Below are 121,669 nucleotides of genomic sequence, written 5' to 3'. Positions count from 1 at the left end.
ACATTTTATAAGACTGCCATAAAGATGATTAGCTCTACAGAAAAGAGGACCTGCATATATGGAGAAAAAGAGAGAGAGAGAATCATTTGTAATATGTGATAAGGTTTCTGCACAGTATTTTCCTGAACCATCATGTCTCTCCCTCTTTTTACTGATTACCTCTTCCAAAGAAAGCTGCTGGTTAAAAGGAGATGATAACTATTACATGTGTGATTTACTCTGGAGTAAATGAGACAACCACATTTATATACACACAACTATCGTTGGAAGTTCCCAGTTGGTACCTCCCAAATTGGTGCATGAAAGGTTATGATGAAGGAGAAGGTGCCCAAACATGATTTCTAGAGAGGGGGGACCACTAGTGTGCTCTTGCTTCTTACAAAACCAAGACAAGTCAACATGGCCCACCCTTAAGTCTCCGTGACTTCTTGATTTGGCTCTGGCCCCTTGTACGTCTCTGGATTATAAGACAACTCTCCTCAATTATTAATTACCAGAACACCGATAGTGCAGGACAAGTTACAGATCAAAGCAACCGTCAAACAATAACAATAACATATTGTTTTCCTTGAGGTAGAAAAAAAGTGAAAATGTTGTAGCCTAGATCCACGTAAAGCTATATTTGTTCAAGTTCACCTGCAGGACGCACTCTTCTCTTTCAGGCAACGTCTCATCAGTTCTGTTTTGCTTATCTAATCAATGCTATTCAAAATAACTAGCTTCGAATTCCTCTCACTCTCTCATTCTATCAAAGAAGCAGTCAAGTGAGATTGTCGAGAAGCTCCTTTGACTAAAATGCGTCCCTCGGTCATCCTTCTGGCCCTTGCCATCACAACTTGGCTCTCTGAAAACTGGGGAACTGCAACCGTAGTTGAAGACTTCAACCATGTCGAGAGATGCAAGGAATCGCTGTATATGGGCACCCCACCACGAGGCTTCAGAGACAGCAGACTGAAGAAGATCTGCCAGCATTATGCTGACAAACCCAGATACGTGACCCTGTACGACTCCAAAAACCGTATCCCGGTTTACTCTGCATACACCTTCAAGAAAACAGAGGGCGATCGGCGTGTGGACTATCCCTGGATGTATGAACCGCAGGTATGAAACTATTCAATCCCAGAATATAAAAAGTACAAAAACTGTTACTAGTATGATACCCTTTGGAATGGTACTAATACAAATCCTCAAAGTAAATAAGATACAAAGGTGTACATTTTGAAACCCCAAGTGAAACCTTTTCTGAGAGTTTGAGGACTGGATTTCTTCTTTGTAATGATGTTTTGCCCTTGTTCCTAGCTTGCAGAGCTTGACGGGAATGGGAACATGCTGCCGTTCCCCACCGGATACTTACACATGAAGTTTGAGGACAGCCAGGCGGTTTTGGATGACTACTCTGATGTGGTTCTGTACGAGAGAGGCCATCTGAATCCAGACCAGCACCAGTCAGACCCACAGGACCGAGCAGCCACCTACACGCTTACCAACGTTGTGCCAGAAATCCGTGAGTTTAACATCGGACCATGGCGCGAACACGAAGAGCGCATCCGCGTGCGCCTCAACAACTTCTGCCGGGGTAGAGCCTATGTTGTAACTGGGGTTACCACTACTGGAAACATGATCCGGCGCAACAACCAGGACCGGGTTGGCATCCCCGAAGACGTGTGGTCTGCCTACTGCTGCACCGATTACGACCGGAACGCACCACACAACATACGCATCCGTTTCCCCACACAAGCAGCCCTCGCTAAGAACGCAAAGGAGGGGAACAGAGTCCAAGAGATCACTGTGCAGGAACTGGAGATCTACCTGACTAACAAAATGGCTGTAGACAAGAATTTCCAGCTGTTCTATGATAACTGCAACTCACCTTCACCTCTTCCTCCCTACCTTAATTATGCCAAATGATCTGTCTTACCTCCAGATTATAGCTTTGCTTGTGGTGTAAAATGTTTCTTATTTTCTTCTTTCCTGTAGCTTCTCTGTATATTTCTGTACAATTTTTAGAATACGAGTTTAAAACTAAGTACTGTTAGATCTGTAGAATGTTAAATTTAGTGTCTTTTGGTGTTATGCAATATCGTTTAAATATTTGAGGGCTGGTAAGATTTAAAGAAATTAAAAGAAAATTAAGAGAAAAAGAAATGTTAATGTTACATGTTTTTGGTTTCCACCAAAATGTTAAGCAGCACAACTATTTACATCACTGATAATAATAAGAAATGATAAGAATTGTTTATTAAGCACCAAATAATCATATTAAGAATGATTTCTGAAGGATTCTTTGACACTTGACCCTGAAATAATGGTTGCTGGAAATTCAGCTTTTCCATCACAGGAGTAAATTACACTTTATAAATAATAAAATAGTAATAGACCAATAAAACAGTTCATTTGAAATGTAATATTATTTTACATTATGACTGTTTTACATTATTTAAAAAAAAGCAGTTTACTGAGCATATGAGATGAAAATCTAATAATACATAAAAATCTTACTGGCTTCATTTTTTATAGCCCTATAAAGTATGACTTAATTGATATTTTAAGGATATTTAAGAAAACAATTGTCATTTTAAAACAGCGATTGTCTAAGTAATTTCTTTCCACCTTTTGTCTATAATTATTGTATTGTTTTCATCTTAATAGTCTCAGTTTACATACATGTTTAGTAATTGACTGATACCACATTAATTTTGGGTTGTGAAAACAAAGAAACCAACAAAAGCTGTCATGCTTTTTCAACCTATTTCTATGGAATTTTCATTTTATTGTTTCAATAAACTGATACACATCAATAAAAACCCGAGGACAATTCTATTGGAGTTTCATCATTACAACCATACATAGTTTGTTTCATGATAATTCAGTCATTAATACCAGGCATAATTTCCATGAAAATTCTGATTCAAGACCTTTGCAGTTTTTGTAAAGATGGAAGGAAAAATAAATGGCATGAAAAAAAAAAAGTGAACAGTAGATTAATATAAAAAAGTGTAAACCTGTGCAGAGAACTTTGAAACCCCAAAAAACGAGGACAATTCGAAACTTACTGGGTTGGTCAAACAAGAAGTATTCAACTTAAATAACTATCTATATTTTGCCTTTAAAGCAACATAAGTTCAAAGGAATGTAAAGGTCACACAGGACGAGTTTTCATTGACTGACCATTGCAAGTTAATACCATGAACAAGATTAGCAAACTTGTGGGACATTGTTTTCATTTCTTAAGGGCATAATCTAATCTCAGAGAGACACAAATGAGCAAGGACATGCAAATGCCATAAAGCGAATAAGGCTGTATAATCCTTAAATCTCTCTCTAATTCATAGTCTTCTTCTCCCCTGTATTCCTTTCTATAAATTGTCTTCGGTTGATATCATTACTTTATCATTAATTTTGTGTCTGTATAGTGTATAAGAACACAAGGGAATAATAAATATGCTTCTTTCTTGGCTGCTACATTCTGCGCAGGATGGAGGTACTATAGAGTTTTTTTTTTTTTTTCTGTTCTGGAAGACTTTACAGATGTGGCCCAATGTAAACAATCAAAGTCCTCTGATCCCAGATCAGCAAACCACATTGACAAATCAGATGCTTTCTAACGATCACATTGCCCCAAGTCAGGGACTAAAATGATCAAGGGTTCTGAATATACAACATTAAAGACGCTATAGCTGTTCAGAAAGGACTATTGCTAAAGAGGACCCCGGGGCCCGGCCTATAATACATGCTTGAGTAGGGTAACCTATTTCTACGGCTGTGACCAAGAGGTGCATGGCTGGCTGTAATTTAGTATTTGAACGCTAGATGGTAGTCCTATCAAAAAAAAAAAAAAAAAAAATATATATATATATATATATATATAAATAAAATAAAAAAATAAAATATCTTGAAAATTATTTTAGTAACTAGAAACATTTTTTATCAAATCTTGCATAATAATAGATTTCACTACATACATTAGTGGAAATTTTTATTTGTTTATTTTTCAACGTATGTTTTAATGTCTTTATTTAGTGTTTTATTTATTTATACAGTCACCAAATGCAAGTGCCTCTAGGAAAGTTTAACAAGTTTGCCCTGAAACGTGAGACCACTGTCGTCACAGGATTTTACACAGAAATGGTGAAAGTATATTGGGCAAGACAGTGACTGCCAAACACAGCTCAGACAGAACAGCGCGCGCTGAAATACTATCAAGGACGCACGAGGAACAGGGTCACGCAGGAGTCATACGGTGCATGCATTGAGCTCAAATCTGCGCAGTCTGCAGGAACACAAAAAACATCGCAATTAAGGATTTAAGAACAGTATGCACAGTAAAGATGCACCTTGCGAATGCAAACATTTTCAGGTAAGCCAAGCTTTTTATCAAAGGGGGAAAAATTAATGCAGAAAATGTTTGTAATTGTAAAAAAAAAAAAAAAAAAGAAAAGAAAAAAAAGGACTAAAAAATATATATTATAGTTGGTTTTGCATTTTCTATTTTCTTCATTTAAAAATAAATAAATAAATGCTCCACCCACGATTTCAATATCACATGTATGCATGTAAATAAAACTTTATTCATATTTGTGACCCTGGACCACAAATCCAGCCATAAGGGTACATTATTCGAAATTGAGATTTATACATGCCCTATACATGGCTAAATAAGCCTCCCATTGATGTATGATTTGTTAGGATAGGACAATATTTGGCTGAGATACAACTATTTGAAAATCTGGAATCTGAAGGTAAAAAAAAAAAAAAAAGACTAAATATAGTGAAAATAGCCTTTAAAGTTGTCCAAATGAAGTTCTTAGCAATGCATATTACTAATCAAAAATAAATTTTGATATATTTACAGTAGGAAATTTATCTTCATGGAACATGATACTTAATGTCCTAATAATTTTTCGCATAAAAGAAAAATCAATAATTTTGACCCATACAGTTCATTTTTTGGCTATTGCTACAAATATGCCACATCAATTTAAGATTGGTTTTGTGGTCCAGGGTCACATTTATTGTATGATGTAGTGCTGCTGCTCTGAAGAGTTGCATGACCTATGGCTTCAGTCATGCCATTCATGAACTTACCAGAACTTTCTGTTCTGTCTTTGCACAGCAGAGGGGCCATTACATGATCTTTCTTATTACCTTTGTTATATATATATTCTTAGGTTATGGAAAGACGCTCATGGGAGCAGTGACTGGTTCCTTTATGAACGCAAATCTTCCCACACAGTGATGTAGACATGTGAGGGAGTGGACACGTCTTAACTTCTATAAAGAATTTCTCTTTGGGTTTGAGACTTTAGTCTTTGCAACTTTAGGGATCTTATCTATTCACGAACAGCTTGTAATACTCCAAAGAGAAAGGAAAACTTGAAATCGCATCATATCACCCCTTTATCATGTAGGAATTTTCTGTAGTAACACCGAGTATACTAATTCAGATTCTAAGGAACTGAGTCACTTAGATGAATCAAAATCTGCCGTGGCTTTCCCAAGCTGCTATACTACTAAAAGAGGAGCTGCGTCATACTGTTTAGAGCGGTGACCTCAGTATGAACAGTGTCAGTGACATACAACGATGAATCAGATGACTTGTAGAAGCTTATCCTTGAGACAAAGAGGCGAAGGCGTGTGAAGGCTTGGGTCTAAGGTTAATACGAACACCAATGAGCTCCGGGAAATGTAGTATTTGGCCTCAGCTGTGAAAAAGCATAAAGTGGATTGAGATGTATCTTACTTTATCAGTACAAGTGTACAATTCCATACAATGTACATCTTGTGTACTGTGAGTAGCGTGGTCGAGTGGTCTAAGGCAGTGGATTTAGGCTCCAGCCTCTCTGGAGGCGTGGGTTCGAACACTGCTGCTATCACTTGAAAATTCTGGTCCGACAAGAAAGCTTTGTTGGCCTTATGCATCTTGCTTGTGTGAATGGAATGAAGAAATTAGTAAATTAATTTCTGTTTATGCACTCGAAGAATATGGTGTTGACTTCCCTATTCGCATATAATAATATTAATGAATATACTAGAATTACTACTAATTATTTTTTTAAAGACAGGTCAAATTTTTCACAAAAAGCATAAAGATGATGAATAAGGAGACACCTTCACACATGCATTTACTTACAGTGAGTATTTGTAATAACAGTGTTTATTTGTCTGTTGAGGGCTGGTGTCAATTTTGACCGTGTTTCTGTGGCTGGGTGGAAACCTGGTCTCACCCCTCCGACCCATCTGTGACCTGAGGGTTCTGGACCACTTTGTACGAGAAGCTCGAGATTCTGAGGTCATCATGGTGAGGTCTCCATGTGCTTCACACAGAATGTCAGGTTATTTTCAGAAACGGCACTTCATCTGTTCCTTTCCTCTCAGCGAGGTTGCAGAGGAGGCTGTGGCGTGATGAAATCCTATTTTGTTCCTCTGACTAGTGTTGACTTTGCTGTTTGGGAACATATGGATGTGAGTCATGATGTACTGTGTGTTTAACATAATATGAAAAACATGACGTATACATACAAATAAATACATGAAATACTTAAAACCAGTATTATGCAAATCAGCAATACAGCATAATATAAAAACATAAATTTCCATCATGCATATGTAACTCATTTATGTTTTATAATTACTAGTAAAGGCTTTGATGTGTTAACTCATCATTCAAATCTATTTTTAATGCCAGTGTATATCATAGAAAGTATTTCTAGTTTAAATCTATGTCTCCAGGTTACTGGACAGGCCGTGGAGGTCCAGACTGGTCTGTCTCTGCTGGATCAGGCCCTGAGTAATGCCATGAAAACAGTGAGCAACTCTCCTCTGACCAGTGCGCTGGATAACAACATCAGTAACATCCACAGCCTCGGCAAGATCCTGCACAGTCTTGATTTACAGGTGTAGTGACCATGAGGACACGTGTCTGTCACAGCAAGGTCTATTCTGACAGTATTGACTATTCTGAAATCCACACCCAGTCTCTTTTCTAATTTGGCATTCTAGGAAATTGTGCAAACGTGCAGCGCAGTCGGTTTACCCTTTGCTTCCCCCCTCTTTCTTTTTTGGCTGCAGTCAAAGTGGCGGCAGGATTCTGGGAAATGTGTTTTGTTTCTCCAAAGCTTCGGTTCATGCTGTACTGTGGAGCTGCATATATATATATATATATATATATATATATATATATATATATATATATATACACAAAAATAGATACCTAAATACAGCTTGTGTATATATACTCCATACTATACTGCAATTAAAGAAAGTAATTAATGGATTTTTCCAACTATAGTAAACCAAAAATCCAATGTATGAATCATTACTTTCTGTAACTGTGAGAATTAATTGAAGGCTGCATCAATAAATTTCAATCATCATCAGTGAACCATTCCCACTGTGCTAAAATATGAATCATGCTTAAAATATAGGGTACTATACACAATACACTTGAAACTAGTTTAGTAACCAAAGTAGTTTAGCAGTAGAAAATAGTCTTGGTTTATTATGTGTGTTGTGATCATTTTACGAGGCGATCCAATCAGATCGGAGAGCTGCAATCTATTCAGTTCTAGTTTTTGGGATGATACATTTTCCCTAATGAGTCCATTCTGTTTCCGCAGCAGGCCAGGTCCACAGTTCTTCCAGATGATTCAGCTCCTGCCAGCGCACAGACGCAGGAGGTCTCCTCTCTCCCAGAACTTCTGCAGGTGCAGAGCAGTTTCCTGCGAGGGAAAGTCAGACTCCTGCTTTCAGCTGCACCGGCATGCCAACGGCAAAACAGCTGAAGCGAGCTCAGGGAAATGTTTACAGCAGTCACACATACACAACAAACCCGGACAAGAACACTTATTTGTGACAAGTTACCCAGTCTAAAATCTTAAAGAGCTTGTGCATTCCAGGTGTCGCTCTTCAAATCGTCCTTTGCATTCGAAAGCCTGGAGTCATGTTTCTAGAGCATGCATCATGCAGAGAGAGAAGCAAAACAGCAGTGATTCCTCGACTTGTTCAACAAGGTGAACATGGCAGAAGATCCTGCAGAGGAACATTTCAGAGCTCACAAGTGGACTCGAAGGCTTCTGGGTTACAGTACATCTGAGACACTTTTATTTAATTATATTTGTATGTTCAGTTACCTACAAATCCATGAATTGTGCTGCTATTTTATTGTTATTTTTTAGTTGGCAGTGTATGCACTCTAAAGAACACGTCCTTTTCAGAGTTGTGTACATTTAACAGAAGGACCAAAGGTCTTTTTTTGAGGGTTCAGTAGGGTTTGCCAAGTGGACACAATGCTATGTGGCTGCATGCTTCCATCTAGAGGGCAAAACACAAAGTTTAAATGAAGATTGAAGTATACATCAAATTAGTGAATACATTTTTTTTTTTAGTAGAAAGCAGACAGTTTAGCACAACAACGTGCAAATAATGAGACAGGTCTGTCAGTTAGTTTAATAACCTTTTTTTAATATTGTCCAGTTCAGATACACAACATACAGTGTGTAGTAACCTGTATAGGAAATAGAAATATGAATTCCATTCTTTAGACCCGTTGCGGTCATACAGTCCTCCCCTCATCTCAAGCCTTTTTTACGTTGCTGAAATTCAACAAAATGAAACTCAACAGGTGCAAGTCTTTTTTTTGGCGACCAAGCATTAATAATCAACAGTTGTGTTTCTCAGTATTTTTTTCTTAATATTTTTTTGTCTTTAAATCCTCTATAATACATAGGCAACCCAGACAAAAAGTATCACCATGTACGTCTGGTGAGAGTGTGCTTTATATGTCTGTCAGTTGCCGGTAGAATCATCTCTCTCCCTTTATTTTGTAGAAAAATATGAACTGTTTAAATTCTCTACTTTGAAATATATGCAGCTCAAATTCACAACAAAGAGATAAGCCAGAACGCTGTGGAATCCCACCTTCACTCCCAACAAATCTCCAATGGTTTGGGTAACATTAAATTTCTAAGAACTTACAACCAGGTAAGAGAAAACAAACACCCCACATTGTCATTTAGTCCACTGAAGCGTAATGAAGAACACCCAGGAGAATGACTCAAACAGCAGGCCTCTCAAAAAAAAAAAAAAAAAAAAAAAACAGGGCTGACTCAAGCGATTTACATCCTATGGCCTCGTACGAGGAAATAAAACGAGCTTCTCCACATAAACTTTGTCATTTAACGCTCTCCAACGAAATATTCTGATTAGGCCCTGATCGGTTCCACCCTCCGTTTATCAAACGAAACAGAACCAGATGCAGCCAGCGACTCTATTGTCCACCACATTGTCGGGTCTTGCAGCAAATTTGAATTCCAAATGCAATTACTCTCATCAAGTTCGCTCATTCTTGACTCGATATATTCTCTAATGTGGAATTCGCTTCGTTTCCGCTTCTCTCAACATTCATTACGTTTTTATGTCTTTTGTCGAAAAAGAAGCTTTAGTATCTGTAAACCTTCAAATGAAAATCTACCGTGGGTGGAGGGATGTGATTGGCTGAATGAGCTTGCACCTGTTTTTACAGTGGGTACGATTGACCATGAACCCAACAATAAACAAAATATTTACAAAGACTGTCATCTCTTACACGTATAAAAAATGTACAGTTTGCATCTTGGGTTTTTTTGTCATGGCATGACAGAAGTCGGTCTTGTGTGTTTTCCATCCACCCAAGAAACTCCAAAAACAAGATGACGAGAGAACAAAAAAATGGATGGAGATGAAAGCGGTATGCACAGTTGCTTGCATTATGCATCGTAAATGTATATTTAAGTGGCATGATGAGTGATGCCTCGTCCACTGTAGGGCAGTACGGCTCTTCTGGCTGTGTTTAGTTTCTGACCGCCACCGCGGCCCAAACCTAATGCACAAAGCTTCCAGAGTCAGTATCCAGAGCTCATTTAGGGCCACATCTGTCCCGCTCCTCATACACTCACACTTACATGTGCGCAAATGAGCGCAAACCACCCTGTCCTCTTGGCCAGATCATTCTTGGAGCCCTGAAAGAGAGATTTCATTTAAAAAAAAAACGTTGAGAGGTGAGAGGCTGAATCAGAAGGTCTTACGGGGACCTGTGACAGGGCATATAACAGGATGTCTGCCTGATGACAAGTGAGCTCAAACTGAGATAATCACTCAAAGGTCAGTGTCAGTGAGGGGGAAGAATGTTCGGGACACGTCATGAGTTCTCTTGGGCCCTGGTAAGAGAGAGAGACGGAGAGACTCCAGCTGTGCGGGAATGGGCGCAGGTGTTGATCCCGTCGCTCTGGACGTTCAACTCAGCAGAGTCCGAGTCTTTACGGAGAGAGAGAGCGGCACAGTGAACGTTCCTTAACTCAATGTGGCATAATGCGCGGGTTACTACAGAGGACTATACGAGCGGAGAGAGAGAGATAAAAGGGATAAAAAAGGAGAGGGGGGATCGTGGATCTATCTGATCAGTCCTTCTCTGGGAGAGAGCTTTGTCGCACAGCTTCCATAATTATAAATGAAAAGAAGAAGGGAACTATTTATCCTCTTTATTATCGTCAAGAATCAGTTTCATTTCCGGATATGACCATGTATCTACAGAGGGAAAAGAATCTCCAAATGAAGTGCACAAAATACAGCTGATGTAAAAACAAGAGAGAGAGAGAGAGAGAGAGAGAGAAAGAAAGAGAGCAAGAGAGAGAAGACTGTTGCAGAAAAAGTCAATAAAAAGACAAAGAAGAGTCTTGAATCTCGAATGTCCATTTTCCTCTTAAAAAATAAATCATGCAAATTTCCCAAAGCGCAATCAAGATATAAATTTAAATAATCTATATCTTTTTATATAGATATTTGTAGTGTTGTTCATTTCTCTCCATAGGCAAATAACAGTGACAGTGCAAAACAAAAAGCAAAAAATAAACATAAAAAATGAGAGAGACCAAAGAAAAGAAAAAACAAATTTGGCACTTTTTTTTTTTTCAATTCTGCAAATTCCTTGAATAAATCCAGTTCAGGTGATTCTCTCCATGTCCGTCCACTAGACTGCGTCTGATTGGACGATGATCACAGTACTTGGCACAAGAATGCTGGTAAAAATTAGATAGTAGAATCTTTTTTTCATTCATAGCCTTATAACGTTATCAATAATACATATTTTACATGTATGTTTTCTTGATTTATAAAACAGTCCGAAGTAGGAAAACTGTTCTTTTTTTGGGGACTAGAAACGGCTACAGCAGAGCAAAAGACTCAGGGAGAAGAAAATAAAGATAAGGGAAAGGTGGCAATGAAATTTGAGGGCAAAAAAACTGGAGAAAAAAAATGGTAAGGGGATAGCTGCTGTATTGAGTAAATGGCCAACATTTCTCCACCCAAAATCTTCTCCAAGAACGAGAGGAGCAGGAAAAGTAAAACAAGAAAGAATGAGAGAGAAAGACAGTGTGCTGGGAGTGGACTTAAAAAGGACAGGAGTGGTGTATTGGACAGTATCCATGTAGAGCACCACTCTTAGTACCGGAGGTCTGTGTTCCTATGTGTTTGGGGGGCCTGGTCCCCTCAGAGGGGTTACTATACTCGTGTGGTGGAGTGCTGGTGGGGCAGGGCATTGTTGCTATGTCCAGCACTTGGTGCAGGTGCAGGGGGGTAAGTGTTGAAGGCATGGAGGGGCTGCATGCCAGTGATGGTGCTGGGGATCATGGAAAGCGCATTAGCCATAAGTGGCACGTCCTCAGGTGCCCGCCGTAGTGCCAGAGTGTAGTCCGGCGGGCACACGGGTGGTCTCAGAGGTTCCAAGTCACCATGTAGACCACGCGGTGGTAGAGGCGTACCGTGGTCAAGCTCCACCCTCTGCTGCTTCATCTGCAAGGACATTAGCTCCTCCTCCTGACTCAATGCCAGGTCGTTATGGGGCGGAGCCCCCACAATGCCAACGCCTGGTCCCGCCCCACGTTGAGGTGAGAGGCGTCGATGGCGGCGTTGCAGCAGCTCATGCCGTTTGTCGCGTTTATAGTACAACGCGGCAAATGCCAGCACATTGAGGAAGAGCAGTGACGCACCCACTGCTACTGTCACGCTCAGCTCCGTCGAATAGTCCCTTGTGTCGCTAGGGAATGGGAATCGTTCAGGAGGGTGTTCAGAACTTTCGAGGTCTGGGTCAGGTGGGTAGGTTGAGACCGTGGGGTGGCGAGTAGAGCGTGTGCCTGGGCTCTGGACTGTTCCCTTCCAGTCGGGCCGGTGCGGGCTGCCAGGTGGCAGTCGTGTGGTTATGGAGCTGATGATCTCCTCATGAAGGGTGTGGAGGTGAGGAACCAGCTCAAGCCAGAAGGCAACTTTGTTGGCACGGTAATTATCCCGGATGCGAGGCTTCAACCCGATGTGGAGGTACTGCTTGTCTTTAGAGCTGAATTTGGTCCAAATAACTTCCTCGAAGCGGTTGGGCTTAGTATGGATGAACTTGGTATCCTGCGGTACTGGAATGTTCGGATCACTGTAAAAAAATATTGAAACAAAGTGAGAAGAAACATACAGAACTGCATTTGTATTCTGGTCTCACTGGGGTGAACAAATTTGGACATATCAAACTCTCACCCTGTCTTGGCGAAGTTGGTCCAGTATGTCATCACCACAGCGCTGAGCATGACATCATTCTTTGAAAAGTTGCAGGGAAATAAATCTGTGGCACCCACCATGGGTACACCGAACACATACGGGATCTCGTCGCCATGTGCTGCATCTGCCCACTCGGGTCGTGCCTCCGTCTGGCAGTGGTGGTGGAAGGTATAAAAATAAACAGGGGACTGGAACTCAGCATGCAGCTTAGCTGTAGCCACTGCTGGCGCCACCCACTGGTGGTCGGTAAAAAGTGCAAGTAGAGTTTTACGCCGCATGTCCCCGTTGTCGCGGTCAGCCCAATCTGTGTACATGAACTTTATAGTCTCCCGCAGTATGTCTTTACCTAAGAAGTGACAGAGAGAGACCAAGAGAGAAAAAGATGGATGTTGGATGTTGAAAGGCAGAGTTGGTTGTCACACAAAGCAGGGCACCTTGACCTAATATTGGAGACAGTGAGACAGAAGCACCCAAGGTGAGGGGTAAAATTAGACTGATTACCTTGAACAACCGCTAAAAGAATGTGTAGATGTGTATGTCAGTGTTGTCTACAGAAATCTGTGGGACCATGCTGAATAGCACACCTGGGGGGGCGTATTACAGAAAGATCCTAGTTTTAAAATCTTATCTTATCTGTTTAGTAACCATTGTAATTTCAGTTAGGACCACATTTAGGACAAAAGCTATTAAAGAACAGCATTTCCTAAGTGTGTTATCTTGTCTTAACTACAGATAGGAAGGGGGTATAACAGAAACCTCCTAACTTAACAAAAAAACCTTTAGGACAACCCCACAGCTGTCCTAACTTCAAAATTATTTGAAAGCTAACAGAAAAAAAATGCTTACAGTTGTGCTGTCCAATAATGGTATTATATTTATTAATAATTGAAAATGAAGAACAGAGTTGTTTAATGGTATAAAGACTCTTGGAGGACCCTGAAGATCTGTTACATTTTGATGACAAAACACTTAAAGGTAATTACAGACTGCCACGCAACATACCACAGTTAGCACAGGAACTGCAACCAGCATTACAGAGACCAACAAAAGCATCATGGAGGATCACCGGTTATAGTGCAAGTGACTAATGCCTTATGTTTTTTTTTTTGCGATAGGCAATTTTCAAAGTGAAGTAGCTTCTATTATTTTGTTTACCTCATCAGCAGCTCACGCAGTGTTGGTTGCTTGGTAACAGACATGAGAGTGGATTGTCGAACATGATAATGCAATTTAAGATTTCCTAACTAGACAAGATATGATTTTTTAAGATAGGATAAGTATCCAAAATGAAGTTAAGATTCGCTTCTGTAATACAAATTTGTAAAAAAAAAATCTTAATTGAACACATCACATCTTAAGTTAAGACTTAAGATAAGAAACTTTCTGTAATACATTTGATGTACACCTGATAATATGTTCTCTCAATTCATACTTATGCACAGATTTTACAGATCTACTTTAGACCTCTAAAGCAAAACATTTATTTTAATAGGTACTCCATGCAGTGCCTGATTAGAAACCCTTCCCAAATAATTTGCATGTAAATGATTTTAGCATGGTAATAATTATGACTATGTTAATATATTTGGTATTGGCATAATTGATCTGCTATGATGAACCTGCTGTTGGTTATTGTTGTAGTTGTAAATTATTGCTGCTGCTGTTGCAAGTACAGGAACTTGCTACTGCCAATGCATACAGTGATATGGTGCTGTGAGTATTTAAAACATACTGCTGCTGAACAAATAGCATATAAAATAACCCATATCAGTTCTATACAGGTGGAGCTGGGGAAGGAGGAGGGTTTCAGAGGAACTCTTAAAAAGCGCACTGCAAAATGCTCGAATCAATGTCTTTTCACACCTCGACAGCAATCATTAAGTGGTCTAAATGTATTTATATATTCCGCGGAAGGCGTAGGACCAAGAAATGTTTGTCCAATCAAAACGCTCAGAACTTTCCTACCTGCCTTTCAACATATGTATGTACAAACATCAACAACCTGATCTTCCTTCCTGTTATTTTGTACTTTTTTACTAAATGTACTATAAATTTTGCTCACTGGTGAATGACATGATGTACTGCAGTAATTTTGTCTCTGATTGTCTGATCTGCATGTGTATATGCATTCAGGGAGTGTGGCTTTGAACAGCGGGGAGGCTGGGACGTTCACGTTCAATGCTATCAGGCTAAAGTTAGCATTTTCCAAGATCTCCTACTGAACCTTTAAGAATCCATCAGCCTGTGCCATCAAGAGTTTCATTAAAGAACTAGGCATTTACATAGAGGTGAATATTTAAATATGTCAAGTGTTGTATTTTAAATCACTGCATTTAACTCTCCATGTATTCAAGTCAGTGAATAATATTATTTACTTTGACGTTGTGCTGTATATTCAGTGGCAGCAACGCCTATGTGCAAGTGACTATGGGTTTATCATTGAAACTCACCATCTGGGTATCCATAGAGGTTGTCCACAAAATTTGATATGGTGTAGTCAAAGGAAGCGGCTGAAATACCATCCTCACCCTCACTATCATCTACAAATTTCAGCCCTTCACCCTGGTTCACCCCCAACAAGATGTCGTAGTTCAGGAACTCCCCCTGAGGACATTACACAAATGTCACCCATTGTACTCACTTTCGCTAATTAACTGTCATGATTAGACACTAAACTCTGGGACCCTGCAGTGACTAAAATCACACCTGCTGCATGAGGATCTCAGGGTCATCGGGTACCACATCTCCGTCCACCACCGGTCCAAATGCGATGTGGTAGCGGGCAGGTTGGATATCTTGATCCACCAGCTCCCTGAAGCTCTTCCTTCGCAAACAGTCCACCAGATCTGCAGTCTCGCTGTAGCTGCAGCCTACTTTTTTGGCCAGGATCTTGGTGTACATCAGGGGCCGATAGTTGACTGACCAGCTTGATATGGCGGAGCCACTCTGAGCAATGGCCCTCTGGAACAAACCTGAAACCAGGGCCAGTTACAAGACAATGAGTAAGAAAAGCCAAAGAGCAGGGTATAATGTGAGTCAGTGTGGACAGAGTGTTACCCATGACCATGAGCAAGATAAAGCCACTGAATATCTTTTATCATCTCAAAAGGAAGGCAAGTGGAACTCAGAAAAATTAAAAATAAAATAAAATGCTTTCCAGGCTGGTTTCTTAACTTTAGAACAGAATATTTCATTCAGAATGGAGAACAGGTTATTAACTTCAGAACAGAACCTTAGCTTCAGAACAGAAAAGAACATAAAATGTAAATTTTTAGAAAGAGATCAGAATAATTAAATCTTATTTCAGAACAGAAGCTTAACAGGTTAGCTCAGAGGGAGTGTCAGCCACATTAAAAAAGTTAACAGCTTAAGTCATTTGTGGATTAATGCTTATTGGAGACATGAACCGTTTCAAATGATTCAGTTCAATTTGGTGAACTGGTTCAAGAAGATCCGGTTACATCGAGTGATTCATTCACGAACCGGATATCACTACACTGCAGAGTTTTGAACTCTCTCACAACAGACACGGAAGAGAAGACAATGCTGAATAAAGTCTTAGTTTTTGCTATTTTTGGACCAAAATGTATTTTCGATGCTTCAAAAAATTCTAACTGACCCTCTGATGTCACATGGTCTACTTTGAAGATGTTTTTATTACCTTTCTGGACATGGACAGTATACCGTACACACAGTTTCAATGGAGGGACTGAGAGCTCTCGGACTAAATCTAAAATATCTTAAACTGTGTTCCGAAGATAAACGGAGGTCTTACGGGTTTGGAATGACATCAGAAAAAACAACAGAACAAAACTGAATCTTAATAGAACACATTCTTAACACATTCTTCACAACAGAATCCTAACTTCAGAAAAAAGATCAGGAAAGAACAGAATATTAATTTCTGAAAGAACACAACCGACTTTTAAACGATTAACACTAACAATAATTTAAATTGTACATTTTTGCATTTGGCAGACACCTTTATCCAGACTAACTAGCATTGCATTGAAGGCAAACATTTTATCAGTTCATGCATTCCCTGGAAATCAAACCCATGACCTTGGCATTGCTAGTGTCATTCTTTACTGTTTGAGCTACAGGAATGCTAGAATCCCAGAATGCCAGACAACGGCTGGCCTTGTGTACTGGCTACAAAAGAGAGGTGAGGTGCAATGTGTATTTAATCTTTATAAAAATTTTCAATTAAACAGTGTTTCATGTAAATTCGGACCAAGACTGTCAATGTCGCCTCAGACTTTTGGACCTTACTTTATATGAAACTGTTCTAGCCATCTAAAAGTAAAGTTCTGAAACTAGTTTTAATGGTCAGAGAAACATGTTGCTAAGCTAAAATGGTGGAAGTCTGCACAGTAGAAAGGTCATGCTGGCTTCAACAAGGCATAACCAATAATAGCATGAGCTAACAGTCAGGGGCTCATTTTAATATGTGTTGTAAATAGGGCAGGTAGAAACTCCGATTCATTACTGGAGTGCAAGTAACAAAGTGAGCCCAGCAGTGTTCGAAAAGGCTCTGGATAAGCATGAGGAAACCATCTTGGCTTTCAGAACCCTGCTGCACCGTTATGTAAAGTGTCCCATGGTTTTCATCTGCAGATTCTGTAATTAATTATTAAAATGTTTCCCCCACCCTCCAGTCACACACACACATTCGCACTATACTCTTATTACAAGACCCCCCAGCTCCAGTTCCCTATGAAATCAATTAAGAATCAGCTCAGCTGCAGTCCAACACTTCTGCATCACACACACATAGTTGTACATGCTGCTCATTATGAATTTGTCTCACATCCCTCCATTTTTATCACACAGCACTCATTATAAGCTGGCATCAAATGCAGACGCACGTGTGATCTTCAGATAGCGGTGTAAATCTGGCATTACCAAAAATCAGTCTCACTTTCACACAGCCACACAATATATCAATATTGAAAAAATTGTATTGTAAGAAATACATAGCACAAATAGCTATTTTAACGATCTGAAACGCAAGTGTCAAAGCGCGAAGCGCAAGTAACTTTGTGGGCGGGTCTCGGCGCTGTTGCTATTTTCCCGGCGGGATAAATGGCTCTTGCGCCCGGCGCAAATCTAAAATGGGTTGGTCTGAAGTAGCTTCATTATTCATAGGTGTGGTTTGGGCGTAACGTGAAATAAACCAATCGGAAGGTCATCCAACATTCCCTTTAAAAGCAGGTGCGCAAGTTCCATTATAGATTGCTATTATTATGGCGTATTTACCAGGCGCACGCCAGGAGCGGTTCACAGCTGAGGAGACTGATGTTCTTGTAAGAGCAGTGAAAGACAGAGAAGTTGTGTTGTATGGGGATGGGAGAAACCCACCCAAAATAGCATCGGTTAAACAGGCGTGGGAGGAAATAGCCACAATTGTTTCATCTATTTTTTTTTCCTGGTTCTTGACGGACAAACAAATTTGTCAGATGTCCTTATACATATATGTCTTGCCACTATCGGGCAAACAGGTCTGATCCTTAATTACTACAATTAGCCTGAATAATTTGTAAGCAAGATTTCACAATGATTTCCGTCATCTCATGTGTTAATATTTTTTTAGTGTAACAATTTATGATTTGCAAAAATAACTGTTTCATCTGTGTAGATTACATGAGCAAAGTGTATGCGCGTTGTGCACGCTATACATTATGGTCAAGCTTGCGCCCTTAAAATAGCATAATGAACAACGCGCAACACGCCACTGACTTTAGACTAGGTTTTTTCTGGTCAGTGGCGCAATTGTTTAATGGAACAGCAAAATAGCACCAGGGATTGTTTGCGCCGGAACACGCCTCCTTTTTTGCGCTGAACCGCCCAGGGAGCGCAAGTTCATTCACTAGTTTAGCGACGTGCTTCTGTGGAGGGAAAAGCGCGCTTTGCGCAGGTGCAAAATAGGAATGACACATGCGTCGGTGTACAAAGTCAATTGCGCTGGGTGCAAGATAGGGCCCATAGTCTTTAAAACAATTCCAAATATCTATAAATAAAAGTCTTCCAGGTTTGGGATGACATGATAAATGGGTCGTCTATGACAAATGAGAGTGTCCATGATAAAGAGAAAGACAATTATATTCTAAAACACATCATGTTCTAATACATTTTTATCTTTCTACTGATGATGGCTTTATAACATATTTATATCACTTTCAAGGAAAGTTTCAATTTCATGAGTATAAAATAATCACAAGGTGTCAAAAGTAATGCAGTTTTTCCTTTGTGAGTGTAAACATATAATTTTTTTTTTTAAATTTAGTATTTCAAAGAAATAATAATAAAAGATAATGTCAAACTACTTATTTTCAACAAAAGCTTGTTTTTAAATGAGGCTTGTATCTTCATTATGATATCAGGAACATTACCATTTCTGACTTCATATCCAACTTGAAATAAAATTCAATACAGATATAAAAAACACTCTTTTAAGATGTGTTTTCAAATCATTGTACTATACGAAAATCAGACCCAAACCTCTTTTAATCAGAATTATTTTCATTTCTGTATTAAAACAGTAATATTATTAAGAAGTATTTTAAAATATGACAAAAATTTCAAATAACTTTTTTTGTATTTGAATATATTTTAATATTTCTGAGATGCAAAACTCCTGCTCATAAAACATTTCTTGAACATGATTAATGTTGAAAACAGTTGTGCTACTTTATACTGTTGGTCCTTTTTGATACAGCGTTTCATTTTTTTCAAGATTTTCTGATGAATAGAAAGTTATACTGATGAATAGAAAGGACTTTATTTGAAATCTTTTGTCACTCTATAAAAATCACGTTTGATCAATTTAATGCGTCCTTGCTGAATAATATAAATTTTTTTTTTTTCAACACTGACCCCAACGTTTGAATGGTAATATGTGTATGAACCACACTTGCAGTTTTAAATGCATTTTTTAATAAATAGAGAAGACTTAATGAATAACTGTTCATATTTTGGTGACCTTCCTTTAAATGATGTGATTTTGTATTGATGATCAAGGCAACAGAGTTTCAGACCTTCAGAATGATGGGACAGGATGAGAAGGTTGACGCATGAGGCTCCAGCCCCAGAGCCAAATATGGTGATTCTCTCTGGGTCTCCTCCGAAGTGTCCGATGTTCTCATTGAGCCATCGCAGAGCCTGAATCTGGTCCAGTAGCCCATAATTCCCCTTCGCAGACTGATCTCCAGTGCTCAGAAAACCTACGGAGAGCGAGAGAGTTAGACTGGAGATAAGATAACAGACAATGAGAACCAAAGGTATAAAAGACCATGATCAATACATGTTGACCAAGATCAAGCACTCTGAGGCCAAGAAGAGCAAAAGTGCCTTTGTAAACTGAAAGAATGAGTTAAGACAGAGGACTAAAGCATTAATTGGTCATGTTCATTAAGAGCTTCCTGTTACCATTTGGAATGATTCCAAAAGATTTGAACTTGTCATGAATAATTAAGATGAGCAAAGTATGATATGACTAATACTATACTTGAATGTCATGGTTTAAGACCTGGTATAGACTTTGATTGGATTGGAATATGTGTTTAACATTTTTATCAATGCATAACAAAAAATAGGAGAAAGCACAACAGTATGTTAGTATTTCAGTATTAACATGATTTTGAGACACTCATCGATGACGTAGCCTACAGGAACAGCGATTGAACAAATGAATGAACAAATCGAAAAGTGATTCAAAAGATTCAAATCATACCATAGCTAGCAGAACCTATTATTTCAATGTCAAGATTTAAGACACGTTGTACTCGTGATATTGGAGAGAAATCGTTGATTGTTGAGAATTTGACCATGTTTAAAAAAAAACATTTAGGCATTATTCATTGTATACTGCACATTAGACATTAAGCGCAACATTAGTGTTTTTGAACCTTTTTAACTGATTCATTCAGTGACTGAATCCTTTGGTCTACATGACTCTGACTCACCAGTGATGACTCCTACAGGAACGGCGACTGAACAAATGAAGTAGCGAATCAAACAGCTTCAAATCATTCCATTGCTAGTTCATAAATCTATTTAGAATCGCTCAAAAACATATGTGTCTTCAATTACAGCAGCTTTAGCAGAACATATTTTCCTCTGTAACGCTCAGAACTGTGATCCTCGGGGGTGCTGGGGTGGGTTTGATGCATTAACTGTTATCGCTGCTGGTGAGAGGAGCTTTATTTTCATCTTGTCAGGCCCATCTTTATGACAAGACTAGCATATTAGCCACTCTAGACATTTGGACTGTTGTTCTCTGGGTAGGAAATGCTTAAGTGCCCACATCCACATACATACTTCGAAACATGAGGCCCATATACTATTACAGACATCCACAAAGAACCCATGCCACCGCTCATTAAAATGTGAGGCTCTGGAGTCACAGTGTAAATGAGAACTAAAGAGCTTATGTAAGACCGTCTATTTTACTATTCTAACTGAACTGGTGATGCTCTGAAAACATGAAAATATAGCAAGAAAAAGGGGAATTTCAAACATATTTCACATGTCTAAGAAACCGCTCTTCAGATTGTGAAAGATAGGCTTCCTCCGGAATATTAGAAGAAATGGGGAAAAGACATAAGAGATAAAAATAGACCCGTACTTAAAAGCTACGTGCCCTCAGACCCAGTATAAGAGTCAGTGAGTGTGACTGTGTGTGAGAGTTAGAGAAGGAGAGCATGTCAAGAGGGATGAGTAGAGAAAAAGACAAACTGGCGTGTTGTTTTCAGGAGTCAGGCCTGTGAGGAAGACGACGAGCGACAACATACAGCTCCTCATATTACAAACAACACACAACAGGAAAACAGATCTCGCACTCGGCACCTCTACATATAAAAGGCTCCACTGGTGTGTTGTAGAGCGATTCACAGTAATAGAGCTCTTTGAAAATTTTGGTTACAGATGTTTAAAAAAGCTCTTGACGTCGGAAACTCCCACAGGCCGATAATGACTTTGTTTTAGAGGATACTGCTGCATCTGCTACGTTCATTTACATGCTGTGCAAAACAGTAGCATGCATTCATGACCGACGACATCATTATCCTAAACCGTGAGATCATTTCCACGACAAAATAAAACATTAGCAACAGTGATTAGCATATATATATATATATATATATATATATATATATATATATATATATATATATATATATATATATATATATATATATATCTCAAAGAAAGATGCAGAAATATAGGCTATATATATATATATATATATACATACATACATACATACATACATACATACATATATATATAGAGATATCACCTAAACTACATTTCAAAGATTTTGGGTCTGTAAAATGTTGTATTTTTTTGCCCTCCTAAATTATTATTATTTTTTTTTTTTTTTATTTTATTTAGATTTATATATCTGAAGGCTGAATAAATAAACTTTTTATTGATGTACGGTTTGTTAGGATCGGACAATATTTCTTTGAGATAGAACTATTTGAAAATCTGGAATCTGAGGGTGCAAAAAAAAATCTAAATATTGAGAAAATCACCTGCAAAGTTCCCTAACCCTAACCTTAACCCATTCCAAATTAAGTTCTTAGCAATGCATATTACTAATAAAAAAAAGTTTTTTTTTTAAAAATATATTTACTGTAGTTAATGTACAAACTATCTTCATGGAACATGATCTATTTTTAATATTCTAATGATTTTTGGCATAAAAGAAAAATCTATAATTTTGAGAAATACAATGTATTGTTGGCTATTGCTACAAATATACCTGTGCTACTTCAGATTGGTTTTGTGGTCGAGGGTCACATATTATTGAATATATATTATTAAATATGGAACCATTCATTCATATTATTAGATATGGAATCATTATTTTTGTGTTAACCATTAAGATTAGTGTTTTTACTTGCAACTAATACTATTAAAATGGTTTTCGCTAATTGAAATAATTTCGTAATAATTATTAATAAATACTATAACAGTATATAAATAATACAAAAATAACACTGATTACGAATTTTTTTATTGTACATTTTTGATTACAAAAAATAAATAAATGAAAAACAGGCTTACTGTTTTTGAAATGAGTCTCTATGCACATCAAACAATTCGTTATAATTTAATTAATTGCTTTCTACTTTAATAAATTTTATCATTCACTCCTTTAATGGAACAGCTGAATCTTCACCAGCCATTACTTTAGCCTTCAGTTTCACATGATCCTTCAGAAATTTAAAACAGTTGTGCTCTATATATATATATATATATATATATATATATATATATATATATATTTTTTTTTTTTTTTCACATTAAAAAATGTGAGATTAAGGGATACAGGTGTTTTTTGTTCAAACTCGCCAAGAAAAAAAAAAGGAAAAAAAAAAAAAAAACATCTGGGGAAAACAATAATGTGGGCCACACTGAGTGACTGTGAACATTGCCATTGTCTAAATGACATTAATAGGACAGGTAACTGAATGTGTGCTAACTCACATCGTAAGTGTCAGCCGCACGAGTCAAGGACAACCCGTAGAAAACGAGACAAATTACATATTCATCAAACTGCTGGATCAGGCCACCACAGGCAAGTCCCTAAAGATGAGTGAAGTCACCGAGTGCATTACAAATACAACTGTAGTGCAAATTAGTGGGGGAAGTGTGGGCGTGAGGTCTTTTTATAATAGTTTCATATTAGGTGTGTGAATCCAGGTTCTGGATCCGTGTCTATGTTTGAGTATGCATACTGTGGGCAGCATCCACATTCCAGCAGGCACGGGATACCCGGCTGACCTACTTCACTGGGCACTGTATCCCACAATGTTACCTGCTCAACTTAACCTTTCATTTCTAGTCCAACAAATTATTTAAAGGATTTTTAACATCTCTGCTCAAACGTTGCCAGCGTCATATACCGCACATTATGGGTCATGTGACAGTTATTTAGCATACTACTTTTAACAGTTTGTTTCAAAAAAAATATTTTACATAGTACTTTTTAGATGACAGTTGGAAGTGTGAAAGAAATAAGCTTCAGTAACCATATAATGCTGTCTACTGAAACTAATAAAACATGTTTGTTAGGAAAAATTTTATGAATAAAGTTAAAATAAAATAAAATATTAGATTACAACTTAAACTAAATAAAAATTAGTTCTTATAATTATATAAGAAAAAATAATTATACATTTTATAATATATATATTAATATATTATTATATATTAATAATTCTGAAATAACATTGCCATTGTTACATACTGTATAATGCAATGTATACTACACACCATTAAAAAAAAATAAAAAAATAAAATGCATGTTGCAACAACAAACATTTAAAAGAGTAATATACTTTATCGCTGTCATATGATCTCACTACATTAATTATGTTTAATTCAACTTAGTTATTTTGGTTAAAAAAAAATGTATGCTATGCATTTATATCATTAGAGTCATGCCAGATGCATTGTGGGATAAGTGCAGCTGCACACTGCACATTATGGCAAATGCAGAAGGTCATTCGGAATGCAGAATTATTCCATACATACAAACTGGCACACCCTGCATAATATTCATTTCATATACTGCAGAAATAGTAATTGAAGTATGGAGGTATTCTATTGGTACGCTGTCTATGCTGAATACTGTCAGAGTGTGTCGAGGCTCCATTTCAATGTGTCGAAACAGATTGTTCAGAGGCAAGGATGTAAACATTTGTTCACCTTTATGAGCGGGAACCCCTAGTGTGGTCTGTTGGATAACTGGAAGCCTGTGTGTGCAGCACAGCCATCGGATAAAAGGCTGATCGATGTGAAAACAGTATTTAGGAATTGGTTGCTGAGGGTCTGTGGGTTTGACTGTCTTCATATTAACCTCCTTCTGTTGAGCTGTTTGCTGTTGCCTGGCAACCAGCCACTTCTTCCTTCAGAGGGATGTGTTTTGCGAGTGTGCAGACACAATGTTGAATGTTGCAGAAATGCAGTGATTATCCTAAACAGCGGGTTGCGTCCATATGTGTAATGGAATAACATATTACAATTTAGCAAAATGATCAGTCAAGCCTCTAACCCTGTGCAGCGCTCTGATTCTCTTGGTAAGTTTCACTGCGAGCTGAGTGCTGAGTTGAATCTCCTGCAGACTTTGGTGCTGAGAGCAGCAGTTTGGGGCCGGACTCATGAATATGCACCATTCCAGCAAATGACAGATCGGAGACAGAGACAGAGAGAAAGAGAGAGAGAGAGACAGAGTAGCATACCAGAGTGAAAGAGGGATGAGGAATATTCAGAGGAATAGATGGAACGAATGAATGATAGAACAATAGATAGACAGACACACACACAGACAGACAGACAGACATACAGATAGATAGATAGATAGAACTACGGAAAGAACAATAGAATGATAAAACAAATGAAATAATGAGCAAACAAATGAATGAATGGACAAACAATAGATAGATAGATATATGATAGAAAGGACGACAGAACAATAGAAGGATAAATAGAACTACAGAAAGAATAGAAGGATAGAACGAATGAACGAACAAACAAACAATTAAATGAATGAACCGACAAACAATACATAGATAGATATATGATTGAAAGAATGAAAGAACAATAGAACGAACAATAGAAGGATAGATAGAACTACAGAGAGAACAATAGAATGATAGAATGAATGAACGAACAAACAAACAAATGAACGAACAAACGGACAAACAAGAGATAGATAGATATATGATAGAATGATAGAACGATAGAATGAACAAACGAACAAACAATAGATAGATAATTCTAACACTAATAACAACAATTCTTCTTCTTATATTCCATTATTATTATAAAATATTTTTTATGAATTTAATAAATTACCAATTACCATAAAACAGGGTTCCTCAAATCTTGTCCAGGGGGGCCAATGCGCTGCAGAGTTTAGCTCCAACCCTGATCAAACTCACCTACCTGTGATTTTGTGATGATCCCGAAGACATTGATTAGCATGCTCAGGTGTGTTTGATTAGGGTTAGAGTAAAACTCTGCAGGAAAATGGATCTCGTGGGCCAGATTTGAGGATCCCCGCCATAAATCATTTTATGGACCACTGTGGAAAAACATATATTTTCCCAGAATGCTTTAAAGGGGGGGGGGGGGGGGGGGGTGTTCGAGTATGGCTCTGTGTGACGTTAGATGGAGCGGAATTTCCTTATATGGGTCCTAAGGGCACTTCTCCCAGAAGAGCGCGCGCTCCCGTATAGCACAGCACTGAGAGCACAACAGACTTCACTGATCAGAGCGAGAGCGTCGCGAAATGTCACAAAAGAAGTGTGTTTTTGGTTGCCAGGGCAAGACAACCCTGCACAGATCACCAAAAGAGAAACAGCATTAAATGACCAGTGGATGGAGTTTATTTTTTACAGAGCATCAACGGAGTTGTGCAAGTGTTTGTGTTTGTTCCCTGCATTTAGAAGATGCTTGTTTTACAAACAAGGCCCAGTTTAATGCCGGATTTGCACATCGTTTATTTCTTAAGGATAATGCAGTCCCAACGCAAAAGGGTCACGATCGTGTGTTGGAACCGCATTCGGTGAGTAAAACTGCTTCAAATATCTCTGTGTTGTTAACTTAGCTATCGGCGTGTAAGCACATCAAGTAAACCACATGCGATGTTGTCATCAAACTGCACGAGTAAAACTGCTTCAAATATCTCTGTGTTGTTAACTTAGCTAACGGCACGTAAGCACATCAAGTAAACAACATGCGATGTTGTCATCAAACTGCACTTTCCACATGTACAGCTTAAAAAAAAAAAAAAAAAAAAAAAGACAACAAAGTGGAACTTTTCCAAAACCGCTAAGCAAATATATACAGTTTCAGTACATACCACATAGAGACGTAGTTGCTGATGCTGCTCTTGTTAAATTTCAGCCTCTGGATCTGATTCTGGATCATAAATAAACGGCTGAATCTGACTGTTAGCCATGGTTTGTTTTGGTTGGTTTTTTCCTCAAGGTAAAGTCACAGCTTCCAAACGCTCTCAATGCAAAAGCCTACTGGCGCTCGTGATTCTTTAGCTCCGCCCACACGTCACGCCTCCAGCCGGTCGTGTTTTTCCGGGAAAAATCAGTACAGACTATCTTTCTCTTATGAATATAATAAAACTAAAGACTTTTTGGAGTTATGAAGGATGCAGTACTACTCTATAGGTACTCAAGATTAACAGGATATTAAGTGAAAACGAGCATTTCACCCCCCTTTAATTAACCTGTCCTTGGAGCCAAACAATAGGAAACAAGAATTGACCAATCAGCCTGAAAAGCACTGCTGTGTTCACGAAATTACTCTTCCTGTCATTCTAATTCCATTCAAACTCCTGCTTGTAAATTGAATTCTTTCTTAATTTTTTTCTCTTTTCAAGCAGTGGTCAGTGTCGTTCCTCCACAGCTAGCTGCATCCGGTCCACAGAATGGCTATAAACCTCAGTGCCCCATTTGTCCTTTCCATTCCTCACAGGAGAGTGTGCTTCTGTCTCTGAAATATTTGTATTGAAAACAAGCATATTGGTTGGTGAAGTATAGTAAAATTGTTAATCAGCTGTGCTTCGCAGGGCCCCTCTGTTAGGCTACATCAATATCCCACAAACATAAAAACAATATTCTGCGTTCTGCATGGCTGCACCTTACAACATGCTACAGACAACTAACTGCTTGTTTTACCAGAGGGTGTAATGCTACTGAAACAAGAATGAGGCAGAGAGGGGCCATTTGTACCGCAAACAGAATTTAGTGATTAGCTAAAACTAATGAGTTTTATCTTTAGATCAAATTAGCCATTAGATTCCAACCTAATCTCCTAACCATTGGATCCTATTCTGACCTGATTTAACTGTTTGACAATTTCATTTGAATTTGTTCCAAAATACAGGACTGTTAGAAAAAAAAAGTATAACTTAGTATGCTTAAAGTATGTTTATTTCTTAACAATCATAAGTTTTCATACAAATTCCCCCTAACGGTGGAGCTTAAATACAAGTTTCGGCTGTCCTAGATGAAAGATTGCCATCTTGAAACAATCGTGGGGATTTCTATGATAACAGCTCCTAATCGGGGGTCCTATGTCATACAGTAAGAGAGGTTCAAAGATGGCCGTTGTCATGGTCTTGCAACCAAAGATAGCCTACGATAATTTTATGACAGTGTCAGAAATTCCTAATGATCACTACAAAGGGTTTGCTGCTACGACCTACTTTTTCTGCCTAGCCAACACAAAATTACACGTTAATCAACGCAACATAACAATAAAACTTAAAACAGCGTAACTCAAACTCTTTGAGTTTCTCTTCAAAACTTCCTTTCACATCTTCCTCATTTTTTCAGCACCCATAAAAAGTATAACTGCCAAACTGAGATTTGGGATGCTCTTTTTGTTTACTACTAGTGCATGCCAATAACAATTTTATTCTTTAAAAGGAACTTTTGTCATAGTCTATGAGTCACTAGGTTTCATCATATATGCCGTACCCAATTTTCTTAGATTCATGTTGGAGACGGTGTGACTTATAATGATCTTATAAGATTACTGAAATCGCATGCTTACTTTTTTTCAAACAATTATACATTTTCGTACAAATTCCCCCTAAAGAAAGAGCTTCATGCTTACTTTTTTAATAACAATGACATGTTTTTGTATGATTTTTTTTTATTCTAAAGATCATACTTTTTATCAGTAAGGCTAACCATCAATGGGCATTAAGTAGATAGAGTTATACAAATTCATATGAACTGGCCACCAATTTACCAAAGTAAAATTTTTATGAACTGCCGCCGCGATATTGTGTGGGAACTTCCACCAAATAATAGCATTGACGGCCATTTTTTGTGTTTATAAACATTTACTCTGAAATAGAAATAAACAAGTGAAGTTAATCAAGCTTAATCTAGGCACCGATCACCTGCAGCAAGTATAAAAATATGTAAATGTGTCCTCTTCATTCTGAGATCTGAGGTGTCATTTACATTTGCAAAAATCATCTCCTCCACTTCTCAGACACCAATATCGCAAACATCCATTGTTTCCCTTTGAATTTATAATTACGCGATTAGTGTCCAGATCAAAAACTGAAAGGCGTATTTTGTAAACGCAAATAGCTCAAAGCAAACATCCTTGAGAAGTGCGTGGCAGCGCGTGAATCATAATTCAGGGATCCTGTGTTTGCTGGTGGCAAAAGTGTAAAAACTGCTGAAATAAAGACTTGTGCCGAATTAGGAACCTAATTAGGGTAATCTGTTTCTTCAAATAAGACAGATTTGATGAAGGGCTGGTAGATACAGAGAAAGAGAAAGCAAGTGAGGTGAGGGGGTAATGCGAACAGAGAAATGCAGGAAACTTTTAGGCCCCGGTAAGAAAACAGTGCTAACCCGCAAGGCCCATCGACAGCGCGTTCTTTCTTCCCCAGAGTTCATTAATTAGTTAATTAGTTAATTAGTCTGAGCAGATGGTTTTGGTACACAAATCAGCAGCTCCGAGGGCCAGCTGGGCAGAAGCAGAGATGGAAGATGAGGGCGCCTCACATTTAGAGAGAACTTGCACATTGGCAGAGTGCTAATGCTAATGCAGCTAGCCTGCCGCAGTACATGGGGCACATGTGTATTAGTACTCGCAGCTCAATCTGGCCTTCTGCCACCTCCTCCTCATTGTGTGTGAGGAATTTCAGATAACCACATGCGTATGAGCCTTCAGAAACACACAGGAACCTGAACTCTTTGGGTCAGAATCCAGAAACAAATGCTGCGTTTATGTGTTTGTGTGTGTGTGCTGCATTAGCATTGGTTTGAATGAATTCTCTGCTTCACTGCAGATTTAAAAAGGCGCTTCTGATGGTTATTTTTAGCATGTTCACATCTCTCTTCTGTCTCTCTCTCTCTCCCCATTTCTTTGGCTCTTTTTTCCCTTTATCTGTCTTTTGCTGTGTAAAGGTGCATATAGCTCATACATTTCTGGCTGGTGTCTGTGCATGTGAGAGCTGGATAAAGGGTCCGGTTTTGTGCTAAACCTCCTTTTTTGATGTGGAACATTGTTCTTGGTCTCTTTTTTTTGCTTCCTTTGTACTTTTTTTTTTGAAAATGCTTCATCCAATCCAATCATCCAATGGGGCTGGAATGGTAAAACACAAATGTGTAATCCTCTTCACCGCTATAGAAAAACCTCTTTAAAGCAGAATAGAGAAAGGGAGAGAGCCAGATAATACACTGAAAGGTTACTCTTATTCATCCATGTACCAAAATTCCTCACCCCTGTTAATAATCATTCTTTTTGCATCCTTTCAAGTCAGCGTACATGTATTTGTGTTTTTGTACAGTGTGGGCTATTTAACATACTTAATGTATTAATTCTGTTTTGTATGCATTGATATCTGCTGACCACTTGCCAAAATGTGCAGTATGGATACTCTGTGCCATAGTGGCAGCCTTTTTATTGACAATTTTTTTATTTATTGAAACTTCTACACTAAATTAGATATTTCACACAGACTGAAATGCTGGAGTTATAAGTAACACAGTGTATACTGCAATGATTTTAAAGTGCCCCTATTATGCTATTTCCAATATTGCCTTTTATGCAATGTAATTGCAATTTTGTCTCTCAAAATAAAGAATCGACTCTGTACAGCTGAAACGAATTGATAGTAATTCGAATCCCACTTTCGTGAAGGCTACACATCACTGGGTAATACATTTGCATAATGCGCGCCTATGTTCTACGTAGGGATGTGCCGAACTAGGCTTTTGAAGCAGTAAGGCTTTTATAACAAACTTTTTATTTCAAATCACTAGTGTGTCAAAAGCTCGAAACGTGTCGACACTAGGTTTCTATCTACCCATCTCTAGTTCTACATTGGCCAGCTGCGAACAACTTGACCCCACCCACAAGTCATTCTACTGATGTCTGCTTCTCTAATCTTGCGGAGGTCAATGTGGGATTCACAAAACGCTTGCTGTTGAAAAATGGATCAGTATCTTGTTTATCTGAACCAGCTGCTCCACTGAATCACAACCTTTAAGTATGACAAACAATAGATGTTTATATTTTCTATAGAGCGTTCAAAATCGAGAACTATTGAAATACTGTATTTTTTGGACTATAAGTCGCACCTGAGTATAAGTCGCATCAGTCCAAAAATACGTCATGATGAGAAAAAAACATATATAAGTCGCACTGGACTATAAGTCACATTTATTTAGAACCAAGAACCAAGAGAAAACATCACCGTCTTCAGCCGCGAGAGGGCGCTCTATGTTTTCAGGGGTAGACTACAGGAGCACTGAGCAGCATAGACGGTCATGTTTTCTCTTGGTTCATTTCTCTTGGTTCATGTCAAATTAATTTTAATAAATAAGTCGCACCTGACAATAAGTCGCAGCACCAGCCAAACTATGAAAAAAAGTGTGATTTACAGTCCGGAAAATACGGAAGTCATATCGTAGGCCATCTGACCAATCAGAGCAGAGCAGGCTCGCAGAAAGGAGGGGTTTAAAGAGACTGAATCTTTGAACTGCTTCGAGCGAATCGTTTGAGAATCGCTGGAAAATGAGGCCATATGTAGCATATTGTTTAAAATTACATACATAGCACACAGATATTCTAAACTCTGATTTTCTACTCTTTTTGTACTCAGGCTGATATGAGAACAGCTGATACGAGAAGCGTTTGATCAGCATATGAAATAAACACACTCCAGAACACATGCAGGCCAAAACTACTTCACTTACAACTTTGACTGTGATTCCCTCAGATCACTTCATCTCCACAGGGAACTGTTTAATTTACTTTCTTAGTCTGTTTAGATTTATATTCAATCTTTCATTCTTGAAGGTAAACTCACACTGGCCTTCTGCATTCATTACGCATTCATGGAAAAAGGGAGGCATCTCGACTACAAACACATCTCTGTACAAAAACAGCCCAAACATGGTTCTCTCACGCCATGCGTAAAACATTCCTTGAGGATCTTTGATATGACACCTAAACCAAACAGGAAACTTAAGTGTACTTTAATGTTGTTACTAACAGCAAGGAAATGCAGTCATAATTGGGTATTTTTTACAGTTCAGTGCCACTGAAAGTGGAATATAGGCTTTTAGTTCTCCCCGATTGGGTTATTGTAATTCTTATTTCCTAAAATCACTTTTCAATATCTTTAAATTGACAGAGAGCAGGACTCCACTTCTAGAGTTTCAGCTGTTTCTTCTTCCTGATTAAATTACTGTAATTCTTCTATTCCAGAAGAGGTCACTTAATGTGTTAAAGTTGAAGTAGAGCAGAACACCACATCTAGATGCTAATGACTCAAAAATACCAAAAAAGAGAATAAATCAATATTCTTTTAAAATCTCTCTGATGGCTTCATGTAATTCACAAAATAGATTTTACAATTCAATAAACCAAGCTCTATACAGTTGAACAGCCACGAGAACTTCCTCCCTTTTCAACCTTTTCAACATCTTTCTTTAGGTTCTCTGAAAAAAGTCAGCTTTATAGATGAAAAATCAATAATTCTGGAAGCAACTGAAAATAGTGTTCCTTCTAAAACTCAAGACACTTGAGTAAATCTAAAAACTTTTTAGATTTACTGTATTGTTCCTTGAAATAACTTAAAATTAAAGGGGCCATATGATGCTTTTTTTAAAAATCATTATTTAGTGTATTTAGTGTACTAGAATATGTTGACATGCTTTAATGTAAAAAAACAAAAACAAAAAAAAAAACATTATTTTTTAAAATACTGTATATTATTGTAGGTCCTCTATGCCCTACCTCTCTCAAATGCGTAGTTTTCTACAAAGTCCCGCCTTCTGACATGCGCAGTCTGCTCTGATTGGCCAACTGACCCCTTTCCATAAACGCGTACTTCATCTTTTGAAATTAATGTAAAGACAGTTAATAATGTCCTTAGATTTACCATCAGTTCAACCCCGAGTCATGTGACAGACAGTGATGAAGCTCTTATGTGTTTGCAGTACACAACCCACGGACGGTTAAGACATTTGAACATTTAATAGCAAATACTTAAACTAATAACAAAAATATACAGTATATAAATACAGTAGCTGATTCAGGAGCGCCAGATTGTCGTAGCAAAATCAGAATTACCTCCTCTCCTAGGTTTACGAAACAGAACGGAACAAAACGGAAATGTCTATAAAATGCTCTGTTCTGTTGTAAGTAATCTTAAAGATTCTTAAATGCATCTACATTCGGAAGGCCAAATAAAGTGCTTTCGCCTAAAAACACACATCTCCCTGTCATGGCTGCTTAAACACTAGCTGCTGTTACTGAAACCATGCCTTCTTTCTTTGCATGAACATTTGGGTGGCATTATGCAAATATTTCCACATTTGGGGGTGTGTTTGAATGAGCCGATTTAGAGGGGCGTGGCAAAGTCTTAAATTTGATGAAGAATATCTCTTTGGATTTGAGACTTCAATCTTTACAGATCTTCTTCATGCACAAAGAGCTTGTGACACTCCAAAGAGAAAAGAAAAATTTCAATTGCATCATATGACCCCTTTAATTAACGTGTAGTTAAATATTATGTTCAATATTTTTATTATTAAAGGTAAATGTTATAAAAGTAAAACGCAAAAAACAACAACAAAAAACTGTAAATTTAAAGGATTATTTCACTCACAAGTCCTCTGAAGCAACACAGTCACACTCAAAAATAATTTGCACATGCTTATATTCAAAAATGGCATGTCAAGACATGTTGTGACAGCTTTAGTGTGAGAATCATTGAGGTTCATCTTTACTGATGCAAAATCTGGTGCAACTTGACTTCAGGTGACATATTTAAAGTGCCCCTATTATGGATTTTTTTTAAATTACCTTTCATGCAGTGTGTAACACAGCTCTAAGTGAATGAAAACATCCTGCAAAGCTTTAATCTGAAAGTGCACCATGTATTAAGGTATTGTCTCTCAAAAGAACAAGTAAACTCTGAATCATTAAAACGAGTTGTTTTTAAAACGAATCCTAAGCCATTTCATTATGGGGTCAACATGAAACATTAGCATATTGCTCGTCCACTTGTTGGTCTTTTTCGTTGGTATGAATGAAAATGCTAATTCATTCTTTGCCACTAGGTGCCCATTTTTGGAGCGTTAAAATAGCATTTTCCCCCAAGTAACGCTGTACACAAAGCAGCACTGTGCTCACAAACGCTGCTTTATCATGCATCACAGGCATGATGAAATGAAAATGAGACCAACTGGACCAATCACTGCAGATTAGCATCATGCAAGGGTGGGGTTTGGAAAAATTAATCGTTGAGTGAATCGTTTGGGAGATGTTGTAAGTAAGGTAAAAATAAATGCATATTATAAGACAACGAAAGTGTTTTTTGACCTTGCATGCATGTCAACCTGTTGTTGGGGACTCACAAAATATGAATGATCATCATGAACAACCATCACAGAACAACAATAACAGCAAAAATTATAATGAAAGAAACCTTAGTGTTTTCATATGTGGAGACATTTAGTGCATTAAAAGACTTCCTATATCATTGTACTTACCCAGAACGCCCAGTCTGTAGTTCATAGTGACGACAATCACGTTTCCATAGGCAGCAAGAACACTTGCATCAAACATGTTTCCTGTTCCCTCCATGTATGAACCACCATGGATAAACAACATCACAGGCTTCTTCCGACGATCTCTAATATCTGTGTAAAACAAAAAATGCATAAAAATGAACAATTAATAATAATAATAATAATAATAATAATAATATATATATATATATATATATATATATATATATATATATATATATATTTTTTTTTTTTTTTTACATATATAATATATTACACTGCTGCAGCATCACTGTAAAATAAACAGTAATGATCTGCTTAGTGAAACACTGATATTATGCGCTTAAGAGCTCTTGTTCATAAACATATACTGTACACAAAACATATTGCTATTTTTCAAACATGCACATTAAATTGAAAATTATAATAAGAAATATATAATTCATATACACTGCAGTTCAAAAGTTTGAGCTTAGTGAGATTCTGATGTTTTTGGAAGTCTTTAATGCTCACTAAGGCTGCATATATATTGATCAAAAATGCAGTAAAACCAGTACAATTGTGAAATAATATTACAATTTCAAATAACTGTGTTCTTTTAAATTTAATTAATTCCTGTGATGCGAGGTGAATTTTCAGCAGTCTTCAGTATTTTCCAATTTTTTCCTTTAGAAATCATTCTATGCTCATTTGCTGCTCAAAAACATTTCTGTTTATAATCTAATATTAAGTACATTACCTATTAATAAAGCAAATTTTATTGCATATCTATGTTGAAAACAGTTTTGCTGCTTTTGTGAAAATCTACTTATGAACACAAAGTAAAAAAATAACAACATTTATTTGAGATAGAAATCTTTTGTAAAATGATAAACATTATATGTGACCCTGGACTACAAAACCAGTGGTACAGGGTCACATATTTGATCCTTTTTAATACATACATTCTGAATACAATTATTTCTTTACAAAATATTTTGAATTGTATATGATTTGAAAATAAATGTTCTGCACTCTTTTAAAACTTAAAGCAAGAATAAACCATTATCTTTAATTGATAAAAGAATAAGGTACAGTAATACATTTCAGGCTTATTTAGTGTACTGATATCCCCGTTTTGTGTGTGTGTGTGTGTGTGGATACACACTTTACACTGCCTACTCTTTTCCTAAAAAAGATTGTGAAACAGTATTAGTGGAATTATTAGCGTTTTACCATTTGACGATGTTTTCAGATAATGAGTCAAGGAAGAGGAGGTAAAAACAAATACTGGCTGATATTGCTTCCAGTTCACTTGTCACTCTTAAAATAGAAGGTCAGCGCACTGCATAATGGGAGACAGTACTGTGAGTGCTGTATGTGCAACTGCATATGGCACATAATGGCAAATTTAGTAGGTCATACCACGAAAATAGTTTGAATAGTACGTTAGTTCACGATTTCTGACCATATCCTCAATCGTCTCCTCACGCTCTGGGATCTTTTGGCGCGGTCTGCCTCGCATTGGCTCATTGTTTCTGCACTCTGCTGGCACAGTCTATCTATTTCTCTTCCAAAACTCTGTTGCTCTGATGTATCACTGTATCAGTTAGTACAGTCTGTGTGTGTGTTTCTCTCTCTCTGTATATTTGTAGTACAAAAGCTCAGATGGGTCAGACTGAATGATTCCAGCCTCCCATGTCTAGGATCCCCCTCTAGGTGCTGCATTGGTAGAGTCCCTACCTCTGCGCGGTACCTCCTCTGTCCTTCGACCCCATCTAAACTCCCCCGTCTCAAGTCTCAGGATTGGTATATTCTGTCTCTTTTAGATTCACATCTATATGTGCTGTTTGTTGGTACGGGTTGTTCCCCTCCGCTCTTCTCTTGCAGTGTGTTTGAGTGAGCCGCACATGCTCATGCATATATACATATGCTCTTGGAGATGCTTGTGTGTGTGTGTCTGTGGATGTGTGTGAGTGCGATCGAGTGTGCGAGGGCATTTGGAGATGTCCAGTTAGCCAGTGCTTCTGTGGTGTGCAAGGGCTGTAGATAATTCATATGAAAACCAGACCATGCAGAAACATAAATAACTACCACGACATCTGTTTACCCCGAGAGAGAAGGAGGGGGTCTGGGAGAAAGAAAGAAAGAGAGTGGGTGAGAGAGATGGGGGAAATCATAAAAGGAAGAGTGAGACAGATGAGAGAGAGTGAGAGAGAGCCGGAGTGGCAGAGAGATAGAGAGAGAAAGAGAGAGACAGGAAGAGATCGAGATGTGAAAAGGAAATGGCACACAAAAGAGAATAAAATAAAAGTTACACAGACCAAGGTCCTTTCACGGACACACAAAATCACACACACATAGGCAGCTGTGATGCTGAGTCGCTATGGAAACTGCCTCATCCCTCTCTCTCTGTCTAATAGAAGCTCACCAGCACTGACTCACTCATGCCTGTTGCCACGGAAACAAATTCTACGCACGTATTTGCACGCCCGCCTGCATCACCACCTGAATCTTGGGTTACAAACGCATTACAGCGACTGCACCCTCACACACTTTTTCATCTTAATCTTTGCATGCACACAAGCACCTCTTCTTGAAGACAAACACGACTTTTTATAAACACAAACACACACACACACAACCTATGAACATGCTTGCACATGTTCATAGGTTGTGCATACACATTCTCTTTGAATACTGAGACTAAATGGAAAAATATACAAGAGTGTCTCTTTCGCACAAGACTCATTTTAGACTGTTAGATATTTCCCCCGGCTTTGATACGTATTGTTTCACACCCTCGGTGCAGCTGAACGGAGTAAGAGTTACTTGGTAGACGTCGGCGTTGAAGCAGTGACACCTCTGATTCAGCCAATCAGACAGGGCTGTGTGGATCAGGTGTGCTGTTAACAGCCAATCAGATGATGGGAAATCTTTTTCAGGATGGGACTGCTTTTTGTGTCATCGTGAGGCAACACCATGGGCCCGGTGGAAGGAAAAATCACAATTTACACTTATTTCTCCAAGGCATCGTTGCAATTAAATGGAGAGCTAATGGAGATTTAAGGTGTAGAAATGTTATATGAACAATAATGTTCAAATGTTTTTTGGTCACTTTATTTTAAGGTCCAATTCTTGCTGTTAACAAACCATTAACTATGACTTGCTTCAATACGCTCCTAATTTGCAGCTTGTTATAGTAAGATAGTTGAAATCCTGGAAAAAAAAAAGTATGGTTTCCACAAAAATATTAACATTAATAATAATTAGAAATGTTTATCAAGGAGCAAATAAGCTTTTTCAAATGATTTGTAAAGGATCATGTGACGCTGAAGACTGCAGTAATGATGCTGAAAAAATCTAAATATATTAAAAATACTGAAAAATTTGTGATATTTTAATGATACTAATTAATAGTACTATAATAGTACTGTTTTTACTGTAAAGATGTCTCCAACTGAAGTCAGGTCTGCCAAGATGTATATGAACAATTGTCATCAAATTATTTCTGGAGCAGATAATAAACCTGCTAATATAATGCTATTTGCATTAATTGTATAGGTTTGTACTCTATGCCAACTATTGTCTCATTTTTACTTCTCCACAGAATATTTAGGAGAAACAACGATTAGATCATAACCAAGAACTCTAAGAGCTCTGGTGGGTCTGATATTGCCCATTTATCATTGGTAATATACACACAAGTCCATCTAATCAGAAGAGATCCCAGAGTTATTTGATTACATAGTTCACCTTTGAGAATATAATTAATTTATCATTTACTCATCCTCATGTCATTCCAAACCTGTATGACCATCTTTCTTCCATGGAACCCGTTTATCAGAATGTCCAAGCACTTATATGTAATTATATAAAAGTGAATGGTGACAAAGACTCGTTTAGTGAAAAAAAATGTTTAGTGAATTCTTTCAGTGAATTTAAATTTAGTCGACAATCGTATGACTTCAGAAGACTTGTAATGTTGCAGACGAGTCATTTTATAAAGCCTGACTAAAGCTGTGATAAAACTCTCACTTTCACCAAATGGAGCATTTTGTACATTCAGCTAAACATCTGCTTTTGTGCTCAACGAAAGAAAAGTACACTGGGTGAGTAAATGATGCTTGGGTTTCCATTTTTGAGTGAACTACCCCTTTAATTTCAATAATATTGAATAAATGTAGAATCAAATGCTGTAAAAGCAGATTTCTCCAAGCTGAGTTTTTTTTTCCCGCTGCAGTATTGAGATATTTTATGTGTGTGATGCATCGAAGAGAAGCACACAGAATCCACAAACATCTTATCTGGGACAACCCTGCTTACGAGTCCATGAGTATAATCTTTGTGTGTGTGAGAGTGAGCGAGGGAAGAATGGGGAGACACAGGAAGAGAGAGAGACCGTATGCAGTGTGTTAGCCTCAATATGTGATGGAAAGAGTTTGAAATAGAGCGAGAGAGAGAGAGCGAGCGAGGGAGTGAGAGAGCAAGCACAACGCCCAGATCCTTTCAACAGAGGCCTTAGTATCCTGTTCGCTTCAAAACATCCTCAAAATACAAGAACGCTATTCTGTCTCTCCTCCTCCAAGCCTGCATCTCTCTCTCTTTCTCTCCTATGCCGCACCTCCCCCTCCCTTGTTCCCTCTGATCTCCTGCTTTTCCTTCTACTCTCCCCCTCTCCTCAACTCTCTGCCTTCATCTTTGCCTCTCTGCTCTCTTTATGGGACTTTCCTACACCTCTCCATCTTTTGTTCTTTTCAATCTTGTCTTTACTTGACATAATTTACAGGAAAGGAAGGCAGAGAGATGGGGGACTGGGATCGGATTTGAACCCGGGTCCCTGTGAGCCACTGGCTCCCATGTGTCGAGAGTGAACGCGTACCTTTTTGCGCCACGACCATCCCTCCCTTCTTGTTCCTGTCTGCCGCCCACACATCCTCTTTCACTTGCAAAGCTCCATGAATCTCATTTCATCATATACTCGTCTTTATCACAAAGTTTTCTTAGCGATCTCTTCCCCTCCGTGCAATGAAATTGGTGATCTGAGCGTTCCCCCTCTCTTCCTCTCTTTCATCTCTCCTCTCTTTCGTTCTCCTCCTTTCCTCCGTCACTGCTGTGCATTTCCTCTCCTCTTCTCTCCCATGTTCAGAGACGCAAAATTGGATTAGCTGGCAGTGTCTCTATTTAAACCTCTGCAATTAGAGACGCCCGGAATCCGAGAACTCAGTGCATAAAGCGTGAGCCCTGCACATGCACAGACATGTATGCTACAAAGAGAGATAGTCTTTTTAAATGGAAAGAGCATGGAATTGGTAATGGACCCTGGTAATTGCTTAACTATCTATTATGTTAATATGTATAAATTTGATGAGACAATATATGGCAATTTACTGTGAAATACAGTACTATTCAAATATTCTGATATATTTTTTTTAAATATGTGCACACACACACACACACACACACACACACACACACACACACACACACACACACATATATATTTATATATATATATATATATATATAGCATATACATTTTTTTTAAAGGGATTACGATTTAAAAAATGTTTTTAAAAAGTAAAGCTAGCAACTGTATATGATACAAATAACTATTTAAATCTATTTAATAGAATATATATGTAATTTTTTTGTAATTTTAGAGGAACATTATTTTAAATAAAAATTATCGCCATTGATTACTTGTCCTTGTGTCGTTTCAAATTTGCATGGCTTTCATTCTTCTTTGGAATGCAAAAGAAGAAATCTGGAATAATCTCCTGGTTGCTCATTTTTATTCAGTTTATAATTTTTTTAAACATTTTTTAAAGAAATTTATTCATGAACAATATATTAATTTATTAAGTTTATTCATGAACAATTTATTCAGAATTTTTTTGTGAACTGAATCAAAGAGTTAAAAAGACTCATTTGCTTATTAAATGTTATTTATCCTTATTAATTTGTTTTTCTCTAATCAATTTCTTGTGAGAAAATATATATATGTCAGGATTTAATTAGTCTCAGCCTCAGATATTATGCCTATTGACTGTTGGATGAAAATCGGATGCATAAGGCAAATAAAATTAGAAATAATTTGGGAGTTTTGAAGGTGTCATCTGATTGGTTGAATTTTACAGGATTTCTGATAAACGTGTATGTAGTATTTTGCAACAATTAATTTATTAGTTGTAAGCTGGTCTGTTATTGTAGGGACATCAACTTTACATTTTCACCTTCCAAAATATGAGGCTGAATAAAACAAACTGTGATTGGCTGCTTTACATGTCTGTCAGACGTCCTCTTGGGCGGTTCCTGGACCGTTGATAGCTGGAATGGAGTCCAGTGCCTTCGGATCTGATTATGTGAGACTAGGGTTTAGGCAGATTTTCATTGAATAACATCTTAAAATACAAGTTAAGTATAGTATATTTCAAATCTATGAACATAGTTGTATTTACTGACGTATTTCTTAAGACTTACTAATATAAAATCTTCATTTGGAGTAGTACTTGTCCACAATGCACAATATTAGGTCTAAAATGTGTTCGGCACTACTTCTGCACAATTAAAGTGCATTAAGTACAAAATTAGTTGTTCCAGTTTAGCAGACTTTAAGCATACCAGTTTAATAAAGTACCACTGCAGAGTATTTTTATTAAAAGTGGTGTAAGCGATTTTTCAACTGATTCGGGCTGACTAGCAAAACCAACTTGTAGCCAATCAGGGGTAAGGGGCATGTCTACTCATGATGTGGAGGAGAGAGTGTTCAGTGTACAGGATGGACACTATCGAGCGAGCGATAGAAAGTTAGAGATGGCGAATAAAAAACAGTAGAGGAAAACATCTGTGGAACAAAAGAAGGCTTTAAGGCAAGAGGTAGGACCTGTGTAAATATCATATCAGCCTTCCAGTGCTGGAGTGAACTCAAGGAGCTGAAGGCCTGCGATCGGATGCTGAGGTTGTTTTGTTTCTTCTCGATAGGTGAGTAACACTATGTCTGCATCACAACAGCTAAGGTCTGTCTAGTACACTGGACGCGAGAAAACGACCGTTGAATATCATTTGAAATTTGTCAATATGTCATAAAAAGAATGCAGCAGCAGTTTTCTGTCAGGGATTTGTCGTTGTCGTGTCATGCTGCATCCAGTGTTTGTTTTGGTGATTTCAAATGTCAATATTGGCTACCAGAAATAGCTTACCCCACCTTTAAACATATAAATATGTGACATGACATAGAGCCAACACACACAAACTGTGAATGCACACCCGGAGCATTGGGCAGCCATTTATGCTGGGGCACTCGGGGAGCAGTTGGGGGTTCAGTGCCTTGCTCAAGGGCACCTCAGTCATGGTATTGCAGGTCCGAGACTCGAACCCACAACCCTAGGGTTAGGAATCAAACTCTCTAACCACTAGGCCACACCTTCCCCACTGTAAATGTATTTGTAGTCAAATATATTTTAGCACATTTATTTTTCACTACAGAATACACGCTTGTGGTTCACATCAAGGCCGATTTTTATGAACTCATCACCATCACGTGACCATAAGTATCATTATAATGAACAACAATATATTTAGTACAAAGCAGATTTAAGTACTTCTTATAGGTTGGCAAATTCAAATATATATAGCCTACTTTAAAACATAAAAATAAACTGCTAAATATACAGGCACCAAATGCTGTAAATTTCTGGCAACCACAGCTGGAAGATTTTTTTTTTTTTTTTACACAACACAGAAACACACATTTAGTGGAAACCATGAAAGACTGTTACAGTACGTGGAGTGAACATCATGCACACACACATTTACAAGTACACATACATACACAAACAAACACAGATGAGCTCAGACACGAAAGTATATGCTGTAAACACACACAAATACACAACAAGAGCTTGTCTGCAACTTTCCCCTTATTATTCAAATATGAGCAATAAGATAAGTGCTATTATTTAGATTTGTTTTTATTCATAAAGGCAATATGAAGATATAATATGAAGTAATTTTAAATACTATTAGAACATTCACATCATATTTTTCTCTGCTCCTAAAAGCAATAAATTCAGCCTGTTGTCTTTTACAGACTTACTGCATTAGCTACTCTACTGCTTTCTCAGCTGGATGCATGTCAGCCAATGAAATTGCACTAAATCACAGGGGGCTGATGGGATTTGTAGTTTATTGATTTCTGACTAATCCTTTGCCATTCATCAAAAAGGACACAAAACATATAATGAAATCCTAATAACCGTTGATGGGAGATAATTCCTAAAATAAAAGCCTGTTGTAATGAAATGATGTAAGAATCATTTGTTTTGAGAAGAGATTAAAAATAAGTGCAGCACAAATAACCACATCAGCAGTGCAAGAATTAGTGCATGTATGCTTGAGCATATGTACGTGTTTATGCCTGTGGCTAGTTGAGCTTGAAGCAAAATGCAAAAACATACAAGACAAAATAATCAAGAGAAATAATGGCACACATTACAACCGCCCCCAAAAAAGAGTCTGAAAAACAAGACAAAAAGGGAAAAACATGCAAGAAAAATACCTTCGTCCCTCGGTCTGTTCATCGAAGACTCATCGTGTTTTTTTGTGAGCGGACCTGGGGTTAAGACAAAAAGAGGGGGGAAAGAGAAAAGACAAAATTCAAAAAGATTTTACTGCGCTTAAACAAAAAGAGCCAAAAATTCCAAAACAGCAAAACAAAAAATTACAAACTAGCAAGAGATCATGTGTCCCAATTTAAAAGAAGAATCAAAAACAGCAGCCAAAGCAGAAGAGCAAAACAGACAACAAACTCATAGAAAGAGAAAGGGAGAGAGAGAAACTGATGGTGGTGTGACACTTGCTAACATCCCTACTAGCAGCTTCGATGTTATCTCTTTTCTTCCTCAGTTTTCCCTTCCACACTCACTCATTCGTTATATGCCAGGCTTTCAATGACAAATGTCCAGCCATCTCTCTCTGCCCAGAGAGAGAAAGTGATGAGACATGTGGAAACACTGTGGCAAAGCTGCGTTTAGTGCAACGGCCCTCAGGAGTCCTCCGACTTAATGTCCTGTGGGAAAATAACTCCCCCTCACAGGATAAGACTGCTGAAACTGTGATCTCTCTTTTCCTGTCTTACAAACAAACAAACCTCTTGTGTAATGCTCTTAAGAAAGCATCTGCCAAGGACATACATTTATGAACATTTTATCCATTCAAATGTACAAACAATATCAGTATCTTGAGCAAAGTGGAATTTGAAGCCAAATCAGGTTTACTGTGTTGTTGTTGTTTTTTACATAGCAGAGCAATGGACAAAAACAAAAAGTGGAATACATTCGAAATGTGAAAAATGACAACAAACTCGACTGTGACTACTTTCTATCCTTTTGTTCAGCAAAAAAAGTAACCATGGTAGCCATAGATTTCCCCAAATTAATGTTACAAGAAGTATTTATTATATATTATATACTTTATTGTATACTATAATAATAATACATGACACAACCTGGTTTTTGGATGTTACCATCAGTATTGTTGAGGTGAAACTATTAAAAATAATTTGCAGCAATTGAAACAAATTAATAAAATAAAAAAAATAATTAAAGCTATATAATCATATAAAAACCACAAAACATTAATACATAACAAAAGTATACCAAACATAACAAAATTAGTAAATATATAATAAATAAACAAATAATTTTTATTTTTTATTGTTTATTACTAAACAAAAACAAAAAAAATCAAAATGGTATCAAATGGTATTATATAATATAAAAACCATAATATACTGATATACATTTATAACATAACTTTATATTATTATTATTGTATTAGTATGGTATTCTTTGTAGTGTATTGAAATACCTAAGCTGGTATTCTAATCATACCCTCACAAATCAACAGCATTTTTTTTATAAACAACTTTATTAAAACAATAACCATTGTAGCTACGTATGACATTGTGTAAACTATAGTTAGCATGTAGCAATACTATTTCGAGTCAGATGTTGAATGTTACTGTATTGAAAGACAGGTCTGATGTAAAAGTCTGAATGCTTCTAGTTATTAAACTGCAGTTTCTTCTCATTTCTGGTCCGATTCACCCCACTGAAACAGATTCTAGCATTTATCAGCTTGTGCTTTAGGTTGTATTGCAACGGTAGCGTTCTGTCACTGGCTTCTTCAGGACTGGAGCTGAAAGGATCTGGTGCAGCGAGACACATTAGCATCTGTCGCTAACTCAGGTTAAATGCTAAATGTTTGTGTGGCGACAGCCATTAATGGGTATTATCAGTATGACCCCCTACCCCCTCTCTCAGTACTGACGGTGGGCCTGCAAGAGACGAGATAGAAATCGTCTCCATTTATTTACCGTTTATCTGCTACACAGGCTCTCCACACCAATAGACCACACACACATACACCAACACAAACCCCATTTGTCACTGCTTTGCATATAATTCTTACCCAGTCTGTCCAACACTTATAATGCATATAATGATATATAAACAGCACAACTGTATTCTCATAACTGACTTCAAATGCTGTTCACCTGATTTTTTTTTTTCTTTAAGCACATATACATTCACAATTACATTTAAAGGGAAAGTGTCATATTTGCAGAGTAGTAATCATTTTTCCTAACCCAAGTGAATAGTGCAGAAATAAGTAAAAGCACACCATTAGTAGGTTGATTTTTGTGCAAAGTCCAAATGCAACAACTTAGTATATAGTATGATGAAAGGAGTATTTCAAATTATCAGTTTGTTTGAGCTTAAATTCTGAAGCGTGAAGCTTTGACACTGCATCATTTAGGATGTAATCTGGAGTATCCCAAACAGACCAACACAGAAACACTGGCTTAAAAAATAGCACAACAGTTTCTAGTAGTAAAAATCCACAATGCTAACAACAAAAAGTAAGGGGAATTAAATTTTTAAAAGAACTTATAACCTTTAAAAACAGACATACTGTAAACTGCAAGGTTGTTAACTGTTGGTATACGCTTTTGTTGATGTTATCAGTACACATTATTTTAACTTACATGGTCATGTTTCATAGCAGAATTATTGGAAAAAACGACATTACCCATGATTCTGCAGAACAAAAATTAAATCATCAGTACTTCTTGAATCTCACACTAGTTTCACAATAAATGCAATCATATAGATCTATATTTACCCATTGTTTTTAATTTGATTATACAATGCTTCATGGAAGTGTATTTCTTTACCACAATAAGGTACTCAGTCTTGTAGCTTTGAAGTTTGTTATGTGTTTCACCTCACATAACAGCTTGTTGGTTTGCTTCATGACTTTTAATTTTTAAACAAGTACTTTTTTTGTATCTATGGGAAAAATACTTCTGGAACAAAGTTGAATGAAAAATTGGACGGCTACTGTTGCACTTTATTTTGTGAGTTTGGGGTGGGACTATCGGCTTCTATCAGAACAAAAAAAAAAAACAATTTGTAACAATTTTACAACTTTGTGCCTCTAGTAACACCTAACATATAAAAAATTACTTCACCTTTAAGTACTCAAAAGAATGGTTACTGTAAGTTAAATAAAACATAGACAAAACATAATTTGGACAATTTTTTAAATTAATTTTTGAGGCAAAACTATAAGTACTACACCCTACTTTATTCAGACAAATAGTCGAGCCTGTGCACCTTCTCACATGTTCCTCTGAGCTAAATCTCCTGAGTTGCACTTAAGCTGTGAGACTCGATCAATGCTGACGTGATTTTCAGTTCAATTCACCATCTCAGGTCAGTTCTTCCAGTAAAGGCTGGAGAGCAGGAGACAGGTTGATGGGAGTATGGAACGAGCGCTCGTGTGTGTGATTAAGTCTCAGCAACGTCAGCACTTTATCGACACTTAAAGCATTTGGAGATCAAGCTTTCACTATTTTACTGGTTCCTGCTTCCGACTATATGGTCTGCAGCCTCCATTAGGGCTTAGGCTTTTCCCAGAAACCTAATCCTGCTGGCCTTTGAAGACAATGCACCAGCTTTAAAACTAAGGCCCAGAATTCACCTCTAAGTGAAAGAAGACACGAGAGATGCCGTCGGCGTGGAGGTAGACCGGAAAGCATGATAATGAAGACTTAAAATGGAGGAAAGATCATTTACGTGGGATGAGTCTTGGGTGGTACGTGGGCTGGTGAGCACATGGTGTGGTGACAGTCGGAAAGGAAAAACCAGGCTCTGTGAATGTGGCGTTACTCCCAGTCTAAGAGATGGCAGCGTGCATCTTGAGCCGCCGAACAGTTTGTGCAATAAACACTTTCCTTCCATAGAAAGTGTGTGTGAGCGAGTGTGAATTTGGTATTTTTTGACAGGAGTGCGTGACAGGAAACCCGGCAGTATGCCATCCCAGTGTAACCAGCAGGTTTGTCCTCCCTGACAGGCTTGCCGTGTAGAGACGTCTTCAGTATATTCTCTCTGTCTTTCTTTCTGCTTTTTTCCTCTCTGTCTCCCTCTCACTGTCTGCAAGGGGAGCAGACCTAGAAAAACAGTACATGAAAGCAATCTGCCTTGAAGGGCTGATGTCATGTGCTCAATATATATATCTCCCCTCCATTAAAGACTCTAGATGAGCCATTAAACAATAGCTAGAGCAGTTTCTTTCTTTCTGTTTTGTATTAAGTCTTACAGTGAGTCCTAACCAGACGTGACATGTCCAGTTTCCAGCGGCTGAAGCAAAATACTGTGCAGTCTTGGTCAATCAAAGCACGTTTGATGTTTAATATACAGCTATGTGTAGCGAAATTTGATCAGTGAGATTTTGAGGTGGGCGGGGTTTATGAGAGCAACACTACGGAATTACAAACCGCATGACCAATGAAATGTCTTGATGAAATGCACTAGTGGATGGAACAAATACAGAAACTAACACAGTGTCCTAACCAGGCGTGACACATCAAGCCTTCAGGAAGTAATTTGTCTAGACACCTTCAAAATTAAATTGATGAGTGACATGTTAATCGCGTGACCCCCCCCCCAAAACCAGTTAAGCGCAAACTGTGGGACTATGGAGGGTGTCGGGGACACAAGACATCATCACGTCAAACAGAAAAAGAAATCTACTCACTAGTCCGAGTTTACAGCCTCTTTGTGTTTATACTTACCGCCTTACAGACTATTCAGACTTTCTAACTTGTAGATTTTACACATGAGTTGTCAAAAGAATAATGCTAGTGGCGATTAAACTTTATTTTAAGGTCCAAATCTCATTATTTACAAACTATTAACTTTGAATTTTGCTTCAATATACTCCTAATTTGCTGCTTATCAATTTTGGATGTTGTGGATAATCTGGATAATCTCAATGTGAAAGTACCATGGGTAGTTTAGGGTCTAACTTTAAACTAGCAGTATATTAACATGGATATTGCTAGCACACTATTGGATTATCAGTGCTTATAAAGCGATAGGCCAGGGATTGGAATCAGACAATTTTCCTCATGATCAGCCCGGATTGGTAACTGGACAATCAGTCTCACTTTTTTCCGATTTCGAGCAGATCCGTTTTATTACCAGGGGCACAGGCAACGTAATGTCAGCTGCGCAGTCTCTGTCTTTCCTCTCCAATGACCACTTCTCTCTCAAACACGTCTCATTCGCTCCAGTTAAATAGTACTTGTATTGTGCATTATTTTAGTCATTCCCATAGGTTTCGCACTTACACCAAGGCACGCGCACCACCACTGATCTATATTAGTGGAGCACACAAGCGACGCTCAGTCTCAAACAGCTTGTGAGCCACAAATACCAAAATAAGTGGCTAACTGTGCTAAACATTCAAATATATAAAAGATTATGTCAAAATGCCCACTGGCGAGTATCCAGTTAAATAAAGTCAGTTTTGGATTGTTAAATAGTTGAGAAAGAGAATGTATGTTTTGTTACAGTATATCGAGTCTGTGGATAAACTCTTAAAGGGGCCGCAGTCCAATATTCCTGCTGCTGTTTTTCATGTTAATCAAAGAACAAAAGACGTTTATAAATGAATACATTTTATAACTTTAACCCTTTAACTGCCGCTCGACCAAATGGTTGAGCACATTTTGAGTCACTATATTTTATTGAGAGGAGTACCTAACTTAATTCAAGCTGATTGAGCCATCTCTACCATCTGGTAGAGGTATGTTAAGCCAAAAAAAATCAACAGCATTTGTCACAACACTTCTTCTTTGATGGATGTCAGAGAGAAAGAAATCACTCCTGCCATGTAAACTGTTTTTGGTGAAATTTTGCAAGGTAAGCATATTTTTTTGACATATTACACTGTAAGAGCCCTAACTTTACAAAATTATTTTACTTGGTGCCATGAAAAAACTTTAGTATGTTTTCAATAATTTTTCAAAAACGTGCTCAACCAAATGGTTGATTTGTCACTTTATGGTAAACGTAGAAAAGCTAAGCTAATGTTTTAAAAATTATGGGACGTGTTGGAATAAAAATACATTGAGTGTGGTAACTAATGACATAAGGAGATAAGAAATGCAAACAAAAAATGCTTTTTTCTTGGTGGGGCAGTTAAAGGGTTATGGGCAAGTATTAATTTGTATTTAATTTTTTACTATGAAGACTACAGAAATTAAATTCGATAAAAATGTACGTTTGATTACTTTAATTTCTGCAGTATTTTTTACCTGGAAAAAAAACTTAACCTGAAAACTGAAAACTCTCTCTTTTCTATTGAATTTATTTGTGATGTTGTTTGCAATTTTTTTTTTACTTGACTTTTTACTTGTGTCTTTTTTTTTAATGGACATAAAACTTTGCAAGACGAAAAGTAGATTTTTGTTTGTATATGCTGTCAATTATAGCTCTTAAAAAAGAAAAATTGGAATCGGCAGATTACACTACCAAAAAAAAAATCGGAAATCGAAATCGGTGCATCTCTAATCATTAATCAAGTCTTCTTTGTATGCTGATTTGGTGCTAAAGAACATTTCTTATTATTATCACTGTTATCACAACAGTTGTGCTGCTTAATATTTGACTGGAAACTGTGGACTTTTTTCAGGATTCTTTGTTCAAAAGAACAGCATCTATTGAAATAGCAATCTTTTGTTAAGATTATAAATGTCTTTACTGTCACGCTTGTTCAATTTAATGCATCCTTGCTTAATACAATTATGTATATAAGAAAAATGGAAATGGAAATTCTATCTGCAAGCTTCCTCCATGTATTATGATATAGACACCCTTGGATGTAAACAAAACTGTGAGAGTATGGAAAACTATATTAGCTGTAATATAATAGCCCACTTTACAGCATCCAATCAAATCCTGATGGATGCAATCAACCCCCATCTTACATCACCATTCCCGCTAAACCTTCTGTTTCACTCAAAAATGTCAAATTACAGGAGCGAAGTGGGTTGTGGATACCATTTCATGTTGTTTATAAAGTCACCCAGTAAGGAGGTGAGCGCAGCCTCAAGTGACATGATGTAATGGCCAGTTTTTCAGTGAAATTTCAAGAGAGGGACGAATCACCGTTGTAATCGTCTCCAAGAGCTCCTTGTAAATGAGGTCATGGAGCACGTGTGTGCGTATGATCGCACGGAGCTGTGTTTCTTTGCCGTTCAGTGCCCGTGGGCGAGTGAGAAGAAGACTGTCCATATCTCCATGACATAAACCTTCAGTTACTGCTAGCAATCTCCCAGCTGCTCCCACTCAAACAAGTGTCATCCTTCTCTTCCTCTTTTTCTCGCTCTCCTGTCGTGCTCTATCTATCTCTTATTCGCTCTTTCTCTCTGGTGAGCTGTCTGCGTCTGCTGCATCACGCTGTGCTCTGAAATACGGCTTTTAATAAACCGTATGGATGGTAAATGCTCGTCAAACCGGTAATAAAAATGGAGGATTCTTGGTGTTTGGCGGAGGCAGAACTGTGGCAGGGACTAACACAGTCGGCTAGACGAGAACACAGCTGCCTTCCCACACAGTGCACAGCTGGAGAAAAAAGATGTGTGTGCATCTGTGTAGAGCTGTTGGCTCTAATAGACCTTTCACTGTAAAAGAGGGGCTGCCATGTTGTTAGCGGTACGTGCTATGGCAAATGACACTACTAGTATTGCTCATATACTTAGGGTTGTGGATTCAAAACACTTTGGTTTGTTTCACGGATGCTTTCTCTCATGTTAAGATCACACTGCAGAGGTGCTTTCTTATAACACCACAAAAACAGTTAACCTATCAAAATAAATCACATGACATATATAATAATGGTGTCAATGCACAGTTCCCGCCAGTCCTGTTTAAACTATGGCATGCAAAGTTTTCTTTCTTTCTTTTTTTTTAATAACAATCAAGAAAACAACGCAGTCTGAAGCTGCTGTCCCTGTCTACTCCATTGTGGTGATGTCAGTGCCCTAAAAGATGTTATAATGGACTATTTCACATCCAAAGATGAAGGATTGGATGATGGTGTTACTAAAGAGGAGGAGTCCGATGACAGTTATATGCACAGGTGCACTGCGCTCGCTTTTCTAACTACAAGGTACACTATTCGTGCTATCCAAACATACAATTGGTGATCAGAAGTTCAGAGACTATGCCCTTCATGATAAACAAAGGACAACTGTCCTCTTCAGGGTAACATTAGTCTGTTTGTGTAATGATGCAGTATAGCGCTCCTGACAGACAGCAATCGTTAAGTAGAAGTGAAAGTGAAACCCATCTCACTTTAAACCTGTTTTTCTCAACATTCCATTACGGAAAATCATAGCAATCAGCCAATTTCAGATCGCCATAACTTTTGTTACGTTCAAGATATGATTTCATATGGTATCAAAACTTCACCATCATGTGTTGGGTTTTCCTAGATCGCATCACATATATCCAGAATCTGCAAAATCTCAATATTTTACCATAAAAAAGAGGGATCATACAAAATGCATGTTATTGTTTATTTAGTACTAACCAGAATCAGATCAGAAATTTCACATAAAAGATGTTTACATATAGTCCACAAGAAAAAATAACAGCTGAATTTATAAAAAAATGACCCCATTCAAAAGTTTACATCCCCTTGATACTTTTTATACGTTTAGTGATAGTTCTACATGAGTCTTCTGTTTGTCCTGGACAGTTAAACTGTCTGCATGCTGTTCTTCAGAAAAATCCTTCAGGTCCCACAAATTCTTTGATTTTCCAGCATTTTTGTGTATTTGAACTCTTTCCAATAATGACTGGCTGATTTTATGATCCTTTTGAGATCTTTCCACAAGGGACTCATATGCAACTATTAAAGTAAGTTCAAACGCTCACGATACTCCAGAAGGAAAAACCATGCATTAAGAGATGTGTACAATCTTTTTTTATTTTTTTTATTTAGTACAACCCTGCAGAGGCTACAGAAGATAGTTACATGTTTCACAGAAGACAAACTTAGTTACATTTACTCAGATATTCAAATGTAAAATATTTTCTTAATGCATGGTTTTTCCTTCTTAGGCATCAGCATTTGAACCTTCTGTAATAGTTGCATATGAGTCCCTCAGTTGTCCTCAGTGTTTGAAATGATGGATCTCAAAATCATACAGCCATTATAGGATTTTTCCCCCCTTCCATTTGATTTTAGGGTGAAATGTGTCTGTGAGATATGACCAAAAAAATAAAAATAAAAAAATAAATACAAACACGCTGCATACTCTATTATCGAGAGCTCAAAAACAACCCACAAAAGTAAGAACTGTATTATGCAAACTGCATTCAGCACATACTTCGTTACACATTTGTGCAGTTACCTGATTTGCACAGCTTCAATGCGACTCAGGCGGTACAATAACAAACAGAGCGTGCAAACAAGTGCCACTATCAGTGGCTACAATTAATTCTCACTGAATTGCCTGCAGTTGTTTGGAGTGATTCGATAGGGAAAACAGCAAGACAAATTTTGGTATGCAGCTGAACTGTACTGTACTTAGGGGGGAAAAGAAAAATATGGGAGAGAAAGAGAGAAAGAAACAGTATAATGGGGGATTTGCCTGCAGGGGATTGTCATGATCCACAGCATTGGTTACAACCCTTGTCCCAGTAAGAAATTACTGTTTACACTATGTGTGTGTGCATGTCACCTTACATGATATGATTGCGGCAAAGGGGCTTCAGGCACATATGTATGCCGGCGATTGGGTTTATATGGGTGTTTGTGCCGTGATGCAGATGTGTATTCCGTAGAGGTTTGCCAGCTGTTGTGCACTGTGGGGAGGTGGACAGTGTCACAGATCTTAAACCACCACACACAACACGGCTGTGGCCAAACACATCAATATAACTGATACCTGATCTGCCCTGGGCTCGGGTTCAAAACATTCCACTGACTAGACAAATACAAACACATTTGATCCTGTCACACTGTATGAACACACACTCACTCAGAAGCTGTTCTGGATTCAGACGTGTTTAGCCGTGTGCTCTGCTGTTCTGAACAGCTGTATGGTTGTGAAACTGTGTTTGTTGGTGAACAGCATGAGCTGATAGTTCATCGTAGAGGTGAATCAAGCCTATCTACAGCTATCATAACATTCAAATTCAAACACTTTTTTCTTCTTTTTTTTGAGGCTGCTCCAGATTTGCTCTCAGTTATGCATTAACTTTGTTTTAGAAGTTTCTCTTAAATTCACTATCCCTGTTAGGCAAAATCAGTTCTCTCGGTGGCCATCATGATAACAGCCCCAGGCAGCTATTCTCTAGTAGCTGTACAAAGACCGAAATCTTCAAATCTATATGTCAAGATTATGTTTCAGCAACCAACAGTAGAACCTGACAACAATATAACAAAATATATAAGGTAAAAATGACAATTTTACACTGGTACAGCTAATATGCATGCTAATGCATTCTAGAGTAAACTGATTGGTCTATGCCACATTTATATATAAGAAAGGATTTTAATTCTTATAACCACCATGATAGAAGTTATGAGTTTCATTAATTTCTATACAAGAATCCATATTCACCATGTCACTAAGAAAAATAAAAATAGAGGCAAGACATCTGCATGAGACAAATGTACAGTAATGACATTAATATGAATGTGAGTGGAAGATGTTAATATAAGCTTCATGTTTTTTGGAAAACTTAGATGCATTCACATCTTTTCAATAGTCCTATTCCTATCATAACTGGAACATGGTCGAAAACTTTTCCCATTAAAAAACACTTACCCATCATAAATATTATCAACCATAATATTGTTTTGCGAGATTTCTAAAAATAAAAAAGCTCTCCTTTTGACAACTGGATTATTTTAGATTTTATTTGGCTACTGATATGGCATTTTATCGAAAAAGACTAAGTGCACCTTTAGAGAGATCTAATTTGCAGTCTTTCCATCTTTCCTGGACTGTTTTTTAAATTGAAACCTGATCTCTGACTGTAGATACAAGAGATTCCTTGTCATTATATCAGAAATTCTGCCTCTGTAAAATTGCCGTGTGATTCTGCCAATTTCCTGACATTTACTGGGATATAATTTGGAGATATTTTGTACATACTGAGCTTTCTTATTCCAGAACTCTGCACTAGAATGGTGATGAGGAGCACGGCCAGTGTGTGAATGCTTGTGTGTCACGGCTGGGTCATCAATCACCAGCATCATTGATTGAATATTGACCAGCGTGGGCCATAATTCAGCATCTCTATCACACGCAGCCTTACCAGCAGACCCAGAGCGGCAGAAACCTCTCCTTTCAAGCAAACAATAGAGCAAATCTTATATACTTGAGCCAATTAGAGGAGAATGAGAAGACAATAGGAGCATATGCATTCTTATGTACACACACACTCTCTGTTTCTCTCTATGTATACACAGCCTCTCTGTTTCTATTTTTCCATCTCTCGTTCCCCTGCAGAAGAATCCTGTTTCAATTTTCACCCGATCAAGGTCTGCTAGGATGGCAGAAATAGCAGTATTAGTTTGATGTTTGTTCTTCAATCAAAAGCTATTGACACCATAGTTCTTCTGCAGCATAGACCATCTAGTTATATATTTATTTAACTTTCTCCAACATCACTAGCCCCCAAATACAACATTCTCCCATCCTGCAGTTGCACTAAGCGAATCTACATTTATATAATGCTTCCAAGCTTGAATTGACTATTGAACTGTTACCATCTTTTTGTTTAGCTGCGCACCTTATTGATTGTATTAAAGGGATTTTTTATTTGGACCACAGCCTTGAATGAAGAGAAGTGAGCTTTACGCTTCAATCTGCTTGACAAAACACGTCTGGGTGAAATCAAATTTCCACTGACGTGACCGAGAAGCGGCCCCACCTCTGCATCTGAAGCACAGTCGCACGTCACATTTTTTCCAGAGTCAAATGCCACATGCCTGAAGGAAATACCAGTGCTTGTACGGCAGAGAATGAATCGTGTTAAATTTTTAGGTGAATTTAGGTCTATGCTTTGTTTCTCTGTAAATGAAATGCCACATTGCAAGCTCCTTAAACTTTGGCTTTGTCATGACACCCAGTCTTGTTTTCTGCCGGCTGTGCATTAGAATCAACACACATAATATGACTTCTGTGTAGTCTTTGGAGTTTAGAAAGAAACCAGTAAGCTATGGTGTCATGGGAATTAATGAACAATATGCAGAAATGATGCAAAGCACATTGATCAGTAAAAAACCCCCAAAAAGTTCATAATGTAAAGTTAATTTAAATTCATTCAACATATTTGAATGAAGTCTATACATAAAGTGATTTGAGCAGAAATGGGAAGAGGTGGATAAAAATAGACTGACAAACCAAACATTTGCCTCATCTGGTGCTAAACAAAGTAAGCAGAATGAGCAAATAAACAGCTCTATCAGCAGACGCAATTAACTGTGTGAGAATACGTCCTGAAATACTTAGAAATATCAATATAAGGCGGCATTGCAAGCATCGCTATAAAAATTAAATAATATTGCCTATTAAACTAGACGCAGCATAGAATTAGCATTTCCAATTAAGCATTAATCACATAAACTGACTAAACTAATTGTGGCTGATTTGTTTAATTTGTTCAATTTCAAATTCACAGACAGAGTGATCACTTTTATGTTCTAATACAAGAGAAGAATAGAGGTGAGAAGATGCTTTTCATTTATATTTTATCTGTCTATGCAATGTATATTTGTCAGCTCAGTATTTTATTTTATTTTTTACATAAATGGGCTTTATGAAGGAGGTCCTTTGCAAGAGGATCATCATATTTGTGGCTTTTTCTAAAAGTCTGAAAATGCCCGAGAAAGACAGAGTGAACAAGCAAGAAGGAGATATAGATGAGATAATTACAGTTCTAATCCTCTGGCTGTAAACTACACTCACATCCCCACCAACATGTCCAAAAGTCCCACACTAAATACCCACCAAATGTTCAACTGAAATGGAGTGAAAGTGCCAAGTCCAGATCCTTTAAATCCCTCCCAAACCTGTGAATGATTCTCAGCGCAGTGACTGTGTAGGAATCCCCGTCAGTGAGTGTGTGCTGGACGATTTTTTGATAAGACTCACTAGCAGCGCAGCGACGCTTGGCACACATAAACATGGGAAGCGATGAGTGTGGAGAGTGTGTACACCTCCACAACACTGTCAGATGCATTAATCACTTACTGTGGAGGAACTGTTTTTTTCTGGGTTGCTGTGAACAAGAGGGTTTTTGTGTGTTGTAGACCCATATTAACACTGCAAAGGCAGCATCAAAGTCCTGTCTAAAGAATTCACACACTTTCAGTGCAGTCATACGTTTGAATGCATACTGCAGATCCACTGCATTGCTGTCTGTAAAAATACTGCAAACTTATACCAGGGCTTGACGCTTAAGGAAAACATTTAGGAGCACATTAAAAACATTTAGGGGTGCAGTGCAAATTTTTTTACATTTTGTGTTTTAGCTTTATATTCAGAAAGCACACAAGGTTTATAAATTATTTTGCTTCATACTGTTTAATAGGATAATTACGTAATTATGTATTTATAGTCCTATGAAATTGTATGTACATTAGGTATGTGACGTTGAAGCATTTACATGGTTTTATTACAATATAGAAGTTAGTAAGTAAAAAAGAAAAAAGAAAAAGTGTTGTCCTCCTAACAGGTTGAATAACTTTATTAAAGATATTTTACTAAAGTCTTCGTAAAAAAAAAAAAAAAAAAAAAAATATATATATATATATATATATATATATATATATAAAGTAAACAAGTGTTTTAAGATTAGAATGCAAACAATTTAAGTTCAAATGAATGAAAGAGCAATAGGTAACACTTTACAATATGGTCCCCTAGTTAAATTAATTTAAAGGTGCATATAATGCATTGATAATATGTTTTCTATTGTCTCCAGAGTGTGTAGGTGAAGTTTTATCTCAAAATACCCCACAGATAACTTTTTATAGCTTGTTGAAATTGCTACTTTCAGGATATGTGCCAAAATCCCGTTTTTGTGTGTGTCCTCTTTAAATGAAAATGAGCTGGTGCTCCCTCCTCCCTTTTCACAACAATGTGGAGCTTCAAGAGCTCATGCTGGCGGACATACCCCCATTGTTACAGTTTAACTGGTGGTGACCATGTTACTGACCGACCTCACATTGCTTCCAAATGCAATTTTTAACTACCACATTCCTATTTACTGGCAGCACGTGAAGGCAGCATTACTGAAAACAGACAGCGACAATGGTAGCTTTACCAACATTAGACTTACAGAGAGCCAAGAAGCTCTTTTGGAAAGCAAAATATGATGTGTGATGCTTACTTTGTCTGGATTCTGGACATTTGCGCACAAAGCGTTGGTATCGATCGCACTTTCAAAAGCAATATTTGCACAACTCCAGCTCTGAACTGACCCTAGTTTGTGAGGCAGTAAAATATTAGCGCAAAGTATAGGACATTTTCTTGGAAAATTGTATTTAACCACCATGTCCTCAGCAGTCTATGGAGACTCCTATGTTCATTTGTGCATCCCAACACATGCCACTTTTAATGGTTCTTTGGTGCTGACATTGTACCTCCAACAACTACAGCAACAAAACAGTAATGGCGGACCGCTGCTTCTCACTCAGGGCTGTGTATATGCTGACAGGGCAGATAGGGCAGTGTCACTAATGGACAGGACTCTCCCAGAGTATGACGTCATAGCAGTGAGAAAGAACTGCTCATGTGGAGAGACTGTTTATGATATATGGGATTATAAAATAATGACTGTGTGGATTTTACCATTATAGGCTGGTTGTTTTCACACACTGTGGCCACACAACTGTGTTCAAACACCTTATAAAAGTGATTTTTGCATTCTATGGCAGCTTTTCCTTCTCCACTGGACGCGACAAAGCAAGTGTTAAAAATCATTTTAATATGATTTAATATCACTGAAAATAATGGGATAGTATTTTGTCTCACTGCTTCCATCCAACAATACACCTCATCTATTGTGGTAATTTGCAGGTCGTGTCAAAATGTTGTTGGATTAGAATAGATAAATAGCTCTTTTGACTCGTGTACGATAATTTTCTTCCAAATACGATCGTTCTGGTACGATACTTGGACACTTCCAATCTGGCAACACTGTCTAGTGCTGAATGTATGCTTTCATTCGCCATGTCTCCTTCACTCATTCCGCCTTCTCATCTGTGCTTTTTAATTTAAATCATCTCCTTTTTAAAGTTCAATAATCATATGAGGCCGTATCGCTGTTTTTCCATGAAACAATTCTAGAAATTCATACATTTGTTACAGGTTACCGTATAAGTTAGGATGTTACATTTTGTTCGCACTCATGCTCCTAAATACATTTTCCAGTGCGCACATATCTATTTTTAGTCGCAAATGCGAGTGAAATGCTGTTGAGCCATGTATACACAGAAAACACATACTCGTAGATTCCCTTGTGTGTACATGCAATTCATCTTCATAATTATGAAAAAAATATCTTCTCTTGTTCTGTGGCCCAGATTTGATTATTATTTCTTATTAGGGAAAAATCTATTTCTGCTTGCAGAAGCTGATTCTTTGAACTAGTGTAAATATCACATGGACTTTTTGATGTTTCCAAGTGTACTGTGTGAAAATTCTCTCAGATTAAGATTAATCACTAATTATTTATCTCATTTATTTTTATTTATAATTTTTACGTGTGGATCTACAGCTAAAAACTGCTAAGAAACTTATAAGAAAGAAAAGGCACAAATGATATATTAAATGTTGCAATTTCTTCTCCTAGACGGCAATAAGATTATACTGAAACTTCAAAAATTATGTTGTCTCATTAACAGTAGACCTTAACCTTCCCCAGCTCCACCTGTATAGATCTGCTATGGGGGTTATTTCATACATTTGAACTGTGCAGCAGCAGTATTTCCTACATGCTCACAGCAGCATGTCTGTGGATGTATTGATGATAGCTAGTCTCGGTACTAGTAGGAACTATGCTGCAGCAGTTATCAGATCTTTTCTGCCAAGACCAAACACATTAACACTGTCATGTATATTACATTGATAAAACTCTCCCAGAGTTGTCATGACAGTACTCTAAGTAACTTTGCAACTATATATCAACTATTAGTCATTAGAGCAGACTGACTGTTTAATATCTGCTAACACTTTATTTTGATGGTCTCTTAATACACAGTCTACTGGTTTTAATAAAATGTGCAATTACTTACCAACTTATTCTACTAAATCTAACACTAATCCTAATCTAACAGTTTAATAATACTCCAATGAGAGTTAGTTGGATGTCTAAAGTTGGCTATCGAAATGAAGTGTAACCTGACAACCTATTTTATTTTCAAAGCTAGAGCAAGATTCAAACCTGTGATCACTTGCAAAAAGTATTTCTCTAAGCTATATAATTTGAGCTGCTCGAAGACTGAAATTCTAGAATCACTCCTGCAATGGATGAATCATCCGACTGCAATCTACAGCACTTAGTGAATGTATATCTACAAATTAAGGAAGACTGATTTACTGACTCACTGTAATGGACAGGCACATTAACACACTCAAAGAGTACACCGAGTTGCTAAAATGCAAGAGTGCTATTAGCATTAGAAGACCTCCTGTGTATATGGTTTCATCATTGAAGAGCTTTCATCTCTCCAAAAAAACACGCATTGCCTGCCATACTCCCATGACTATGACAACCCATTTTGAGAGCTGGCACAGTGAGACATTACCCAGCAGTCTCTGCACAACCCATTTACAAACTGCAGCGAAGCCCATTTATCAGAGACTTTAGCACATGCTCAGATTGTTGCCCATGCAGTTTCAGTAACAATCACTGACTGGAGCATGTTAAATATCTCTTGCGCTCAAAGGAGTTCTTTGCTCTCTTTATCTCTGACAACTACCGTTTTGTATGCACTTAATGCAAGTAATCTAACTTAAACATTATATGCGATTACAAGCAACAGATTATTGTAGCTTTTTTTATAGGAGGACAAAAAGAGAAGGATCCAAAGGTTATCCAGAGAATGGGCAATGAAGAAATTGTTTTATTTGGAGGTTTAATGGTTGTAAATGAGTTTAAATCCTCTTTTTTACATCCCGTAATCTCTCTGTACCCTTCACCACTACAGTAAGCTCTGGAAAAGGATAGAATCACTTGGGAAGTATGCAGGTGATTAGTCTCCCAATCACCAGAGCTGGAGAGGATGAACATGTTATGTTTTCTAGTGCGGGTGAAAATATGTTTAAAGTGAGTAAGAATGAACATAGATGGAACATAAATGTACCACAAATGAACCTATGTGGGCTTCTAAAACTTACCGTCCTCTGTGGGAACATAGACATTGAGATAAAGGCAGTCCTCACTCTGGTTCTGTACATAAGCCGCGGCAGCATCCAAGTTGTCGGTGAACCATACGGGAAGCATGATCTCTGGCAGCACACCGTGAATGTTCTGTGGGCACACTGGTGCAAACTGGGTAGCATTACGGATCTCCTGCCAGGAGCCTGGTGCCTCCGGGGGCTGGAAGCGTCTCTCGCCTACTGGCGGGGTGGCGTAGGGGACGCCCAAGTACTGCTCGACCGGACCCAGAATCTCATTGTTCAGCTCCTTGCGTACGCCCCGAAGCTTCCCATAGCCAGTGGTGACCATAGGGTGCTTGGCTGCAGTGAGGTCTGCCCGCTGGCAGGAGGATAGCGCCAGGCGAAGTGCCAAGCCCAGTAGCCACACAAGGCAAGTTTCAGATATACGGCGCGGGCAGGAGCGGGCCGTCTCCCGCTGCGATCGTGCCACACCCACCGATGACATGCTTCGGCTGGGGTGAGCAGCGCCCTAACGATGGGGGATGTATATGAAACAGAGAAGGGCGAAGAGTTTCAAGCCGTCCCAGTGACGCCGGCTCTGTGGGCTCTGTGGAAGCGAGGGTGTGTGTATCCTCAGAGGAGCACAAAAGAGGCCTGCTGACACTGAGCGGCGAAGAACTTCATCCTGATGTTAATGCAACATTCGCTATTGCGATTTGCTCATTAGTTTCCTACAGGGAGAGAGAAACAGAGGCAGAAAGACAGATATCATTAACTGCTGACTGTAAAACATGCATGCCAACACTATCGAACACAATAAAAGGTAATTACAGTATTGCCTGAGGTTTAAAAATCATATCAACTATAAACATGTGAAATATGAATCTAATTAAATAGAATTTGTCCCACTGTATATATTCTTTCTCTTAATGTTTGTTTACTATCTTGGTTGAAATATCCCCTTTTCTTTTTGGACTATTCTCTAAGGCGCATAATTACAGATGCGCATCTGGACCATGGGCCGTTCTCTCCAGCGTGTTGTCACATCGTCAAGAGGTGCGCCACAATGACACACATTCATGCTCGGGCACTGGGGGTGTGAAATACTGAGTGCGCTGCTTAATTGACTCCCTCGGAGGAGATGACAGCACCAAGTGTGTTCATTTCAAGTTCCCCCCGACGTGACGTTGCTCTAGATTTTTGGTTCCTGCCTCCCCTCGGTTCCACTTGACTTAGCTCTGCTAGTTTCAATCTCGCTAGAGTAGATGGGGGCATTTTGGCGTAATAACTGTCTGCTCCTGACAGTCTATGACACAATCACCCCCCCCCCACCACCACTAAGCTAAAGACATACTTCTACATGCGGGAATTAACCACATGACATAATGATCTACGAGATATGCGAGCGAAGCATTCACAGCCATTTTGGCACAAAAAGATGTTATGAACGGGGACTGGGTGTACAGAGATAGACCAATTTAAAATCGTCCTATAATGAGACACTCAATTCTGGAGTCATACAGGGTAACAGGAATCAGTGATTTAAGAAAGATGATGTCATACGCAATTGGTCCTGGAAACTGCTTCCAGAATGACTAATCTACAGTGGACAGCATGTATCTATGCTTCAAGATATATGGACACTAGAGGCATCCAGTACCAAGAGTGCTAGTTTTGTATTATTTACTGTATACACTAGTATTGATTAAAATATTGATTCATCTAAAATTTATATTAACAATTAAAAAAATATGATATTAAGCAAGTAATATTCAATTAACAATAACAAAGCTGTTACACAGAGGGTATCTAAAACTAAAATCTGATACAAACTACATGCAACATTTGTCTGGTAAAGATCATAAAAGGTTTAAGCACAACCCAACTGGCACAATAGCAAATGTTGCTCAGGACTGCAGACTCCCTTACCGGCTTATTAAATGCCTGTTTTCATTTTAACATGAAAATCACAAGAAAATGCACAAATCTGTGAAATAAAAACAAGATAGTTGTGAGTTTTTCAAAGAGAATGTCAGATGGGGTTTAAGGACCAGAAAGAAAAAAAGTTTGACTGCCAACAGACACAAGTCAAAAAAAAAAACTTTGAAAATATGTATTCTGACTTCTCAACAGCAGAATGCCAATGTGTGTGGGAGTTGTGAGTGTAGTTTGGACACCGTGAGGGCTGTAGAACTGCTTTAAAGTGACAACCGTCGGTCCCGGGATCTACATCGACAAAATGGAGAACGAAGTAAACGTCTCCTCACGGGCCCTGAGCAAACTGTTACGTCCTGCTAATCAAAGCCTGGAGACTTTATAGAGAACTAAATGTATGCGAAAGTAAATGTGTGCACAGCCGCAAAGAACACACAGCCAATCTGAACAGCTGAAGAAAAACATGCATGTTTGCACAGGCAAAACAGAAACCATCTTACAGAAACATCTGGGTGGCATCCTCGCAGGAGCTGGAAGATTCTACAAAGAAATCAAGAGTCAAGAGCGGACACAGAACCATCTAGCGTATGCTTTTCTTCAAGCACTCGGCATCTCCATGGCAACCAAACACAGCTAATCATCCAAAAAGCACCAAACCTGGACACAAAACACCTGGAGTGGAAAATCACCAACTGCAGGAGAACCTGACTAAGAAAAAGGGTGAAGAAAGAGGGACACGAGTGAAACACTGGATTTGACAAAACGCCAGACCTTCTCATGACCTCATGTGTCCAAATCCAGATCTCAAAAACAAATGTTCCTGCACTAAAGACGAAACGATTTCAATGAAATAGAATAACAGCATCTAATACCATCAGATTTAGGATCAGAGACACTTGAGACATGCTGAGATCAGCTCTACTTCAAGACAGTTGTATGATAAATGCAGATATATGACATCAACAACCCCAACGTCACTGAATAACACTTCAACAAGAAGCAAATGCATTTATGTCAGCATTATGTACTGTTAGTAGTCATTTAGCAGGCTCCAAGAAATCGACAATTATTAAGATGGCACCAAGTTGCTGTACAAGTTGCATCTGAGTGTAGCATCCAACTGTTTCATAAGGGGATTCACTCCTATTGGTAGTTATCACTCTTTGTTGCAACATAAAGATCTGCTGTCCCTAATATCAATTCAAAACTTTCTGAAAATGAGAGACTTCCAATCCAATTCCCTTTGAGCAAACTTGGGTTAACAAGTTTCTGTCATCATTTACGCACCCAAATGTCAATCCAAACCTATACAACCTGTGTTTCTTCTGTGAAACACAGAAAAAAAATGATATTTTTAAATTTCACTGCAGCAAAAAACAAAAACCTTGCAGTATTAAGAAGATCCTGTTTCTGCTTGTGCGTAGATGGGTGTGTTGGAATACCAAAATATCCTAACCTATCAATATTTATGAAACACAATTAAGGCCAAAGATTCACCCTCACCTGGTGGGGCAGCAATTGAACTTCATAAATATGCAGTTTTTAGCTGACCCCCCACCTTCAAATACACAGCCACACAAACGCGCGTATAACCTGCTGAGGTGCCGTTACATCACTGCCAGCGTGTGGTAATAAATCAAGAGCGTATGAAGACAGCAAGAAAAAGACAGCATGCTCTCTCAGCTCCCCAGGTAAAAGGTTTCCGAGCTCATCAAGATCAGGCCCTTGTTATGATATACGCTCAGTAAGCTAGTGAAAATGTCTCCCAGTCATGTGATCCAGATCTCTGACAGGACAAAATGCGCCCTTCAGATATGAAATGGTATGTCAAATTGTGCTAATGGCCAACTGACAAGATATGTCAGAAAGTGACAGCAGCGTGACATTTTGATATACTTAAACAATGAAAATAAAAAATAAAAATAAAAATACAATTATTTAATTATTACTGTTATTATTATCACACAGTTCTTATTAGGTTTATCGTTTTATTATATCAGTCTCATATTAATCAAGACACTACGTGATGCTTTACATACTGTATGTTTAAACTGTATATATATATATATATATATATATATATATATATATATATATATATATATATATATATATATACAAACATACAATATTTGATGATTTAGGCCTATGTTTTTTGAACATTAAGTTACAATTTTGATTAACTTATTTTATTATTACGGTTAATATTACTTTAACTGCTTTTATTAAATCAATCATCTATAGATTGAGATATGTGGACTCTTGCACACAGTTTTAATGGAAGTAAAAAAAAAAAAAAGAGAGAGAGAGATCCTGCCAAAGAGTGATGCTAAAGATTTTTTTGTTTACTTTAAATTATATTCAGAGGCAAAGTCTGCAAACGAGAAGCCTGCAATTGAGCCGTTTTTACAGTAGCATCTAAATGTTCTGATGTTTCATTGATTGGCGTCTATCCTAGGAAAACACCAAAGACTAAAATACTTGATCAATTGGTGAGGACTCGCACATATTTCATTTCCAGTAGGGACACCAGGGAACTTCCTAGTGCTGTGGGGGCCGCATGCGATCGGTGATCCAGAACACACAGTTACACAAACACTGTTTCTCTGAGGGAAAGCTTTATTGATAAAACTGAATTTGGTCAGTTCATAAATCACTCACAGACAATTTCTTGCGAATGTATGTTTGCGTGTGTGAAATGGCTTAGCTGTGTGTAAGAAGCCCACGCAAAGCCCTTGTTGATTAGCTGCGTGTGGGCTAGGTTAGGCCCTCAGGGGCAGCAGTAAATCTGCGAGTAAAACAACATACACCCCTCTTCTGTGAGTTTGGAGGAAATGCAGTCCTACTGGACCTGCCACTAAAGCACTCACTGCTAAAAGGGCATGCAAAGGGACCCTAATCAAGAGGACTATGTGTTGAAATAACACCCCGCTCATTCTCCGTCTGCTAGAGTAAGTGACTCTGACGCACACTTCCCTTTCGGCTCAGGTCCTTATGCTTGATGCGTTCGGCAGCAGGTTTGGGCTCAGATCCATTTTAGTTCAGCAGATTCAGGAGATAATGCAACTCTTGAGGTGAGTTTGATAAAAAAAAAAAAAAAAAAAAAAAAAAAAACCTGCAAGGGCACGTGTACAGATGATCTGAATTGCAAGCAGAATTTTAGCATTTGCTCAGTCGATATGAAAGTGACCCCGAACTGGTTCAAAGGGCAAAGTCACTAACTCAAGGCAATGAGATCTAGAGATTCATCCATCTCTCTCCAAAATAATTCTTCTCTAATGACATCATAATTCTCTTTAGTACTGTTTGCCAAGTATCAGCATGAAACTTTCACTTCAGCTTATTAAACTTCAGCATGAAACTCCTTGCTAAGGTAACAATCAAAGTAATCCATACATACAAATAAAACAAAACAAATAAGTTCAGAAATGAAGTGATGGATAATAAATGGAATGACACAGAGAAAAAGTATTAGACTACCGAAATTGATTTTAATACAAAAGCCTTTGTTGGTGATGACAGCTTCAAGACGCGTCCTTTTTGGAGAAACTAGTCACATGCATTGCTCAGGTGTGATTTCAGCCGATTCTTCCACAGAGTCTTGAAAGTTCTGTGGTGTTCTTCTCTGAATTCTGATCTTTAGTTCTTATGTTCTATTGGATTCAAGTCAGGTGATTGGATCAGCCATTCTAGCAGCTTTATTTTCCTTTTCTGAAACCAACTGAGAGTTTCCTTGTCTGTGTCTGGGATCATTGTCATGCTGAAATGTCCACCCTCATTTCATCTTCATCATTCTGGTACTGTAGTATTGGGACTGAATATTAAGTAATATTAATTTCCACTGACAAGGGGCAGGATTGCTTTCTAATTACAGATAGATTTCAGCTGGTGTCTTGGCTTTCCATGCATTCTTGTACCTTCTTTACTTCATGTGTTCAAAACTATTTCCCTGTTTCCCAAAACTCATACCATTTTATAACACATCACTTAATTTCTGAACTTATTTGCTTTGTTTTCTTTGTGTATATGGATTAGTTGGGTTGTAACCGACATCTGGTGAACATTTCAAGTCAACAGCACCTTTAGAAATTACATTTACTGAGAAAAATGGTGACGTGTTCAATACTTATTTTACCTGCTGTATATCAGGGTTATTATAGTTAACTAAAACTGAAACTGAAACAAAAAGACTAAAATTGAAATGAAAACAAAAAAATAAATAAACATTTCTCATTTTAATTTAGTTTAACTTGATGTAATGAAATAAAATAAATGAAATAATGAAAACTACAGACACACAAAAAATGTTAAATGAAAAAAAAAACATTGATTTAAAATACTAATAAAAATTATAATAGTATCTAAATAATTTGTAATGAGTTATATTTATAAAAAAGATCAAATATTTTATGTAAATGTATACTTTTTAATTTTACATTTTTTACAATTTAGTTTATTAATAGCATAGTGCCGAGTCAAGGAGATAGAAGGAGAGAGTTGTGAAATAATTCTATATATTATACATGTTTATTTATTTACTTATTTTAGAAAATTTACTATCAGGTTGCACTTAAATGGCCTTTAATTTATGATGAATAAACATGTTTGAAATCTGCTTTTACAGTAATTAATGTAATTCTGAAGGCCTGTCTTTTAATGAAGTAAATAATACATAATACATAAATGAATTAATTTACAAATCTAAATGAATTACTGTAATAATCTATAAAAAATAGACATAACTTCAGCATTCAACATAAAAAAAATTAACAAATGAATCTGATCACTTTACCTCGGCCAGGCAACACTTATGATTTCTTCATAAAATATGGAAACCTTTTTATATGATGTGTCCTTTATAATATAATCAACCATCCCATTTAAATAACCTTTTATCTTTTCAATCCTTTATCTAAACATTATCCATTTACCAGCTGTAAAATCCAAACTAGGTCCGACCTCTGTCATCCACAAACAACCTTGGATAACAACCGCTGTCTCAGTCTTCACAATTTAGCACCGCTTCGCTATATGATCCTGTAACGGCTTCAACCTTCTCCATCAGTCTAAAGTCGTTACTATCACCTCCAGGTGTGACCTCCTGCCCTGAGCCATCAGCCACTGCTGTACATCATCTACAATCTCCTGCCGAGGATCTGGCACCGCCTAAACCAAACAATACCCTGGAGGGAACAGCACGATTCTGACAACTGCAGGGGGACAGTCAAGTGCCAATTAGTGGCACTGAGTGAATATGGAAAGTGCTCTTTTAGATACATGATTCCTTAATAGTGCAAAGCTCCATTAGTGATTATGACACAAATCAATCAGGCAGCACATCCCATCAAACACATTCATCATAAACTAAACAAGTGACTGGGAGTTACTAACTATTGTTCAGTTTAGGGTTGCTTATTAGAACAGAAAGCAGGGTATCGTTGTGAAGTTGCAGTTTAAATGTAGCTAAATAGAAATAAAAAGGTAATAGTTCTGTTTGTCTCCATTTCTTTGAATAAATAGTGTAGTTGACTTATAAAGTGTCATCAATATCAATTATTTTCTTAAATGGGCCTGAAACGTGTGACTGCAAACTAAATAAACGTACTCAGTATAAATCTCAGAATTCTAGCTGCATGCATAACAATTACAGAAAGGAAAAACAAAATGACTAAAACGTCAACTTCATATTCCTTTCAACTCTGATTCTCAACAGATTTTCAGTTTTTTAAGTGCTGTAATTATAATAGAATTTCAATACAAAAAGAAAATAATTCATGAAAACAATATTATTGTGATATTTGCAGGAATGAAGATGAGAAATGTTATCTGTTAAATACATTTTTAACTTGGTTAATTCTATGTTTTTCTCTTTTTGGGCCAATAAATTACTTTAAAAATGAGTGTGACTGTAAAAAAGCACACAAACAGAACTTTTCACAGACTGGGGCTTCTAAGAAAAATCTCTATTTCAAAAAGACATACTATGTTGGATTGTCAACCATTGGTGGGCTATTTATTATATTATGTACTGTAGTATTAATATGACTAACACTTAATTACACAGTTATCCCCTAGTGGAAAATAAATGTACTAAATGTACTAAAATGTATTTGAAACCAATTTATTTCATTCTAAGTATACTACAAATACAGTTACATACTTAAGTACTTCATAAAAATACAGTGCAATTGTAATTTTAATGTGTTGAATTATAATAAATTGAACTACCAATGTACTTCATTGCACAAGTAGTGCTGAAGTCTAACTTAAGAAATGCTGAAGTATATTTGATTGATTTAAAGTGGAACTGCTCTCGTGAACGCATGTTGAAGACCGAGACGGAAGAGAAAATATTAAAAAAAAAAATTCTTGTCACAAAAAGTATTCTCAAAGCTTCATAATATAGTGGTTGAGCCACTGATGTCACATGGACTATTTTAACAATGTCCTTACTACCTTTCTGGACCTTGAATGTGTCAGTTGCATTGCTGTCAATGCAGGATCAGAAAGCGCTCAGATTTCATCAAAGACATTTGTGTTTCAAAGATGAATGAAGGTCTTATTGGTTTGGAATGACATGAAAGTGAACAGGGTTTAATTTCTTGGTGAACTATCCCTTTAAGAAAAGTGCATTGTGCACAATCTAAGTTTAATACTAAATTTTCTATCAGTTAGTCTCAAGTGATATGTCAGTAAATACGTTAATAGATTTTAACTCCTTTTAGTATGAAATAATTGTTTAAAAATATATATTTCTTTTTTACTAGGGTCATCACTTCCGTTTGAGCCTATTTTGTGCCCCTAATATATTACCCACCTCGGACACTGAGGTAAACATCACAGTCATTCAAAGTGAATAATGAGAAGCCTTGAGCTAGAGTACTAAAGGACTGAGATGAAGTCCCTAATAAAGACATGAAGCTCTCATGGCCTGTACATTAGTAGCCAATAACGCAGCCTGGCTCTTGTCTGGCGGAGCAGGGGTCTAAAAGCCCTTAAGCACAGCAATGACAACACATGCGATCTCAAACACATATGGATTGTTCGGGAGCATTTTTTAATAACGAGCCATTCCTCTCGCATGAACGTGATATCTGGCATTAATTCATCTGTGCTGGGAAACTCGGCGTGAACGGAACTGAGCTGGGCCAGGTCCATCTGTGCACACGGTGCCCACAGCCTTGTCTAACTTTGTGTCAGCAACGAGTGCCCACAGCACCTTCTGTCCTGCTGTCACAGCAGAGAGGAGGGTTGTTTGATGGAGTAACGGCCCTCTGGATAGACGAGGGGGTGCGTTCAGCCGGACGAATGGTCAGGGCCAAGTGTGAAAAGGCACATCGGAGCGGTGGCATTTGAACAATTGGGCCACCATGAGACCCTTATGTCCCGCCACTGGCGCTGTAGACATGACTTCTGGCCAGGCTGTCAGACTCAGCCGGTCCACCAGGGTATGTCGGCGGTTAACTAAGCATAGGACACACTAGAATACACATGGGATTATTTGTGCAATGTTAGCTGCCATGTCAACATGGGAAAAATAAGTCAGTGTTCGGAAAATGTATCCTAACATATGTCCAAACATAATCCAGCACAATTCTCAAGTAAACCGAGGGCACATACAAATGACACTGCTAACAGAAATGTTGGCGAGTCGCTAACTAAAGGTTACTTCACATTGCACCGACAGACGCCGACAAGTCACCAAATGACAGTACGTAAATTTTCAAATTATGACCAGACAAACTGCAACTGAACATGTTTAATCGCAAAAATAATCACAAACCAATCCAATGTTGGTTCAGTCTGAATTAGCCTTAAAAGTACTTAGTAGTAGCTCAGCTGTCAACAAAATGACAAAATTATCCCCAAAAAAATGTGTTAGTTTGGCAGGTCTGAATATTATTTCTGGACTGGCCAAAAAGAAAGCTTCTTGGTTTGAAAATGACTTCTGTGGCCCACAATATGTTGCTAATGTGGCCGTACCGTAAACATTGCTTGAAAGAGACATTGCGACTGACTGTATTCTAGCATTGTGACATATTTCTATGAGAAATTCAATATTGAATGAGAAAAAATGGAGATTATTTTAGAGCACCTTCTCACCATCTGTATCTCACAGCAGAGTGACGGAGTTGGTAAGTGGTTAAAGATGTTCATCTAAATAATGTGCGCTAACAAACTAAAAAAGGTTGATTTTGTTGAGGGGTGTCACTAGACCCTTTTCACTGAGCCTCAGTAAAAATTCCCACGGTACCCCAGTATAACATTACTATGATAATAAATTCTCATGTGTCAATGGGATTGATATAATTCATATAACACAATGGAAACAAGCCACAACACAACAAAATTAACACAACATGACTGAAAAGAAACAACAAAACACAATCTCTCACTCCCTTTTTGGCCAATATAGAGGATCCCTCATGAAAAAGAAGTTTATTCAAGTGTGATATTATATTAGTATACTTCTTTTAAACTAAAAATAGGCAAGTATACTTTCAGTCTACTTTTTATGTACTTCTCAGAAATATACTTAAAATTACATTAAAGTATACTTGACTTATAATTAGAAAAAGAGTAAATATATTTAAGCTATACTTCTGCTCCCTAGAATGCATGTTTTATTGTTATACATTAGGGGGCAATATTGAACATCGTCTGTACAGAATTTCCAAAACACAAGCAAAGAAGAAACCGAAAAGATGTAATCCAACACGATCATCAGACATAAAAAACAAATCATCAAAACTGTATAATGTTTTGGAATAAAATGTCGATCAATGAAGAGGGAATAATAATTGTTAAGCTTTGGATTGTTGATCGACTCTATCTACGTTTTGATTATCATACTGAATTAATTTCAGTATTTTTGTAGTTTTTTTTTTTCAAAATGCTATTTATTTATTTATTTTTATAAAACTGACATTTAAGTGTTTATTTAAAAAGAATGCACGAAGCTTGAATAAAATGTTTTTGTTTACAAGCAGATATATATTTTTTTGTATGTTCATATATTCATAGTTCTGTACTCAAAGTTTACTTGTTATACTTAAAGTATACTTTTATACACCAGAAAGAGGGCCAATTTGGTCCACATGAGAATTGAAATATTACACTTACAAGTATACTACTATTACAATGATATTTGTATACGTACTACATAAATTATATAAAAATAAACTTGAACTTTACTTATACGAAATAAAATAAACTTGAAGTATACTTCCTTTTGGTAAGGGATGTGTTAAAGCTAAACACTTTATACCAGAGGTAATGATTTAATGAAATCCAAATTTTGGACGTTTTACTATAGTACCAATTATTAATTTATTTACTTTTAACATCAGCCAAGTCATTTGTACGGCAATACAAATTTCAAGCGTCATTTAAAAAGGCCTGCACCTTTTGTATGTCTCCCCCATATCTAACACACCTGATTCCACTCATCAGCTCGTTATAGAGAATGCAAGAACTAAATTGGTTGTGTCTGATTAGCGAGACATACAAAAAATTTAGGGCAGGGGGACCTGGTTTGGGAACCACTGTATTCGACCATTAATTGTTAGACCAAATTTTAGCTTTAAAGCATCGATTATGTGGCCAGGAGAAACAGTGTTGTGAAATTAATTCAACAGTAATAATAAGTTTGAAGTTCAAGAGACCATCCAAAAAATAAATAAAATAAAAATAAAGAAATTGGTATGGTATGGTACAACACATTGTTCAAATCAACATTTTGTTAGTCCATTACCACCAATGCAATACTTGCACACAATTTTCAGCTGAAATTAAATACGATCTGAAACTTTTGTCCATTATTAAAAAAAATCAGATCGGGTTTGATTTTCTGAAAATTTTGCATACGTAGCAAGTATTTTGAGAGGGTTTTTTTTACATTTTAGAGCCACCGTACAAGCGGACACCAAAATCCAGACAAGCGGACACCAAAATCCAGAATGCCAAATTCATCGTCAAGTTCATAAATTTTATCTCTCAGTACAAAGCACCATTAAGATTCTTACACACTGAGTTCACAGAAATTCTTTTTAATATGAGGCTTTAGTATCACTAGCAAAGCATCACTTTAGTATCACTAGCAATGCATCAAACCTAGCTTCTGACATCCTTAAACTTTGAATCAGCGGTGGTAATCCCGCTGCTCCTTAATAAGGAGGGGGAATCTCATTCCTCTCTATATCTCAGGATTGGATGGACTAAATATTTCCTTACTTTTTCTCTTTTTAAGAAGTGAGAGGACAACAGAATCATTAATTAATTAATTAAAACACACCGGACTTAGTGTGTATGGTTTCTGTGTGTGATACATTTTTAGGATGACAAAAATGAAAAAACGCATACAAAAATGACAGACTCAGTGTGAACAGCTAGGTTATAAGCATTAACGAAAACGAATGAAAAAACTAAAACTAGGAGGGAAAAAAACATTGTTATTAACTGAAATAAAAATAAAAACGAAGCATTAATAAAAAAATTATAACTAACCAAAACTGTAATGTGTGTTTGGCAAAACTAACTAAAATAAAATTATAGATTAAATTTCCTTAGTTTTCATCTTTGTCAAGGTCTTTCATAGAGAAAATAACGTTCAGCTGCATTTCCTTTCCCTGCATCTCTCTCTCACACACACACACACACACACACAGCCCCTCCCCTCCGTGCACGCCACATCTCCATGAGAACGCATGTTCGACATTTAAAGCAAGTTCACGAAAGTTTGGTCTCTTGTGAAGACCTTTACACAATCACTCATAAAAAAGTGGTATAAAAATATTTTTAATTCTGAATATAATTTTTCAGTGAGTTAATGTCGACCCGAGAAGCGATTGCTACTTTAGAAAGTTAACTGGTCAGAAAGTTTGAGGTATAATGCACTTGGGTTGTCGATGTCAAAACACTAACTTATATAAGCTGTGATTCAAATATTAAATAATGTTATGTAATTTGTTTACTCTTACACTGTTTGCTGCTTCATTCCAGATGAGTAGGCTATTACATAGGGTAAATGTAGTATATGGTGTGAAAAATGTACAGCTGTGATATTTGTATAGGGTGGGAATTATGTATAGAAAATTATTGTTTGACTGAAGTAAAGCCATCTCTCTCTTTCTCACCCATGCACACACACTCATGCACACACCCATGAAAAAAAGAAAAAGAAAAAAACTTTATTTAACTTTTTTTTCTGATATTTGTCATGTTCTTTTTTCAGACTGAACTCCCTTACAATCTGACAGAAAAGTCTTGTTGTGGCTCAAAAATGGGTTGAATACATGTGGTTCATGTATGTCTTGTTTAGTCTGTTGGCTCTTTAGGTTTTTTATTTACACATTTTGCACTTACTGCTGAGTGTTGAGACTGTTTACATATTTGTGCCCATGTGTACATTGTATGATGTTTTTGTTATTACTATAATGACCTTTTTGAATCTTGTGCCTGACAAATACCCCCCCCCCCCTCCAAAAAAAAAGACTAAAACTAATAAAAACTAAACTAGAACTAAGCATTAAAAAAAAAAAAAAAAAAAAAAACTAAACAAGCAAACCCACTTTAAAAACTAAACTGAATTTGAAAACAAAAATTCTAAACGAAATAAAAGTAAAAACTATAAAAACATGGAATCATCTTGAATGTTAGTTGTATTTTAGATGTTGTTGGCACTAACTGACAACAGCAATGTTTTGTGTTGCAGCTCATTTCTATTTCTGTTGTGTTGTCATATATATGCAAATGTCCCCAATGTGAGTAATAACACTCAGCAGTGTTACATTGGCCAAAAGTTGCTGTTTACACTAGCTTCTGTTAATCCCCTCAAATTTAACATCACAACTTTAACACTTCACTCTAAAAGTCTGTAAAACTAAGAGTTCAACACTAGAGATTTTGCTGAGCAGCACAAAACACTTCCAGTCAAAAGTTTGGAATAATTCAGTTTTAAATGTTTCTGAAATGAAATCATTCATATTGTAGTCTATTTCAAAATTTAAATGAATCCCATGATGTTAAAATCTGAATAATTCCACATTTTTGACCGATAGCGTATGTGCTACCTTTTTAATGCCTCCTATTTTTAACTTCAAATTGTGTTGCACATGCTGCTTTAATGCCAAGTGAGCTGAAGCAATAAACAAACATGCCCTCATAAATGTCCTCTCCCATATTGGACAATACACAGAAAGATGAAAAAGCACCCTAAAACAGATTGATTAAAAATAATTGATTTGAGTCAATTGATTATAGCAGAATACTTAGCTAAATGTTGCAGTTCATCATGCTTTCAACTTAATTATAATTTTTATTTATTTTCAAAACCCCTCACATTGTGTGTGCCAAAATATGACTGATTAAATTAGAAATTATATTATGTTTAAAAAGAAAGTTAGCTGCTGTTTATTAGCAGCTTGTAGTGTAGTGTATCCTTTTTCAAAAAGGCAGTTTAGTTCCTTTAAATGATGAGCATCATGCAGCTTGGCAAGCTAGTTAATAGTAGCTTCCCGAACTCTGGTTTACAGTAATATCTAGTATGGGGTAATTCTACTTTTTTAATGATATTCTTTATTAATCTATAAGTTAATCCACTCCAAACTGTAATACCCTGACTGAGGGAAGTCTGGAATGATTTGTGGCTAAATCTATTCTTAGCTGATCTCTTCTTGACAGCACCATTGGAGCTGGAGGTTAAGCTGTCCGTGAGAACAATCATTTTAGAATGGGAGTTCATGTTTCTGTGTTAATTTCAGGATGACCCCATAATTACTCGGAGACATTGCACTGTCATCATCTGTGAGTTCAGAGCCTTATCCCACAATTCCCTCTTTTCAGCCTGCTAAAAATATGTGCGAGTATTTTTGTGTGTGCGAGACAGAGCTAATCATAGGGGTCTAGCTGAGTCCAGCTTAACTGTGATAACACTAAACAGTTTCCCTACACCCGTAATAACAAGAGAGCAAGTTTCTGGTCAGAAAGAAGATAAATGAAGATGGATCAGGCTGTGTTTGAAACTGCATACTACCATACTGCTCATGCTATTTATGCAGTTAGCAAATTTCTGAAATCATGAATGACCTACTACATTCCCCAGAAAGTGAAGCATGCTACTACTAAGTGGAGCACTGTATCCCACAATGCTCTCCAGCTGACCTTTGATTTCCTGTCCTAATGCAATTAGAAATAATAAAAACAGTGATTAGTATTTATTTAGATTTTTATATGTAAATACAGAGCATTGCGTTAGCAAGTGCAAGGTTGGGGGTTCGAATCAAAGGGAATACATGATAGTAGAAAATTGTTAGCCTGAATGCAATGTAAGTCGCTTTGGATAAAAGTGTCTGCTAAATGCATAAATTGTTAAAATTATATATATAGCACAAAGGGAATCTAATTAAAAGTAGCATTTAAAAAAATATATGAAGTATACAGTATACTAGTGCTGTGCAACTATTCAGCCTTATATTTGTGTGCGTGTGCACGTGCGTGCATGCATGCTAGCATTTTATCTATTATGTATATATATATGTATATGTATGAACCCACAAAATAGTGCAATAACCATCTCAGATATGAACAATTTCATATGTATAATCCGTTTTTTGGGGCTATTATACTATTTTATTAAAGGGGGTGGGGGGGGGGGGATGCTATTTCATGCATACTGAGTTTTTTACACTGTTAAAGATTTGGATTCCCATGCTAAACATGGACAAAGTTTCAAAAATTAAGTTTGTTCCAAAAATACTCCTTCCGGTTTTTCACAAGTTTCGGAAAGGTTTTTTCGAGTATGGGTCTGTGTGACGTTAGATGGAGCGGAATTTCCTTATATGGGTCCTAAGGCACTTCTGCCAGAAGAGCGCGCTCCTGTATAGCAGAGCACTGAGAGCAGAGACATTCACTGATCAGAGCGAGAGCGAAATGTCACAAAAGATGTGTGTTTTTGGTTGCCAGGGCAAGACAACCCTGCACAGATTACCCCAAAAAAACAGCATTAAGGGACCAGTGGATGGAGTTTATTTTTACAGAGCATCAACGGAGTTGTGCAAGTGTTTTTGTTTGTTCCCTGCATTTCGAAGATGCTTGTTTTACAAACAAGGCCCAGTTTGACGCCGGATTTGCACATCGTTTATTTCTTAAGGATAATGCAGTCCCAACTAAAAAGGGTCACGATCGTGTGTTGGAACCATATGCAGTGAGTAAAACTGCTTCAAATATCTCTGTGTTGTTAACTTAGCTATCGGCGCGTAAGCAAATCAAGTAAACAACATGCGATGTAGTCATCAAACTGTACTTTCCACATGTACAGCTTAAAAAAATAAATAAAAAAAAACGACATAAAGTGGAACTTAGTCATTTTCCAAAACCGCTAAGCAAATATATACAGTTTCAATACATACTACATAGAGACGTTGTTGCTGATGCTGCTCTTGTTAAATTTCAGCCTCTGGATCTGATTCTGGATCATAAATAAACGGCTGAATCTGACTGTTAGCCATGGTTTGCTGTGGATGATGTTTTTTTTCCTCACGGTAATGTCAGCTTCCAAACGCTCTCAACGCAAAAGCCTACTGGCGCTCGTGATTCTTTAGCTCCGCCCACACGTCACGCCTCCAGGCGCTCGTGTTTTTCTGGGAAAAAACGGTACAGACTATCTTTCTCTTATAAATACAATATAACTAAAGATTTTGTGGAGTTATGAAGGATGCAGTACTACTCTATAGGTACTCAAGATCAACAGGATATTGAGTGAAAACGAGCATTTCACCCCCCCCCCCCCCCCTTTAATGAAACTGTTTAGCGTGTTTGTATGTAAGCAGTGCCGGTATATATAATAATATAAATAATCTAAATATAATATTCAATATTGTGCAATGAACACTGTGCTGGTATTTTATTCTATGCAAAGTCTGTGTGCACACTTTGGTTTTATTTCCCAAAATGCATCCCCCAGGTCACAGCATGATAAAAAACAATCAACTAAACAAACTCATGAATAATCAAATAAAAGTCATTAAAGAAGGCTTTAATGAAGCAGGAGGAGAAGCTATTGATGAATGACTGAAGGAGACTCAGGACACGACCCAGCGGGAAGACAGATAGGTGTGAAAAACAAAATGATTTAAAAAAAACACACACACAAACACATCTCAACCTGTTTGGTCAGACAATTAAAACCTCACTATGGAAACAAGCATCCTTTTAGAGGAAAACACACAGATAAATATAAAGCTGATTACGTTTACGTTTCCACTAATACGTTTGTTAATTTCCTAATTTAATTTCACCTTTAAATTTTAGCTAATGTGCTAAAAGAGTTCAGTGAGGACAGTTAAGTTAATAAACTGTATGTTTTCCATTAGTCAGTCTGGTCTGTAACGCCTACCCTACAGCTGACTGCAGTGACTCATGGCTTATTCACAGCACTGCCTTTTAGTTTATTAAGTCCTTTTACACCAATTTGTTTCAATCCCACCTTTTTACACCACATGAGGACAAACTGTCCTGTTTTGTTGTGTGGGTTGCGTGTGAGCGTCTCTCTCTCTCTGTGTGAGTGTGTGTGTGTGTGTGTGTGTGTGAGAGAGAGAGAGAGAGAATAGATGTCGCACTCACTCCCAAAAGTAGCATCTGCTTTCGTGGTACTGTACATGAATGTTTTCAGGTAATATTGTAACAATTACATAATAAAATAAAACTTAAAAAGATAACTGATAAAAATATAAAAATAAATCAAATGTACATTCATGTCCCAGTCACATATTATTGGTTAAATAAATATTACTTACACTATCAGATCAAAGAAAACAATTATGTATATATTTTAACATTAACAATGTAATCAATATTCTATTTATTAAAGCCAAGTATTAATTTAATCAAGTTAGTGTTTTTAGGCATTTTACATTTACTGTATTTCAAAGTGATATTTCGAGGCAGTAAAAAATGTAAACGATATGCTTTAGTTCTGAACTTATGTTCGGCTATTCTTTTTAATTGAATTTTTTAGTCGGATCATCAGTATCCATCAGTAGGGTAGGGTGATATAGCTAAAAAAATGATCAACAATATAATGTTTCATATGATACGGTATCGATAATTATTGAAAAATTGTTATAACCTTTTTTAAAACAAAGCACAATAGGAAAAACAAATTTAAATTTAACCGCTATGATTTTAATTTACCCAATTTATTGAGACAAGATTTTATTTTTATTTATTTATTTATTTATTTATTTATTTATTTATTTATTTATTTATTTATTTATTTATTTATTTATTTATTTTATTTTTTATTTATTCATTTATTTTATTTTATTTTAACAGTCAACCACAAAATAACATTTAAACAACTATTCTTTATATGTTATATGCAGATTAAACAAGTCTTGAGGAAATTTTTGGCTCGTCTCCCGAGACCACAGAAGGGTGCAATGAGCAAAACAATGCAGCATATTAAATTGTCAATGCAATGAAATAATCGACCAAATAAAAATGTGCATAACGTTTACGTTATATATTAACATAAATAAATCAAATATAATTTTAGAATTGCATAAATAATTGTGAACAAAACAGCATCATGTATTTATGTATTGCATAATTAAACAAAGAGCCGAATCGCAGATAACACACTGTATGAGATGCAGTGAAAAGGAATAAAACTCCACAAATTTGCGGCATGTTTTCTAAAAGTTTAAACTGTTTAAACTTTGCATGGCTTTCTATACATCTCTTATGTGAGACGCAAGTGCAGCAGTCAAAAGAGGTGGGTACTAATGAGTTACATTTACTTCATTACATTTACTTGAGTAATTTTTGGGGGTAACTAATACTTTTTGGAGTATATTTAATGTTGGGTACTTTTACTCTTACTTGAGAAAATTTTGGGGGGAAAATCTGTACTTTTACTTCGTTACTGTGGGTGACGCTCCTCTCGTTACTTTATCTTAATGCTTCAGTTTGATCCAAACGCGCCATCTACTTTTCTCTGCACAATGAGCGATGCCCATTCGCAAATTAATCATTCTTTTGAGTCAATTCTGTTCAAAGGCCTGATCAAACCAATTGGAAAACGAGTGAATTGGTTCATGAATCAGTTTGAATGATTCGTTCAGTTCCCTGTCGCACATGCTGAGCATCTGAAGCGGTTCACTCAGAGTTGTAACGTTTAAGATCATCAGCAGCGTTGAAAACGGGGCTATGGAACTTCACTGAATTGAAAGCAAATCTGCAAAGGCTATTGTTTGCTTGCGTTGGAGAGACAATTTATTAGATGAATACCATGTGTGCTGTCTACTGTTTAACAGGTAACTTGGGCTACATTCGATTACAGTACACAATACCTGTGACATTAGTTTGTTGTACGTGTGGCTTATAACAGAGGGGAGTCAAGTTGAATGCAGCTTCCAAAAGACAAAAAATAGCCGATTAATGTTTAATTAATTTTAATACAATCACACCGGTGCGAGTGCGTTCAGCAAGTCATATCATCAGCTGCTAAATTCAGATCTGTGATCGCTTGCTGGCACTGAGCCAGAGATAAATGCGTTTTTACAGCGCTGCGCATTATAACCAATCACACACGGTTCTGTTGAGCTTTTGAATGCAATGGCCAATCAGAGGCATTCAGATGATTCATCGCTAAAATGCCGGTGCTTCCTTCACTCTCGCTGACTGGAGACCTCTTTCTGGTGAATTCTCTCATCAGAAACAACAAAGTGCAGATGTGTGTACGATTCTGTAAATAAGATATTGATCTCACAGTGTTAACAGTTTCAGTGATTTTAATGGGAGTTTCTGAGAGTGATTGAACTGTAGACTGTCAGTGAAAATAATCTTTGATAATGTAAATGTTATTTGCTCTCTTTCTGAACAATGAAAGATTAGTAGCAATTTTTATATCACATTAACTTTCAATGTTAAATTCACATTTAATATAAAGTCAGTCATTAAAAATATGTTATGGCATGACACCTATATCTGTTACTTAAGTAAACAGACAGGGTTTTATAATAAATTACATAATTAGGCTACTTTGACCATCGTATATTATCATTATTAACATTCTATGAAATGCGAGAATCGAGATATTTCATTATATAGTTCATGCGTCTGGGAATGTTTCTAATAAAAATGAAAAAAAAAATAGTGCTTAATAATAATTTGCCAATATGCTGTTGTGGCTGCATGTCACATGATGACCCTCATATGCCTAGACACAATTAATTATGATATTTCCACAATATTTACACTTGCAGAAATATACTTCTGCGTGCATCATATACTTCTGTCAATGTGCATTTGGTTCGTTATGTTCAGATGTTCGGTAACTTAGCGGTCATGTGAGGAATTTTCTCTCTTCTCTGTGTCAGAGGTTATTTATAAATAATACATACTTTAAAAAATATTATTATTATTAATTAATTATATTAATTAATTATTATTAAATTAATTATTACTAGTGCTGGAAACAGTTTTGCTGCTTAATATTTTTTTGGAACCTATGACATTTTGTTTAGGATTATTTGATGTATAGAAAGGTAAAAAGAACATCATTGATAGTAAATCAACATATTGGAATGATTTCTGAAGGATTATGTGGCATTGAAGACTGGAGTAAAGGCTGATGGAATATATATATTTATACACACACACATACATTACATACATTTTATCTATATATCTAAATAAAAATAGGCTCAGTATATATGACCCAAAGTAACTAGTAACTAACTACTTGAGTAGATTTTTTATCCGATACTCTTTTACTCTTACTCAAGTAACTATTCAGATTAGTACTTTTACTTTTACTTGATTAAATATTTCTAGAAGTACTTTTACTTTTACTTGAGTACAGTTTTTGGGTGTTCTACCTACCTCTGGCAGTCATAATTGTCTGTCTAAAAAAATTTGCTGAATATCCGTACTGTGTAAATGGCAGTATTGAGCTACTATATTTCTCTAATATTTTGAATGAATAATGCAGCAGTGGTGCCTCTCATGGGCTAGACTCACAAAACATTAAAATGCAACAACATAGGCCTGGGCACTAAAATGGTATCGATATTTATCGACAGTACACCTTCTTCGATAGCAATATACTTTTTTTTTTTTTTTTTGATATAGTGACGAACACCGCACATGACATACAGGAAAAAAAAGTAGGCTAAATAGTGCGCACAATTTACTATTTAGTTCCCTTGATTTATAAATTTTCTGCACGATTTACTAATTTGTTCCCTCGATTTGCTCAATCGAGTACACAAAACACATCACAAATTTGTGGAGGTTTATTCCTTTTCACTGCGTCTCATATGTTTTTAAATGCAATCTGTGTGATGGGTGATTCGGGTCTTTGTATTAAAAATGCATAACTATGTGATGCTGTTTTGTTCATAATTATTTATGCCACTATATCATTTGTGCACGATATCAAATATTATTTCTATCGTTATCAATAAAGGAGTACCATTGATAAATATTGATCCCGTTTTATCACCCAGGCCTACTTTCTATATCCTATATGTTATATTTTATCAGGTGGTGGTGTGACCATCCTTGCTGTGAAGAGTATGACATTTAATTAGTTTTCTTTCCATTATGAATGATATCAAGGCTATGAACAGTGCTTTTTTATTGACAGGATATCTTAAGTTTATTTTGTACTTAAATCACATTTTGTGATGATTGACAACAGCACAACCCACTGAACAGACTGTATATCTATTCTTCCATATCCCTGTTTTCATTTTCATATGATTAAATGGTGTCTACTTTGAATAAGGTCCATAAGGAATTAGCTTTATACTACATTATACATTCAGGCTTCAAGCAAAAGTTTTTTTTTTTTTTTTTTGTGGATGCTGGTTGCATCAGAGTTGACTGTCTATGCACCAAGAAACACAGATTTTCCTCTTATTCTGCCTTTTGTATCAAATTCTCTCTCTGGCATCATTAAATCCAGCCTCTGTACAGTCTAGGCCTGCCAAACTACATGCAGACAGTCATGCCAAATTCCCCAGCAGACCCCACACACATCCACGGCTTAAAAAGCAGCTCCAGCTCTCGCCAGCGCCCCTCGCCGGTCCTGCAACCTCAGCGAGTTAACCCACACATGAAAGCAAGAGAGACAGCAGAGGAGAGCCAGGCTGCAGTCTCCCGAGGCCACTCTCTTCTGTTTAGAGGCACCCACAGATTTCTGAGGGAGGGATTAAACCTTCAGCACTAGCCAAGCTAACTGGCCCTAACCGAGGAGCTCAGAGGAAGGCAGAAGACAGAGCTTTGGCTAAAAACACCAATTCCACTGTGGCACATGCATGCATCTGAGTGCGCTTCCATATGAATGAGTACAGTGCTTATATGCAGGTTTAAAAAAGGAAGAGTATGTGCAGTTAAAGAGGTGATGTTTACAATATGTAACATGGTGTTTTTGTATGATGTCCCTTAAACTAAGCTAGTAGAACATGACGATGTTCCTTACAGAAGGGGTTTTCTAACTAGAATCCAACACTCTTAAACATAAAGGTGCTTAAAAGGTTCTTCACAGTGATGCCATAGAAGAACCATGTTTGGTTCCACAAAGAAACATTCAATAAAAAGTAATTTAATGGATAGATAACGTTAAAATTATTTAGTAAAGTGATTTCCACTTTAATTAAAAAATATTTAACAAACATGATTGATTTATGTAATCATTTTAAAGAAAAAAGGATGTTTTGTTATAGCTTTTGGAGCAAGGGCGCTCCCATCTTGCAGTACCACCATTTATGATGTCACGGGGTTGGTTGGCTCTGATGGCCATTGCAGTAATATAAGCATTTATTTACATTTTGAACACACGAATGCTATTTTAACACACAAATTATTTGTTCACTGTAATATGGATGAATATTCAACATCAAACTGTCTATATGTAACATTATTTTCATAATGCGAGGCGCAACGTGATGTACGCTTAATGCAATATCATTCATGTCACATTTTATTATGTCTGACCATTACGAAATATGTATTACATTGACTGATTCAACAGTTGTGTGTGTAATATTTTATGTTCACATACGAATACAATAAGCTTTCCTGCTGTTAACAGGACGTAGTGTTTTATCACCTATCTGAACAATCGGACCAGTGCTGCTTCCTCAATAAATTTGAAAAGTTTTACATTTGTATCTAGTGGTCGACCGATATATTTTTTTGGACAGCCGATGCCGATATCCTGGAAAACAGGGGGGGCGATGGCCGATATAAAGTTGATGTAATTTTATTTATTTTAATTAATATTTAAGACATTTTTAATAATTTGACAATGGGTTAAAAATAAATGTGTAAAAGAAACAGATATACTTCAGATGACAAAGTAATTTTCATAAATAAATAAATATTTAATAAATGTTTAATTAAAAATTAAGTAAACACCGTAACCAACCGGGTACTCAGTATTCTGGGAAGTCTGTGTGCATTGGGAATCATATTTTTTTAAATAAAGCCAAGGTAACACTCATTTTACATACAGCACACAGTGGAAATGACAAGAATGTTGCATTAGAAAAAAATGCATAAAGCACAGCATAATTTCAAGTTTAAAGTTTGTTGATCACGCGTCTTCAGTGAAGCTGAATTCTCCTAATGTCCGCATTCAATTCACATAGAACGACCATCACACAGAGAACATGCGATAAACAAATTAACAACACTTAACACTTAACAAGATCTCACAACTGGATTCGAAGTTTGCAAAATCAAATGTTTATTAGTAATTCAAACATTTGATTAAATTATATAAGCACGTATTTTCTGAATGTTGACGGTAAACTAGAAATTATTATGTATGCCTTTCTATTACTAGTTGGCCAAAAAGGAAAACATATCGGTCGATGCCGATATTTAAAAAGATGCCAAATATCGGCTGATATATTGGCCTTGCCGATATATCGGTCGACCACTAGTTGTATCTATTACAATTTTAATTATACATAACATACAAACATAATATACAAAGAGTTTGAAATGGCATTTGAAATTTTCTGCCTTTACATTTTTTAAATGGGGTTCCCTTGTGAAAGAATCAGCATTTTGGTGGTCCTTGACCTTTAAAAACACCAGCCAAATAATGGTGTTTCAAAATCATGATATATGAATGTCGTAATCAAATAATACCATGCTATTATAGCAATGGCACAGTTTTCTCTTTATTATCTTACAGTAAATGAATACACATACTCTCTCTCTCACACACACACACACAAATACAAACACACACATAATTTAGATTACCTTTTGGTAAGGGAAACTGTACTTTATAATCACTAATTGACTCTTTGCACATCTGAGATTGTCGCAGTCAACTGGGAATTGCTAAATTTGTCCAAAATTATGTCTACGCATCAATTCCACTGGCTCTATCTTCTGCACCTACTTCACATTTCATTCAATTCTCTCTGCCTCTCGCATTCGCCCTCAGAAGGGAAATGAACCTGATCTCTGGCATCTGGTCTTGTTAGATGGATGTAAGGTGCACAAGGAGAAGGTGTATGAGCGAGAACCAATATGAATGGGTGAAACAGAGCCACGCTCGTTGCTAAGATGTTGGCTGTTTCTGTGAGTGTACATGAACCCTGAGGAAAGAAGGGGGGCTGTGATTTAACTCAGGGTCCAGGACAGCCTGGATGGGCCCCATCCATCTTCCAAAGTAATTACGCATTGACGCTCCGCATTGGAGGGGGGACGTCGGCCTCTCCATGGCTTTATAAATCACCACTCGCTACAAGTAGCAGGCCAGAAGGAGAGAGATGAGCGCTTTAACAGTAACATTGCGTTTTTAAGCTTAAAGAGGGATAAAAATCTGACATGCAATATAGAACATATCTTTTTTGTTGCTAAGGCTTTTACTGTATGGCTGTACAATAGGGATATATTTTAAAAGCAAAGAGAAATTCAACTCACTGTACATGAGCATCACTCAGTGAACTGTAGTGGTGTACTTTTCCGCCTTTAACATCACACTCCTGTCCTCGGGGGATGTTTGAACATTTTCTCAGCCATGTTGTCTTTCAACACAGTTACCGCTAAACACAGCACAAGTCAAGTTCTCGGGCGTCCTGTCTGTCTCCGTCCCTCTCCAGACAGAGTGATTGGTGGCACTGGTCCCAGCTGGGCAGGCATATTGATTGGGGGTCGAGAGGCTGGCCCGGCCCTATTTGTTTCCCTCAGAGACAGGGCTGTCAGTCAGACATGCTGTACGCCTGGTTTAATGGCAGTTGCCATGAGAGTGATTGAAGTACATGGGTGATCCCTCTGCTAACATGGTGATATGCTATCAGCCTTTTGGGACTTCAGCTATTCTGTCGTTCCGTTTCAAAATAATGGGTTGTGAGAGAGAGAGTGACGAAAGGATATGGGGAAAAAAGTGGACTGTAGTTGTCTAATCAAGAAATAGAGACATACTACCTAGCAAAGATATAAAGTATTGAAAAGCTTATTCTTCATTGTCAAATCAAAGAGCCAAAAACTACATATTTTTACACAGAGAAATATTTCAGATTTTAAGCTACACCATTCATGAACTTTAAATGTGAGCAGAAAAAAATTAATGCCACACTCTAAGTGATGACTTCCTTGTTGTGCAGCAATCAAACACAACTTTGGCAGCAAGAGAAACTAGGCAGCTTCATTTAATTTCTGGAACAGGCCCATCAACATGCCTGCTCTAAATCTGTCGCTGTCCACAAGGAAGAGGTGCTGAAACATCTACGGGCCGTGCTAGCCAGCTTTGAGAGCAGTTATGGAATCTTTTTTTTCCTTGTTGTTTCTGTCACTAAATATTCCACTTTACTTGTATAGAGTGGACTGTAATTTCCACAACATTTAGATACACCGGCATGACACATAAAACTACGCTGCATGTGTAGCAATTCTTCTCTCTAGTCACTTAACCTTTCTCGCATTATGCAATGGTCAATTTAATGATTTCTGCACATGACTGAATGATGTTCAGGTACTGGACAATTACACTTGGAATTTTAGCTGCCTGTTAAAAAATAAACCCAAAGTCTACAAGGCACATTAACACTTTACTGGATACAAATTTATGGAGCCATTAGTTCTACATCCCGGCTTAAAGGTCAAACAAGAAGTAATGCAGTTAAATTTGAAATTGCTCAGCATCCACACCAGAGCATGTTTGAGAGCTTTCTTGTAGATTAAATTTCTCTAATCAGTTTAAACTGATCGTTTTAGCGTATAATATAATCTGAGGGAATGCATAAATGATATTGCACTGCGTTTTTAACACATACAAAATAGAAAACAGCATTTTAAAAAATCTCTGCTAGACTTGAATGTCAGTGCACGAGTTGTTGATGGGAACTCAGTCAGTAACGGATCGATTTACGCATTCTGAGAATGACTTAACCAGCAAGACAATCAATAGTTAGTATTTATTATTAATTCAGGTTCATAATGTCGCTATTTTTCATTCTCACATTAGCACAGGAGATATTAACGCCTGCTATGTGAAGACACGCATGATTAGAAGTCGTTGCTGAAGCTGGTTTGGAAATGAAATGCTATTATATTTTCTCACATCATCCAATGCTTCTGTCATTACTGCCTGCTTCCTCAAAAAATAAAAAAATAAAATGTTGCCAGAGCAGCTTGCATTCACTCCATCTGTAGGAAAAATGGAAAAGTGCAGGAGTTTACCAACATATTGCCGGAGACACAAAACAACAGCATTACAAAACTATGAAACGAATACTGGCCTTAATTTTTCACAAGCTTTTAATCCTCATTCCAAGGCGACAGCTGCACGTAGTACTCCTATTGATACAGTAATACAGAGAGGAGGACTCTAAAAAAAAAAAAAGAGGCATCCATTACCTCCCAAAATCTTTACAGAATCTACACTCTTAAAAGAACCAATTCTAAAACAAAGCAATTTTTTTCTTAATGTGAAGAACCAATTGTGCAATGGAAATCTTCCGTTGTTTCCCCATAACAATGATGCCAATAAAGAAACCTGAACCTAGAAATAGATGATCTTGGTTCTATATCAGCATGAGCCCATAACAGAGTTTGCCTTTCTTGTAGTTCACAACCATCAAAAATCTCTGGATTCTCTCAAAGCCTGTTGGACTAAGTCTAGGAACTTTCATCAACCAAAGACACTGGGTGAGGGAGAACCAATTGCATTGCAGAGAGACTGAGACAATCCACATTCAGAATGAAGAGAGGAAGTGAGAGGAAGAATCTTGGGGAGGTTTCTTGATGTGATTACACCGGGCAGCACTCAACTATGTTTAACACTCAAGGGCGGGAGGGTCCACACTAAAACCCAAGATCAATACGCAATTTTACAATCATCACCTCATCCATAATTGGCTTGAAATGAACCTGCAGAATGTCAATATCAGTTCGAGAGTGTCACCATTCACTCTTGTCTTCTTGTAACGGCGGATGAGTCATTAAACATACACCCTTGACAAACTCCTACTATTCAACATAATTTTTTGGTGCATTTTCCACTCTAAAAACACACTGCAACAAAGCCAGATGCTCACCTTCAGGGCAACTTACTGTGCCTGAAATAGGACACATTTTACATTCTGTAATTAATTCGTAACGCTGGATTTATGCCATTATGGTAAGATAATGAAGGCAGCACACTTAAAGTGCACAGAAGCTTTACTAAATCAGAGAGCTTAACAGATCAAATTCTGACTAAATCAAGGAACACCGGATGGAAACGGACCATCCATTCGTCTGTTTCCTGTAACTGCCATTTTGTTTGGAGTTTTTCCAGGACTAATGAACCTCCAGAAATTCTCTGAAGCCGCAACGTAGCCCCTGTTGTGATTTGGGTTTCCAAACAAATGAATAATTAAATACAGTTTTCAGAACAGCAGGGAGAAACTGCATCTGTTTTCCCACCATCAACAGTTACTCCTTGAACCACAGGGTGATCCACCGACTTCACTTGTGTTTTCTCCATTTACTCTTGTCCTTTTAGTTCATTTCCCTCTCTGTTCCTTTCGGATTCAGGCTGCGAGCGAGAGAGCGTGATGTTCTAGGCAACTTTAAAGCTCAGCACCATCCTAAAAAAATATCTTCCTGACGAATAACAGTTTCTTTCAGTCTTGGGCAAAACTCAAGATGAGTGGACATGCCTGCCTTTTTTATTTCTATCCAAGAAAGATAGACCACAGATGTGGCATTTAGCATGTCTATCAGTGGATTCCAGACTTCTGACGGACAGGAATTATTTGAGAGAGCTGTTAAGTCAATTCAGAGCTTCTCTAAAAAGATGTCTCTGCATCTGTCATATAGAACAGGAAGGAAACTTGACTCAGCAATCTCCTGAAAGGAGCTAGTTGAGGTACACACCTCCAGGTAAAGTTACGAGGGAAGATTACAGCTTTATTAGTGCATTTACAGCTCAGAACAACGGCAGGACTCTGTCGGGCAACGGGCACCACATATCATGTATTGAAGCTGAAATATAGATCTAGACGGGAGGGGGCTGTCAGGTTCAGCCGATGATTCATTGCTTGTGGCAGTGCTGTCTACAGTGAGCGGATCATGCTGCACATGCTGGGACAGAGATAATGGCACACAGATGTCTGAGCACATCAGGCCACACAATGCAGCAGCCGCAGCTCTACTACAACAAAGTGCAGTTCAGAAAGCGTGTACCACGTTCAGACATTATTGCAGAAAATCAACCGCTACCAACTCACAGGTCACGGCCGCTTTGAAAGATGTAAAAGAAGAGTTGTGTGACACTTCAAGGAGAGTGAAGGTTTATAATGCCCGCTTGTGCGAGGCATAAACATTCAGAAATGCTTATCTGTTCAATTGTACGCTCAAATGCTGCGTCCTAGGACGAAGAGATAATAATGTTGAATAAAAACGGCATTTTGCAGTTTCACTGACATTGCGTTTACAAGACTAGACAGGGGTCAGGCTTTTGTGGGAGATGAAAGCTTTCCAATAAATTCCGCATGGACACTGGACAGTGTCTGACGAATAATGTTGTGCATATGTGAACTGAAAAAAAAAGATGCTCTGACCTTGGGTATTCCTTGGGGTGAAAGAAAGGAAACATTGTTACTGTCATCATGAATTGTTAATATAATTATCCCTCTTTTGCATAAGTGAATGAGTAAAGCACTCTGAACCAAGACCTAAGTTCTGTTCTCAAAATTACAGCTGTCCATCACTGCCAGACACTAGCACCAAACAATAAAGATGTTTCTGATTTATTCATAAACTCCATTTTAAAGGGGCCAAGTCTAAAACCCATCTCTTTGCGTTTTGCCCAGTGCTCAGAGAATTTTAAAGATTAATAAGGCTGCAGTCCATGTGAGTGCTTCCCAAGACGGCATACACACACAAACCACAGGCTGCACAGAAGGGCACATGGAGGGGGTTACATCAAGCTAACACTGCACTTTTCTTCATTATTTACCCGTTCTGAGGCCTGGGCCAAACTAAGACATAAGCAATTCTTTGTCCCCCTTACATCACAAACACTCCAGCCCTGGGTACACAGCACTCTAACGTTGTTCTGCTCACAGTAACGACTTCAGGGCATTCCGGCTGTGCTTCATCCATCTATCAACATATTGTAAGACTCATTAAAAAATCAGGTTTGATGTAGGCATTCAGATGAACACAGCAGAAAGAAGAATGGAAGAGGTGATAATGCACTCGAACTGCAGCAATAGAACAAAGGCTTGACCCTGTAAAAACAACGAGCAAAACTTCAGATTGTCGAACGACTGATCATTATCCATCATTGTGACTTGAATAGTATTTTATGACATTAATGTAACAGGAGTTTCATTAGTCTCTAACAAGTGCTTTGTTGTTGCTTCATGGCCTTGTCTTTGTATTCTGAAAACGCAATTGTCACCAAATTAAATGTACAATTGTTAACAAATATTTTATTGAATTACATATAGAATCAGTCATTTTCAATCTAAATCATCACTTAGATCTTTCTCTTGGTCTGAAGCGCTTTAAAACATTATTTTCTTTCCGGTCCTTACATCATTTATGTTTGTAAATCATCAAAAACAATATACCACAATTAGCTTATTTTTATCAACATATATATATATATATATATATATATATATATATATATATATATATATATATATATATATATATATAATTTGTTGTTGTTGTTTTGTCCTCATTAGAATGGGTCACATATGTGCATGGTGTTACATGGATGTGCACAGTAACACAAATGAAGTCTGAAAGCCGAATGCTTCACATAGACACATGCTCTGAAATCAACTACTAGTTTTTTTCTCAATCCACGTGAGGGACTGCAGCAGAACTCTAGCAAAGAATGGAAAGGTTTGAGCAGCATGGAGACCTCACCTCTGCTACATCATACAAGGACAGCAGACAGATTTAATAGCACTAAACAATCTACATCGGGTCATATCAGACATTAGAACGATCAACCAGCACTAGGGTTGGAAACGGGCACATCCTCAGCCTCCAGGAGAACAGAGGACTCCTTGTCTGTGCTGAATTCTGCCATTGACAGAGCACTGCCCAACCACCACAGCATATAAATGTGCCCCTCTGTGAGACCCATGGCTTCCTATACACCTCCATACCTATGCATGCATGGGCGTCGTGGGTGTGCAGTTGGGTTAGGTGGGTTGTCTTTGCTCCTTCCTATCTCACACTTACGTAAATGTCATTAAACATTTAACAGGCGATGGGAAGTCCGTGGGTTGCGGATGTTTGCCATCATTCAGGGCGCATTACCATTATCTATCAAGTGCAAAAATAAATCAATCCTCACGTTGCCAGAGGGACGAGCGATGGATGCAATTAGAGGCGCAAATGGCCGGTAAAGGCCACGCGACAACCTCGCGCCGAGATCATTTGATCTAGATATGAAGAACACGTCGTTTTTCTTTGAAGCAGACGAGACATGGCATAATAAAATAGTAGGATATGGGGATATTGGCCAAGTGTGTCAATCACAAAACCTTTATTTTCTCATCAACAGGCCATGGTAGTCGGAATTGCCTGACAAAAGCGCACCTTTATTAAACACTAATTAGATGTTCTAATTAGACATCTCTTTCGTGAACGGTGCGCCAAACCGATACAGACGCGTTACTCGCGCACATCGTGCAAATGTACATATATGTATTATAATAACAGACAACAGAAACCCGCTTACCGCGATGAAAGGGATGTTGTAGTCGATGCGTCTCCGTTTCTTTCCCGGTGATTATTCGTACTTTAGTGCTGAACCCGGTGTTTATGCCATCGGTATTTTTTTCTGAGGTAATTCGTCATGAATGTGTCGCAGGCTCTCGCACATCAATTTGCCTTCTTCGCGTCAGTCGGCGTTCCCAAAACAATAAAAGAAAAACGGAAAGAAAAGAAAGAAGACATAAAAAGGCAAGAGGATAGGGGAAATTAAGAAATGGAATAAAGAATGGGGAATAAACACCTCTTGACACCTCCTCCTCCTTTTTCTTTCGTTTTATCTGACAACACCTGTGTCTTCTGACGGCGAGGTTACAACATATTTTTATCACTATAAAGGAGGTAGGGAAATGATAAAATAAAACAATAACAGAAACAAATGCGTATAACGCATTAGCAGCTAACTCAGCGCTCTGTCGTCATGGCGACCCATTTCAGAGTCCGTTCGTGCATCAAAGAACACCAAATAATAAAAACCATCCGGTGGCACGACTTCTCATCTGCTCTCAGTCTGTCTCACTCATAAACCAGTCCTCTTCTTTTGCGTACAGGTGGGAAATCTATTGACTTTCGTCTTCCTTTCTCTCACCGCTAACTGACAATAGCGATAATTATTATTAGCCTATTATTCCCACTCGGGAACAATAAGGATGTATGTCTCTCAGATATCCATCTCGCACTTCACGCACAGCTGTCAAGATTCAGGAGTCCAGAATCCCGATATCCGCCTCTCTCTCTCTGTCTCTCTCTCTCTCTCTCTCTCTCTCTCACTCCCTTACACGCGCACGCGCTATGGCAAGCCGTTTGCACATATATTTTTTTTTTCTAGAGCTCCAATAATTTCAAGTCATTTAGTCTCCTAATTTTTTCAGTTTCACTAGTAACAATTTTCCTGATACTATTAACTGTTTATTTGCTAGTCGCTATCCAAACAGTAAAAGGTAGTCTCCCGGCCGGCATTTTAACAATGATTTAATGCTGAAACAACATCAGGTACCAGGGTTGAATCAATGTTGAATTACCTTTCGATTTTGCAGATTGGATCAATGTTAAAATCACGATGTTGTTTCCCCGTCGTACCTTGCACCATATATAAATACACAATTGTATGTTCAATTAGATCCTAGTTTGCATTTAGATCAACACTGTACATGATAAAGGCTAAAAATCTAATGACTGGCAGCAATGGCTTTACAATCAACTGCAATAAACTACCACATGCTCAAAATTATCACAAAAGTTTTATTTTGGAAACATACTGTATAAAAAAGATGAAAAAATCCCAAACTTATTTTGCAGAGTATGCATGGATGTATTGTTAAAAACATGTAGTAGAACAATCCAAATATAATAATATTTTTGCATATAACTGCATATTTTTTGTGACACTTGCAAGATAAACCATTGTACCTTTATGACTGAAACCAGCTGATCTTTTATTTTGGTGGAAAACTACAGTCTCTGTAAAAAATATGTTTTAGTAATGTGTCTCATTACGAGAGATTTGTACATTTGTGCAGTGAAAATGTGTTGCACAGTTTGAAAAGGGAACCTTTAACCAGGGACGCTGGGGGGTGAGCGATTTCTATCGGGAACCAACCCTGACTGTGTCTTCTTTACCATGGGGAACGCAGAATGAGATTTCTACCGAAGGGGACTCTAAAATGTTAGAACCAACAGCCTTGTGCGTGTAGTGTTGTTGTGTGTCGGGTGATCCTTGAAAGTGTCCCAGCTCTTGGTCCTTTCTTACACCGTCCCCTCCACTCTCTCCCACTTGTGCACTTTCTGTACTGTCCTGTATAAAAGAACACAAAAACACCAAAAATAAATCCTCATAAAATATCAACTTTGATATTGTGAAATATATTTAACTGAAAACTGAATGCAAAATAAATCACACAATATTTTCACTTTACAGTTCAGTAACAGTGGGGCTGGAAACAAAGTAGACAACACTATTCATTAAACACTTATTTAATGTTTTCAGATGAAAGTTTACAATATTAACAAAGTATTCACAAGTAGTGTTTTCAGAGCCCCCAGTTACACTGTTTTAATCAGAACACTAGCAATACAGTGTAGTAAAACAAGTAAAATAAAATTCAGTACATTTTTATTAAACTAAGTAGAATCAAAATCTATTACAAAAGGTCAATGCATCTCTACTAGAAGTGACAGTTGCAATGTAGCAGGTGAATAAATTCTTACCAATGTTTCAAGAATAAGCTGGATTCTTGATGACTTGAAGGGGAAAGAAGAAATGGTTTACTAAAAAGTTCTTAAAAAGGAGGATTTCATTTTATACCATTTCTTTAAACCAGTGGTTCTCAAACTTTTTATACCAAGTACCACTTCAGAAAATATTTGTTATACTTTACTATTTTCAAAAGATAATAAAGATAGCGTTTTTCTTACCTCATTTTGCCAGTATGTTTGCAGGACCTCGCAGAACACATCTGACCCATCTTGTGTACACAGTTTTTGTTCTCCATTGACATGTCACGATTCAAAATCACTCAAAAAATGTATTTTAACATTCAAAAAAAATATTACTAGTAAGATAAAAACCATAAACTGCTATTGTAATTGACCTTTCAGTAAGACTTTCCCCCCCTTGCTGCCTCAGACAAATAAACAGAGATGCTAAATGTCTTACAGTTAGAGCTGTCAGTGTAAAAACCTTCTCCTAAGACGTTTTTGATCAATTTTGGACACAGAAGGACCACCTCTCATTGAGGAGCATTCAAGTGGGTCTAAAATATGACATGGAGGGATATATAAAATATTTTTAAATGAATATTGTGGGTAACAAGTTTAATTTGGAAGCAAGCTTTTACAGATCACAATGTAAGCCGGAGAAACCTCATGTTATGGTCCTCACGATTGCAGATGACAACCTTCAAGACCAACACTGTTCATGTACGACAAGGTACGATTAAATTAATTTACATTTAACCAGTTTAATATGGAGAGGCACTGATATGTAGAATTTCATTAACCTAACACTGTACATGACGTGAGAACAGTTAGCTATATATATTTGAGTGACGTGACATTCAGCCAAGTATGGTGACCCATACTCAGAATTTGTGCTCTGCATTTAACCCATCCGAAGTGCACACACACAGAGCAGTGAACACACACCCACACACTGTGAACACACACCCAGAGCAGTGGGCAGCCATTTATGCTGCTGCGCCCGGGGAGCAGTTGGGGGTTCCATGCCTTGCTCATGGCCACCTAAGTCGTGGTATTGAAAGTGGAGCGAGAACTGTACATGCACTCCCCCCACCTACAATTCCTGCCGGCCCGAGACTCGAACTCGAACTCACAACCTTTTGATTGCAAGTCCGACTCTCTAACCATTAGGCCATGACTTCCCCGTACTTTATTTGTAAATTAGCATGGACTCACTAACTTTAACTTTCGCTATAAGATCCCTAGCTGAAGCACAAGATGACATTAACGTTCTGCTGAGTTGATGAAATTTGTAACTCAATGAGTATGACAGTAGTGTTACTAAGTACTCCAGGCACATTGTTTTACCTGTTTTTGGTAGCAAAAACACCATCAAATCAATGAGAGCTTAGGATCATGCTTATGACCTCCAATTTTTCTATATGGCGCTGAAACCTAAAGATGGCCAAGTTCTGGTCACCATGCAACTGATAATTTTTTCTTTTTTTAATTAAGCATACTCACATTGGTGATTATTAAAAAAGCATGATGTGTTATTTGCGTGTTGTCGTTTTATCTGCAGGCTTTGCTCTTTTTTGACATGTTCATGTTGCATGTTCAGATATTCACACAAATATCTAAGAAATTAACATTTTGAAAAAAAAAATCTGGCAGTCTAGCAAATCACTAGTAATTAGAAAATAAGTACTAGAAGCAAAATGGTTTTAAGGAATAAATGTTAAAACTGCTTGCCACACTCACACATATTTAACAACTACCGCAGATTGATTGCAATTCTTAGCACTACCTCCGGTGGCTGTAGCGTCCCTCATGTTCACGTTTTTCACATACTGACGCTTTGTCTGTACTGAATTTACATTCCGTGCTGCTGCTTTGAGTACTTTCATCCGGCTCTAATTAATTAATCAACGTGATTAGGACATGATTTCACATGAACCATCTGAATGCGCCTCTACGGTGAAACATTTCTCCCGCCTTGAGGATCTGCATCGACGTGACGTCAGAAAAAGCGTCAAAGTGTCCTCTCTTCATCTTGCATCATGAGCTCACTATGACGTGACACTGTTGCTACTGGTAAACTAGTTGCCAGAAATGGCAGGTGTGTGTGAGGGAGAAATGTAGTCAGTAGGTATCACAAAGTACGGTATACCAAAGTAATGTAATACCAATAGAATTTCCATAAACAGTGGGCTATATGGGAAATAATGATAACCATATTCATGCACCAAGACACTTAAAATATCATGACAGAAAACATATATGTCCATGTTTTTAGTGCAGTGCATTTAATAATAATAATAATAATAACAATATAGCTATTTCTTATAAATTATACTTGCATAAACACACAGATATCATATTATAAATTTATAGCCCTTAGTGTGGAAGCTAATGATAAGTACCCAGATCAACTAATTATAATCCTGTCCTTTACCCCACCCCTATATATATATATATATATATATATATATATATATATATATATATATATATATATATATATATATAACATAATTGTTCCAATACACACAACTGATAAAATAGTCCATTTAAAAATAATTTTATGAAATAAAATGTGTGCAAGTGTTGGGCATTAAGGTTGCACTGACGTGCTTGTGTGCTCTATTAGTCCACTTAGAGGTGATCTGAATTTTGGAAATTCATTTGGGCAACAAAATTAAAACATAAATTGTTAAACATCGCCCTCTTATTAATATCTTATCATATTTTACTGTGTTGTTATACAAATAAAATGGTCAGAAATCTCAGTATATACTAAAATGATTGTGATTTTAACTGTAAAAGACTGTAAAAATGCTACAGTAAAAACCTGTTAATTGGTTAACAGTAAGTTTCTATAATATATTCGGTGAATTAATGTAATTTTACAATAAAATACTGTTAAAAATACTGTTTTTGGAAGTGAAAAAGAAAAAGTAATTGTATGTGAAAACCAGAAATTGACACTCCCAGAAATCCCTGCATGGCACTTCATATTTGATGCTTTTTTTGTTGCTGAAATAACGTGTCTTCTGTTTTTTTTTTTTTTCTTATCAGTCGTGTACATTTGGGTTTAATCTTACATGTTGTTAAATTAATGTTTATTGAATGAATGAATGAATGAATGATGCATTTATATAGCACTGTATTGTGTATTGTTGTACACCCAAAGCACTTTACAATCATGTGGGGGGTCTCTCGTCAACCACCACCAGTGTTCGGCATCCACTTGGATGATGCGATGGCAGCCACAGGACAACGGCACCAGTGCGCTCACCACACACCAGCTACAGATGGAGAGGAGAGAGAGATAGATCCAATCAAGTGGTTGGGGATGGCCATGATCGACAAAGGTCTGGGGGGCAATTTGGCCAGGACACCCCTACCCTTTGCGAGAAGTGGCATGGGATTTTTCTATGAACACAGAGAGTCAGGACCTTGGTTTAACGATTCATCCGAAAGTTATGCTTTTGACAGTATAGTGTCCCCATCACTACACTGGGGCATTAGGACCCACAAAGACCACAGGGTGAGCTCCCCCTGCTGGCCTCATTGACAACCAACAGCAACCTAGTTTTCCCAGGAGGTCTCCCATCAAGGTACTGACCAGACTCAACCCTGCTTAGCTTCAGTGGGCAACCAGTCTTGGGATGCAGGGTGATATGGCTGCAGCGCATTATTTCATTATCATGTGTGTCACCATGATGGGGTTTAGTGTTGTTTAGTGTGTGAATGAGACTGTACATCTTCTATATGTAAATATTGCCCTCCTCAGCTTGTAGAAAAGCTGTTTGTGCTGAGCTTTGGTTCATCATGTGACTTTCTCATCACCACCAGTTTTTGGTGGTTATCGGTGCATTACAATGGTTCAAAACAGATATAAGTACTTTAATATGTTGGTTTATTAATATTACATCAGGTAATTAAATATATATATTATCGTGAATTTAAAACCTAAAAAGTTGCTAACATATTTTTATGGCAAAGTTCTGGCAACCACAGTTGTGGAATTTTACTGTAAATGTAACAGATTTATTTTTTTATAATTTCAAACATGTACTGTATGAATATTTCTTTTGAAGAACATAAGATAATAATAAAAATCAATAAATTGTTATTTCAAACAAATAATGTTGTTTGATATTACATAACTGTCTGGAATACTCCATTTTAACCGGACAATTGTGACATTGAGTAGTGAAATACACTGACTGTATAAGGAATGTATGAACTATTTTCACATCCTTCATGTCTCATGTCTCTCTTTATCTTTGGATAAAAGCGTCTGCTAAATGACTAAATGTAATGCAATGTTAAACAGTAGCTCATTGGCGCCATCTTGTGACTCAAAGCGGTTGCTATGACTACTATGTTAATTTATTAAAAGACACCTTAAAAAACCTTTGATGGATGTTAGTGAGGTGCCAGTTAAAGCAATAACATCTGAAAAACAACAAACCTGCAAGATACACAAAGAAACGAGCTAGAGGAGACACCACTTGAAATATAGTATATTACCAATCTCTTCCAAGCAAACATTTAATTGCTTTATATATACTGTAAATTAATAGTGTAACAAGTGTTTGTGTTGTTACTACGCTAATCGTTTGCGCCACTAGTGGACTACTTTTCTCAGTAATGTCCATGTATTTATTTTGCCAGCCGGTCATTAATGCATAATAAACCCCTTCAGGATAATGCAAAACTCCTCTCTTCTTGTTTTGCCAGTTTATCATTTGTCTTTAAGTAATTTTATGGCCACAGTGGAGAGCATAGTTTAATTGATTTAGGATTACTACTCATCATTATCACAAAACAGATAGGCCTACCACTGTAATACCAAATGGTTTTCCCATTTAGAATCAATTCTACACCCACACAAGCATCAGTTAGCTGCTTAAACCACCATAGACAGATCCACTGCTTGTTTACATAAGATACAAACAAAGACATAGATCCTCTCGTTTTTCAAGCTCTATCTCTCAATCAGTGACTGCTTGCCATAGATGCACACATCGTCTAAAGTTCTCGAGAATTCCAACCATGAACCCAGAGCTCTTTATGAGTTTGAAGGTGACATCTGACAGGGTGACAGAAAAGAGAAAAGCATTGTCATCTCTTACGTTCAAAGAGTTTATGACATCATACCCAAGGGAAAAAGAAGTTCAAACAGACATAAGAAGGGCAGAATGATGGCAAAAAATACTAGCATAACAACAGCCCAGCATTTAAAAAGAATGTAGTCATTTATAATGGATGAGAAAGTTGTTTATCTGCTCTCTCTTGCTCATTACATTTAATGTATGTGCTAGATTGATTTTTTTAACCAATTGAAGGTCCTGCTCTACATCACACCATAGGGGTCTCAGTGGGGGTTTGAGTGTGCTCTCAAAAGCTAAGGGTTATTACAGGAGAATGAGTCAAACAACAAACAAGTCCTGTATAAATCTAAATGAACAGTATACTGAAAAATAAAATGACTATCATTGCTGTTCACTATCATATTTTTCCATCCTTCAATTTCCCTTGAAGTGCACATTGATGGGGATGTGACGCTCTACTAAGAAAAAATCTTAATTAAAAGCATAAAAAAAATACTGTAACTAGACGATTTATGCACTTTATTCGATGTCTTCTAAAGCCATGCTTTCTTTGTATGTAAAAGAGCAGGATTAACATTCTGCTAAGTATCTTCTTTTGTGATTTTCCACATTTGTTAATCAAAAAGAGCTGAAACATCATGAATGTGAGTAAACAATGAAATAATTCAGTTTTAGCTGAATTATTGCTTTAAACTTCCCAGCATTTGTCCAGAGGGTGGTGCTCATGTACAGCTCGAGTGCCCCACTTTTCAGAGCTTTCCCTCCCACGCACGTTCTTTTCCCTCTTTTTTCCACCGTCTTCAACCTAGTCATCCCCCTCTCTTTGTGTCTAATTCCCCTTTTCTCTCAGTATCACTTGAATGACAGTTGTAAGCCTCTTAGGATCTTTTCCTGCGAATGGTGGGGCTTTCTTCTCAAAGGGGAGAAAAAGAAGATTCAATCAGTGGGGACATTCGCCTCATTTCCCATTCTGTCTTTTCATTCCTCCTCTGACTCATTCTCTCCTCGATCACTTTCCAATTTAATTGCCATAGTAAATGTGAGAGAGGACTTTTCAGAGTTTGTGAAGGCCCAGGTCAGTGGATTCTCTGCAAAATATGGATGGAATTGGAACGTCTGCAGGTGTTACCTAAGAAAATCATGCATTGGCACAAAAAAAACATGGTGTGGCATTAAACACTATGAATGCCAAACCTTCCTGTTTTAAGACAAACCACAAAACAAAATAATTTACAGTAAGTTGAAGTATAATTATAAGTAACGCACATAACCATTAATGAATATAAATGAAACTCTAAATCTTGTTTCACATTAATGTTTATGAATCCTAATGCATACACACACACACACACAAACATCACACACACACACGATCAAACACTTTCCATAACCAAGACAGTAACCAGATAAGAGAAATCTTGTTAAAGGATTTAAATCTAAGCTGAGAAACCCTGTAGGGTTTACATTTTCTCTACTTTTTCTTCATTCACTTAACTATATGGTCCTTTTAACAGTATTGAAGCTCTGATTCTGAAAGAGAAGGTATTCATGTCCATTTAGAAAACCCTGAAGATGCCTTGATCACACAAACTGGACACGAAAAGTCTTTCAATGCCATTAACAATGAAATGACAAAAATACAATTCAACATACTGTAAACACTCTTTAACAGAAGACGATTTGCTGTAACGTTTATATCAGCTATGAATTTCAACATTTATGGAAGCCCGTTTCCGGTTTGATACGAACTCGCAATTTTTTTGTCAGAAATTTTTTTTCTTCTCAATTTAAACAACACTATTTTCACTTTATTTCTGCCAATTGTGAGCTTATATCCCACAACTCTGACTTTATTTCTTACAATTATGGCTTTACTGTATAACTCGTACTTGCATGTTTATATTATGCAATTCTGAGAAAAAAAAAAAAAAGAGTCAGAATTGCCAAATGTAACCTCAAAACTGCAAGAAAAAAAGTCAAAATTGTGAGATAAAAAGTCGCAATTACCTTATATAGCTTATATTCTCTTATATGTATTTATGAAAAGTTCTGATTAATACAATAATAATTCAATAACTGAATAAATATTCAGATTACTTGAAACTGCAATCTTGGTTTAGTCTGGTTATGCCAATTGATTTAATGGGTTTACCTGACATATACTGTACACAATCAAAACATGAGCACAGATTGATAATAATAATAATAATAATAGAATATTCTAATAGACATTCTTAAAGGGATAGTTCACTTTAAAATTCAATTTTGGTATGTTTTAGCTTACCTCAAGAGCATCCAAGATGTAGGTGTCTATTTTGATATTTTTAGATCAAACCGTTCAAACTTGTCTGTGACTCACATAATGCAAGTCTATGGTCACCACCTCAAAGAGCATGCACAGAGAAGTCCAAATAAAACAAGGACACTTTGATGGCCTAAGATACGAAATGAGTGGTTTGCGTGAGAAAACTAACAGTATTTATATTGTTTTTACCTCTTGTACACATCCACTTCCAAGTGATCTGAGGGCGCGCGTGCTGGTGTGTGACGTGTGCGCGCATTCTGGCTTACAGTGCGTTCACACCGCCGGCGCTGAGAGCATCAAAAATCGCTCTTGCCGCTCTGCTCATGACGCTGCAGAAAGATTTGTGAGCGCTCAGATGCTCTGACGTAGATCGAATGCTTGTTTTGTATTTAAATTGTCCCCAAAGCAAACAAGCTTGTTGATCTCGTGCAGACTAACCACAAGGAGGATAACGTTAGAAGTTAACCTCATTAAATATTGTTGTGGACGAAGTATTAAGATCCTTTACCTAATAATGTATAAAACACTGTAAAAATACTCTGATGCAAGTAAAAGTCTTGCATTGAAAATGCTACTTAAGTAAATATAATCAAGTATAAGCATAACAGGGACATTTGTTTAAAAGTAAACTGGGACTACAGTATTATTATATATATAGATCATTAAATTGTTATTCCTATAACGTTACTGCACATCAGCAACTCACCAGGAAAAGGAACAATCTCAGACACCTTGGTCCATGTATCACTTTTAATTAATTTTTTTTTATGTCCCTGTATGCAAACAGGGACACATTATAGATTATTGCAAATGCGCAACAGCAATAATCAACCTATCCTCCATTGTGCTCGGGAACTAATGTGGTCGGAGCTGCGTTCTCTGGAATCCTCTCAAGGGGTGGACTTCTACGTTCTGATTGGTTGCTGCCCAGCTGCGTCATAGCTCATTACCATAAAGTTGCCTTGATTTCAACTATAGCGGCAGTCAGTAACTGCTAAGAGACTGAGGTAGTAAATGATGACGCGTTTCCACTGCAATTCCTGGTGATTTATTGTAACATTGAATAATAGTAAAGTAAACAAAACAATGAAATAAAATTAAATAAAATAAAATTAAATGAAAACGGTCAACAGAAAGTGAGCGTCCCAGCTACTCACCCCCTTCCTACCTCCTAACCACACGCAAACTAACAGATAATATGCACCGGTGTCAAGTGACATCACAAATTGAAAGTGAATTTAAAAATAAAAGACATCAATCCAAACCTGGCACCTACATCAACTCTCCTCGATGCTCTCAATGGCCAAGTAGCGCTGCGCCGCGCCGCGCCGCTCCTCACCGCTGCTCAGCACCAGCTTACATTGAAAATGAATGACTTCTGGCCACTTTGACGCGGCGGTGTGAATGCACAGTTAGTCTGCGCAAGGGCCGGAAGTGATCTCTCACGTGTACGTCACTCGTTTACACAGATTTCCGAAATGTTGCCTTTCACTGTGAAGATCTAAACATATTTAGACATACAGGAAATTGCAATGGAAGACGATTTCGATATATCAACAGACAGCTGCTTCTTTGAAAAGTTTTTTTCACAACCATATTTATTTAAACCAGAATACACCGATCAAGTACTCAGAGCGATGGAGGAAGCATTCGCTGCAGCAGCACGTCTTAAAGCCTCAGAGAGACAGAGATCTCTTCTCTTGGTGGTGTTTTAGTAGCAAGTGTTGTGAGATGCCAACAGAAGTGGAGAGCATATGTTGTCACGAATGGAACATAGCAATGCCACAACTACAAGACGACAACAAGGACATCACACACCTGCCTGACTGAAGATCCTGAGTTTTCTCCGCTGTTGAGCCGCAGCGGTTTGCATGTTGTGTTTAGTTTGCCATGTATAAACTGGAGGCGACGTCCAATGCCAGAGGGACCCAATGGCACGCTGTCAATAGAGTGAGTAATGTGTTGTATTTTTATTATTATTGTAATAATTATAGGGTGCATTATAAACCAATTTATTAATTACAATTACTGCATTATATTTCAGACAGTGCAGATTGGTGGCGTATCGTGTGGTAAACAGTAAACAATGAGTGACGTACACGCACAAGAGATCACTTCCGGCGCTTGAGCAGACTAAGCCAGAACGCGCGCACACGTCACACACAGATCAGTTGGACGTGATTGTGTACAACTATATAAATACTGTTCGTTTTCTCATTTCGTGTCTTAGGCCTGGTTCACACGGGACGATTTTAAAATTGTCGGCAGATTTTCCAAACCTGAGAGACCCCACACACGGCGATAAAAAATCACGGGTCTAACAGTTTTGGTCGCTCCGTGTGTGGTGTGCAGCCACACGGCAATATCAACACATCACACACGAACCGATTTGACTCCCGAGCATTCCCAGGTCAGACGGGAAATCTCGCAAAATCCCTCGAGATCAAACGTGACTTTAGAGTAAACAATCATGGCGGACAAAGAGGATGCAGTGGCCATTGTTTGTGCTTTGTTTTTAACGGGGAAAAAACATAAGAAAAATAAGAAAAGGCGATGGTCAAAGAGGTGGAGACGACGCGAGCATGGACTATACTTGCTATATCATGATATGGAGATAAGTTGTTGTTTTATCTCATAGAAATGTTGTTACGTACTACACAGATTAATAACCGTTGAAATAAACGTTCATATATTAGTTTCCATGTACTCTGGTGGACTGCAGTTGTGGATGTAGTTATGCCCATCGACTTTATTTGTATTTGTTATATTATATACGCCGGCTGTTTTGATTTTGTTTCCCGGTACTATCACTGCCTCGTCACCTCGCTTTCTGATTGGCTACACGCCACAGTCCACAGGCTGCGTGATTGTTTGTCCTCGGGGGACACCACACACGAGAAGAAATCGGGCAAAATAAATCCAACATGTTGGATATCCCCGATTTGAGATCGGAGCGGTCCCGACATTCTTCCGAGCAGAGGAGATTAGTCTTAACACACCACACACGGCAGGAATATTTGATCAGATTATTTTACGATAATCGGAGCATCCTAAGATTGTCGGAAGGGCTGAATCGGGGCTAAAATCGGCCCAATCATCCTGCCGTGTGAACCAGCCTTTAGGCCATCATTGTGTACTTATGTTTAATTTGGACTTCTCTGTGCATGCTCTTTGAGGTGGTGACCATAGACCTCCATTATATGAGTCACAGACAAGTTTGAACGGTTTGACCTAATAACATCAAAATGGAAGCTACTGCGGAAACAAAGACACCTACATATTGGATGCCCTTGAGGTAAGCTGAAACATATCAAAATGTAATTTCAAAGTGAACTATCCCTTTAAAGAATACAGCCAATGTTTACATGTTCATAGTTCTGAATAATGCAGAAATAGCTGTCTTATTCAGATTACCAGGAAATAAAATAGTCCAGTTTAGTCCGTTAAAGTCAATGGGTTCATATGAAACATATTGTACACAGTCAGAACATGACCACAGTTTGATAATAAATGGGATATTCTTTATTATACAAATGCAGTCAGTGAGAATCCCTCTTAAGTTGATATGGAGGAGAGCTAATGGATTAACTATATGTCTTCATATGAGACACATTAAACGGGTCAAACTTTGAAATGATTAACAGCCATTTTAAACAATCCACATGTGGGGGACACTAAAAATATAACAAGGAAATTATGATTCAGTCTATCCTTCAAACAAAAATGTTTCTAGTTACTGACAAGTACACTATAAGAACTCTATCTTAATTTATGGGGCTCTACTGGGATTCCTAGTCTGGGAACCATACACTGTAACTGATTTTTGTAATTTGAACAGTATTTTACTGTAATATGTACAGTATAATACTGTTAAATGTGCCAACAGTATAATACTGTAAATAGCAAAGGATTATGGGAAAATATAAGTTTAGTACTGTAATTATTCTCTACTGTAAATCGATTTACAGTAGCGACAATGGCCGCGAAAAAACTGACCAATGACAACGGAGACTTCTTTTCAACGGTTTTTTTTTTTTCGGTTGGTTGGGACCACTGAGGAAACACTGAACAAAAAGGTTAGTATTGTTTCTGTAATTATTTTATTTAAAACCGAGATATTTTCAAATGCAGTCACTTATTAACAGCAACCTAACAAGAACCAGTGTTGCAAATTGAGTCAGTTGTGAGGACAATATTCCTGTAGTCAAGACTTTTTTTCTGCCTGTTTGTCAAGGCCTGAGGTAATGTTACAATTGTTACTGCCGTTATCATTATGACAACTTCAACGGGGTGAATAAAGTTTACATTGACTGATATTTAGTGACACAGAAACAAAATAAGCTTTTTTTTAATGCGCCTCTGCCTCTTTAATGTAAATTAGCTAAGCAGGAGGACTCTTTGGAAACTTTACGTTAACAGCAAACTATCTTGAAGTACAAAAAGAAAACGTGAGGCAACACGAAAGACGGAGGTTGTATAACAGTATTTTGAAGTGAATATTTCGTTTTCATTTAGTTTTTTTGCTGTTAGAACCGCGGAACGTCGGAGGTTTGGAGTTGCTTGGAGTTCTTTTCTGGCGGTTACCGTCATCTGAAGAAACTGGTAAGCTAACAATAATTCAATGAGGAAAAGCTGGTGATTATTATACCAACGTTGACTCTTATATTAAAACGTTAACATAATCTGAAAACTGTCATTTCTATCTTTAACATACTGTTTAAAAAAGCAGCAGTCAAGATGGTTGCGCAGTTTTGTGTGCGAACACTGCAAGTTATCTGTGCGCGAACGCATTACAGATTTTACCACCGTATCATAATGCATAGGAACCTGTCTAATTTTAGGTTCAATGGTGGTTTGCCGACTTGTCCTTGTAGTTTTCAGATTCTGTCTGCACTAAAGTCACACATGCTTCGTAAGCACACACAACCAAATAAGGTTAACAGCAGACCTGCTCAAACGGATGCTGTGATTTGTCAGGTTGTGGCATGCGAGCATACTGTACATCCCCAAATTTTCCTAGCTTCTGCGTCCATTTAAATTGGCATATAAGAGATGGGGAAAACGTTACCTGCCCCTTTTTTTCATGTAAAATCATCTTTCACATCTCACATAAGCAGAAAACACAGAGAATCTTTGGAGAACCCTGTAATAATAGATGCTGATGCATCAAACTGTAGACATGACAGTGACATCCATGATGACATTGTTGTGCATTCTGAGGTTGATGATAATTGCAATGATAAAGACGAGCATCCGACGAGCTGGATGGCGCCTTGAATGGCAGACACTGCCGTTGGTGTATGAATGAGTGAGTGGATGGGTGAATGTGAGGCAGCTTGTAAAGCGCTTTGGATGGCCATGTGGTCTGTTGAAAGCGCTATATAAATGCAGTCCATTTACCATTTTAAAGACACATTTTTGACAGAAGACATATTTCAAGAGGAATTTTAATTATGTGGCACCTGAACAGGTGTATCTAGGTAAAAATTCCAAAGGAAAGGACTGCTTTTTGCAGGATGTTCCAGTAAATGAGACCCTCAAAGCACTTTTGAGCCCTTGAGTCAGTCAAAGCACAGTACATTGATGCAAAGACACACAGATCAGATGACCCACATTTACTGGAGGATGTAAGAGATGGCAGGATTATAGTTTCTTAAGACATTTCTAAAAGACTATTACTGTTTTTGTATTCATATGTCATGCATTTGAGGTACACTTTAATTTTCATCATTATTTATTATCAAACTTCTATTTTGCAAGATAGGCAGACATAGATATCACAAAGTGACATATGCTTATAAAGCACATTGAGAAGTATTTTAAAACAAGATGCAAGTATGTTCTCTATATATGTAATTAATTTCTCCCAACCTTTTGTTAATTGCTCTACTTTTAGGTCACTGCAACTCCAGCAGATGCAGAGAGAAGCCTCTCTCTGCCCAGTACCCCAAGACTGATTGCACTTGGTAAGTCTATTAAAAAGCTTTTTTGATACTACGGATGAGATTAAAGTTGGTCAACATCTACCAGCAGACAGATACCCGAGAGCTGACTGAATGTCTGCTCTTGTGTCAACACAACATGCATGCATCGCGGTGCTCTTGTGAACACGTGTTGAAGATTAATATTTTGTAAATAAAGTGGTAAATTATGTTTAATTATTTTAGGCAGCAGCCAATCCAAATATGATGTAGTTTTTTTAAGTTATGTACATTTTGGAACTTTTTATTTAGGAAAAAAAAAGGTGCTTTCCACATGGAATGCAAAGAATTTAAAGCTCAATATCTCAAAACTGCTCACAACGCAGATAGAACCTTATAATTCCAAGGGGACGATATGTTGACTTTCTGCTCAAGAAACATTTAAATTAAAATTAAAAACAATAATTTTAATTTGACGCGTGTGAGACACTGCAAAAGACTTGAGTGTAGTAGTCATATGTCTTTCTCTAGCACATTTTAAACAAGTAAAATATCCATTTTCAACTTTACATACACATCATGACATGACATTGTGTATGTGAGTGAGTGTCTGGCGCAAGTGATTTTCATGTTAAAGGGATAGTTCACTCAAAAATCTAAATTATGTAATTAATAACTTACCCTCATGTCATTCCAAACCCGTGAGACCTCCGTTTATCTTCAGAACACAGTTTAAGATATTTTAGATTTAGTCCGAGAGCTCTCAGTCCCTCCATTGAAGCTGTGTGTACGGTCTACTGTCCATGTCCAGAAAGGTAAGAAAAACATCATCAAAGTAGTCCATGTGACATCAGAGGGTCAGTTAGAATATTCTGAAGCATCGAATATACATTTTGGTCCAAAAATAGCAAAAACTACGACTTTATTCAGCATTGTCTTCTCTTCCGTGTCTGTTGTGAGAGAGTTCAAATCAAAGCAGTTTGTGATATCCGGTTCGCGAACTAATCATTCGATGTAACCAGATCTTTCTGAACCAGCTCACCAGATCGAACTGAATCTTTTAAATGGTTCCAATATGAATAATCCACAAATAACTTAAGCTGTTCACTTTTTTAATGTGGCTGACACTCCCTCTGAGTTCAAACAAACCAATATCCCGGAGTAATGCATGCACTCAAACAGTACACTGACTGAACTGCTGTGAAGAGAGAACTGAAGATGTTTTAAAATTAATTTAGAACAGTTAGAAAATGATTTTACATAAAATAGAATAAAAAAACTGTGAAAATATAGTGCAATCAGTTCGGACATTGCACAGTGCTCATTCAATAAATGCACAGCTAAACAGATTAGTTTTAAGTCTAGATTTAAATGTGACTAGTGTTTTAGCACATCTGATCTCTTCTGGAAGCTGATTCCAACTGCGGGCAGCATAGTAACTAAAGGCAGACGCCCCTTGTTTTGTGTGAACCCGTGGTATTTCTAACTCACTCGATCCTAGTGATCTGAGTGCTCTGTTAGGCTTCTATTCAGTGAGCATATCTTATATATATTTCGGTCCTAGGTCATTTAGTTACTTATATACGAGTAAAAGTACTTAAAAATCAATCCTAAATGTAACTGGAAGCCAGTGTAAGGACCTGAGGACTGGTGTGATATGCTCAGATTTTCTGGTTCTACTCAGAATCCTTGCAGGTTTTGGATGAGCTGCAGCTGTCTACTGGTCTTTTTTTTTTTTTCACTAAACTGCAGTGTTTTGAACTCTCTCACAACAGACACCGAAGAGAAGACAATGCTGAATAAAGTCGTAGTTTTTGCTATTTTTGGACCAAAAAGTATTTTTGATGCTTCAAAAAATTCTAACTGACCCTCTGATGTCACACGGACTACTTTGATGATGTTTTTCTTACCTTTCTGCTTCAATGGAGGGACTGAGAGCTCTCTGCCTTAATCTAAAATATCTTAAACTGTGTTCCAAAGATAAACTGAGGTCTCACAGGTTTGGAACAAAATGAGGGTGAGTTATTAATTACATAATTAAAATTTTTGGGTGAACCATCCCTTTAAGTCAATGCAAAGACACCATTTACGTGCATCTGGAGGTCCTGCGGCACAAGGCGTTTAGCACGGTACGGACGCGCGAATGAGGCGAACTGAGCGTCTGGCGCGATATGTGCGAGTGATTCAAGGGTGAGAGCGTGAAGAGAGAAAGATAATTCTGATTAGTCCTGAGGATATATCATGTTTAGGCTAAAAATAGGTTCAGCGCTTATCGCGGTTTGGAAAGAACCTGCATCTTGCAGTACATTTTAAACATGGAAATATAGCGATTTGGCAAGAACCTTGATGGAGCAGCAAATAGGGTCAGTACAGAGCAAAATTACAAAACATTGCAAAATTACAAAAACATTTTATGGCATTTATCACGTTTTGGAAAAGAGCTTTTCATATATAAATTTTGACTTGACTGACTTATAGGGTTGTCATCCGTCCCTTGAAATACGGAATCGTCCCGCATTTGAGAATAAAATAGCGCGTCCCATTTTGAATCAATACTGGACGTGGTTTGTCCCGTATTTTCTGAGTTGTCTTCAATGCAGCATCTCATGCAGATCATCCCACCGGCATTCTGTGAAGACTCGTCCTATTCTGCCCCTGATTGGGTAAAACTCACTGCCATCATTGGATTGATTGGTTTGTTTCAGGTTCACAGCCAATCAGAGTCAGTGGAGGGCGGGTCTCTTGGCAGAGAGTCGATTTGAAAGAATGGTGGAAGCTGCACCAGATTACTTTTTAAACACATTTTAAAGTTTTACCGATTTGTTTATTACGGTTAAGGTGTACAGTCAGACACATAAGCATTATTTTAATAAGAGATAAGAGAGATATATTTAATAATTAAAATACAGTGCCTATGTGAAGCAAATAAACAACTTAACTAATTTAAACGATTGCATTCTTTAATAGGCTACAGTACAATTAAGAATAGACTATATAAAATAGATTAACTTACCAATAATTAAAAGAAAATAACAATAATTGTGTGTTTTACATGAATTTAGAAATGTTTGTAGATCAGTTATTTATTATGTGGTTTCACTGTTTGGATGGTGTTACTGTCTGCAAACAGTGACAAATATTTTATCCAAAATCTGTGTTCACGCCACCTTATACAATTACTAAAGTTCATTAGCAATTTTTATGAAAACATGTTTTAAGTTGTGATTTACCCTTATTTTTCTGTATTGAAGGTGGCAACCCTACTGACGATTTAAGATTCAAAATCTCTTCAATACAAAAACATTCCCTGTGTGAGTTCCTTTGTTTAACACGAATGTCCACTCGATTGCTAATGTGACATTGATTTATACAACAGTTCAACAAACGAAAGGTATTAATATTAAGTGATGTTCATTTTAAACACAGTAATAGTCAGTATTTTTCAATACAAAAAATAGCTCCAACGAAAGCTACTGCAGAACAGCACCACACAGCAGTGTTTGTGAATGAATCTGCGGCTTTGAATAAATTAAGAGAGCCAATAATTCAATGATTCATTGATAATTACAGCCATTTGCTTCCTTACTGAATGAATGAATGCCTCACAAATAAAGATAGTGACTTGTTGCGACGTACTGGGGGTTTTAATTTAATATTTAAAGCATCACTTTGTTTTTACCATCATTGCATATTTCTCTATTGAATTTTTTATATTTTTTATTTAAAGCATTATTTATTTTATAAAAGTATTTGTAAATGTAAAAAAAGCAAATATTAGGAGCAAATATTGTCCCTTAGTGAAAAAGGTGTAACTGCAGAGAGGGGTTACGCAGATGGATGTTAAAAGCCTCATGGGGTACTACTCTAAAAAGTTTGAGAACCAGAGCCTAGAGACATCACATCCCAGCATCAACATTCCCAATAAATTATCTAAATTCCCAAACCACTGTTAATTTAAACAGAAAAGCAAAAATAGACTACTATGTTTGATTTGGCATGGCAGAAAGCACGCAAAGAGCTGTCTCTTTATAATCACTAAAAAGTGTCCCTCATTTTAATTGCAACCTCACAAAGGTTCATGATAATCTGTCTAATCTGTTCATAATCTGTCTACAATGTATAATTAATTATTTATTTATATAGTACATATTGCTTTTATTAACATAAAACTGCATACAGCACCATGTTATGACTGTTGGGAAATCAGTGGTTTGATTAATGTGTTTTTTCTTGTGCTTGCAGGTTCATTCTGAGAATAAACCCTGATGGCACCAAATGCCTAAATCACAAAATCAAAATCACAGATCAGCCGGGCATCTGGAAAAAGGGTGCAGAGAAAAATCGCCAGCCTGAATCCTCTTGTGACATCTTTCATCAGAGAGCTTGTTGAATTCGATTGGCCAAATTATTGAAAGAAAACACGACTAAAACATGTTTTTACTGTTTGATTTGTTCTGCTTTTCAGAATGTTTTTCAGAAATTTTTAGCCATGTTACAAATACACAGGATGAATTCAAACACATTTGTAGAATGTACTTTTTAAAGTAAATGTTAAATAATGAAATAGTTAAACAATGAAACAGCACATTTTAATGACAAATGTTCATGAGAACTTATGCATTTTTGGGGGAGTAAAAAACGTATAGTTTACAGCTAGTGGTTTTTCATTCGTTAAACATCAGTTACTCCTGTTGTTAATTTCATTAATTGGTTCGTCTTTTTATACTCTGTGTTTGGTTTTGTTGCTTTGTTTTCTGAGTATTTTGAGTTCTATATTAAATAAAACTTTGACTGCTGCGATTAGATCAGTTTCATCCAACTTTATTGCAACCTTACCAGTGACATGTAGATTAAAATTTTATTAATTTTGTAACAATAAAGCAAATGAAGCTAGACCCAAATCTACAAAAAAAGTGAGTAATATGAAATCAATTCTAGTACTGTAAATAAAAATACAGTACTTGTACTGTAAATAATAATACAATATACAGTATTATTACTGCATATTAAAATACAGTACTTGTACTGTAATTGAAAAATACAGTACTCATACTGTAAATAGTAATACAGTATGCATTATTATTACTGTACATGGAATTACAGTAATGATACTGTAAACTATTTTACAGTAAGTTACTGGCATCCAGCTGCCAGTAAGTTACTGTAAAATTTACAGCAACCTTTTTACAGTGTAGTCAAATTTGTGAAAACAGTTAATTTGTTGTGAAATGAGGGAGTACATGTGACCCTAATCTGAGTTTGGGCGGACAGCAGGGGCTTCCTAATGTGCTGGCAGGAGACATAATGTCCTTTGGGTGTTTTTATTTAAAAAAAATTTTAACAGGAGCCCCAGGGCCTGGTCAGGAGAGAATGAATGTGGAACGAGCTGCAGTTTCACAACATTTTCATTCGGCAATTAATTATCACATTTGATTCGATTAGAGAAAACTCCTTTCAGCAAATCTCCTTTACATTCAGGTGCAACTTTGTTATGACAGTTGGTAACACACACTTCCGGATTTACACACATTCCAGCAAGCAGTGCCGTTTTCCCTTGGTTCCTGATTGGTGTCCCCGAGGCTTGTCATTCTCTCCCACCTCAGTGGCAGCAGCATAAAGTGAGGGAATGTAACTCGCATGAGAAATCACAGGCTTTCTAATTACAGCACATCAGTGCCATCTCCTTAGATAACACACCATATGCCTGTCAAACCTGCCAAATCAACCAATTCGGAACCCATCAGAGAATCTGTCGGCCCCAAGAGTCCTGATGATTACAGAGTCACTGATGAATCATTAAAAAAGAATCAGCGAAATCGAATGCAAGACGTGTCGAGTCGTCCATCTCAATGATTTATGCATGTGCCACCCAGCTGTGATGCTGTAACAAGAGTCACCAGAGGGCAGCAATAGCATGCCACATTTCCTAGGTCCTGCACATCTACCCCTCGTTTACGTTCTTTCTCATTCTGTCTCCCTCTCTGTCCTAATCCATTGGAAGCTCTGTTTGCTGGAGATAGTCACGCTTTGAGTAAAACTATCAGGAATGAGGTTGCGAGAAGGGAGAGTAAGAAGTGGAAAGCGAGAGAGCGTGTGAGAGAGATTGGGGATGGAGTTGCTCTCCTTAAGGACATGGCTGAGACTGTGTGTCTGCACTCTGGTCCTGCTGGCTCTGGAAGCTTTGATCTGCTCTGGACTCTCTTCTCCATCCCATCCCATCCTCTCTTTCTCTCTCTTTCTAATATGTGTGGATGTGGGATGCTATTTCACACAATCAGCACAAACCAGGCCCCGCTCACTCCACCTCAGGGCCAGATGCACACCATTCGGCACCTCCTTTATTCCATTCTACCATCTCCCCTAACACTCCCTCTCTTGCTTCTCTCATTGACCATGTTTACATGCACATCATTTTGTGATTAACCATATTCTGAGTAAGCCTCTATTCACAGCTATTGGAATACTCAAAATATTCCAAAGAAACCTTTTTTTTTTTTTTTTTTTTTTTTACTGCTGTTCTCTTATGCAAACACTGGAAAAGTGTTCCATGCCATTTACAATATTAGTTAATTTATCATCATTATTATTATTTTTACACATTAATCAACTCCTCATCCTTGACATCAGCACTCAAGAAAATAATGAAATGCAAAATATAGACTATTCGTGTAGGCTCAAAGGGACCTTTTTTTTTTTTTTACCATATTTATCTCAAAAAGGTTCATAGGTCAATACAATTTGCAATAGAAGTGAAGAATGAACAGTTATCCCCAAAGCTGTTTTGTACACATCTTTCTGAGAGTGCAACTTGACTTCCATAACATTGACTTGTATTGACTTGCATATGAACATGCACAGATAATAATGAACATTATGTACATTTCTAGAAACCAGAACATTGGTTTAACATAATTACATGACACATGCATAAGTAAAATCTGACTATATTCTTGTGTGACTGCATTTTACAATTTGATCTAAATATTGTAATGCGTGTTTTTTGTGAATATAATCAAAGTCAATAAAGTCGTTAGCTAACATTCTTTAGAATATTGTTTGTGATCCACAGAAGGAAGTCATGCTTTGCAACGACGGTGACAACTTTCATTTTTGGTTGGACTATCTCTTTAAATGATCTGTACATAGTTAAAGATGCTAGGAAATTAGGTGTGGGCCAAGTGTTTATTTGGTGATGATCCATGAGTGGATTAATATAGCTAGCACTGAGAGAGATTTAACTTAAAGATGAGAGAACTGACAGGATAGGGGAAAGATGTTGACAAGTTGGAGGAACGGCTAGGATAAACACAATGCACTCACACACACATACACACAGAAGCACATGGCACCAATCTGCTGAGGATAAGCAGATTAAATACACAGGGTTTCCTGGAATGTGCTGGGAGTGGTCCCCAATGACATCCTAGATCCACCAGCCTGTCCTGGTTATGTAACCAGCCAATGTTTCAGTTACCATGCTGTCAAAACATTGTCACCATAGTCCCAAAACACCACTAGAGAGTCAGTCTAGTCTCTAATTCTGCCTCAACGTAAGTCTGGTTTCATCATTTTAGTTATGAAATGTAATTACACGTAACACTACTTACAAATGACCATGTTACAATAATGATTTCATTATAACTTTAGATTTCCCTGCTTTAAAAGTTAAATGAATTTGGCTCAACTGGAATTAACTTTAAACCTTTACTCGCTGTCACTGTAGCATCTTTGGTGCTCCTAGACTTCAGTATGGGAAATTGCTTCCAGCTCTCTCTCTTTACAATCACACCATGCTTGATGTTTAAAATGGCCTCCACATATTTGGTGCAGAGTGATAAAAATTCCCAAAGAGGATCCAGAACGGCCATCAATCCTCAGAGACAGGATGGAATAAACAGTCAAAACAGATAGTCCCTCAGATGTTCACTTGATATATGTGAGTTTCTCTCAAGATGTACAGATGTAATGCAAGAAAAATATTTATTGATCCTTGGCAAAAAGGAAAGCACTACTACTATTGCTCATACTTGGGGTAAGGGGTTTGTAGTATCAAACTTTGGTGCATAAATGCCTAGTTCTGTCATGAATTTATATTCATAGTGTTGAACTACTTGGCACAAACTGATTGGTTCATGTTGCATTTGCTGCCAATGAACTTACTGCCTTGCATCTAAATGGCGGTTTGCATTTACTTAAGCATTTTGCAGCTCGCTTTCAGAGTTCCTCTGAAATCCTCCACCTTCCCCAGCTCCACCTGTATAGAACTGATATGGGTTATTTTATATGCTATTTGTGCAGCACCAGTATGTCTTAAATACTCACAGCACCATATTGCTGTATGCATTGGCAGTAGCAAGTACCTAAACTTGCTTTGCAGCAGCAGCAATAATCTACAAAAACAGCAATAACCAACAGCAGCAGCAATTCAAATACATACAAAGACCAAATACATTTACAATGCTGTAATCTTTTGGGTTTCTCATGATATAACTCCTATTAATGATAACATCTCGGTTACGTATGTAACCTTGGTTCCCTGAATAGGGAACGAGATGCTGCGGTGACGTCACCACGTATGGGAACACCTCTGGTGTGACGAATGTCTGAAGCCCTATACCATCCCGCCAATCCTATTGGCCAAATGGCGCATAGCACCACCCTGCGCATGCGCGCGCATGATATACCTGGGTGCAGCGCGCCATTTCGCTCAGATTTCATGACTGAAGATGAAGAGTTATCAAGGTACGGAACAGCCAGAACCGCAGCATCTCGTTCCCTATTCAGGGAACCAAGGTTACATACGTAACCGAGATGTTCCCTATCATAGGTCACTTCGATGCTGCGGTGACGTCACCACGTATGGGAACGATATACCAAAACGCCTGACGTACCTGATAACTGAGATCCGAGGAAGCAACTGCTCAAGCGGAGAGAACCCGGGAGCCAGGGGCCATCCTCACATCCAGACTGTAGGACTTGATAAAAGTGCTCGGTGAGGACCATCCTGCCGCAGCACAGATATCATCCATAGAAGAGCCACTGAGAAAAGCTTGAGAAGAAGCTACAGCTCGAGTGGAATGAGCCTTAACCCCTAAGGGCGAAGCGAGTCCGCGCGCCCCATAGGCCAAAGAAATTGCCTCCACCAGCCAATGGGACATGCGCTGTTTTGTAACTGCATGGCCCTTACTTTTATGTCCAAAGCAGACAAACAGCTGGTCAGAACCACGCCAAGGGGCTGTGCGATCCACATAAGTCTTTAAAGCTCTCACAGGGCAAAGACTTAGATCTCCTGACCCGGCCTCGGCAGGTGAAAAAGCTTCCAGAACCACTTGCTGAAAGCGAAAAGGGTTAGATGCGACCTTAGGAACATAGTTAGGCCTGGGCCGCAGCAGCACCTTCACAGAGCCTGGTGCAAATTCCATGCATGAGGGTGAAACAGAAAGAGCCTGTAAATCCCCAACTCTCTTGAGGGAGGATAAAGCCATGAGAAGAAGTGTCTTCAGTGTCAGGATTTTATCCGATACGGTCTCCAAGGGCTCAAACGGATGCCCTGATAAACCTAACAACACAATGGATAAATCCCATGAAGGAACTCGCACAGGGCGGAAAGGCCTCAGCCGTCGCGCACCCTGTATGAAACGAGAAACTAATGGATGACGCCCCACAGAGGCACCGCCTATGCATTCGTGGTAAGCTGAAATGGCTGCCACGTAAACCTTTAAAGTGGCTGGTGTAACGCCATCCGAGAAACGCTCCTGGAGGAACTCCAGCACTGAAGCCACTGGGCAGTAAACTGGATCCACATTATGATTACCACACCAGGCTGTAAACAGTCTCCACTTGAAAGCATATAAGCGTCTCGTAGAAGCTGCTCTAGAACTCAATATAGTCTCAGTAATTTCAGCAGAAAGACCGGGACATACTAACGCACTCCGCTCAGTGGCCACGCCCACAGTTTCCACAGATCTGGCCTCGGGTGCCAAATCAGCCCCTGTGCTTGTGATAATAAATCCTGTCTGATGGGAATCTCCCACGGAGAGCCCGCTAGCAGACTGATCAGATCCGCAAACCACGGCTGCGTGTGCCATCGCGGAGCCACCAGCAGCAGCTGTTCCACTCTGTCCCGGCGTAATCTGCATAATACCGCTGGGATCAAACGAATCGGAGGAAAAGCATACAGACTGGTCTTGGGCCAGCTGTGAGCTAACGCATCCACGCCCAGGGGCGATGGGGAGCGTAGGGAGAACCATAGCGGGCAATGCGTAGTCATGCTCGATGCGAATAAATCCACTTTCGCTTTGCCGAATATCCGCCATAAAAGATCCACCGTCTGGGGGTGTAATCGCCATTCTCCCTGTTCCAGAGCCTGTCTGGATAGCAGATCCGCTCCGAAATTCAATCGTCCGGGGACATGAATGGCCCGGATCGAGAGAAACTTGTCCCGAGACCACAGAAGAACACGCCTCGCCAGCCTGCACAGGGGGCGAGAGCGCAATCCTCCTTGATGGTTCAGATAAGACACAACCGCTGTGTTGTCTGATCTGAGCAGCACATGACGGCCGATCAGCAGATCCGTGAAATACTGGAGAGCCCGAAAAACTGCCAGTAATTCCAGTCTGTTTATGTGCCAGCCGCGCTGAGCCGCTGTCCACACTCCGTGGGCTGGTCGCCCTCGACACACAGCTCCCCAACCAGTCAAAGACGCGTCCGTCGTGACAGTCTCTCGGAAAGCATAAATTCCCAATCGAACTCCTGACAGGAGAAATTCGGTTGACATCCAAATTTTTAGCGACATCACACACCGCCGTGTCACCGAAATCGTGCGATGCGGGAGACAACGGGGTGAAATATTCCGCCTTTTCGTCCACCACTGAAAGGGGCGCATTTGAAGCAATCCCAGACGAATCACGGGGGATGCTGCTGCCATTAGACCCAAGAGCCTGAGGCACAATCTCACCGTCACCGTGCGACCCGCTTTGAAGTGCCGCACGCATGACGCAATCGACTGAGCGCGCGGGAGAGAAAGCTTCGCTGTCATCGCGCGAGAGTCCAGATCTATTCCAAGAAAAGTTATCCGTTGAGAGGGAGTTAAAACACTCTTCTTGAAATTTGTTCGTAAGCCCAGGCTGTTTAAATGATTCAGCACAAGATCTCGGTGAGAGTATGCTTGAGTCCGCGATTGCGCTAGCACCAGCCAATCGTCCAAATAATTCAACACACGAACGCCCTGGAGCCGCAACGGGGCCAGAGCTGCGTCCATGCATTTTGAGAACGTACGGGGCGCTAAAGCCAAGCCAAAGGGAAGAACGCGGTACTGATACGCTTTGCCCTCTAAAGCGAATCTGAGGAACTTCCTGTGTCTCTTGACGATCTGAATATGGAAATACGCATCCTTCAGATCGATCGTAATAAACCAATCGCTTGGTCGGATCTGAGACAGAATAGATTTCACCGTCAACATCTTGAATTTGCTCGGTCTGAGTGCAAGATTCAGACGGCGTAAATCCAGAATGGGTCGTAACCCGCCGTCTTTTTTCGGTACCACGAAATAACGGCTGTAAAAACCTGTCTCCATCTGAGAGGGGTGTACTTCTTCTATAGCCCCTTTGCTCAGCAGAGCTGACATTTCTTGTCGCAGCACCGCCATTTCCGTAGACTTCACCGTAGTGGGAAGAATTCCGCGGAAAGGAGGCGGGCCTTTCCGAAACTGAATGGTGTATCCGTGACAAACCGTGCGTAACACCCATTGAGGAATGCCGGGCAAGCGTTCCCACGCGGCCCGAAACAATATTAACGGTTTCAAAACTTCCGCTCCCAGCAACGCCGTCATACGCGTTAAAACGACCGGACACGAAAAACCCGTGGTGTTCGTGCACCGGGGAAGCGTATGCGCCGGAGTCGTTGCGTTCCGTTGAGTATAATCCTGAAACGTGTCCACGGCAGGAATTAGGCCAACAGATGGAACATCGGGCTCTGCCGCTAGCGAAAAAGCGGCGGCTGTGCGAGCCGTCATAAACGGACCGTTTGTGTAGGGTCCTTGAGTCGTCCCTCGAACTCCGAAAGCAGGATTGCGCAGAGTGTCTGAGGGAGCGTCTGTCATTACAGCTCGATCCAATGTTGCTCGAGGCGCTGTTAGCGGCGAGACAATCAATGTTTGAGCATGGGGACTGCAATGAGAGTGTGGGATGCGCGAAAGCGGTCCGACAGCGCTCTCTAGCGGAGGGCACAGTCCCTGGCAAGCAGCAAAAAGATCAGGAGCTGCTATTCGGCACCCGAGAACGAGAGGCTTTAGCCGTCGAGGTCAGGTTCAATCGCTTACGTTGACGCTGGTGCGCCGGAGGAAAAACCCTAGGGCCCCAGTCCTTACGAGGAGGCGCCATGGGTGTAGGTTCCTCTCGAGAGGCTGCTCGCTGGCGGTGAGAGGAGGTTGAGCGAGAACGCGCGGGCGCTTGCCGGCGTTCGACCTCTCTGGGTCTGCGGGGAATCAGCTGGCGGAAAGCGGCTGATTGCTGTTTCGCTGCCCTGAACTTCTCCACTACTGACGTGACAGCCTCACCGAACAATCCATCCCTGGAGACAGGGGCATCCATAAGGAAAGATTTATCCTTCTCCTTAATATCGGTGAGATTAAGCCAGAGGTGGCGCTCAACCGAAATCAAACCGGCCATAGTACGGCCCACTGCACGAGCGGTATGTTTGGTAGCGCGTAGCGCCAAATCCGTAGCTCTACGCAGTTCCTTAACTGCCTCCGGTGTGATGCCCTCACCTTCATCCAATTCCTTCAATAACTCCGCCTGGTAGGCCTGAAGGACCGCCATAGAGTGGAGCGACGCAGCCGCCTGACCAGCCGCCATGTAGGATTTACCCACCAAACTAGACGTGACTCGACACGCCTTCGAAGGAAGAAGGGGGCGAGACTTCCAAGCCGCGGCCGAACTAGGCGCAAGGTGTTCGGCGAGAGTCTCTTCCACCGGGGGCATCATAGTATAGCCATGGTCCGCCATATCAGAAACGGTGGCGAAATCCGCGGCCGCGGCGTTAGTAATCCGCGCCGAAAATGGCTGTTTCCAGGACCTCGAAACCTCCTGGTGGAGGTCCGGGAAAAAAGGCAAAGGCCTCCGGGGCTGTGTAGGTGTCCGACTGGTTAGAAAACGGTCGTCCAGCTTGGAAGAAGGTTGGGCCTCGGCCTTGTCAACCTCCCATTCTAGCCCCAATTTACCCACCGCACGAGAAACCACATCCAACAGCTCACTGTAGGAGGGGGAAACACGCCTCTCCTGTCCGCTAGGAGGAAGAGGGCTAGTGTCGGTCGCGAAGTCCTCAGACCCCGAGGCCGCGGTGGATAAAACATCGTCGTCATAGCGTCCACAACCGAAGGAGATGGCGGTGCATGCCTCCGGTGTGGGAAGTAAATCCTCATTAGAGAAGACGACGGGCTCAGTATAAGTTTTATTCTGCAGCAGGGTAGGGGAGAGCGAGCGATGTGGAGAATATTCCAGCGCTGCGCTGTCCACAAAATCCATGTCGCACGTGTCACCCCAGGCCCTCGCCTCGTGCGGTGCCTCGGCAGTCGCAGAGGTGACCTGACGGGGGTTAGACTCGAGGGCGACATTAGAGAAAACTTCCACCCTGGAGCGCAGTACTCTGAGCCGCAGGCCATCACAATGGGGACAGGAAGAAAGGCCGCTAAGCGCCGCCTGTGCGTGATGTAAACCAAGACATACTACGCACCTGTCATGAGTGTCCCCCGCCGTGATGTACCTGGTACATGGCTCCTTACATTTTCGAAAGCTCATCGCGTCCGCGAAGAGGAGTTAACACTGCTCGAAGAGATCGCTGGAGAACGCGAGACGATAGGGCACAGATGATTCGCTATTCCTGAAGGAATGAAATCTGAGCGAAATGGCGCGCTGCACCCAGGTATATCATGCGCGCGCATGCGCAGGGTGGTGCTATGCGCCATTTGGCCAATAGGATTGGCGGGATGGTATAGGGCTTCAGACATTCGTCACACCAGAGGTGTTCCCATACGTGGTGACGTCACCGCAGCATCGAAGTGACCTATGATAGGGAACTAAAATAATGCAGTTTGTTGAAGAGAGACTTTCAGTTTTCAAAGGTTCAGCATTCACAATGCTGTTTTGTTCATGCAGTGAAAGTCAGTGGGGTCCAAAACAAGACTGGACCCTTTTGATTTTTATCATATGGAGAAACCTACCTCCCAAAACAGCGTAGGCTCACATTTGCTTCAGTCAATGTAAAAACTAGTTTGATGCACTCCAGAGAACCATAGCTATTGATTTCTAAATGGTAAATTGATAATATAAAAAATATTGATAATTATTATTAAAGTCAATAGAGACAGAGCACATTAGGCCATGCCCACAACGCTCTCCATTGACTTTCTATTGTGGGAATGTCTATATTCTGACCTATAACTAATAACAGAGCAATGCCTAAATGCTGCTATGTGACAAGGTTTACAGTAAACAAGCTAAAAACCCAGAACTGAGTTTTTATAAGCTGTCGACCCAAAAAACAAGCATTTAGGACAAAAATAGTTGTAGATGTCGGGGTATTTCACAGTGGGGTATTTCTCACCATTCAGCTGAATCATTTCTTAAAAGGAATGTTAGGAAAAGGGGCACTGACATAGACCAATAAAATGTTTCTTAATATCTTCTCCTCTCAGATTCACATAGAGTGGTGTAATAATCCTTTGACACGGTTAAAAATAATGAATGGTCTTGTCGCAGATTATGTTTCCCTACAATAGGCGCAGTTCTCAGAGTAATATGACACTTTGCACTCTACTTTTGTGTCCTAAACGCTTGATTTTTGGCTCAACAGCTTATAACAACGTAGTTCTGTTTTTTTTAGCTTGTTTACTGTAAACCTTGTCACATAGCAGCTTTTATGCATTGCTCTGTTTTTTGTTATAAGACAGAACTGACAAGGAGGCAGCTTCCCGCAATAGTGGGTGTGGTTTTCAGATTATGACGCGTGTTGCTCTGTCTCTATAACAACTTGCACTTTAGCTTGTTCATATCTTT

The 121,669-nt window shown here is 38.1% G+C and overlaps 3 protein-coding genes and 1 long non-coding RNA gene across 6 annotated transcripts; 3 read left to right on the top strand and 1 right to left on the bottom strand.

Moving 5' to 3' along the window:
* The first annotated feature begins 745 nt into the window (after window positions 1-745).
* LOC127966891 (endonuclease domain-containing 1 protein) lies at window positions 746-2,817 on the top strand. Its single transcript, XM_052568232.1, has 2 exons — window positions 746-1,101; window positions 1,300-2,817. The coding sequence occupies exons 1-2, from the start codon at window positions 796-798 to the stop codon at window positions 1,906-1,908; spliced, it is 915 nt and encodes a 304-aa protein (XP_052424192.1). The 5' UTR covers window positions 746-795; the 3' UTR covers window positions 1,909-2,817.
* Window positions 2,818-4,060: 1,243 nt separating this feature from the next.
* epob (erythropoietin b) lies at window positions 4,061-8,617 on the top strand. Of its 3 annotated transcripts, none has more exons than XM_052568174.1 (5): window positions 4,061-4,357; window positions 6,171-6,298; window positions 6,376-6,462; window positions 6,730-6,804; window positions 7,617-8,617. In XM_052568174.1, exons 1-5 carry the CDS (start codon window positions 4,342-4,344, stop codon window positions 7,779-7,781), a joined length of 471 nt encoding a protein of 156 aa, XP_052424134.1. In that variant the 5' UTR covers window positions 4,061-4,341; the 3' UTR covers window positions 7,782-8,617. The 3 variants fall into 3 exon arrangements, with proteins under 3 accessions (XP_052424134.1, XP_052424133.1, XP_052424132.1); XM_052568173.1 differs by having other exon boundaries at window positions 4,071-4,357; window positions 6,730-6,894; window positions 7,620-8,617; XM_052568172.1 differs by having other exon boundaries at window positions 4,092-4,357; window positions 6,730-6,894.
* Window positions 8,618-10,500: 1,883 nt separating this feature from the next.
* LOC127966854 (neuroligin-2-like) lies at window positions 10,501-91,812 on the bottom strand. The gene is made up of 9 exons (XM_052568171.1): window positions 91,058-91,812; window positions 59,917-60,629; window positions 42,697-42,750; window positions 34,140-34,289; window positions 19,611-19,796; window positions 15,280-15,545; window positions 15,024-15,177; window positions 12,553-12,919; window positions 10,501-12,451 (listed from the first exon to the last, which is right to left on the bottom strand). The coding sequence occupies exons 2-9, from the start codon at window positions 60,401-60,403 to the stop codon at window positions 11,533-11,535; spliced, it is 2,583 nt and encodes an 860-aa protein (XP_052424131.1). The 5' UTR covers window positions 60,404-60,629; window positions 91,058-91,812; the 3' UTR covers window positions 10,501-11,532.
* Window positions 91,813-104,901: 13,089 nt separating this feature from the next.
* Window positions 104,902-111,791, top strand: LOC127966725 (uncharacterized). The gene is made up of 3 exons (XR_008155682.1): window positions 104,902-105,297; window positions 106,592-106,661; window positions 110,859-111,791. It is a non-coding gene; the product is annotated as an uncharacterized LOC127966725 (long non-coding RNA).
* Window positions 111,792-121,669: the final 9,878 nt, after the last annotated feature.

The sequence above is a fragment of the Carassius gibelio genome, chromosome B10 (assembly GCF_023724105.1).
Source record: "Carassius gibelio isolate Cgi1373 ecotype wild population from Czech Republic chromosome B10, carGib1.2-hapl.c, whole genome shotgun sequence".
Lineage (NCBI taxonomy): Eukaryota > Metazoa > Chordata > Actinopteri > Cypriniformes > Cyprinidae > Carassius > Carassius gibelio.
This window is presented reverse-complemented; position numbering and strand designations above follow the sequence as displayed.

Bases quoted from the DNA above. Each gene is read 5' to 3' on its own strand.
- LOC127966891 (XM_052568232.1), top strand. From the start codon at position 796: ATGCGTCCCTCGGTCATCCTTCTGGCCCTTGCCATCACAACTTGGCTC. The intron at 1,102-1,299 runs GTATGAAACTAT...CCTTGTTCCTAG, and splicing joins CCTGGATGTATGAACCGCAG to CTTGCAGAGCTTGACGGGAA.
- epob (XM_052568172.1), top strand. The intron at 6,299-6,375 runs GTGAGGTCTCCA...CTTTCCTCTCAG, and splicing joins GAGATTCTGAGGTCATCATG to CGAGGTTGCAGAGGAGGCTG. The intron at 6,895-7,616 runs GTGTAGTGACCA...CTGTTTCCGCAG, and splicing joins TGCACAGTCTTGATTTACAG to CAGGCCAGGTCCACAGTTCT.
- LOC127966854 (XM_052568171.1), bottom strand. From the start codon at position 60,403: ATGTCATCGGTGGGTGTGGCACGATCGCAGCGGGAGACGGCCCGCTCC. The intron at 19,797-34,139 runs GTAAGTACAATG...CGCTCTCCGTAG, and splicing joins CTACAGACTGGGCGTTCTGG to GTTTTCTGAGCACTGGAGAT. The intron at 15,546-19,610 runs GTCTGAAACTCT...CCCTGGTTTCAG, and splicing joins CCTGTCCCATCATTCTGAAG to GTTTGTTCCAGAGGGCCATT.